Genomic DNA, 144,179 nt, shown 5'->3' on the forward strand with positions numbered 1-144,179 from the left:
CATGCATGTGGCTCAACAACTAGTGCCTAATCGAATTGTTAGGCCGATGGAACGACATGGTAATGACCAAGGCTATGAGTCGAGCGCTTCCAATGTTCTTGGCGAGGTTAAGGACATGATGAAGCATTATACCGACATGATTACGGAGCAGTATCGACAAATAGCCGTTGATGTCAACTTCCTTAAAAAACAACAAAATTTGATAGGAAGTAGATACCCAGATGAGGACGCACCTTCGAGGTTTAGTTGCAAATGGTGTGGTGGGCAGCACTATCCAAGAAATTGCCCAAATGTTAAGTGCGATATTTGTGGAAAATCTGGCCATTTAGTAGCTACTTGCTGGAGTAAGATCAGTTCCCTCCAGCGAGGAAGTCGGCAACCAGGGCTTGTTAATCATCGTGTGCAAGGAAATGATTCTCAGTGAGAAGATGGGCCTAAACAAATACTTCAACGACCAAAGACTACAGTGGAGGAGCTACCTAGTGGTAGTGGGGTTAGTTTGATTGAGGCTGTACACGTTAATGACGCTGAAACCTCTCATCAGCGAACTGTCCTTACAAGAGGTCAAAAGGGTAGAGAAGCCGATAAGGATAAGCCTGTCGATGGAAACCCTAAACAAGGTGACAAAGGAACGCAAGTTTTGGATCCTGCCATGGAAGGGGGACCTTTGAAGCCCGTGAAAAGTAAAGCCGATAAGGAACCACCAAAGAAGAAGGTGAAAGTTAAGAAAGAGGCAATAAAGCCGGTTCAACGACCTAAAGAGCGGATGGTTTGGCGTGAAAAGCGAGCTCTATCGAACTATCATGAATTCGATTTGGCGAGCTCTCTTTGTGAAGTCAAGCCGGATGTGAATCTTTTACAGCTTATTAAGCTTTCCCCAGGAGTACGCAAGGAATTTAGAAAGATCCTACGTACCGGGTATATCGTAGAACCTTCGGGTATTGCGCGAGTTGGTGATGACTGGTTCGAGCATGCTGAGAAGCATTGCCCAAGGGTTGCAGCCTATGTCGATGGGATATTAGTAGATTATGCCATTGTCGACACGGGATCATCTGTTAACATTATGAGTTCTGAACTGATGGAAAGGTTGGGTCTTGCAATCCAGAAAGATACCTCCACAATTCTCATTGGGCTTGGTGGGATAGGTGATGTTGGCACTACTTCTCATTGGGCATTCAATCTTCTTCGTGCTTGCTCTACCATCTATTGTCCCTTCTTCTTAAGCTCTGCTTTTCTTTCCATAGAGGTGTCCACCTCTTGCTGTACTTCAGGTGGAGGGGAAGGGGGTTGTGGGATGAGTTCTTCCTTCAGCAAGCCAAGTATAACCTCTTTCTAGTGCATATTTTTTAGCTTCTGTACATTAACGTGACCAATGCATTTGTGCCAGATTTCTACATCTCGAAAACTACTCCATTATCATGGGAAAACATAGCTACCTTCAATTCCGGGATAGATGCATCCAAGGTAAACATTTCTCCATATCTCTTGCCTTTGGCAAACAATTTATAGCCATTGCCATACTCTTCAATAAAACAACCATTCTTGTTGAATATGACTTGCAAATTCTGTTCTGCCATTTTTCCACAGCCATTTGTCCAACTGACAGTAAATTCTTGGTAATAGAAGGTACATTTAGTACATCACATAGGCTCTTCTATCTGCCATCAGGCATGAGTAACGGAACCACACCTGTATACTAAATATCATGCTGTGCATCATCACCAGTACATACAAATCCATGAGACCCTACTACTAAATCATCAAACCATTTGCCATGAGGAGTCATATGAGTGGATACTCCTGAGTCTATGTATCATTCTCTTCTCTGCCTTGCTTAGGCATATTCTTTGATACATGTTGTATAGCAAATAGTCGATCTCCCTGGTCATCCTGAGTACCACTGGAAGATGCATAATGTCCATGTTTCCTACCTTTTGACTTCATATTAGCTTTCTTTTTATGGAAATTCTTCATGATATGCCCATATCTTTTGCAATAATGATAGTCTTTATCCCTATTAGACTGCTCATGTGATTGCTAGGAGCAACCTCTGCCTCTAGGTGATCTCCCCCTTGCCTCTAAAGGCTCTAGATCCTCGTTGTCCTTGCGTATTTGAGCCGTGCCAAGCATTTTGCTACTGATTTCAATTTGTATTTAGAGTGTCTCCTCGACCCTGAAAAGCTCCACAAGCTTTACCACCTCTAGCTCGTTGACTAGAGTAAAAGACAGTGTCTTTGCCTTGAGATGTGCTTAAAACCTGTATTTAAGCCAAGATTCACTTCTTCATGTAGCAACAGTGCAAGTAACTCATCCCAATTAGGGGATTCTGATCTCACATAAATGGACATATCAAATTCCTTATACTCCTTGCCTAACCCATTCATTGTCACTGCAATCATATCATCATCTGAAACCCGAGATCCAATAGTAGCCAGTTGGTCAGCTATGGTCTTTATTTCCATCGTGTATGCTTGAATTCTCCTGCCATTCCTAGACATGATGTTGAATTGCTACTTCAACTATATCTTCCTTGCATGTGTGACATTACCATAATTCTTCATGAGTGCATTCCAAGCATCCTTTGGGGAACGGCAAACTAGTAATCTGCATAGCCATTGTATCAGAAATGCACAAAGAAAACCAATGCAGTACTTTACTGGCTCTTTCCAACCACTATCGATGAGGTCTCTATTGTTCCTGTGTCGGATTCTATTCAGGCAAATCAGGTTTAGCTTCAACCCCCGTACATAAATCCCAATAGCCTCTGCCAATCAAAAAAAAAATCATCATGAACTTCCATAGAGCAAAGTTTTTGTTATCAAGCTTCTCCCACAATTTGAGTGATATTGTTAGTGCCTTGAGCATTTTTCATATTTGCAATTAAGGTATTCAATGCCATATGCAATATGTAAAAGTGCTGGACTCCCTGCAGTCTAGGAATAGACTTTCTGCAGTTCAAGAATAGTCTTCTTGCAATTCAAGAACAATTTCATGTAGTTCAAGACTAGTTTCATGTAGTTCTTCAGGTACCATTTCTTGACAACCTACTTGTTGTAAACTGTATTCCATCAATGAAAAAAACACAGTCAACAGTCAATTAAGCATAAACCAAGCTCAAATCAATTCAAAACATTCTATGGTAGTGGCAAAACATCTAGATGTAGTGGCATTCCAAATAGACAATATATGTCTGCATTGTAGACATGTAGGTGTTCATGACAATCAATGACAGACAACAATTTGTGTATAACCAACAGTGTTTTCTCTACTAAAAAAAGAGTATTCAGACCTCAAAACAACCCCAAAACATCTCATATAGTTGCCACTCTATGCAGGAGTTAATACATGTCCAACTGGTCAAAATAGATTGTATGTATGTCAAGTGAAGATGATAGGTATCCTTCCTACAAACAATAACTAGTCAACACCATGGTATAACCAGCAACAAATAAATCCAAACTTTGGGCTTTCAGCACTCACAGTATCCCAGAAAGCATCTACTACTCAAGTGGTATGATCCAATCATTTGTCAGTAGTAAATAAGCGTCATAGATACTTCAACCTTGTAAGTATATTGTTTCAAAATTTAGGATAGTAACCAGTTCACTATTTCTAGTCTGCAAATAAGCTCCAAAACTGAGCATTTAATACTCCAATATTATGACCATGTATACATAAGTGTTGCTATAACACTTGCCAAGCATCTAGGATGATTGTCTGGATCATTCTTAAGCCTTTCTTGATCAAACAATGCCCTGTTTTAATGCTGGAAATTCCAAGACAGATTTCAACCTGCATCTAAGATAGATTTTAGCCTGGTATTACCATTTAAATCTGAGTGTTGAACTCTTCAAAGCCATGCCAAAATGCATGAGGCTAAAGGCATGCACATTGCCAAGCATTAGTAGACATCAGTAGAGGTTAATATAGCCCCCAATGAGGTAGATGTATGTTGTCCCTATATAAGTAACAGTAGACCTGCTCTGTTTTCTAGCCAATGTTTGATTTGACCATCCCACAAATAAGTTGAGAACCAAGGTACCAATGCTATGAAGATTTCTTCAATCCCTAACAAGTTGTTTATCAATAGTAGAGTGTGTTTATGGCTACTAATGTCTAAGTTGGAGTAGGAGAAGATGACCAGCAAACTAGCACAATCTGTGCAGGTCACGTTTTTTACCTTGCTGTTGTTATTTCCCTCAATGCTCATGCAACAGAGATCATTCAAGCAACAGAGAACACCCTCCAGGAAGCCTCAATAGGTTGTAAATTGATAAACCATAAGAAACATACATTCCAACTGATCCAATGGGCTGCCAACACATAAAATTTTGCAGGTCATAGTGTAGCTCCTGACTTCAAGCTCCAGCTCTCTTGCAATGTTGATGCCAATGCCACTGCCAAGCCTTCAAGCTTTAAGCTTTGATACCATGTTTAAGATTCAGAGGGAGAGAGAGACAAAGAAATGGAGGTGATAGAGAGTCGTGAACTCCCATTGTTCTCTTCTTGTCATTATTCTATAATGCTTACTTAAGTCCAATCACACATAACTGAAAAACACACTAGGTCACTAACTGGCCATACCACTAACTGTGGTTGAATTTGACCGACTGAGTTATTACAACACACATGGAGAGTGATAGCTAAGATGACACCTATCTAGATAAGGCCGTTCATGTCAGTGATACTGATCATGAGCTTGATCCTCAACACTTACTAGCATCCCTATTGAGTTTAATAAAGAAGGAGGGATTGTCCTTGTCTTATATCCCCTCTCTTGATTAGACTTTGATTATCATAAGTATGAGTGCGGTGATTGCCATGGTAGGCTATACCAATGAAGCCGTGGTTTATACATTATATTTTGATGGAGCTTCTCGAGGATCTGCTAAGCATGAGAGCGTTGGGGTTGTCATTAAAGACCCCCATCATCGAGTGGTTCTAAAAATGGGAGTGTATTTAGACATTGATTTTATGAATAACATGGTGGAATACAAGGCCTTATTGACGGGGCTGAATCGGACATGGTGGTATTCACCGGTCATTGGTGAAAGGTGACTCACAATTAGTGATCAACCAATTGAATGGAACCTATAGTGTGAGGGATCCCATTCTAAGGTTGTACCATCATGCAACCTTGGACACCCTTGACAATGGAATTTCTTTGCAGACTCCCTGGACAATTTTGCCTTTGTTGAAGATGTCTTTCTTAACTATGATCTTGAAAGGCTTTTACAATTGCCTCCTAATATTAGTCTAGGACTACTGTGGGGATTGCTTGCTAACATGTCCTATTTTGGCTATCGATTGGTTAGTATGGGTATGAGTCAGGTAGCGCGAATAACTATCTTCCTATTCTGTTCAATGGTATATTTGCTTTTGTTAAGCCAAGAGGGCCCTTTGTTTGTGCAGAGAATTGTTTGATTTTGTTAGGCTAAGAGGGCCCTTTATTTTGTAGTGAAATGATTTATATTGTTAGGCTAAGAGAGCCATTTGTTTGTTTGGTTCAGATGTGGTTAATGATTTATTTTAAAAGTAATGCATTAAAAAAAATCGTCAGAGCACCTACAGAAAGCCTCTTGCTATGTAGAAGCTTTTTGTGGCCAAGTTCGAGTGATGTCCTTCCTTTACAAGTTATTTTCCTTTATGATGTATGTGCTTACATATGTGGGTTATTTTTCTTTTATGGGGCACTAATATTCAAGATGAAGGCCTAAGGTTAGATTAGATGTGTTTGGGAAGAATTGAGCATTTTTCCGCCTCTTGTAAAGACATTGTCGAGCGCTCTAAGAGTTGTGTTGAGGGTACTCCTAGTGACCCTATTCTACTAGCTTACTAGGTAGCAATTTTTAGGATTCCCTATTAGTTGTGAGGTAGCTAGGGAAGCCTACCGAATAAAAGATAAGAAATAATGGATATATCTTAAATATATAAGATACAAAGGTACGTAAAAAGGGATTCTAACCCCTGAAATAAGAAAATAAAGAAAGAAAAGTTCCTAGCGCAAATGATTATTGCCTTGTGAAGGCTTGGTAGGTTACTGTGTGACCCATGCTAATGCCTTGTCTTCCTAGGGGTGGCATTTATTCTTTAAAAAATAAGGATGGTTGGAGTAAAAATAAAAGTGAGTAGAAGAAAAAATATTTAGTATTACCAGCGAGATCTTGGTAGGTTCTTGGATACCAAGATAAGACCTAAGATTGATGTCATATTCTCCTTGGGTCACAATACACTCAGCTCCCTTCTTTTTACCATGTTTGAGTATAAATTATTGAAGGAAAAATGAAAAATCTGTGGATAGGAGTTCTCGCCTAGTAGGAGTTCCTATTCTAGTTGTCCTATGTCAGGTAGGCAGGTTAGACCACTATTTAGGATGACTCCTTTGATAGTTTTTTAAAGCCATTCTGTGTTGGAGCAGTTGGATATTAGCGACTAACTCTAGATCTCTGTCAGGCTATGCTTGGCCTATCCCTTGTGGAATTCATGCCTTAATTTTGTCAAGGGATAGGATGAGAGTTGTGTTTGTGCTCTGGTGTGTATTTTTATTTGTAGCAACTTGATGCTCTTTATGGTTTCTATATATGAAAATCAGTTTATGGGTTTGACGGACTGAGTTGCCCTATCTCGTGGTCACCAATGAGAGTGGATTTTAAAGTTGAAATCCAACTGCAAAGATAGCTCAAGACCCATAAAAGAGACATTTTTGGTGCAAAATAGAACGAGCATGGACCTAAGGAGCTAGAGTTTTTCTAGATACATTTTGATGCCAAGAATCTAACGTAAGTGTCTGTTCATTGATCAGAGCCAATTTGACCTCCATTTAATGGCCGCAAGGTTTAGCGTTATGAAGTAGCTACTAGATCCGGAAGTTGGAAAGCACATGACAAAGGCCAAGGTGATAGATTTCAATGCCAGAAAGTTGCCATTCAGTCGAATGGTGATTTTGAGGTCGTTTCCCCTTTGTTTAGGTTGGAACCACTTTCAAACAAATGTGAAAATGTGAATTTGAATTAGATAATTTAATGGTTTATGTGTAAACATGATTAAAAGAGAGAAAAAGCTCAAAAATCTATCGAGATGGGGAGGGGTGTTTTTTTACACCCCTTATTTTTTTTATTAAAAAAAAATCATGCATCTTCGCATCAATCGACCATCTTGAGGCATGCGATCTCTCAAATCTTCACTCTCCAATGCACCAGAATGTATGAGAAATTATGTCACAAATAAAAGTATTCAATTTTTCTCTTTCTCTCTCCTATTTCTCTCCTCTTTGTTCCTAATCATATGGCTACATATGAGAGAGAGAGAGAGAGAGAGAGAGAGAGAGAGAGAGAGAGAGAGAGAGAGAGAGAGAGAGAGAGAGAGAGATGATTTGATGAATCAAGGATGGACGATAGTTCAAAAATGTAATGTCACATGGTTGAGAAAGAGTCTCTATGGCCTTAAATAGGAACCTAGAGAATGGTACTACAAGTTTGATACTTTTATGCATTCACAAGGATATAGACACAATGCTATGGATCCATGTTTATACACAAAGAAGGCTCATGATGGTAGCCTTATGTTTTTGGTACTCTATGTGGATGATATGCTCAATGCTAGGAGAGCTCATGATGAGCTAGATGCCTTGAAAACTTACCTCAAGAAGAGCTTTGAGATGAAGGACATGGGATATGCCTTGAATTTCCTTGGGATGTACACTACACGCAATCACTCTAAGGGGCTCCTTTATCTATCACAAAAGGAGTATATCCAGAAAGTCATTGAGCGATGTCGTATGCAAGACAGTAAGCCTATTGGCTATCCTTTACCTTCTCATATGAAGGTTAGTTAGGATTGTTCGCTGTTTGATAAGTAGAAGGCTGAGATGGCCAAGATCCCTTATACCCCCCATCGTGGGTAATTTGATGTATACCATGATAGCCACTCATCTTGACATAACATTTATAGTGGGAGTTGTAGCATGCTATATGGCTACACCTAGTAGATGGCATTGGGATGCCATCAATGGTATCATGAGATACCTGAAGGGCACAACAACTATGTGAATATGTTATTGTGGCCAAGATATAGGAGTCGTGGGGTACATTGACTTTGAATATATAGGACATGTAGACATTAGGAAGTCCACATATATCTATGTCTTCACCTTTGCTAGAGGTGTTGTTTCCTGGATGTTTAAGGTGCAGAAATACATTGATCTCTTTTCTATTGAGGTCGAGTATGTTGTAACCACTAGGGCTTACAAGAAGGCTCTCTGGTTAGGCTGACCTTGGTATTATTGATGGGGTCTCTACATTGGATTTGGATTCTATGAGTGCTATCCAACTAGCCAAGAATTTGGTCTTCCAAGCAAAGATGAAACATATTGAGGTGTGCTATCACTTCATTAGAGACACTGGAGGCATGACAATTGAAAATGGAATAAAGAAGAGGATGGATAGAAGTATAAAGTAAGATGTAAATCATTTTTGCATGTTGCACCATGCATCCACGGAGAAGTGGCTCACTAGATACAAGACTGGTACAATTAAATAAGAGGTAACAAGGTTAGAGTTTTGACATAGTACACACCAATGGTCTATTTGATACTTTGATGTCCTAGAGGAACTCCTGTGGTTCATGCTGCGAGGCTGCTACATAAACCATTACTTGAACTGTCACATGAAGGTGAGATAGTGACACAAGAGGAGTGGGAGTTCTTTTTGGGATATAGTTGAAAGGTAAGCATGCTCTTATATCCTTATTTTCTTCATCAATGAGTGATAACTGGCTTCGTCTTGAATCCATAGTATAGGGTTGTGGCATCATGGCACAGTTTAAACAAGAAACTTAATGCTAAGCCATAGATTCAAAGTGGTAGAGATGGAATCTTTTAGTGGACTATCCCAAGTTTTTCACCATCATATTTGATATTCAATGGTTCAAATTTGTTTTGAAAGTAGTGGGGACCATTGTTTCTTAAGGGCCATCTGGATTCATGGAGATGGATTTGAGAAGAAGTGGAATGATGTGTGAGACATGTTTGTCTTGTTGAAACATTGCGAGGAAGTGGGAGTCCTTTTTTCAAAAATAGCTATGAAGATTACAAAAATTGTTTGATGACGATCGATTCTTGACTATCCCACAACACAGGTAATATTTTATTGTAACCTATAACAACCTCTATAATTGTATGTTGTCTGTGTAGTGACTTGGACAACTTGATTATATGAGGGAAGGATTGTTCCCTACATGGAGGAGGAGGGTATGCAACAAGTAGAGAAGAAAGGTATGCAAGAAGTGAAGGGCAATAAGGGATTGCAATAAGTGTAAGAGATAGGTTTAGGACATCTAGCATAACAAGTGGAGGAGATAGGCATGCAATAATTATTTGAGAAGAATGAAGTAAACTCCTCTTCTTGTGGAAATATTTGATAGATCCTTTGGTATATATCGAGAGCTATACCAAGATGAATTTATAGAGCCCTATATGAGTTTTTGTTCATGAGAGTGTCTCATTACAATCCTCGTTTATCACCCATGTTGGTACTTCATTACATTACATGTTTTTATCTTTTGCACTAATATATATATATATGTATGATTTTTATTATGCTTCTCTTTTCCAACACATTGGACTAACTAACATTTCTATTGTTTGTGCAAGTCATCACACTTGATTGTGGGGGCATCATGAGTTAATAGCATATAGATGAGGAGTTTGATGACATTTTTGCACATATGTCTCCGAATCAAGTGGTTTGTTTCAAAGAGAGAGTCCTCATTTCTTTATCATTTTCAATATCATCATGTTCTACCTTGGTATACTACGAGGACATAGTTGTTATGACCTCTTCTCATCGATAGAACGTTTTAGGGTTATCTACATTGTCCATGCCCATAAGAAATACCTTCCCTAGGATGCCTAGATTTGCTCGACCATTTGTAGGTCACACTCATGAGGATACACCTGCTACATAGGATATTTCTATATATACTTCATCATACACTCTTGGATTCAATAAGGCTTATATTATTAGGATTGTTCCACTAGGTTGCTATTGCTAAGGTGATGCACAATTAATAAGATAGAGGATTAGTTGGAGGGTAGAATTGTGCATCACATTAGCATTAGTGGTTGGTCTATCTATTTGAAAGATTTTGTAATCTCAAGTTATTTTAATATTGGACATTCACTCTTTTCCATATTGCTTTATAGTATTGATGTGGTTCTAATAGTGTTTTAAAATGTTCTTTGGTGCAATATTCCATTATAGATTGGCAATCCAGTAGGCTCGAAAAAAAATATTAGGAAATGTAGCATGGTATGACCACTCTCATTGGTAAGTTTAATGTGTGTGGCGCATTGGTTGGACATGTCTGTTTTGATAGTCTAGCAAATGTATAGTCTAACTTTGCATTAATGATTGATTGTGTTATCAAAACCCTTTTGAGGAGTTGTTGCATTACAATGAGCCGCCTTGCAGTCCCTTGCTAGATATTTTTGGAGTGTAACTACCTCATGCACTCCCTTATTTTTTTCATTGTGTTCTATCCTCTCCCCTTCATAATGTGAGGCCTTATGTTTATGCTGTTGTTTCTTTTTGGGTCATCATCACTTATGAGATGATGATAATGATGTTCATTGTATGTGGCTTATATATTGTATGTTGACTAATGTTTATTTTGTGTGTGTCTTATGGTTGATTTACCCATTATCTACAATATGATTGTACATACATTTTTGGCTATTGACAATGGTCGACATGTACACATTCTACAAATTTCTATCAACGTGTCTTGTATTTTCTTTTATTCAAGTGTTTGCAATGTGTCGAGTAATGTAGTCTCTAAAATTTTAGTAATTGGGACACTCAACTATAATAATGGGAAGACTTGGTTGTTAGTCCAATGTTGCTAGAAGGGTGGCAAAGTTGTAAAGCCCTACCACCACTTGTTTTTTTCCTATAACAAACATCATTATTAGCATTAGTATTCTATACTATAACCATTGATATATCGAAGGCATTTTTTCTCAACTAATTACATCATTGTGGATTGTGCATGGGCATGGATTCAAACCCTTATATTATTATTGGAGCGTGTGTGATTTTAAATCACCTTTAATTATCTACAATAAAAAGGTAAATTGTTTTACATATATGAATTTAAAATTTGGCCAATTGACTAACTAAATGATAATCGCATAGGTGAAAATTTGTTTTGGCAATGTGCTTTCATCTCATGATCATGTGTTGAGGGGGAAAGCATAGTCTCTTGCTACAAATCATGAGATGAAGCCATTGTTTCTTAATTGTTCAACTACTAGCCCCTTTAGCCTATGTACTAGGATGTTTATTATTGGAGAATGAATGGCTTTATTATTGAAGCATCAAGAGATGGAACTCCATATTCAGGATTTTGGGAGTTTCCCATCAATATGGGAAAACCAAATCAAAATGGATTTCACGAATTTTGGGAATTTCATTAATTTGGAATTTGGTGCAATTGAACATAATACTGCTTATGGTTTTTTCCAAGAGATTGAAAAAAACTCAAAAAGGTGGTGTTAATAAACACCTTAGTTTTAATCTCCTTGAAAATATTCAAGGAAAATCTTCAGTCGATGGATTCTTGTAGACCTTCTTTGGCCTTCAATACAACCTTTAGGGGAATTTTAAAAATTTTGGGAGATTTTGTACCTTTCTTCATCCAAGAGAAGACAATGCTATCTATTGTTTCCCATTGTTCAGGATCTTTTTTGTTGCACATCCAATATTTATCCCAATAATTAAAATTCACCTCTGCATCTGTAGCATTTTGACGACTACAAACTAGTGCCCAATATTGTATATGTACCTTGTTGAAGTTTTTGGAATTTCTATTTGTATCGACCTCACTTTGTGCAACACCAAGCTATATTGGATATACTGGATCTGAAGGTCTAACAAGCACAAAGTCATCTTTCTTAACATCAAAGCATTGGTTCAAATACATGTTTGGGTCGTTTGCTCAGAGGACCACAATAGTGATCATTCAACTTTTCCAATCCAATAAACTCATCTGCATTATCTACATCTATATTGGTTACATCACTTTGTGTTCTTGGCCAAAAATCTATGAAAAGTAAATCTTCTTAGACATTTGGAGTTTGAAGAGCGTAGATCATATGTTTCCAATAATCAATCATTGGTGCTATAAACTTTGTGAACTCTGCTTCAAATCCTTGTACATTTGACCATCTTTCCCAATACTTCAAATAATCTTTAACTCCACTTCCTACTTCTTGATGATTCTTAACGTACTCAAACATGGGCAGTAACATTGGAACAACCTTTGGAAGAGTAGGCTTTCCTCCAAGGTCTCTCTTCCATAATTCAATGCCACCTTCTCTTGCTAACCAGTCTGGGGACTTTGGATGCATCTTGTATTGCATGACAGTTGTATCTCCTTGCATATAAAACCAAAATTAAAGAGATTTTGAGTGACCAACAAGTGTATCTTTGGAATCACACAAGTATCCCTCAATGTATCTCTTAAAGTCACACACATGTGTCAATAAGAAATGTGTATGACTTATCATCTGGCATGATTGAAAATGTTGCATAAGATGAGGAAAAGTGAAGGTCATGCTCATCCTTAGCTTCTTTGAAAATTTGCTAAACATTGCATCGATGTCTTCATGTGTATGACCCACCATGAGAAACCCAAGCTGGATCATCTTGAATGCTCCTCGTGCAACAAGCAATGATAAATATGCAAAGAGATAGCGATTTTTTTTTCTGATCCGCAATTATCAAGTTGAAGTAGTAAGTTCTCTGGCAATCGTTTGAAATGATGATGGCCATCTTGTGGTGTATTATCTTCCATGTATGATTTATTTTGTGCAACACCTTGATGGTGATCTAGTGCTTTTTTCGAGTTGAGGGCATTTAGTAGCACAGAGGTTGATCTTGGCATTCCATCTACTTGTAGATCACCATTTGCACGATTGTGTAGTCACTCCAAGTTCCTAAAGCAAAATGTCAATGAGGCAATTATGAAGTTAGGATCGTGAGGCCATAGATTGAGTGAGAAATGTCCATATCTACCTTCTCTATGTCCATGTGTAATCATGCCTATTAAAGAAACTGGTAGTTGAGTAGATATTTTAGTCTCTTTTGATCGAAGCCTTAACCTAGGGATAGCTTCGTCCATTTTATCATGTATGATGCACAAGTTTTTATATGGATCTAATGCTGAGGCCAAGCGCCAATTGTAGTATATGTTCTGACAACTTTGTTGTTGTAGCATGTGACATTGACACTTCTTTAGAAGCACATTTCACTCTTGAAGACACTTTGTTGCTGCAAAATTCTCTTTGATCTTTGAGCAAATACTACATTTGGAGAACTCACTTGTCTTTGCTAAGGTTACATGCTTGAACTCTGTGTTCCAAATACAATTGAAGGTGGGCAAGGACATTTGCTTACATCTAATACCACTCAATGTTGTATTTACTTCTGCCCATATATCTACCTGCTTGTAAACATCTGGGATAACCAATTGTGTCTCCCTTGATCCATCTTTCATTGTTCTGCTCTTGTGTGGCATTTGATCTGCATTCTTCTTAACAAAGTCTCTAAGGATGGCTCTTCCCATCTCTGTGTTATCCCAAGCTGCTCTTATAGCCCCCTTGTTTCCATGCATTGCTCTCCTCACACCATGCTCAAATTGTATTTTGTACCTATAAAAAGATGTCTTTGGGATTCCATGAATCTCATACCATGCCCTTCCACATACCACTTGTCCATTGAAGATGAAGTTGTACTTCCTTGTTCCTAAGTAATCAATCCTGCATGATGATTCAAACTTGTCATAAACATAGTTTGTGCAGTCTTCAAATTGCAATCCCCAAAAGTATTTATGTAATTGTTGCTTTGCTTCTCTATCAGCAAATTGGCAACACTTTTCTTGGCAACAACCAATCATGGAAACCTGTGAAATGGAGTTCATAGAAGTCCTCAAGTTTGCACCTTTAGGGGCAATAATTCGAGGCTTTCTATTGACCATACAATATGATCTCTTCTAAACAAAAATTGTTTTTTTTGTAGAAACATAATCTTCATTGGTATCTTCCATTTTTTCGGCACAAGCATTTGTAGAGACAAATTGCATGTATGATTGTTGTTGTAACAGCAATGTTCCATCATCAAAGGTGACTTGTTTAATAGGCCATGCTTCCAAAGTGGCACAGTGGAGGTTGCCATCTATGTATGTCCCTGTGGTTTGATCAAGGGCTTTATCTACCACCACAACAACATCCTCTTTTCCTAACAATTCAAAGTTTATCACACCATATGGAAAAGCCAATAATATAACCCCTGTCCCAACACATAGAGTGTTGCCTTCTGTCCATAGCATCACTCTACGTTCTCTCCAACTTTCATGAATGCTAAGCACATCAATATCCTGAGAAGATAGGAAATGGTTTGATTCGTAATCATCTCCTCCGTCATGAATTGTTATTGAGTTTGAAACAACAACCACATCTTTCTTTCCCCATTTTGCAAAACCACCTATAGCTTCATGAACCTTCATTGCATAAATTGTTGGGAATGGTAAATATGCTGCTACATTTAAACATTTATCAATAGCCACTAAAATATATCCATCTTCAAGTGTTTCTCAATGGCATGTCTCATTTGGATGTAGTATTGCATGCACTCTACCAAGTACAACAATCTCATGATCAACTAGCAAATTCACAGTTTCTCCAAAATAGAATTTGTTATTCATGATACCTGTACAAGTGAGAAAATGGAGATTTTATCATTTGTATATTGTCACCTCTCAGAAAGAGGAAAATAGTAATGAAATTGCTAAATACAATGAAGTATCAAATTTCATTGAAATGAAAAAAGCACTTAAACATTAGATAGAATGAGTCCAACTTCCATAATAGAAAGTATTAATGGAAACATCATACAGAAAGGGGATGGATTTGACCATATGGCAAAAAATAAACTTTCTCATGAACTATGCCCTAAAGTAAATAAGAAAAGTTTTTTCTATTATTTTTAGTTTCCCTTGGTTTTACTTTATTTTATTAGCTACTCTTTGAGTAAGCAAAAAATTCTTTGTGTGTTCTCATTGGGAAAAGATATAGCAGATGTTCAAAACTTGTACTATATCTATTCAACATGAGAACAATGATTAAAATTATTTATAATGTGTATAGGAAAAGATTTAGCCACTTGGTCAAAAATATGTTGTATGTATTCCATACCATAGCAAATATAAAAATTATTTATGATCCCCATTATAGGAGAAAACATAGTTAAATGATTGAAACCTTTGTTGTATGTATTTCACATGACAAAAAGGATAAAAGTTCATAGTGGTCTCCATAGAAAAATATTCAGCCAGATGGTCAAAACCTCAAGCAAAATACATACAACAAGAATAAAAGTTTATTGTGATCTTTATGAAAAAAGATTTAGCTAGATGGTTAAAACCTCTATTGCAACTATTTTACACAAGACTTAGGATTAAAATTCTTTGTGATGTCCACAAGAAAAGATTTAGCCATATGGTCAAAACATGTATTGTATGTAATCTAGATGATACCAAGGATAATGATTGTTTGTGAAGTCCATAGAACAAGATTTAGCCAAATGGTCAAAGCCTTTATCGTATGTCGACAATGATAAATAATCTCTGTGATCTCCATTAGAAAATATTTGATCAAATGATCAAAATCTTTATTTCATGTATTCCACATGACAACAAGGATAAATATATTTTATAAGAAACTTTGACCTCGTGCTTAAATGTTGAAACCACAATGACCTCTAAAGAATAGGAGATTTCATTCCCTATGACACAAAGTTATAAAGATTGAGAAAATTTCAGCATCAATTAGAAGCTATTTGAGAAGGAAGGATAATTTTTATCATGGTTAAATATTTATAAATCTTATACTGCCTACTTGTTGATAATAGTAAAATGTATCATATTACATTTTATTTTTAAGTTATACTATTTTAGTCTAAATCATGTTATATTAGTATATCGTACTATGTGCATATTATGAAATATGGTATCGATATATATATATATATAATTTAGTAATAATTAATAAATATAATTAAAATATATTAAATCATATTTTGTAAGATTATGTATATTTAATGTATCTAATATGTAATGTGTAATATCATTGAGGATTTTGAAGCCGCCTTGATAGTTCGAGAGTAGAATCTCTAGCAGGGTAGGATAGAGAGTATATTTTAGGCAAAATCTCTAGCTATGGAAATAGGGGCAATATCTCAATGGTGGGTTCTTAAGGAGGGGCGAGGGGGAAGGAGTGGGTCTAGGAGAAATGCCCCTGGTGAGAGTTTGAGGGCAACGTCCTCCTCGGTGGAGGTTTGGGAGCAATGCCCCCAGTTGGGGTTTAGGGATAGCGCCCCTTGTAAGGATTTGGGGGCAATGCTCTTAATGGGGGTTTTGAGGGGTACCACCCCTTGTAAGGATTTGGGGGCAATGCTACCAATGGGGGTTTCGAGGGGTAGCGCCCCTTGGTGGGGGTTTGCGGGCAACACCCCTAGTAGGGGGTTGGGGATAGTGCCCCTAATGGGGGTTTGGGGGCAACGTCCCCAACAGGGCGTCCAAGGAGCAACGCCCCCTGGTGGGGATTTGGGGGCAATGCCCATAGTGGGGGTCCAAGGGCAACGCCCCCGACAGGGGTTTGGGAGCAACGCCCCCAATGGTGGGGTCCAGGGGCTGCTGGTAGACCCTAGAGAAGGGTGACGGTATAGCCATTACATGATTTTTGAAAAAAATAAGACTTAAAATATTTAATAAAATTAAAAAATAAATACAAAAATAAGATCTAAATCTACTCGTATTTCGTAACAAGTTATGGTTATTCAAATAGCATGATACATTAAATGATCCCTTTTATGAGGTCCGTCTTTACAAGTAATCATGATGTTTTTCAAAATGAGTTTCTCTTCCTCTCCCTCTCTCTTCCACACAAATCTCTAACCTAAGTGTTTTCTCTGTTGCATTTTTACAATTGCAGTTTTTGCATCTCTGATCCTATGTATTTTTATCTCTGCTCCTGTCGCCCCTCTCTTACTGTAGGTTTTGCGGCTCTAATCTTTGGTGTCGTGCTCTTGTTTGACTACTCTCCACTGTTTCATTTTCTCAAATTGAAATAGATTGTGTAGTGGAAATTTTGGTTCAAATCAGGGTATTATGACCAAAACTATCTGCGTCTTCAAATCAGAAATCTTCTCCAAGGCTTCAGCAATTCAATAGGGCAGTGAATGATCGCCACTCCACAATGTGTCTGCTCTACTTCATGGGTGATTTTTGTTACATTAACACACATTACTGACTTCTACTAATTACAACATGTTTTCAACTCTTCCCTACTTCATTTCTAATTTTGAGTTAAACTACATTGATTTTGATAATTTCAATCCATACAATTACTACAAATCACACTACTACTCTTTTGTATGATTAGTATTGAATAATATTAAGATCAAACACCAAAAACATTTTTTAAGAATCATGTATGAAAATTAAATGTAATATTTATTTCTATAGCAATGAGATTAGGCACTTACTCTTGAGAATTCAATGTCTTCTTCTTATTCTCGATTGCTTGATTGATCTCCTGGAGCACCTGTCTTTTTTGATGTCCACTACCTTGCAAATGATAGTTTCTTTGTTGTGAATATGAAAAACATGATTTCTTGCACTGTTGAAAATACTCTTTTTGCTGTGAATATGAAATATATGATTTGTGTAATGTTGAAAAAACTCTCTTAGATGTGAATATGAAATAAATGGTTCGTGTAATGCTTTTATCAATGAGTGCTTTCAAAATACTAACCTTTCTTTATATTCTGTGATGCTATATACCTTAAGGTTTCGCCTCAAGGCTAAATCTAGCCTTATATTTCTTGTATCCTTCAGTAATATTAGAGCATTTTATCAAGTTCTTATACATCATATTATACTTTACTATATAGAACTTTCCATTATACTATATTTTCATAGTAAAAGCATTACCATGAGATATTATGGTTAAATTCTTTATAATTTTGCAATAAGCATATGGCTATACAATACTTACCAATACTCAATATGATTTTTCCATAGGATGTAATTTGATCTTCTAACAACACATATCATAATATTTCATCAATCTATAGATTAGACCATATGGTAAAAAATTTTCTAACAATATAAGTACTTTTTGTTATTTTATTCAATACAATCTGAGATTTGCCCATGAGGTCAAATATTTTCTTATAATATAAGATGTAATTTATGTTATTTTTCCCAATATACTATGAGATTTCACCATGCGGCAAAATCTTCTCCTTAAGCTATCTCTTGGCCAAAATAAGGACTCTTATAGTATCACAATATCTTGCAACAAATCAACCACTTTGTTCATTTTACTACAAGAATGATATTTTTCCATTTGGTCAAATGTTTTCTTATATTATCAACTCTTACTTACTTCCAAAAGGAAAGGCTAGTTTTTACTTAGTATTCCCTACTTTCTATAATTTGGCCATGTGGTCAAATCTTGTATTGCAACAAACAAACCACTTTTTTGGAAATTGATCCTGAAAATTTAAGACTAAATCTATGGTGGGTTTTCGATCACACAAATTTTGGGTATGCTAGATTTGGCTGTATGGCAAAATATTCTAAGAAAAACATATTCTATATTATCTCTAAAAAGGAAGACCATGTTCTACTTGAAAGTCCTTGATTACCTACTATATTTATAGGAAGTTTTGCCTTGTGGTCAAAACTTGCCGTGCAACAAACAAACCACTTTGTTTTCATAAACCATTTCTTTAATTTCAGATTTTTATAACTTCCTATCTATATGTTCATATATAAATATCATATCATTTTACCATAAATTAGCAACTTTTTCCATTCTAGTACAAAATAAAAATTGGCCATATGGTCAAATCTTTCATTTTGTTTATGAATGCTAGCATCCAAGAATCCCCCATTCTTGTTTCGTTCGGCCATATGATCAAATCTAATCTCATACCTCTTGCAAACCATGAGACCACTTTTTCATTCCACTATAAAACAATATTTGGCTATATAGTCAAATCCAATTTCACAACATGTTACAACAAATGAATCCCTTTCTTCATATGGTTATGAAATTAGATTTGGCAATATGGTTAAAATCAGTTTATAGAAATCGTCTTATCTTGTAGGTTTCACCATGAGGTCAAATCTACACCTTTCAAGTGTTTTTTACATTACCTTATATTGATATCTATGGGATTTGCTACATAGCCATATTTGTTTATATGTGAATCTCATATCACAATAAACCGCATCCTCTCTTTAACTAGCCTTCAAAAACCATATGGTAAAAAACCATGGCAAAGTTTCTAATCTTATATATAAGTCTTATGACTAAATAGGATTTGACCACATGGCTAAAACCAATGACAATGTTTTTATAATATAGCTCCTTTCAAGGAAAACTTACATGTGCACTAATTAAAATGTTAACTTTGGGCCAAATGGGATCATGAGATTGCTACATAACCACATTGATATATGGGTGGATCTCATATTGGAATAAATCTCATTCTTTGATTAAATAGGATTTGACCACATGGCAAAAAATCTTAGTAAAGTTTCTAGAGTATGATCCTTGCATAGGAAACTTACATGGAGAAGAAATCCTATGTTAACTTAGGGACAAAATCATCCATGACATTTTCTACATAATCACAATGATATTTCACTATATCTCATACCACACTCACACTCAATATTTCATTATCACTTGACCATTTGGTTAAGTCCATGGTCAAGTCTCACTATTAATAGAATTTGATCTTCTCACCGAAGTCCATGGCAAAGTTTTTAATATATGATTCTTGCAAGAGAAACATAATTAATGCTAACTTAGGGCCAGAATAATCCATGAGATTTGATACATGAGCACATAAATTTATGGTTGGATATCTCATACCACACTTAATCTCAAATTTCAATATTTCATTTTATGGAAGAGTCCCTTTGGAGTACATTTGTCTTGTATTTCATAAAATCTTGTGTTGTTGTGTTTTCAATTTTCAACCTAGAAATCTTATACATTTTTTTGGGTTTTGTGAATTTTGAATATTTTTAAATCCACTTTTGTCTGACAACTTTTTCTCTTTGTAGAACTATTCAATGGCAAAGAAAGATAGCACATCCAAAAAGGAGACCCAAACCATTGATGGAGCTAGTGGTGATTTTGTGTATCCATGGTATGTGGATGTTTATGATAGTCAAGGAAAAATAGTTGACAATGTTCTCTTATTTACGCTAAAGAGTGATATTGCATTTTTTTCAACAAGATGGTATCATAGAGAAGATAATAGATGGATGTACTGGGAAAGAGGGAATACCATGTTATCTTGTTAAGATCAAGAGGAAAAATGTAGTATACAAACTTGAATCTTTGTCATTTCACTTTGCTCGTATTAAAGAGGATGAAGAATACTCTTTGAAAACAATGGGATGGATCTTATTTGAGGAGGTAAAGGGCACAGAAGACATTATATTAGCATTCTAAGCTGTCCAAAATAGTGAGCTACTTTTCCTATCAAGAAAAGGTGATCGCCCCAACAAAAGAATGAAGCTCCAAGATAAACAAATAGACTTGAGATCTTCACCTTCTCCTCAAGAAGAAAATAATTCACCGAATCCCACAAGCTCAAAGTCAAAATCACCTCAACAAAGTTCCTTGTCACAAGCTCTTGTTGTTAGTATGGCTGCTAACACTATTGAGAATGATGCCACTTTACCTTCCATGCTAGAAGTTACACATGCAAAGCCAATAATTTCTCTTGAGGTCAAGGGAGTAGAAAGAACATTCGATTTTCTTAAGATAGTTAAGAAGAAGGGAAAGAATGAAGAACCAAGATTTCACATGTTTGAAAAATTCTTTCCATTTGGTCCAACAACACAATTTCCTATTCTCGTTGATAGGTATTATTAGGCACCTCCTTTATATGCTTATAGGTCACTGTGCTGGGATTAGTGTTGGGATTATGTAGAGAAGCTAACCACGTCTTTCATAAAGAATCCCATGAATCCAACAACAATAGCATATATTATGCTTTTTGTACAAGACAACAATGAGAAGAGACCCATGCATTGTGATGAGGTGGATGCTAATAAGTTGGACACTTATAGTTATTGGATTATATCGGGGCTTTACTCAATTCATGCAGCAAAGATATATATTCAGAGTAATACTACACGTTGTCTAGCAACCAAGCATTTATACACCACAAGAAATGCTACAATAATGTGCATTGAGCTTTCACGAATGACAAATATGGAATCACAGAATGTTATGAAAGATGCCCCTTATGTTGAGCAACTTCAACAATTAAGAGATCAGTGGCTAGCATTTGGTTCTCCACCAAAACCCCAACAAGGGCTTTCTAAGACAAGCTCTCAAAGAGTACCATGGCAAGTAATCACATATAAGCTTACCTTCTCTTTTTGTGAAGATTAGTGTGATGGTCTTTCTTTTGTTCTATGCTCACTATTTTTATCTTTTTTTTGCAGAGATTTGTGGCATACATTGGAGAAAATTGTGAGTAATCACATATAAGCTTACCTTCTCTTTTTGTGAAGATTAGTGTGATGCTCTTTCTTTTGTTCTATGCTCACTATTTTTATCTTTTTTTTTGCAGAGATTTGTGGCATATGTTGGAGAAAATTGTGCATCTAGAGATTGCCATATGATTGTTAGCTCCCAAGAAATATTTGATAATTGGATCAAAATCATGAAGAGATACTCTAGAGGTGAGCTTATATCCTAAGAGGAGAGTTCGAGAAAAAAGGGAAGGAAACCTTCTCCTGCTGCATTTCGTTGCCTTATGGGTTTAAATGATGGAGACATCCTTACACTAAAAGAGGAGATTAATGAAGGTCATATTCTTTTTCTTAGAAACAAATAGGATAAGGAAGATATGATTGACATGGAAACAAGGGCTAAGCAAATCAAGCAAGATAGGGTCCTAAAGGAGGAATTAGTCACTCTTTTCAATGCTTCAGTTTCAAAAAGCTTGTTGATGATTATAATATCAATGATGAAGTTTACACAAATATTTTAGGTATTTGTAATGATTGGGTATCAAAGAAGCTCACACGTGGAGCTGATGTAGGGTCCCTACCAAATGGAGCAAAAGATATTGTGAACGTCGTGATTGAAAAAAAAGCAAAATCCTCTTCAATCCTCCACTACTTCCCCTTGGTGTGTATATGTTGTTGGATGCAATTTATAAACCTTTGATCTTATACATAATGTTTACAGAGATCCAATTACCGTTGGGGTTGTTGTTCTAGATGTAGCACATGGGGTTGTTGTATTTGATGTATATGCAAGTGGACTTATATCTAAGGTGGCATTGGTAAATTATATGAAGACAATTGCAGTGGTTTGCAACACTCAAGAGCAAAGAGAGGTTGAAGCACAATTGTGGAGGGTCCATGAGAGTACCAAATAAAATTCAAACTCCTAAGAGGTTCCTCCTACTGAAGTTCAAGTTCTTGAAGTACCACCCGAGGGCATAGAAGAATCAAGCTAAGATATAGCAAGTCTAATTATGAAAGAGAAATTAAAGACTACTTCAGGTGTTTAAACTCCATTACTTCTCCTTTCATCAAGGAAGACAGATTGATGTAATTTTGATTTTTTTCTTGAGAAGTTACTTTCATTAGTATTTGCAATATTTTCTTTCTTCGGTGATATTACTTAAAGAAACTATGCCTTTAGTTTTTAAATTTTTTACAAAAGGTACCAAGCATGTTTGGTTTACAAAATCTATTTAAGTAAATATTTTGCTAAAATAGTATTAAAGAGCTCATTAAAATTTATCATCCTTTGTAAGGATAACTGTTTAATTGTAATCTAGTGTGTAAGAATACTTATCATAATGAAAAGTTTGAGCTAGCTATGAAAAATTCACTTAAGTCTATTTTAGATCTTACTTCAATTAAACTCTTATATGTGTTGTGTAATGATCTTGTCATGTTATTTTTGGTTAGATTTGTCCACATGGTCAAATCTCTTATCTCTTATAGCCTCTTTTACTACATCACTAGTGTATGTCTATGCATGTACCTTAGGATAAGAGAGCCAACAATATATTGCACACCCCAAAAAAGATTCATTGCACCTCCCAAAGGAGTTTTACTTAAGTATCAAATATTGCAACAAAGATTTCACTCCAATGTATCTTTTGAGATGTGTATATGGAATATTAAGGTAAAATTCTTGTTACAATTCATGAGTTTAAATATCTATGGAATATAACTAGTTCAAAAATAGAATGGTTAGTCCTTAAGAAGAAACCATAAAAACTTATCCAAGTAGAGTATAACTTATCTCAATTAAATTATCATGTGTCACTTATATGTGACATAGTTTTGGTCACATGGTCAAAAGTATCATGTTTAAATTTTCTTTTAATAATTAGGACTAATAAACACCTTCTTTGTACATGGCATTTTGAAGGCCTTTTTAGAATCTGAGTATGATTAATATGATAAATTTTACAACTAATTACAAGAATCTATTGTTAGTATCTCAAGTATACTTATAATTAGCGATAAAAAGTAGGTATGAAAAAATGACTTTATTAGAATAGATTTTACTTCAAAGAAATCATCATATATATTTTTTTTACCTCATGATATTACACTTGTTTAGATTTATTCACATGGTCAAATATCTCTTTTCTTAAGACATCATTTATTAAGTAGTACCTATGTATGTATTTGTCAATGTGAAGTTAAATTGCTTTAGTGTTCTATGCCAGTTTATAGCTCAAACATTAAGTAGAATGATGAGGAAGTAAATTAATCTAATGTGCTTCTTTTTTTTCTTTGTAACTTCAACTAAGATATCTATAGTTGGATATCTAACAGATTCAACAACAGTAGAGCACAATGATGTGATTGATGTGTCCTTGATAAGAAATGCAACACAATTATGTGTAATACTTGATCTCAATGGTCTTATTTTACAACGATGGTTTGCTAAGTCTAAAAAGTTTCAAAGCTTTCAAATGGGAAAGCAATGGCTTGTTCTTTGACCATGATGTATGGATTTTCTTGAAGCCTTATTTGCATGATTCCAAGTGGGAGTTTGGTCAACAACTTTACATAAGAATGTCATGGAAATTATGAAGTGCTTGGAGATCCATGCAAAAAGGAAGCATTCTTTCTTCATGATTTGGGGCCAAGAACAATGTCATAGACATCGACTCAAAATCATATATAGGCCAAATAAGATAGGAGTAGCAATGTTCAAGCCTCTGAAGTATTTATGGGATCAATATGAAGATGTTTGTCAGCATACCAAGACTATTCTCATAGATGATAGTCCTTACAAAGGATATCTAAATCCTGTTGAGAATTGCATTTATCCATAAACATTTGATATTGATCATGAAGACTCTATCTTGATCAAAGAACTTCTACCATACTTGACTCGCTTAAGAAAATACCATGATGCACATGAAGTCATCAAGTTTGATCGATATGGACATGTTCTAGTTCAATATGGACATGAATTGTATGCTCAATTCAAGGTTGTCATTGATGAATGGACTAGAGCAGAGAATGATGGTATTTCATCTTCATCATCAACATCGCAAGAGACCATGATTGATAAAGATGATATATATGTTCAACCTTCAATTACTTTTTGCTTCAAGAGACCATCTATTATACAAACATCCTCAACAAATGCCTCATGTCATCCGTCTCTTACATTAAACAACTCACAATTATCCATGTTGAAGCATACTCCTTTACTCTCTACTTTGAAAGATATGGAAGCAATACAACTTGTTCATGAGTTAGGATATCACAAACATTTCATAAATGGTAGTGCAACTAAACGTTTTATACAAAATCTACAAAAGTTGTATTTTTCTAATATACATGATGTAACAAGGCGGTGACTCTATATGGACTAATTTTGACTTTCATAATAAATATATCCCTTACATTAAAGGCTTTTGCATGGCTATGAAATATATGCTTGTTAGAAATTTAAAGTTAGTGTTTCTAAACACCACCAATATCAATGAGAGAATTTACTCAATGTTTTTTATTCTTTCAATAACATTAGCTAATTGTGTTGAAATTTCTTATAAAGTGGTTTAAAACCTATTTTATACTTTATGACCATCTATTCTACAAACATACTCAACAAATGTCTCACGTCGTCTGTCACTTACATTGAACAACTCACAATTATACAAGTTTGAAACAGATTCCTTTAGTGTCTACTTTGAAAGATATGGAAGCAATGCAACTTGCTCATGAGTTAGGATATCACAAACATTTCATAAATGGTAGTGCAGCTATCTACAAAAGTTGTATTTTTCCAATATACATGATGCAACAAGGCAGTGACTCTATATGGACTAATTTTGACTTCCATAGTAAATATATCCCTTACATTAAGGGCTTTTGCATGGCTATAAAATATATGCTTGTTAAAAATTTAAAGTGTTTTATGTAGTTACCTTGGTGTTTTTAAACACCACCAATATCAATGAGAGAATCTACTTAATGTTTTTTAGTCTTTCAATAACATTAGCTAATTGTGTTGAAATTTCTTATAAAGTGGTTTAAGTTTAATTTTGTACTTTATGTCTTAGCTAACAAATAAGTCTTAATTAATAATAAAATTTATGTCTATTTCTTTGGAAACACAAACCATTGGTCACACTACAAGGATTTGAGCTAGTAGTGATGCCGATTAGCGACGATGGATAGCGGCGTCGCTATTGGCGTCGCTATTTGCGTTGCTAATAGCGTCGCTAGCGACGCAAATAGCGACGGGCCGTAGGGAAAAAACGTGGCCGAAACCGAGTGCAGTTTTCATTTTGCATTTGCTCCATTGTGAGTTTTGAGAGCGAGAGCGAGGGAGAGAGCGACCATCATGAGAGAAGGAGAGGAAGAAGACTTGCCGCCGCCGCCGTCGCCGTTGTTCGCGAAGGAGAGGAGGAGCCTTCATCGCAAGGAGGAGCCGCCCCACGCTCGCCATATCTCATCGGTGAGTCTCCCTCTCTCTTTCTTTTGCTTGTTTAGGAGAGGAAATGAAAGAGAAAGAGAAAGAGAGGGAGAGGGAGAGGGAGAGGGAGAGGGAGAGGGAGAGGGAGAGAAAGAGAGGGAGAGGGAGGGAGAGGGAGAGTGCATTCTCTCTCTCCCTCTCCCTTTTGCTTGTTTAATGTTTAAATCACTTTCTTTTTTGCTTGTTTAGGAGAGGAAACGAGAGAGTAAGAGAGAAAGAGAGGGAGAGGGAGAGGGAGAGGGAGAGAGAGAAAGAGAAAGAGAAAGAGAAAGAGAGGGAGAGGGAGAGGGAGGGGAAGGAAATGAGAGAGGGAGAGAAAGAGAAAGAGAGGGAGAGGGAGGGAGAGTGCATTCTCTCTCTCCCTCTCCCTTTTGCTTGTTTAATGTTTAAATCACTTTATTTTTTGCTTGTTTAGGAGAGGAAATGAGAGAGAAAGAGAGGGAGAGAAAGAGAGGGAGAGGGAGAGGGAGGGGAAGGAAATGAGAGAGGGAGAGAAAGAGAAAGAGAGGAAGAGTGCATTGTCTCTCTCCCTCTCCCTTTTGCTTGTTTAATGTTTAAATCACTTTATTTTTTGCTTGTTTAGGAAATGAGAGAGAAAGAGAGATAGAGAGGGAGAGAAAGAGAGGGAGAGGGAGAGGGAGAGGGAGGGGAAGGAAATGAGAGAGGGAGAGGGAGAGAAAGAGAGGGAGAGGGAGAGGGAGAGGGTGAGGGTGAGGGTGAGGGAGAGGGAGAGGGAGGGAGAGTGCATTCTCTCTCTCACTCTCCCTCTTGCTTGTTTAATGTTTGAATCACTTTCTTTTTTGCTTGTTTAGGAGAGGAAATGAGAGAGAAAGAGAGAAAGAGAGGGAGAGGGAGAGAGAGGGAGAGAAAGAGAGGGAGAGGGAGGGGAAGGAAATTTAAGATAATAGACTTATCAATAATGGTATGCAATGTGCTTTGCCATGGGCCACGTACATTGGTGACTCTTTAAGATGGCTTAAAATTGGTCATGTCCTTCATAATGTCCAAGTAGGGGATCTAATTGTGATATGCATAATTCACTGTTTTTGTATTAACTTTATAGGCATAACAAATTAGAAATCATGCCAACTAGTCAATGGAAGGACTAAAAGAAAATGATACCCTAGCTAATGGTCATTACGGTACTTCATCAAAATGAACCCAAAAGTATTGTTATAGAAGAAGAATCCCTTAAATTGAGTATATGATATTTTCTCTCAAGTCTTATGACTATGAGTAGAATTGATTGAAATAAATTTTATTACTATAGTTGATAAATTTCATAGATGGCATTAATTTTAACACGCGATCCTAGGACAAAAAAACCACATTTCTAAGATGCTTTTTGTTGAGATTGATTTATTATTAGACTAAGAGATCCTCAATGATGCTCAAAATGGATTACTTATACTCAAAGCCCTCTAGTGCAGTTTTTTACAATAACAAATAATTATCTACCGGGACAGAGCATGATACAAGGCTGAGATATAACATCGGAAAATCTCTCAACTACTATGTACAATGCAAGATTTATGGTCAACTTGCAACTTGACGTACATCTCCATAAAGCTATCCATTTAAGCTTCGTTTGCTGTAATGTAGATAATATGGAAAACGAAGAAGGTCTTATTGTTCAAGACCGCGAGACGTATCTTAATCAGCGTGTCCCATGTCCTTGCTCTCAATGCAAGTTGGCAATTAGACGAAAATGTCGATTGTCTATAGAACACGCACGACGATTTGGCGAGTTTCAATCTGAGATCATTGATCAGGCAATTGCGGATTTTCAGCAAATGGTAATTTGAAGTTAATATTAATCATGCATTGTACTTGCAAGCTAATTGAAAACCATACACAATAAGATTGGGTCTTGTTGGCAAATTTTCTATCCAGGGGGTGATGTCTCGACCCAAGGGGGAGTGCACTCTTTGCGGCCAATTAGAAGAGTTCGTGGACGTGCGATGGATGGATTACAGGAGCCAATCTACCACTCGCAAGGCCCATCTATACCGTCAATGCCAGAGGATACAGACAACCTTCCCGACCTACCTACAATCTTGGAGCCTGAGATGGAGGCAATGATCGATGCATTGATTCCCATGGATGTTGAGATATCTGACCCGCTTAGAGAGGAAGCATCCATACGATTATATGATGGGTGCCGAGTATCTCGGTTGAAGACATTGCTTGCACTCTTAAGTGTGCAAGCAAAATATGATTGGAGCGATACGAGTGTGACTGAGTTATTCAGGTACCTTGCACATAGGCTTCATTGATTTTTTTTAAAACAGTATTATTGCAAACATTTGTGCTTTTTCAAGGTGTTTTATGATTTTTTTCAGGTTATTGAAATATCATATATTACCACCTGCAAATACCATGCCTGAGTCTCGTGATGATACATGACATGTTTTACGGAAGCTTGGCATGGACTACAATAACATCCATGCATGTATCAACGACTGCATACTGTTTCGAGATGAATACGAGACTATGGAGACATGTCCAAAGTGTAGTGCTCACAGGTATTGACAGGACTTGCAAGGGGAAGCCATCCCTCAAAAAGTTCTCAGACACTTTCTGCTCATCCCCCGCATAAACCACATGTTTTGTACGTCTGGAATGGTAAGCTTGACAACGTGGCATGTGCAGAATAGGTCCACGGATGGAGTTCAATGAATATCAGCGGATTCACGCGCATGGAGCCACATTGACTCTGCCTTCCTAGGCTTTGCGCGAGAGCCAAGGAATCTTTGGCTCGGTCTCGCCATGGATGGTGTGAACCCATTCGGTCTGCGCTTGGCTTCTTACGGTGTGTGGCCTATAGTGCTTGTCAACTACAACGTCCCTCCATGGCTTTCTACGAAGAAAGGACATCTCATACTTCGCTTGCTCGTCCCCGGCCGCTAGAAAGTAAAAAATATGGACGTGTATCTTCGTCCATTAGTCGATGAGCTTAAGATTTTGTGGGAGGAGGGGGTCACTGTGCAAGATATGAGCAGGCGCGATGGTCGACGGTCAGCCAACATTCGAGCCATTCTCATGTGGATGATGCACGACTTTCCGGGATTGGGAGAGTGCTCAAGTGAACAGACCTCCGTTCTCGCTGGTAATATCTATATTTTATTTCATTCAATCAAGTATTCACTAGGTCGTGGCTCACCTTACAGGTCTGGTTACCTCAGGTTATCATGCATGTCCATTGTGTGGACCACACTTAGACCCCCGAAGGTCACGAACCATGAAGAAGATGGTATATCAAGGACACACCACTTTCTTGCTGGAGGATCATGAACTCAGGGAAAGTTTTCTTGGACGACCTCTAGCACGTATGAACGCTACAAGCTGGTATGAGCTGAAAATGGTAAACCCGGAATCACATCCAAATGGAATGCGACAGTTCTCAGTTTTCTACGAGTTGCCATATTGGACCCACTTACAGGTCAACCACTTGTTGGATCCTATGCATATTTTCAAGAATGTGGGCAGCTTGCTATGGGAGCACATCACAGGAAAGAGAGACACTATAGGGTTACGAATGGATTTGAAGGAGGTAGGTAAGATGGAGGCGCTTTGGCTGCAGTCGAGTGCTGAAGGGGGAGTGCAGCTTCCTCGCGCTCCCTGGGTTTTGTCTACCAAAGAAGAGCGCATTGTGAAGCAAGTAATCAAGTCTATCGGCACTCTGATGGGTATGATGCGTTCTCTCAGGTCCGCATTTTCTAAAGATGACCAATTGTCGGGGCTAAAATCCCATGATTGGCATAAGATATGTCAGGTTTGTGAACAGAATAGATTGTAATTAGCGTGGGCATTTTGCAATTTGAAAAGTGGCCATTATTCATAATGCTTTCTCATTTGTGGCAGTTTGTCCTACCGATCGCGATCGCAGGATGCCTTACTCCAGAAATTCGCGGGGCCATTTACAAGTTGTCGACTTTGGTGCAATGGATCTCACAGAAAGAGATTAAGACATCCTCTATTGAATCCGCAAGGCGGGGAGTGGTTGAGACGATCTGTCTCTTTGAGAAATACCTGCCCACTAGCATGCTCATGATACAAGTTCACCTTCTTGTGCATCTTGTGGACGAAGTGGAGATTGCTGGACCTGTCCATACGCGATGGATGTTCTTCCTGGAATGCTTCATGAAAAACCTCAAAGGCTTTGTGTGACAACGAGCTCGTCCAGAAGGTAGCATGGCAGAAGGTTGGTTGGTGTTAGAGGCGTTAGTGCATATCTCACAATGGCTACCAACGGTGGAACCAGACAATGAAATGCTATGGATGCTGAAGGACGATGATAGACTGACTGGAGATGTGGTGGTTGGAAATGGGGTAGAAAAAAGAATGGATGCCTCAATGGAAAAGAAGGTGAATCGCTTTTGTATGTTGCACCATGCCTCCATGGAGATGTGGCTCGCCAAGTACCAGATTGCAAGGCAAGATCGAGAGGAAGCGCGAGCTGAATTCCGATGCAGTATGCGTCACCGACTGATTCGATATCCCGAAGGCATGGAGGAGATGCCGCGGTTTATGTCAACACGATGGTTGCATGGAGCCTTGACCGCAGCATCCAGCGAAGGGATAGAGGTCTCAATGGAGGAGTGGGAGTTCTCGAAGGGATGTAGTCCAAAGGTGATGAGGGGTTTAGAATATGTCGTATCTAAATTTGCTTGTTACATCTAATTTGAGTGTTTCAATGTACAATACAAAATATATAGTGCAGCGTTGTTGCGCGGACGGCATTTTCACGTGGAGCGTATTGACAAAATGTGCTCCACAATGGACTGTGGTGTCATGGCAAGGTTTGAGCAAGAGAGCTGGCGACGAGCAACGGATTCGAACATGGTTGTGGATGAGATGGAGTATTTTGGGAACTTGCAAAGTATTATTACGATGGATTACCGTAGCTTCTCCATGATACTATTCGATGTGTAGTGGTTCAAAGTGGTACTTGGAGGAGCTGGAGCAACAGTTCGACGAGGTCCATCTGGATTTCTCGAAATAGATTCCGAAAAAAAATGGACGGATTTGTGTGACACCTTTATGTTGCCGACCCATTGTGAACAAGTGCAAAGAGTCATTTGCTTGCTAATTGTAATACGACATGGTTTATGTCACAATGGTTTGAACTTGCTTTGTACGTGTTTGTGAGCAGGTAATCTTCTATCCAAACCCCCGACAACCTCGATGGTGGTATGTTCTTCAACTCCTCGAAGTGCGAGAGTATATGATCAAAGCGATGATCCAGGCATAGATGAAGAAAATATGCAAATAGAGGGGTCGATATTACAAGGGGTGGAGGCCACCACAAGTTTGGAGCCCGCATCGGCTAACAATGATGGAAATACAGAAGTCCAAGAATTTTTTGAGAACGAGGCAGACTTGTTCTTTTGTGGTGACATGTCTATCGACCTTCCAGTATATGCAGAGTTGTGTCAGGAGATTAATATGGGACCATAGAACACTTCATTCTTGGAGAATTGTATTACTCAATTCGTTGTTTAGATCTTCCATAAAGGTACATAAGATATGCATTTTAAGAGGGATTTTTCAAAAATGATTTATATGACTGTGCTTTGTATAGTTTAAATTGATTATTCTAACACCATTTTTTATCTGTGCAGGTGATATTTTCAGGATGAGTCGAGGGATGAGCGATGAGGAGTTTCAGGACATGATGGCACGCATGTTTCCAGATTAGCTCGCGAGATTCAGAGAGATGACAGACCAAGAGCTGTCTCGTTTTTCGTCAGGGCGCTCTGCTAGATCTGCTTTAGCGCGATCAGATGCTTCAGCTTCGAGCAGACGATCTCGATAATCATGACTTGGGCCAGAGGGAGGGACTGCATCGGGATTAGGGGGTGCTGCTGTGAAGACACCGACGTGGTGTCTCCGTCTCGTCGTTCAGCTAGAGCTGCGTCACCTCCAGGATTTGTCACACTTGTGGGGACGTCTACTCCAGTTACTCCGGCTTTTGCGCAGCCGTCAGCAGGTGGCACCCCTTTTGGTGGCACCCCCTTTGGTGGCACCCCTTTGAGTGGCACTTCGAGTGAGAGTACCCCCGTCGGTACACCGGATGTACAGGGGTCTCTTGGATATGCCCAGGAGCGTGGACGGAGATGGGAGAGGACCCATCTTAGGCAGACTCTTAGGGGTTATGGATACCTAGTTGATAGTAGGTCAGGAGCCATCATCATGAATGATGAGGGGAGGAGGGTGATGGCTCACATGAGGGAGTTGTGCCAACAAGTTTTTCGACACAACGTCCTGGATCATTGGAAGAACATACCGGAGGGGAGCAAGGACTACATAGTAGCATCCTTGGACGAGGAGTTTCCGGTGCCAGCCGTAGTAGATAGATTCTCTACGGGCTGGATGATGGATTGCATGTGTGCATACATGTCACATAGACGATCCGACGCACGCAAGGCAATCAAGAGTGGGGCTGCAAAGCCCGAGTGGTTAGATGTAAATGACTGGCGCCGACTGAGGGAGGAGGCTACAGATTTGCCAGGACGTTGGAGTCAGCAGCGGGAGGCGGCGAGGATACGACTCGAGGCCAGAGTGGTGCATCATCTTGGGAGTGGCGGCCACAGGACATATTTGGAGGACTTTGTAAGTTTCTCTTTTGTTTCGCTTATTTGTTTTTTTAAAATATTATTTGTACTAACAATCATGTTTCTAACAGTTAGCATTTTGTTTTCTTTGCAGCACTCCATTACAAATCGCAATCCGCAAGGCCTTGAGACTCGATATGCAGAGAGGCACGGTCTCAATGCATTGATCGATCGATTGTATAGACGCGGCGGCCCTGTAAGTCACTCATCTTTCTTGTCCGTAGTTACCATGAGATATTTGAATGCATTATTGTATGGCGGATTGATATATTGTTGTTTCTTTTTCTGCAGAATCCGTTCGATGCTCCTTTGCGGCGGGACGAGCTTTCGGGGGACGAGGATTTCTAGCTCGCCCTTGGATCCTTGGAGCTCACACACCTTTAGTTTTTAGTCGCCTGATCTATGTAGACATTTTCTATGTATTAGTGATATCCTTTCATGATTGTACCAATCGCATTTTATGCGAACATGTATTTATTTCATGTATCAGTTTTATGATTTCAGTATACGTTCTTTTTGTTTGCATGTGCTTTGTATGCAGTAGTACAGAAACTATTTTGTATGGCTCTTATACAGCACACAGCTGCCCTGCCACAAATTTTTTTCCCCTGTTACCGTCGCTATTTACATCGCAAATTTACTGCTCGCGTTGCTATTGGCCTCACTATGAGCGTCGCAAATTTACTGGTTGCGTCGCCAATAGTGACATTTCTATGGCGTCGTCAATAACGATACTTTTTGCGATGACGGGGGCAAATTTTGTTGTTTGTATTTTCGTCGCTTTAAACGTCGGTATAAGGTCTATATCTTGTAGTATCAAAGGTTAAATCTTTGGTCTTAGAAAAATAATAAACTTCTAGCTTGGTATATAAATCTTTATTTTATGATATGAAAGTTCATTTAGCTAGTCAAAGTGCGAAGCTAGTTGATTTTGGCCAAAGCCAATATCCATCTTGTCCATATATTGTCAAGATAGATAGAAATTTTGAACAAAAGATATTTATATATCATGCATATACATACAGAAAATGCAAATGGGGTGAGTAATTATTTAATATACTTGTGTCTATTGGTTTACACAAAAAAAAGAACTATCACATCATAGGTTATCCAAACTTATTTCTATATGGTATTAGATCAAGTTATTAAACCACAACTAGTTAGTGGTGACTCTTTTAAGGTCATAGTTCATGAAACTTATACATGCCACTTTAAATTATGCTATATTTAAAAGAAAAAACTCATATTATAATATCTTCAAATCCATAACATTATAAATTTTGGCCATGATAACATATTTTCATATAATGTTTAAGGCTCTTGTATTCTAAGTTCTCTCTCCACTCCTTCAAACCTTTGTATTCTTACATTAAACTTGGAAATTTCCTAGGTATATACTAGTTAAGCCTACTTGATGTTTCCACCACCATACAACATCATCCTTTGTTAGTATGCTAGAAAAGATAGAGGTGAAATCCAAATCTCCTAAGAGCCACATAGCTTATATTCATTATTTAAGCTCTCAAGATGTGTGATCTCACATTTGTAACATACAAAGTGCCCTTTAAAGATAAACATAAACATAGTGCTCTCTTTCATTCACAAAAGTAAGACATTCATTAAAAGTAGGACTTGAAAAATTGTAACGTGTCCACCTGTTTGCTGGTAGGACACGTCTTAGCAACCCATCGGGAAGAGAGTCCAGAAAGTGCCACTTGGCACTCCCATGGAATGTCACGGGGTTTGCGATCTAGGTCTTCCCAAGTCTGCCACGAAGCGGAAGCATTCCGGCCATTCCCACTTAGGACCGACCTAAATCAGGGTTTTCCTAATGGTCAAGTTCCTAGAAGATAACTAGATTCGAACCCCAAATGAACTACTTTACGCAGAAACATCAGGGTCGAAGTGGATTTATACTGCACTTGGTTCAAGGAGAATGGAAAACGAGAGGGATGCGAAGCTCGACCTCTCAGCCCGTAAGGCATAGTCCCATTCTGTTTCCCTAAAACAATATAAATCGGGAATCTAGCTTTCTAGATTCTAGGTCTTCGTTACCTTGTTGTCAATTCCATTGAGAAAAGTTCTCGGCCAACTGGGACCACCCTTCTGTAGGACGGACCCATGGTCACATCCACCTCACTTTCCTCAGGTTGCTTCAATTATCTAATTACCTACCACATTTAGTTTGACAAGCAAAAACAACTTCCTTAATTAGCTAATTAATCACTGGTTCCTTCAGGTAACTTAAGCACTGACATAGAAAAACAATGTCAAACAAGTTCCTTTTCAACAATTGATCTTATTTATCAGTCTTTGGAATACATCATATAATCCAGCCTGAAGGCTAATCCATAATCTGCTCGTAGGCTAATTCATAATCCACCCAAAGGAAATTCTAGCAATCCTCAGGGATTGCTATTCCAAGTTTCCACCCGTAGACTAGTATGTGGGCCTCGAGATCCAATCTCGAGTCACGTCGGCCTCTTGTGTAGGACTTGGAGGCAAGGGATTTACGGCCAGAGCCCCCCTGGCACCCAAGCGTCCTCCTGCTCCAAGTAGCACCCACGGAGAGACCTCTTGCAACGGGTTCGGTCCACGTATCCGGCATGGCTAACAACCCCCTTGGATAGGGTCAGGCAGATAGTCGGGGGTAACTAATGCTGCCTCTCCCTCCAGGCCTTCACCCTGAAGCATTAATTATTTTTCCAGCTTTAGTTCCTTGAGCAAAGAACTACAAACAGTGCTCCTAAGTGTACAAACACAAGCATTCGAGTGGTCGTTTATACGGCCAACTGCTAAGGTGTGAATCCTTCTCTTCGAATACATTTAGCATTCGATCTGGGATTAATTGCGACTTGGCAAGATCCCCAGGGTTTCATTGCTTGTTTACCCTTTTTTCCTTGGGTTAGGGTTTATACCCAGTTAACCCAAATTGTTTCCACCTGACGTTTTCTTAAATTAAAGACAATAATTCCTAGGCAACCTCGTCACCCTAACTTGATTGGTCAATTGCTTGCTAGGCAATTCATAATTACCCTAACTTGGCAAATCAGCCTCAAAGAAGGGTGATGTAGCAGGATGTCTACTCATCCTCTAGAAAATTAGGCTTGTACTTAGAACTCGCCAACCTTGTCCTAAGGAATGGCAATTCTACTTTGTGATTTAGACACAAAACCATGCGATGTTGCAACTTGTTGCACGAGACAAGCGTCGCACCTAACTTGTGGGATTATTTCTCCCATCACACGGTATTCCTGGGTCAAGAATACTCTGGTCAAGATGTAGGGTTTGGGAGTCCTCTTGACCCAACCCAAACCTTAACCCTGCTAGACCAATAGTCGTTTTGACCTTAGGGTTTCTAAAATTCATACAGAAGTCTAGTATTTGGTCAATTTATCCTTAGGGTAAAAACCCTAGATCGTTCTTGCATGGGCGTTTAACTAACCCAAACATTCCGTGAATGTGGGTAGGACCTTTGAGGTTGGAAATATTAAGTCAATTTTCCGAGTGCGATACTAGGTAGAATTTTATCGCGGCTTAGCTCTACCTAGCGCATTGAGGTGATCATCATTTGAGTTACACCATTACAAGTGATTTACCTAATTGATCTAATTGTCTTGCAACAAGAGGTGATATTTTCTTAGAGATGTAAATACTTTTCCCAAAAGATGTAAATAATTGCAAGATATAACTTTCCATGCAAATATGCGATTCTTAGACTTTTTCCTTCTATGCAGCTATAAGATCTACAATGATCGTTACTTTTCCTTGCCTAAACTATAATGATTGACAATTTAGAGCTACCTGTATAAACCCTACGTTGATTTTCATCAAGAACTATGCCTATAAACCCTTCGTTTAATGCATTGACTTCAAGCTTTAACATGAAAATGCATCCTTTCCTAAATACAAACTTCGATAAAAGAACTCCATGCATGAGCAAATGCCATGAGACCATTTATGATTTAACCTGTCCTTTAGCACTTAACCGACCTAAAATGTAACCATCCCCGCATGCAATTTGCAAGTTCACAATTCCTTTCCATGCATTGCAACGATTTGGACACGTCCATGACTTTAATTCATACATGCATCATATGACATAAGCTCTATCCTTCTTGGCACGATATCATCTTCTAAGTTATGCATTATACGTTCAAGAAGATTGCAACCTGATCATGAAAGTGCAAACAATTTCAAATGCACGACATGCAGCTAAATCTTGTAAGATGAATGAATAAATGCATTCATAACTTCTCCACGAAAATTAAACGTGCCTAATGCATCCCTTTCATGCGGAATTTTTTTTAAAGAAGAACCTAGGCATTGAGGTTCGAGGTGTTGTCCATAAGTGTGCTCAGGGTAGAAGCTCCTGCGTGTGCTCCTCTTGCCTTTAGCTTCGGAGCCATTGACGCAGTAGATTTTTGGCGTAGTGAACTTTCCCCTGGCTTCATACGCGTTTCGAAGTCTCTTTCTGCCCGGGGTTCCCTTCTTTTGCGCAGGAATGGGCTTTACAGTCACAGTTTTTGAAAAATTCGAGAGGTGTGGATGAATAAGGCTTATGGAAGCCTTGTTTAGAAGCTTCTAAAGAAGCTTCCAAGCTTCTGTTCCACAGAATGATGTGAAGAGAGAAAGATATGATGGAGGAGATGATGATGAGGATAATGATTATGATGATGATGATGATGATGATGATGGAGGTGGCGTGGTAGCAATGGCATGGCAGCAGCGGCCCGTGGTGGCAATATGGCGACGGCAGCTTCTCTGGCGGGCAGCACGCCGCAGTCCCCATGATCCCTCCTCCCCCCTCAATCTTAAGGGGAGGGGTTCTTATAGGCTTTAGGGGGGGGGGGGGGGGGGGGAGGAATAGCCACACATGTGGTTAGTTTTCATGCCTCCTCCTCCCCCCGTGCTCTCCTACTCCACACCCACTCTTCTCCACTCCCTCTCCCCCACCATGCAATGGCTGAAGGGGAGGGGGTTATTAATAAAAAAATTTGCACTAAATTATCCATTATCCTTTTTCCTTTCCTGTGAAGGGTGTTCCTGCGTGGGCTTGCGGTTTCATGCCACGGTCTTCCATACACGACAGGGAGCTGGAGTTTATTAATGCGCGTGGAGTAAGCACTTAGCCACCAACATTTTACGATGCGGGAGATTACTTTGGGTTGCATTTTTGCGCGGGGTGTGCGGGGTTTAGGGTTGATAAATATTTCATGTGGAAATATTACATTCTCTCCCCCTTAGAGGAATCGAGATTTCCTCATCTCGAGAATAACTGGGGATATTGTTGGTTGAGAGTAATTTCATCCATCCAAGTGGCATCCTCTTCAGGATAATCTTTCCACTGGACGAGGTATTCTCTCAAGGTTCTGGATCTCAATTGCCTCTCCCTAACATCTAAGATCCTGTCAGGCCGTAGCTCAAGGACTCCTTGGCTAGGCATTACAATTTGTTGATCATCAAGTACGTGACTAGGGTTAGGCACATACTTCTTTAGTAGGCTGATATGGAATACATTATGGACTTTTAGGTTTTTAGGGAGTTGCAGTCTATAAGCATTAGGCCCTAGGCACTTGAGGATCTTGTAGGGTCCACAATACCTTGGACTTAGCTTTTTACATTCCCCCAAGGATAGGGAACTCTTCTTTGGACGTACGCGAATGAAGACCATATCACCATCAACGAAGGATCTGTCTTGATGTTTCAGGTCCGCGTAAGCCTTCTGTCTGTCCTTGGTGGCTTGGATGTCTTGTCTTATTGACTTGATTTGGTCATCCATGTCTTCCAGCATCTGCTTTGAAGCTTCAACCCTCAAGGTTGGATCCGAAAAGTTTAAAGGACTACGGTAGTTGTGCCCATACAATGCTTGAAAAGGGGTCATCTGTGTTGAGAGAGAGAGAGAGAGTACGAGAGACGTCCACAAGACATGCTCCCAAAGAATGATTCATATTGATGTAGAGTTAGTATATATAGGTAAGACCCAAGTCAAGTGAGAGATGATATATATAGTTGTAACATCCTCACTCAAACAAAGGTCTCTGACTGCGAGTGAAAAAACCCTTAGGGAGAACAAGGGAAAAACCCGAGCCCCTACACATACCTACAATACAAAAATGATTTACTATAAAGTTTTCTTAAATACAATGATACATGCCTCAATCAGTGAGACAAGAACTTGGAACAATACCAAGTGCATGTCTTAATGAGCTAAAGCGAGCTTCACTAAGAGCTTTTGTGAAGATGTCTGCAACCATTTGATCACTGGGACAATGCTCCACCATAATGGAACCTTTCTTGACTTCATGTCAAACATAATGATAATGAATAGCAATATGCTTTGATTTACTATGTTGTATATAGTCTTTGGTAAGACTAATAGCACTTTGGTTATCGCATCGAAGAGGTGTACTAGATGATGAAGGATGTCCCAAATCTACAAGTAGTTGTCGAAGCCAAACTAGCTCGCGAGCTGCTAATGATGCAGCAACATATTCGGCTTCAGTTGTAGAAACCGCAACACATTGTTGTTTCTTGCTGGACCAAGAAACCAAACATCCATTTACAAAGAAACAATTCCCACTTGTAGATCGCATGGATAAGTGTGAACTTGCCCAATCAGCGTCTGTATATCCAATAAGGCCAAGAGAAGTTGAAGAAGATAAAGAAGAATCCTCTCGACGACGATAAATAAGACCAAATTCCTTAGTACCCTTGAGGTACTTAAGAATACGTTTTACAGCACTCCAATGAATAGTGGAAGGGGAAGAAAGATACTGTCCCAAAAAATTAGCTACAAATAAAATATCTGGTCTTGTGTTTAAACCAATAAATTGAAGACAACCAACAAGATTAGCAAAAGGTTGATGAATGGCTGATTCTTCATTGCGTGTTGTAGATGTACCCTTGGTAGAGCTTGAAAGAATGGGAGTGTTGGCAGAGTGCGCATTTGTCAACCCAAACTTCTTAACAATATCATCAATAAACTTTGTTTGGCGAAGAAGAAGAATGCCTTGTTGTCGGTGTCGTTGAACTTGAATACCCAAACAAGAATGTATCTCACCAAGATCCACAATTTCAAATGCAGTCGATAAAAGCTTCTTCATAGCATCCAAAAAAGCAATATTATTTGACACAAGAATAGTATCATCAACATATAGAGCAAGAATAATAAAATATTTATCCTCCCTTTTGATGTAAAGATTTGGTTCAGCAAAACATGCAACAAAACCTTTAGATGTGAGGAACTGATCAATCTTAATATACCAAGCACAAGAGGCTTGCTTCAATCCATATAATGCACGATGAAGCTGGCATACAAGATGCTCCTTTCCTGCAATCATAAAACCTTCAGGTTGCTCCATATAGATTTCTTCTTCAAGATCTCCATTGAGAAAAGCCGTTTTAACATCCATTTGGTGAATTTCTAGATCAAATAGTGTTGCAAAAGCCAAAATCATACAAACAGTTGTGGAGCGCACAACGGGAGAAAATGTTTCTTGATAATCTACTCCTGCAACCTGTGAGCAACCTTTTGCAACAAGTCGTGCTTTGAACTTATCAAACGAACCATCAGCTTTGGTCTTGGTTTTATAAACCCATTTACATTTGATAGGAACACGATTTGGGGGGAGTTCAGCAAGAATCCATGTACCTTTGGAGATTAAAGAATCGTACTCAGCTTGCATAGCTTCTTGCCATTGATCCCTTTGAGACGAATTGATAGCTTCCATATACGATATTGGATCCTCTTGGACAGACATAGCATCATCAAAGACATCATATTCAATAGAATAGAATCCATGTTCTATCTCAATAGGAAGATCAACATAGATCTCCAAATTTTCATCAATCTTCTTTGGAGGTGAAGGAGGTTTATGATCATCAGAATTAGTAGAATCACAAAGCAAGTAAGGAAATGCACTAAGCAAAGACTGTGTATCATCTAAAACATCTGACGACCATGTGCCACCCATAGTCTTCTCATCAAATATAGCATCACGACTAATGATAACCTTTTGAGAAGAAGGATCATAAAATTTCTAACCTTTGGAATGATCTGAATAACCAAGAAAAATAACCTTCAAACTTGGAGGATCCAACTTATATCGAGTATCCTTGGGCACATGAATGTAAGCAATGCAGCCAAATGTGCGAAAGTGAGAGACTGAAGGTGTCTTCCTTGTCCAAATTGTTATAGGAAGCAGGTGCAGTAGTTGTAAGATGATTTTGAATAAAAACAGCTGTTAGAAGTGCTTCAGTCCAAAACTTTCGAGACAAACCAGAGTGTATAAGCATGCAACGTATAGCATTAAGAATCGTGCGATTTTTGCGCTCAGCAACACCATTTTGCTGAGGAGAATAAGGAACTGTAAAATCATGATGAATACCTTGATCCTTACAGAAGTCATCAAATAGATTGGATACATATTCACTGCCATTGTCACTGCGAAGTGTCTTTATAGAGAATCCAGTTTGAAGCTCCACACTTATCTTGTATTGTTTAAATATAGTTAAAGCCTCAGACTTATGTCGAAGAAGATAGACATGTGTGTACCATGAGAAATCATCAATGAAAGTTATAAAATATCGATATTGAGACTTTGAGGCAAGAAAAGGACCGCAAATATTGGTATGAACCAAATCCAAGAGAGCACAGGAATGTGATGAAGTAGAAGTGTGGAAAGGCGAACGATGGTGTCTTCCAAGTGTACAATACTCACATATTCCCATACGTGGATGAGATTTAAGATCCATACCTTGCACAAGACCATGACGATGAAGATCAAGAATTTTGGCAAAATCGGAGTGTGCAAATCGTTGATGCCATAATTTGCAATCTGCATCTCTAGGGGCAGTAACAACATTTGCAACTGTATTGTTCAATGATAGCTCAAATATGCAACTGTATCGTTCAATGATAGCTCAAATAGATTACCATGTCAAGGAGCCACTGCTATAGTATGCCCGTCTTTCTCTATACGACATTGATTATGATCAAAGCCAACAAACAAACCAAGAACAACTAGACGAGCAACAGAAAGAAGATTTCTTTGCAAATCTGGAACATGAAGAACTCCTCTTAATATTCTAGTGGATGAAACAGTCCCCAGATATAAATCACCCACTCCTTTGACTTGACAAGTCGTATCATCCGCAAGGTAAATAAACTTCTTGACAGGAAGAGAATGATAATTGTGAAGCCACTGTGATTGGTATGTCATGTTTCCAGTGGCACCTGAATCAACGATGAATAGAGAACCATCATGAACATGAAGTACCTTTTCTGGAGAGATATCATAATGGACGAAATTGAGCTCCTGATGAGTATATCATCATCAGTTATAGTTTGTTGAACAATATAAGCTCGAGAACGTTCTTCATCATATCTGCGTTTATAACAACGGCGAGATGGATGATCTGTATGTGCACAATAATCACAAGGAGGAAAACTTTTGGACAAGCGAGGTTGCTTTGTAGTAACTCCATGCTCCTCATCATATTGACATGCCCAGCAATCAGAAGCCACATGACCTTTCTTATCACAATAAGAACAATGCTTGTTAGGATAAGCAAGACGAGAAGATCTACTACCTGGATTAGGGCGTCCACCCTGCTGAAAACGTGAAGCAGGACGCTTGCGAGCAACAAAAGCAGCATCAAAATCCCTTTGTTCGCGAGTGACCAAAACAGCATCAGATTTTTCCAAATGATGCTCATGACGTTGAGAATATTCAATAAGAGATATACATGCTTTGTCAAAGTGGATATCATCCTTGTTAGACAAAATAGTGATGATATTGTCATATAAAGGATCTTTGATGGTATGAAGAAGTTGAGTAACAATCTGATTTTTAGCAACAGGAGTGCCGGCAGCACCAAGCTGATTGATAATGTCTTTAAAAGCCTCGATATGAGAGTGCATAGAAATACCAACCTTATATTGAAGATTCTTCAAACAAGTTTGGAGATATAAAATTTCGGTGACCGATTTCTTCTCAAACGTTGAGATAAGATACTCCCAAATAGCATGAGAGGTTTCCAGATGAAAGACATCCAACATAAGTGAGTCAGGAAGTGCAGACAATATATAACGACGAGCTGCTTTGTCAGGATGAATCCAATCAGTATGATCAATTTTCCATTGTTCAAATAATGGACCATCAGTAATCACAGAATTGTTATTCATCACATCAATAGGTTGAACTGGGCAAGACAGGTCGCCCAAAACAATATCAAATAATTCGTCATCTTCAAGAATTAGCATCATCTTTGCTTTCTACCCAGGAAAGCCTTGTCCTTGGAAGAAGGGAACCGACCGCTGGCCAGATGGATATCCATTAACAATTATGCAATTGGCCATGCCTGTATGTCGAGAGAAAACAAATAAGATGAGATCACAGAATCTACAAACCATGATCAAGACGAGCGTAGTTGAGATGCATGACAATCAAAATAGGGATATGCACGTAAGAACAACGAAAAGTATTGAGTGACTAAAAAGAAAGCCCGAAATAGAGAGGCGTAACGTGCAAGACGAGATGACGCATATAAGAAAAGTGCTATTTCGGTCGAGCAAAGAACGTGAACGATAATAAAACATCGCTAAAAATAGCAAGATGTTTGCTTGTCGTAATCAATATCATTAACGAAGATGAGCGATTAATAAACTGTAATTGGGGATTAACGAACGGTAATTAGAAATACAGTTTTAAATAAACAATCGTAGATTCGAGCAGAATTGCTGTCTTGAATCCTGAACTGTCATAACTTTTGGTCCAGAACTCCGATTGACAAGCGATTTTGACAGGATTCGAGAGCACGACGAGAGCTACGCACCTGGTTTTTTTTTAAAAGACAAAATTAACTAATACTTCTAATTTGAACAAGTTTATGTATCAAATCATCACTTGTGCAAAGAATTCAATCAAGTATAAAGAATGAAACAACTTATCTTCCTTGTTGTTGCTACGCATCCATAGCTCTGATACCATGTTGAGAGAGAGAGAGAGAGAGTACGAGAGAGATACACAAGACATGCTCCCAAAGAATGATTCATATTGATGTAGAGTTAGTATATATAGGTGAGACCCAAGTCAAGTGAGAGATGATATATATAGTTGTAACAATCTGGATGCTTTGTTGGTAGGAAGCATTGTGGGCAAACTCAACCAACGGTGTAGGGAAATATTGAATCCACTTTTTGGGTTCGCGACAGTAGTGTACCCTTAGCATATCCTCAATGACTTGGTTGACTTGCTCCATTTGATCATCGGTTTGGGGATGGTAAGCTGTACTGAAACAGAGTTGAGTCCCAATGGCCTCGAAGATGGCCCTCCAGAAGTGTGATGTGAAGAGAGAGTCACGATCACTGATGATTCTTCTGGGTAACCCATGCACTTGGAATATCTCCTTGATGAATAACTTTGAAATGTCTGAGGCTTTATAGTTTGTATTAACAGGGATAAGATGTGCAACCTTGGTAAGCATATCTACCACAACCATAATGGAGTTGTATCCTCCCTGAACTTGGCGCAGGCCAATAACAAAGTCCATACTAATGAATTCCCATTTCATTTGGGGAATGTCAAGTGGTTGCAATTTCCCAAGCATTTTGACATGTTCGGCCTTAATGCGTTGACAAGACAAACATTCCGTGACATATTTGAGAACGTCACCTTTAAGCCTCTCCCAATAATAGCTCTTTCTGACCGCATTAAGGGTCTTGGCATAGCCAGGATGTCCTGAGAAAGAGGAGTCATGGGCTTCCCAAAGTATCTTCTGTTTAAGTGACTGGCTTGCCGGTATACATAATCTTATCCTGTAGTAGACAAGTCTACTATTGATAGAGAATTCTAGATACTTTGTTTGTAGCTTCGGGTCTTGATCCTTGATAGGGATGTCCCTTAGCAATTTTTGATAGGTTGGATCATGGCATACCTCTTCTTTAGCTAGGTCAAGGATTGGGTTGTTTGGCATGGATACCTTTGTGGCTAGAGATCTTGCTGTTTTGATGGATCTTGCAAAATCAGAGAATTTAGAAATGCTTTGCGGACTGAGTGCATCGACAACTATATTCTCCTTTCCAGGCCGGTATTTGATTTCAAAATCATATTCCTCCAGCACTTCGATCCATCGACATTCCCTCATATTGAGCTCATTCTGGGTAAAAATCCATTTAAGACTTTTATGATCTAACACTAAGGTGAACTTATTATCCAACAAGTAGTGTCTCCAAAGCTTGAGAGCATGGATGATAGCTAACAGCTCCAGATCATGGGTAGCATAGTTCCTTTCATGGCTCTTCAATTTCCTTGAAGAGTATGCTACAGGATGATCTTCTTGCATAAGCACACATCCTAAGGCAAGTGTGCTAGCATTAGTTATCACTTCAAACTCCTTACTAAGGCCTGGAAGTTTCAGGATAGGTGCTGATACCAACCTTTACTTTAGTTTATCAAAGTTCGATTGTTCAGCAGGTGACCGTACAATTAATACTTGCTTCTTTAGTAGATTGGTCAGAGGAGTTGCAATCAAGGCATAGTTTTTGATAAAGACCCTGTACCATCCTGTCAATCCAAGAAAACTACGTATTTCTTTGACAGTTGTTGGTGTTGGCATTCCCCAAATGAAATGGGAATTCATTGGCCTTCCTCATACACATACTTGTTCTTCCTCATACACATACTTGTTCTTCTTGATCTTTCGACCGCTGACATGTAGGGTTGCATTTGCGTGAGCTTCAACAAAGATGAACAGCTTCACGATCTTTAAGTCCTCCATCCACTTGATTCTCTTCAAGTTGGTTCGAAGGTACGCAAGTCGGTGGGCAGCTATGTAATAAATTCCTAAATCACCCGTCCATCTCCATTCCATGTACAGGGGTGAAGGATTGTAGATGCGGTCTAGGATATTCATCATACCTAGCTTTCATCGATAATCTGAAGCACACATCACAGTCATAAACATAACCTGGAACACTAAGAATTTGTTCCACGCTTTGCGACTCTGCAGGCCAGCATCGATAAGTAAGGTAAGAAAATGTTCTTAACAGCAACATTTGCTCTCTTCTCCTCATTAAGTTTCCTTGAAAATATTAGATCCTCGTTGGTTCACTTTGATACCAACTGTAACGTGTCCAAGTCTCTTTCTGCCCGGGGTTTCCTTCTTCTGTGCAAGAATGGGCCTTACAGTCGCGATTTTTGAAAAACCCGAGAGGTGTGGATGAATAAGGCTTATGGAAGCCTTGTTTAGAAGCTTCTAAAGAAGCTTCCAAGCTTTTGTTCCACAGAATGACGTGGAGAGAGAAAGAAATGATGGAGGAGATGATGATGAGGATAATGATTATGATGATGACGATGATGATGGTCGAGGTGGCGTGGCAGCAGCGGCCTGGCGGCAACGGCCTGTGACGGCAATATGGTGACGGTAGCTTCTCTGGCGGGCAGCACGACGCTGTCCCCATGATCCCTCATTTCCCCTCAAGCTTAAGGGGGGGAGGTTCTTATAGGTTTTAAGGGGGGGGAATAGCCACACATGTGGTTAGTTTGCATGTCTCCTCCTCCCCCCGTGCTCTCCTACTCCATACCCACTCTTCTCCACTCCCTCTCCCCCGCCGTGCAACGACTGAAGGGGAGGGGGTTATTAATAAAAAAAATTGCACTAAATTATCCATTATCATTTTGCCTTTCCCGTGAAGGGTGTTCCCGTGTGGACTTGCAGTTTCAAGCCACGGTCTTTCATACACGACACGGAGGTGGAGTTTATTAATGCGCGTGGAATAAGCACTTAGCCACCAACATTTTACAATGCGGGAGATTACTTTGGGTTGCATTTTTGCGCAGGGTGTGCGGGGTTTAGAGTCGATTAATTCCTGAAATCCTGAAATCTCTAATATTACAGAAATTCCTGAAATCTCTAATATGGTGTTGGTGAGAGCTACCAACCGGTAGGATAACTTTGGGATGGCAGCTGCCTTCTTTGGTGATCAAGCTAATTTTGATGAAGCTAAATGGAGATCACTCGGTCTAATTTGCGATGTAACCTTGAGATTTTTTTGGTTAAGTAGGAATGCATGTCTCTTCAAACAATGTTATAATCCAAAAACACATCTGACCACATGTATTCCCATGCTTCCTCTTTATCCACATCTTATGATGTGCAATCCACACCCAATACATTGGAAACTAGGTGCTTGTCTATCCCAGCTTCTTAAACAAGAGCTACTGTCAGTTCTTTACCCTTTGAAGTTCCAACATTGGATCTATAGACTATTTTGGGAAAAAGTTACCTTCTCAAGCCCGAGGCTTCGATGCATATTTACATTTTGTAAACACTTTTTACTCTTTTGGTAATATATGACCACGCATTACAAAAAAAAAGAGGTGAAATTTTGACATTTTCGACACGTTAACAAACTAAATGCTAATGGCCTAGTTGAAATTTTGTTTTGAGTCTTTTGTTTAAGAAAATGGAAGTGTGAAAGTTATATTGAGACAAGGTAGAGTATTTCTACAACTTTATCATAGGGAATCAGATCAGCCCTCAAATTTGAAGGGCTACCCAACTTTTCATTTAGAAGGTCTTAGAAGACCTCTCCTTTTCTTTTTAAAGAGTTTGGAAGGGCATATAATTATTTTTCTAAAATTCTTACCTTTCTTTTGAAGGGTAATATATGTATCACCCCTCTCTAGAAGGGCAAAACCTCCTTTGAAGGGTGTTGCAACCTTCAAATTTTAGGCCTAATAGGGATTGTTTTTTTGGATGGCTTTAGGAGAGAGAGGCTTGACAATGGAATCTTGCCCGATGTGGTTTTGTTTTGGCAATGGGCTTTCATCTCACGATCTTGTGCAGTACTGGATTAATGCAGAATGGATAATGGATTTACTTCGAAGGAGGATGTACTTTTAACACTATGCTGTATACTGCTAGCGCATTAGGCGCCGCCTGGTACATGCGGGGAGCGGGGTTCCGCAGAGGGCAGGATTGCCAGGGCGGTAGGAGGACACAGGGAAGGTGTTGAAGGGCTGCTGCGGCGGGATGGGACCGGCCAGCTGATTGTCGGAGACGTTGAAGGAGGCCAGGCCTTGGAGGTGCGTCGCGAAGGCGACAGGGATGTTGCCGGACAGTTGGTTGTCCTGCAGCGACAGGAAGCGGAGGGAGTTACCGAGATTGGCCAGCTCTGTCGGGATGGCCCCGGAGAGGTTGTTGTAGGAGAGGTCCAGGCTCTGCAGGTTGGCGAGGGAGCCGAGCTCGGCTGGGATGACCCCCGTTAGGGCGTTGTATGAGAGGTCCAGGCTCTGCAGGTTGGCGTGGGAGCCGAGCTCGGCTGGGATGGCCCCGAAGAGGTTGTTGTATGAGAGGTCCAGGCTCTGCAGGTTGGCGAGGGAGCCGAGCTCGGATGGGATGACCCCCGTTAGGGCGTTGTATGAGAGGTCCAGGCTCTGCAGGTTGGCGTGGGAGCCGAGCTCGGCTGGGATGGCCCCGGAGAGGTTGTTGTATGAGAGGTCCAGGCTCTGCAGGTTGGCGAGGGAGCCGAGCTCGGATGGGATGACCCCCGTTAGGGCGTTGTATGAGAGATTCAGGCTCTGCAGGTTGGCGATGGAGCCGAGCTCGGGCGGGATGGTGCCTGTGAGGGCGTTGTGTGAGAGGTCGATGAGAGGAGTGACCTCGTTGGAGTTGTCGTCGGCTCCCTGAAGCTTCTTGAGGTTGGCCACCCACTGCGGGAAGGGACCCGACAGGCCGCAGGAGCTGAGGTGGAGCTCCCGGAGCTTGGGCAGGGTGGAGAGGCCCGATATGGCCGCCGACGAGGCGCTGCTGATGTCGCCCAGCGGGTTGCCGTCCAGGCGCACGACCTGCAGGCTGTGGAGGTTGCTCATGTCCTCGGGCAGGCCCCCGATTGCGTTGTGGTCCAGGTACAGGACGAAGAGGTTGGTGAGGTTGGTGGTGAAGGCGGCCGGGACCACGCCCGAGAGGTTGTTGAGGGCCAGGTCGGCGGTGAAGAGGTTGGAGAGGAGGCCGAAGGAGGGCGGGATGGACCCGCTGATGAGGTTGTTGGCGATGCGGATGTGCTGCAGGCTGGCCATGCCCCCGATGGCGCTGGGCAGCGGGCCGCTGAGCATGTTGTGGGACAGGTCGAGCACCCGGAGGCTGGTCAACTGGTCGAAGGACTCCGGGATGCCACCCGAGAGCGCGTTGTAGGACAGGTCGAGCTCCCGGAGGCCGCTGAGCTGCCCCAAGGACTCCGGGATGGCTCCCGTGAGGCCCCCCCCGCTGCCGCTGTCGGTCATCATGTTGGCTAGCGACAGCTGCTGGAGCTTGGTGAGCTTGCCCAGAGACGGAGGGATGCTACCCTGGAAGCTGTTCTCCTGCAGCTTGAGCAGCTGCAGCTCCGACAGGGAGCCCAGCAGGGGCGACAGCACCCCCTGCAGCCTGCCCCCCGAGAGGTCCAGCTGCACCACGCGGCCGCTGCTGGCCTCGCAGGTGACGCCCTCCCAGGAGCAGCAGTCGGACATGGACGCCGTCCACGCCGCCAGCTTCTGAGACGGGTCCTTGGCCACGGCCCCCTTGACGGCCAGAAGAGCCGCCCGGTCCTGCGCCACGCAGGCAGCTGCGGCCACCGAGGTGCCGGTTACGCAGTGCTGTATGATGAGCATGCTGAGGGCGATCGAGAATATCAAGGAAGCGACAGGAGTAGAGTTGCGAGGGCTACAGGTAATTATAACGCGGTGAACGTGGGAAGCCATCATCAATGGTATCCTATGCAGCAGCAGGAGGAGGAGGAGGCAAAGAAGCTAATAGTAAGACGACAGGCGGGTTGGTAATGTTTATGCAAGAAGAATACGCCCCGCCATTTATCATATCGAGTGTTGGGACGGCATTTCCCTGTCTGACGAGGTCTGATCAGGAAAGACCTTCGATTCTCACACCACGTAAAGTCTTTGATTGCAATTTGTCAAACTACAGAAGAAAAGCCTGCGAGTCGACTTTGCCACGGCCCAGTCAGCCCACGATCAGTGGCATCTCCAGACCGAACCTTCTCAAGTTCGCCTTGGCGAGCACTAGCAAGCCCGGCCGGCCTGCTGACTGCTGAGTCCTGACCGAGCTTCAGATCGTCTTGGTAGACGAGTTCCACCTCCCCAGCTTCCGTCACACCACGGTCCAATTTTGTCGTTTAGCTCCTTCTAAATTGCTCTACTGCTGCTTAGCGTAAAGGGGTCATTACAGTGTCTTTTAACAGTCTTCCATTGTAAATTTTTTCTTCCAACTGAGTTTGTTAAATGTTTTTTAATAATTAAACTGTTCATATCATATAGAGTTTAAATTAAAAATATCGAGTCATTTTGATGTTTTTTGGATCCGGTTATAAATGAAGGGTTTATAAAAGAGTGGGTCAATAGAGTGACACTCAAGGATGCGCTTCTTTAAGGTTTTACAAAATCCTAAAATATGAAATAAACTTACTTGGCTCGATAGTTTGACTTGTAGTAATCTTATATGTAATCTTAAGATATGAAAAAAATATTTACATGGCTCGGTTGTTTGACTTTCATTAGCCTCATCTATAATTTTTAAAAGTTCATATCATAATGTTAAGTGACTAAAAGAGCATTTTAAAAAAAAAATACAAAATTGCCACTCAATTGGGGTGGGATGTGTTTTTTTTGGGGGGGCATCACTTTATTGGCCCATTTACCCTAGTACTAGCCTAGGACATTTTCTAACACATTCATATTCGGTCCATACCTTCTCATGGATATGTCTTTTGTCAAGATAATCTCCAACATTGACCCCAAAAGCTTGCCATTCATTACCTGCATGACTTTGTTTTCCATTGAAGGCCTTTAAGAGGTTTCTTTTTTAGTGACTCTATTAGCTCCATTGCCTTTGGGCCAAAATATCACTTTGGTGTGTCAAATTCTCCATGAATTGCTATGAAAACAGAGTGAATCATGCTAACATTTAAGGACATGAGACATTGCAACAACACAACAATATATGTTAGGCTTGAATCAGGAAAGTTGAGATTACATGAAGGCATTAATGCTATTCAATGAGCATCAAAATCCATAAAGCCTCCCTATTTGGCTTCGTAAAATCAATATAAATTTATTATGTGCCTATTGGAGTTGCTTTAGAAGCTCACTTTGGTATGTGGCTTAATTATGGTTTCTTTATATGTTTGGGGGGGACCACTCAGAAATATGTGTGTATGTCACATAGGTTCCAAATAGGGGATTTTAACAATACCATTTTTACATGTTTTTTCCACACAAAAGGATAACATATAAAGGGGTTACTCACAGACTGGATAGAAAAGGGATGTGTAAAAAATCCATAGATATGGATATTTTTAAATAAGCCTTGAACACACGTGATTAGAGGGTTTATATATAGTGAACCCCTCGAGTTTATATGCTAATAGTTGAACAAGTAACATATCCTCCATCCTCCTCAATGTGCTAATGTATGGAGCTTATGGCCTTAGAACACTTATTTACAAGGGACTAAAGTCTAAATTGAATGCTACTACTATGGGTATTTCTTTTGTAAGACCTAGCATCTCTTGTAATACTTTCATGTTAGCTTCATCAGCACCATTAGGGACCTTGCCCTTGGAAGAGTCCCTATGGATAACATCATGCTTGACGATTTCTCACTTTGATCTGTCTACTCATTCAACAATTTCTTAAGCAAATGGTATAGATCACGATCCTTAAATGATTGCAAAAATCTTCTAGCTATCCAAACCAATTATATTATTTTATCACATTATGTATGTCACTAAACTCATCAACATGGAACAAGTAAGATGGCAACTCATTCATTCACTAGAGAAAAAATGGACTCTCTTTGGGCCCTTACAAATATTATAGTTTAAAAGGTGGGCCTTTTGGACTATCCAATTGGAAGGTAGAATGTTGACATTGATGGAGGGTGAATCTTCTCTCTCCAAATCTCTACTTTTTAATTTTAAAAAAAGGGTAGTGGAGGATTAAAAAAGGAAGGGGAATGAATAGTGCACAATTTTTGAGTTACTCTATTCTCATACTCCCCCCTCCCCTTTTTTGTCCATTTTTCAATTTCACTTTTTCTTCCTCCCACAAAATTAGTTTAACCTAGAGCTTGAATATCGGACTCCTTTCCTTCTCTTCTCCATTCCAATGAATTTTTGTGGCTGTTGAAGCTTTGTAGTACGAGCGAATTGGGTTTTAATCCTTCCACTTCCCTCTACAATTTCCTCTCCATATAGCTGTAGAATTTGGGCAAAACATAGGTGCCCATCTCTCTCTATGATTTCTCTGTTTTGTTGTTTTTTAGTAGGATTTGATGTCGATTCTAATTCTTTATGATACTTTCTTATACATATTATTTTAGGCAAGAGGCATATGTGCTCATTCATATATATATATCTCATTTCTCTTTTCTGTTATTTAGGAATTGGAGTTTGATATTGGTTCTAAGTCCTGTTGTCGTCTTGTAGAGATTATTTTGGGCAAGAGGCATAGGTGCTCATCTCTCTGTTTTTTTTTTTGTTGTTGTGGTTTCTCTTTTTGTGTGTGTGTGTGTGTGTGTGTGTGTGTGTTTTCTCTTTTCTACAAATTTTTCCAATAGAGCTTCATGTAGGTTCTAACTATTGCTATTGTCTTCTTGAAAGGATTATTTTGGGCAAGATTGCATATGTGCTTGTGGGTGTGTGTGTGCATGTGTGTGTGTGTGTGTGCGTACGCGCGCATGCGCGCTCATGTGCACACACGTACGCACATGTGCCTATTCTCTTTTTTTCTATTTTTACAATAGGGTTGATGTTGGTTCTAACTTTAGAATTAGTTGTTGTTGCAGCAATCAACATAGAGTAGAGCATAGATTCCATCTTCTATTCAATATGTTTTGATGATCATGACTTTAGAATCAATTGTTCTAGCAATAATCAATAGAAATAAATTTAGATATTCTATTTTATAGATATATTTTTTATCTTTTTTGTTACTAGAATTCATATGAATAATTAGTTATTTCAATTTTCATTGAAGTGATATGTTTTTGTAACATGCAGATATTGTGCATGGTTGATGTGAAGTACGTAACTCTGGATCAACTTTGCTATGGTGAGTAATTCCATTTATGTTGAATGGAATGGGTGAAAGGGAGCAACAGATTGAAGGTTGGACTCAAGAGCTATGGTGGGAGAGCAAGAGCAAGAAAGGGAGAGACTAGAAATGGAAACTCCAATAGTCACAATGTGTGACCGGGCCTTCCTTTATTCAAACTGTCACTAAAAGAATAAAGAATAAAGTGACGGTGACAGGTGCTCGCCACCTGCAGTGTGCAGTGGCGATGACTGTCAGTGTAATAATATACGGGCGGCTAGGCTGAGGCGCCTTTACCCCCAACAATCTCCCACTTAAAGGCGAATCTGCCCCAGTGAGGAGTGAAAAGAAAAAGAAAAAAGATAGTACAACTTGTACACATGTACAACAGGATGAGGAAAGTCGTAATCTCATCCCACGCCCATCAACCTCTTGAGGAAGGCAAAGCACTTTGTAGAGAGGCTTTTCGTGAGCAACAGATCTGCAGGATTCTGGTCAGCTCGAGATCTTGACAAGATCAATAGACTTGTCCTCAACGACTCCACGTATGAAGTGATACCTCACCTCAATGTGTTTTGTCTTCGCATGGAAGACCGGATTCTTGGCTAACTGAATAGCACTCATAGAATCTGAATGCAGTGTAGGGATAGCATCAATACCAAGATCAGCAACTAAAGGACCCAACCAAATGGCCTTCTTGCAAGCCTCAGTGAGACTGCAACATACTCGACCTTCGTAGTAGAAAGGGCCGTGCAATTCTGTACCATGGATATCCAAGAAACAGCACCTCTAGCATAGGTGAATACAGAGCTGGAAGTGGACTTCCTACTATTTTCATGTCGTGCATAATCAGAGTCAGTGTACCCCATGACTCCTGTATCCTGGCTGCCATGGCATATGCACATATCTGCAGTACCCTTCAGGTACCTCATGATACCCTTCATCACAGCATCCCAATGCTTCTTGCCAGGTGTAGCCATATAGCGTGCCACAACACCAACTGCAAAGGCAATATCTGGACGAGTGGCTATTATGGCATACATAAGACTGCCCACTGTGGATGCATAGGGATTCTTGGCCATCTCGGCATCTGTCTGTGGATAATCAGCTTGTGATACTTTCACATAAGAAGGCAATGGACAACCAATAGGCTTTACGTCCTGCATGCGGAAGCGCTCAAGGACTTTATGAATGTACTCCCTCTGTGACAAGTAGAGGAGTCCTTGATGCCTGTCGCGTCTAATGCGTATACCAAGTATGTGAGTGGCCTGTCCCAGATCTTTCATCTCAAAGCTCTTCTTGACCTGAGCCTTAAGAGCATCTAGCTCATCATGAGCTTTCCCTGCTATTAGCACATCATCCACATAGAGTACCAAAATCAATAAAGAACCATCACGAGCTTTCTTCGTGTAAAGACAGGGATCCATAGCACTCCTGCTATAGCCATGTGATTGCATAAAGGCATCAAACTTATACCACTCCCTAGGTGCCTGTTTCAAGCCATAAAGACTTTTCTTCAATTTGCACACTAGGTGCTCCCTGCCAGGTTCTGCAAAGCCCTTAGGCTGCTCCATATAAATCTCATCATACAAGTCCCCATGTAAGAAAGCCGTCTTGACATCCATCTGGTATAAATCCAAGTCAAGCTGAGCAACCAAAGCCAAGACTAAGAGTAGGGTGGTCATGTTAACCATAGGAGAAAAGACCTCATCAAAGTCCACACCATGTTCCTACTTAAAACCCTTTGCTACCAATCTAGCCTTGTATGTCGGCTTGGGGTGTCCAGGGGTACTTTTCAGCTTGTACACCCACTTGCATGGCAAAGCCTTCTTGCCCATAGGCAAAGAAACCAAATCCCAAGTTTCATTCTTATGCAAGGAGTCTATCTCAGACTGCATAGCCCTCTCCCAAGAGTGACTGTCACCCCTGCACATAGCCTCATCATAAGTGAAAGGCTCTTCTGCATATGTAACCAAGACATAATGCATCGAGGGCTGAAATCTATCAGGTGGATGTCTGTCTCTAGTAGACCGTCTCACGGCAGGCTCTATTGCTTGTCCAGCTGCCTGTTCAACACCCTGACCATGAGCATCTGCTACAGCTGTAGGCTGTCCAACTGGCTGTGCGGGAGCTCTCGGCTCCTCCTGAAATATGACCCTGCGGATCTCAACAACTCTCTCAGGCTGCCTATTCATTTTGTCTTCATGGAAGACTACATCATGACTGCGGATGACTTTCCGCACTTGCAGATCCCAGAGATGATAACCCATCTCGCTTGCATCCCCATAACCAAGGAAAATGCAATTGACACTCTTGGGATCCAGCTTATTTTTCTTGTCCCTGGGCACATGGAAAAATTCCTCACATCCAAAGACACGGAGATGTGCATAAGAGGGAGGTTTTCTAGTCCATACCTCCTCTCCAACCTGGAAATCCAAACCACTAGAGGGTGATCTGTTTATGACATACACAACTGTACTAACTGCCTCAGCCCAAAAGCTCTGTGGTAGGCCTACATGGCTAAGCATACTACGTACACGCTCCTGGATGGTTCTATTCATCCGCTCAGCCAAACCATTCTGGGGGGGTGTAGGGGGTGGTTAACTGACGCTTAATACCCCTCTCATCACATAACTACTCAAAAGCACGTGAGACATACTCACCCCCATTATCTGTCCTTAGGCATTTTAGCCTATACCCAGACTGGTTCTCAACCAATGCAAGCCATCTCTAAAACACAACCAAGACATCGGATTTCAGCTTAATGGGATAAGCCCAAACTTTCCATGAAAAATCATCTATGTACGTAACAAAATACTTTGCACCACCCATAGACTGACAAGGCATGGGCCCACAGACATCCGAATGTACCAATGCCAAGGGCTCACTCATGCGTGGCCTACCAGACTTCTTATGTGTAGACCTAGTTTGCCTGCCATAAAGACAATGCTCACATGAATCAAAACATGCATAATCAAGGGGCGGTAAGTACTGCAAACCAGAAAGCATTTTCATTCCCTTCAAAGACATATGGCCCAAAATGGGCATGCCAAAGAGATACACGTGGGATAGAACCCACAGACAAAACATGATCAAGGGAAGAAGCTGATACAATCAAGGGGTAGAGACTATCAGCCTTGGCACCTTTCACAATCACAAGTCTGCCACGAGTGATCTTCCATGTAGAGTCTCCAAAACATATATGATATCTTGTGTCATCAAGCTGTCCAGCTGACATGAGACTACGTGTCAAAGCAGGTACATGACGTACATCCTGCATAACAAAACTGCTGCTAGAAGAAAACTGTTATTGAGATATCGAGCTCCACTCGTGATATGCCAGGGTGACTGTTGTGCATTTATGTCACTGACTTATTAGCTGCAGATGCGGTTGGTACACCGCCCATGAATAATAGCTAGATGACAGCTATCCTTATCTACTAGTTCGTGGCTCAGTTAGTATGCCACCTTAGTTAGTTGAGTTTGGTTTGAAACCCATATATAGGGTTCTTCTATTTCTTTGTACTTGAGTTCTTTTTTGGCTTACACAACTAAGAAGAGGAAAACTGTTTTTCAGCCTCCACCTGTGTGTGTATTCCCCCATTGTGTAAGTGAGAAAGCTACAAGTGAGACTCCTTCCTTCTCTCCCACAATCTTGACAACTGCAGTCTATCATTACCAATGCCTACAATATCAAGAGAGCTGTCATCACCCAAGCGCACAGAACCCGAAATAGTATGGTATGAATGAAACCACTCTCGGCAAGGTGTCACATGAAAGGACGCACCTAATTCCAAGAGTCAACACTGTGCATACATGTATCTCTATCATCTGCAAAGCACTAGAAGAAGCTGTTACGATATAATCATCATCATCAACATTCTCAGGCTGCATGACATTGATCTCTTTAATTTTAACACTGGACTTTGCAAGTACTATGCTGCGATCAGAAGACTTATCCTGCACTTTGTCTTTCCCCTTATCTTTGCAACTTTCATTGCACAATTCATGGCATTGTGACCTAATATGGCCCTTTTTCCCACAATGGTGACAAGTAACATGTGCATTCTTTCCACGGGATTTGCTACGTGACTTCCCACGAGACTTGGACCGAGATTTCTGAGAATTCTGTCCACGGCCACTACCACTGCCATGCTTTCCATATCCATCATTCCTGCCTCTAACTGTCATAGCATGAGACACACGAGAGGCATTCAAATTCTTACAGTTAACCTCTTCCTGCAGAAGAGCACTCTCAATATTAGATAATTTCAAGGTAGCAGTAGAGGCACATAATGCAGTGCGGAATACATCCCATGACTCATTAAGAGTACCAAGCAAGAAAAGAGGAGTGACATCCTCTGCAAAAGTGATGTCCAGCGAAGTCAAGTTCTTGAGTATAGCATGGAACTGGCTCAAGTGAGCAGACGTAGTCACATTCTCCTTCATGCACAGATCCATAAGCTGCTTCAGCCAATACATGTGACTCGCTGGACTTTTCTTTTCATAGAGATTTTTGATCTTTTCCTACAACTGCCATGCACTCTATTCTTGCTCAAAGACATTATAGTGGCCCTGTTCTGTGAGAGACAAAACAATAGTGGACTTGCATAACTCATCAAGCTCAAGCCATTCCTCATCTAGCATAGTTGCAGGCGGATGCCTGCTTAACCTCAAAGGTTTGATCTACGATTTCTGCACCAACACCTGCCAAATCTGGCTCTTCCAATAAGAGTATTTCGTACCATCAAGCTTAGTGATGTTGAAAATAGCATGATCAGTGGACAAACTGTCCAAATGCAGGCTAGAAGATGGTAGACACAGTTCAAAACTACTTGTTGTTTCTTGCAGAAAATGATTAAAAAATCACCAAAATTGAGAAAAAATGGCGAAGAAAGTGGAACCAAAGCTACTGTCCACCAAGTACTAGTGAAAGTACATCATTTCAAAGTGTTTCAACATGAAAAATCCATGTCAGTCCATACATATATGCTTGCCGTAATAAATTTCAGACTTCAGTAAAAGAGAGCTAACAGTGCCAAAATCGGATCCCAAGGCAATCAGATACTACCAAGACCAAAGCCAACATCATGCGGACATAGCATAAGCATATGATGGTCAATGAGCAGGAATCCAACACCCAAGTATGTCAGATAAACATCTGCCAGTGAGTAGGTACATCCCCCAGGCAACGGGCAAAGTGTTCCTACCACTACCAAAACTTGACACAAGTAGGTGTCAGTTCACAAAGATACGGATCCAAAACTGAGACTTAGCTCATAAGCAGACAATGAACCGAGACATATGATGTATCATCCCAAAAGGTAAGAAGTCCCAAAGTCTCAAGTGTTTGTAATTGCTCAATAGCATATAATGGCTCAATGCATAAAAGTACGACTTGCTCAATGTCTGATAAGCATTCAAGAATGCTCCCACTGGCACAAAAGCTGTATGTACGAGCTCAAGAGCTCAAGCCAAGACAAGACACAGTGCCAATGACATAAGTCCAAGACAATACATCAATAGTACATCCCGAACATGTAGGCGGTAGAGCATCCGTATGTAGCATCCATAAGCATGTAAGGCATCAAGTACATCCCAAGATATAACTCTGGCAAGCCAATAAATAGCTCAAGTAAGCTCCGAGAATACAAGGTCAAGCCAAGACCGAACTCCAATAGCAATAGGCTCCAAACAATGTAACTAGCATGTAGTAATGGCATAGGCTAAGCATGTCAAGACCGGGTCAGACATAAGCAACATACATGCCATAAGTACATCCAAGACGGAGCATCCAAATGCTTTGCAAAGTGAGCTCAATCTCAACCAATGATCCCAAATCAAAACCGAGCTCTATGTCGAGCCCCAAGTGTCAATACATAACCATATATGTCTGAAACATAGTCCGAAAAGCATAGGCATAAGTATACATGAGTAAAATGACTTCAGTCCAACTATGTACAGCAATGATTTACTATTCAAAACTGAGAATTTCAGCACCAAAATCAGCTCCAAATGGTTTCCAAACAATAGGCATACATTCCCCTAACACCCGAGCATCAAACGGGACCAACCGGGCATCAAATAACAATGCCAAACAAGCTGTAGCATAAAATGTCAGTGTAACACTATCATAATCTACCTGTGGAATGTTATGACAGTCCCAAAACAATGTTAAATCAGTCCAAATGGTATGCCAACACATCAACCATCAAAACCAAGCATCAAAGCATGTTCATATGCCCGAAATGGAGCCTTTCGAAGTGCCAATGGAGGGGGAGAGCTGTTGTTGTGACTGTCAATGTTGAAGACACATATGGGAGGGCTGCGTGATTCTGCCAATTGTAAATGCTGGTCCTGTGGCTGCAAAAAATGGTGGCCAAGCTTCGGAGGGTTCCAATTAAAGCCAAGGAAGGCTTCAAACAAGCTCCAACAAGTCTTGTTCAAAGGCAAGTGAGATATGAAGCAAGGGAGATTCAATGGTGGTTGCCCCAATCTTGTTTACAGCCTGTGAGACCTAAGAACTGAAGTAAACCCTAAAGAAAATGATCAAATACCTTTGATGTAATGCCCTGAAGGTGCCCAACAATGCCGGGAAGGTGCTCGAGAAGCCGGGGAGTGATGGGAGCTCGAAGGAGTCGGATATGGCTGCCGGGAAGGAGACACAATGCAGGTAGGGAGTCGATGGGGTGCTGAGAGTGTAGTAATACACGGGCGGTGAGGCAAAGGCCCCTTTACCCCCAACAATGGGTCTACTAGAACTCAAAGTTCTGAAATCCTCTAAAGCGTTGATCCTATGTGTCTATTAAGGTCTCCATGCCATTTGGCTGCTATCCATATAACTCTTGTATTATATCATCCATATAGCTCATAATGTGTTGGAGTTATATAATATTTCAAATATCAATCGAGATTATCTATTGAGATTTGCATGCCATTTGTCTACCATCCTTATAACACCTATTATATAAGGCCTATGAATTCATGTAATGTATCAAGTGAGATGAAACTCAATTCATTTTAATGAGTTTTCTTTCTACAAAATTATCTGAGTATTTTTGTATTATTTTTTTCATTCTCTTGAAATGAAAGATGTGGGGGATGAGAATCTTGCCATGGGTCCATATGAGACCATTTTAAATCTTGTACTGGGAGTTATCACCCATTAATTGATGCTGTAATTTCTGAAACATATGGCTAAATTCTTCATTTAGCAAATAGGCCTCCTAGAGCTCCTTAGCCTAATCACTATGTGGTTTTGAGATAGATGATATGATGCATCCCCACATATATGAGAGTGAATTAGCCGCTATATTATCTTTGACTTTGGTATGAGAGATGTAAAAATGATGATTTTTAAAGGTTTCTATCTATCTCCTCTACTTAGGAGTCAAAGTAGATTGAGTCAAGAAGTACTTGAGGACTCTATGGTCACTGTTTACTCTAAACTAGCTACCATAGAGATAATGGTGCCACTTGTTAATGGCATAAAGGATGGCTAACATCTCTTGGTCATAAAGATTCATTTGCATTTCCTTCTTATCGAGCTTGCAACTCTCAAATGAAATTATACCATGGTCTTATAATAAAGTAGCACCTATACCCCTCCCATTGGCATCACATTAGATGGAAGACTCCTTTGACAAGTTAGGGTATACTAGGATGGGGACTGAAGTGAGAATTTTCTTCAATTGATTAAAGCTCTGATTAGCTATGGCATCCCAAAAAATTACTTCTTTCTCATTAATCTATATGTCGAGGTTCACTCACAATGTGGCCCAAGTACTCTACTGATCTTTGCATGAATACACACTTATTCTCCTTAGCAAACAATCTATGCTCTCTTATTATCTCAAGCATTCTATTGACATGTGATAAGTACTCTTCCAATGAATTATTATAAATAAGAATATCATTAAAGAATATGAGCACAAACTTGAAAAGAAAAGGCTATAAGATTTTATTCATGAGGCTCTAGAAAGTGACAGGGGCATTCATTAGGCCAAATGACATCACAAGAAAATAGTAAATCCCATGATTAGTCTTGAATGCTATCTTTATCTCATTACCCTCTCTCATGTGATTTTGAAGATAGCCAGATCTCATGTCTATCTTAGTAAAATACTTTTCCTTTTAGCTCATCAAGCAAGTCATCATTCTTAGGGATGGGGTACATGTTCTCGACATTGATTTTATTAAGATCTCTATTGTCAATGCACATTCTAAAGGAACTATACTTATTGTTGACTAATAAGACTACTTATGCATAATGAGAAGAAGTCGGCTCAATAAAACCCATCTCAAACAACTCCTTTGACCTTCTTAGCAACTTCTTCACACTCCAATTTTTGAGAGCATGTAATAGGGCTCTAAATCAATGGGGTGATCCGCCTACCTCTTAGGAGGGAGGGTTGTAGGCATCTTAAACAAATCCTTCTACTCTTCTAACAATGTTTTCAATGCTAAATTCTTGCCTCATTTGGAGGACTAATTTCTGACTTCTTTATTCAAGTGTAAGACAAATATTTATGAGCATTTCTTAAATTCTCTCTGCAGTTGTTTAGCTATCATAAGCTAAAAATCCGCTTTATCATGAACCCCCTCTCATCCTATGAGCTGCCTCTCTATGAAAAACTTCATATATAACTAAGAGGAGTCCGTAGCAATTTACGCCCAAGTGTTTCAACTAATCACATCTCAAGACAACATCAATGGGGACCATTTTGAGTGTAATAAAATCTATAGATGCATATAATTCTCAGTCCTTAAGTGTTGATTTTCTAATTACCATTAGCCACTTGTACTTTCAGGGGATGATGTAATTGCGTGGGAAAGCATTTTAGTCTATCAATGGCTAATTTATTTGCAAAACTGTGGGTACTGCGGCTATCTAGTAAAATGAAAAGATTCTTTCCATTGATTTCCCTTGAATGCATAGTGTGCTAGGCTCCTAAAGCATGTCCATATATCCATATATATGGAGAAAATAGAAGTGGTAGCCTGTAAGGATATAGTAGAAGAAATCCCATTGAGGCCAAAAGGCCCAAGTGAAAAGGGAATCCGTTAGACCTGTAGCTCTAGTTCAAAATACTCCTCATACTCATAATTATCAGCATGTACCATGGTATTTAACCAATTATTATTATAGAAAGCATGCTAATCAAGCATTTAGAAAGCATATTTTTTGATTTTTTTTCTTAGAAAGGATGCTTTATATATGCATACACCATTCATTTTTTAACCATTTTAAAATGAGACTTATCGTAAAATATTTCATAAAATCACTTTATTTTTTATTATTTCAAAATCGCTTAGGAAACCTCTTGATGCTCCACATAGCCACTAACAACGACCTTCATGCTCCCTCTCTCCATTGCTTGCATTAGATCATGCTTTGGTACCCCTTTCTCCTCTCCCTCTCAACCCATATGAACATCCACTATGAGGAGAAAGAAACACTCAAAACTAATCTTTTCATATAATGTATTGTTTTAGAAACTCCTTGTAGCAATGGAGAGAAAAAAAAATCAAGAATCCATGTCCTAGAGTTCTCCCTACAGATTGAATAGTTGTCAAATCATGAATTTATGAGAAATGAGGGGGTATCGAAAAAATGTACCTCCCTTCCCATCATCATGATGTTTTTTTTGTTATTTGGCATCTTAATAACCTAATCAATAATTATCTAATTCATTTTTGTGCATTGACACTATTGACAAGTGGTTTTTTAAATTAGAGGGGTAAATGAGCTCGAATTCGAGATCTGAAGGTATTACCATGTCCTTGGCATCATTTTCTATTGACTTGCCCTCTTAGACATTGTTTTCAAACTCTCGATCAAGTACTTGCTTTGTGATGCTAAAGTTACACCTCTTTAAGTGGACTGTCTTAACAAACTCTGATTGACAAACGGATGTGAGAGCGGAATTTTGGTGCCGGAAATTGCTTAAAAATAGCTAAAAATTATGAATATCAAGGGAAAAATATTCACCGTCAAAGGCGACGGCTCGATCTAGGACGATTTTAAGCGCCAAAGTGCTTTAAAGGTGCCCGAGTGACACTTGTTGATTTTTCATAAATTTTCAGACAGTCGTGCGGGTTGACACAAGCTACTGGCCAATGCGTGATGCCAAGCCAGACGCCCAAGATTTTTCAGAGCTCGATTCCGAGTCCAGACGGGGAAATGGCCAAGGAAACGGTCAAGATGCGAAGGGGTGGACAAAATTTGGCCCAAATGAGTAAGTAACCCTTGGGAGCCCAAAATGAAATGCCACATGAAATGTTGTTGAAGAATCGAGGAGAGAGAGAGGAGGAGATCAACGCCAGCATGCGCCGAAAATTGCGCCCTTGTTGATGGAGATGGAGGTGTGGGGCTGCAAACAACCCCTGCAACTGATCATGGGCCCTCATTCCCTCCTGTCTGTGGATCTTATCGCCGCCCTTCGCTCCTCAATTGATGGCCTGAATGCTGAGATAGAAATCTAGTCTTTCTCTCTCCTCCCTCTCTCTCTTCTAAAGGCAAGTTCATGTGGGAAGAAGAAGGAAGAAGAAAGAATGGTGGAGGCTTGTCCGGCATGGATCGGATTGCTCCATGGGCTGGAAATGGTGATTTGTGATCGTCATGAGCATGAAGTGCTGCTGATTCTCAGATTTGCAGCCATGGACATGAAACCCGAAACACGCAAATAAGCGGTAATTCAATTTTTTCAAAGGAAATTTGAGATTTCATGGCTTTTGATTGATAAAATGTTGTTCATGTGGGCTAAAATTTTTTTAAGTTGTTGTTTTCCATGAGTACTTGCTGATCATAATCAGAAAATTAGAAAAATATGCATCTTGTAGTTCAAAATAATACACTAAAACACGTAAAATATGGAAAATCAAGGGAAAATGATGGTTTTGGGCATGAAAATGGAAAAATGAATAGGAACACCAACTAAATTTCCATTTTTGCTGCAAGAAGGAACTAAGGGCCACAGCCCATAACCTATTTTGAATTTTCAATAATTAAGTAATGCAAAAAATAAGGGAAAATACAAGGAAAATAGAGGAAAACCACTAAAAATAGGGGAAAAATGCATTTTGGGTGCGGAAAATTAATGAAAATTAAGAACAATGTTTGTGGGGACTGAAGCATGAGGATTTTCCTCAGTTCATCCCCACCTTCTTGTTCTAGTGTGTTTTTCCCATTTTTTCACATAAAATGATGGCAAAATACCCTATAAATCTATACAACAATGCAACATTTGATCGATGGGAGGGTAGAGTGGTTAAAGTGTGTCTAAATGTGGAGTAAAATGATGAAAAGATTGCTGGATTTTGTTTGCATGCCATATAGGTCGGTGAATAATTATAAAATAAGGGCCTAGTAGCACGAGGGTTTCCTCGGTGCTAGGTTTGTGCAATGCCGCATAAGAACGGTAGTTGAAAATCATTGAAAGGATGTTTTGCACATGTGCACAATATTGATTTCATAACTGTTTGAGCACTTGGCATCCACACTATGCATAAATCATGGAAATATTTAAAGGTATCAGAAATCCTAGATGCACAGCAATTGCTTTCATTAGGACCTTGACCCACGTTGAGTGAAAGACAGGACACCCTAAGCCATAGGCTAGTCGTGGGGTCTAGGGAAAAGAGAAGTAAGGACAATGGTACATTCCTAAATACGATTAAATGGTACCTTGAGTGGATTTTGTGCGAAATGTTCATATGTTGAGCGACGCATCGAGGGGCCAATCCCCAAGGTGTAGGAGAGTCGCAGAGGGGTGGCGGCACTTAGCCGTTGGAGGACCCCCTATGTCTGTGCTTCGAGCCTTTTGGCTATGTGTAAGGGACTCCCTCTGAGGAGTAATATTGGGTTAGGATCAGTTAGACTACAACGTATTACAAACGCAATGTTTAAGAAGGCAGAGATTTTGATAGACGCTCCTGGCCGCGAGGCCGCGGGGTTGTCTTGTGCGTAGTGACGAGGCCCGGCTAGTGCATAAGCCAGTGTCGGCCCGTTTTTTGGTCCATCAGTGGTGCGTTTGCCGGGAGCCGCTTAAAAGTGGCGGTCCTCGAATCCTGGTTGTCTAGGAACCAACTAGCAGTTTATGCCAAAAGACACTGTGATTGATCCGTTATTTATTGATAAGCATCGTCTAGCAGAAATCCAAAAGCAAGAGAGAGACGAAAGAGCTAGGCGACGTGCTGAAATTTTTAGGAGATATTCCCCTAAGCGTAGCGGTGCTGAACCCTTACGAGGGAGTGGATCTAGTGGTCTTAGTGCCACAAGCAGGAAGTCAGGAGAAGGTGGAAGCTCTAGTGCTCCCCTTTCTGCCATGATCCAGTCTATATCAAGTGCGGGAGGTGTAACCCCACCGTCCCCTATTCCTAGTGCAAATCCAATCCTCGTCATGGCGCAGCCTATTTTAATTCCAGTAGGAACGACGGATTTGCCGGCTCTAGGTTACCCGCTACCCATTTTTAATGGGCTAGTTGAGGAAGATGCGGAACTCCACATTAGGGAGTTTCAAAAGCTGATGTTTAACTGTCGCATCCAAGAAGAAGGACATTTAATGATGTTCTTCAATATGACTCTCAAAGAAAGAGCTGCTATATGGTATCATGGTTTAGAAGCCAGAACCATATTGAATATTGATTCATTTTATGGAGCTTTTCGAAGGGAGTTTGCCCCTGAAAGGGGTGGGCAATATTGGTTGTGTGTACTCAACGTAACCCGCCAAGAGCCACACGAGGATATTTGTGCTTATGCGAAGAAAATAAAAGAGGTTTTCCATAAGTTGGACACCTCTATTCCTATTCCCGCAGCTGCCCAATTGCAATATTTCCTACATGGTTTGGACTTTAATATCCAATTGTAGTTGAGTAGTGTCCCTTTGGGGGATATAGATACTGCCATTAAACGAGCACAAGAGGTGGAATCCCGACTACAAGCAGCCTATGCTTCTCGAGGCAATTCAAATATGGGTTTAGTATTGGGAAATAATGTGGCAATGGCCAATGGCAGTAGTGGCCAAGGGATAGCGATGGCTAACCCTAATGGGAGAGGGAACATGATGCAGAATGTCCCTTTATTACCAGCTCCTCCTAGCATGTCGATGCCTACGGGCAGTCAAATGGCTCCAAATGGTGGAGGCCAGGCGGTCAATTCTAATACCATGCATGTGGCTCAACAACTAGTGCCTAATCGAATTGTTAGGCCGATGGAACGACATGGTAATGACCAAGGCTATGAGTCGAGCGCTTCCAATGTTCTTGGCGAGGTTAAGGACATGATGAAGCATTATACCGACATGATTACGGAGCAGTATCGACAAATAGCCGTTGATGTCAACTTCCTTAAAAAACAACAAAATTTGATAGGAAGTAGATACCCAGATGAGGACGCACCTTCGAGGTTTAGTTGCAAATGGTGTGGTGGGCAGCACTATCCAAGAAATTGCCCAAATGTTAAGTGCGATATTTGTGGAAAATCTGGCCATTTAGTAGCTACTTGCTGGAGTAAGATCAGTTCCCTCCAGCGAGGAAGTCGGCAACCAGGGCCTGTTAATCATCGTGTGCAAGGAAATGATTCTCAGTGAGAAGATGGGCCTAAACAAATACTTCAACGACCAAAGACTACAGTGGAGGAGCTACCTAGTGGTAGTGGGGTTAGTTTGATTGAGGCTGTACACGTTAATGACGCTGAAACCTCTCATCAGCGAACTGTCCTTACAAGAGGTCAAAAGGGTAGAGAAGCCGATAAGGATAAGCCTGTCGATGGAAACCCTAAACAAGGTGACAAAGGAACGCAAGTTTTGGATCCTGCCATGGAAGGGGGACCTTTGAAGCCCGTGGAAAGTAAAGCCAATAAGGAACCACCAAAGAAGAAGGTGAAAGTTAAGAAAGAGGCAATAAAGCCGGTTCAACGACCTAAAGAGCGGATGGTTTGGCGTGAAAAGCAAGCTCTATCGAACTATCATGAATTCGATTTGGCGAGCTCTCTTTGTGAAGTCAAGCTGGATGTGAATCTTTTACAGCTTATTAAGCTTTCCCCAGGAGTACGCAAGGAATTTAGAAAGATCCTACGTACCGGGTATATCGTAGAACCTTCGGGTATTGCGCGAGTTGGTGATGACTGGTTCGAGCATGCTGAGAAGCATTGCCCAAGGGTTGCAGCCTATGTCGATGGGATATTAGTAGATTATGCCATTGTCGACACGGGATCATCTGTTAACATTATGAGTTCTGAACTGATGGAAAGGTTGGGTCTTGCAATCCAGAAAGATACCTCCACAATTCTCATTGGGCTTGGTGGGATAGGTGATGTTGGCACTACTTCTCATTGGGCATTCAATCTTCTTCGTGCTTGCTCTACCATCTATCGTCCCTTCTTCTTAAGCTCTGCTTTTCTTTCCATAGAGGTGTCCACCTCTTGCTGTACTTCAGGTGGAGGGGAAGGGGGTTGTGGGATGAGTTCTTCCTTCAACAAGCCAAGTATAACCTCTTTCTAGTGCATATTTTTTAGCTTCTGTACATTAACGTGACCAATGCATTTGTGCCAGATTTCTACATCTCGAAAACTACTCCATTATCATGGGAAAACATAGCTACCTTCAATTCCGGGATAGATGCATCCAAGGTAAACATTTCTCCATATCTCTTGCCTTTGGCAAACAATTTATAGCCATTGCCATACTCTTCAATAAAACAACCATTCTTGTTGAATATGACTTGCAAATTCTGTTCTGCCATTTGTCCACAGCCATTTGTCCAACTGACAGTAAATTCTTGGTAATAGAAGGTACATTTAGTACATCACATAGGCTCTTCTATCTGCCATCAGGCATGAGTAACGGAACCACACCTGTATACTAAATATCATGCTGTGCATCATCACCAGTACATACAAATCCATGAGACCCTACTACTAAATCATCAAACCATTTGCCATGAGGAGTCATATGAGTGGATACTCCTGAGTCTATGTATCATTCTCTTCTCTGCCTTGCTTAGGCATATTCTTTGATACATGTTGTATAGCAAATAGTCGATCTCCCTGGTCATCCTGAGTACCACTGGAAGATGCATAATGTCCATGTTTCCTACCTTTTGACTTCATATTAGCTTTCTTTTTATGGAAATTCTTCATGATATGCCCATATCTTTTGCAATAATGATAGTCTTTATCCCTATTAGACTGCTCATGTGATTGCTAGGAGCAACCTCTGCCTCTAGGTGATCTCCCCCTTGCCTCTAAAGGCTCTAGATCCTCGTTGTCCTTGCGTATTTGAGCCGTGCCAAGCATTTTGCTACTGATTTCAATTTGTATTTAGAGTGTCTCCTCGACCCTGAAAAGCTCCACAAGCTTTACCACCTCTAGCTCGTTGACTAGAGTAAAAGACAGTGTCTTTGCCTTGAGATGTGCTTAAAACCTGTATTTAAGCCAAGATTCACTTCTTCATGTAGCAACAGTGCAAGTAACTCATCCCAATTAGGGGATTCTGATCTCACATAAATGGACATATCAAATTCCTTATACTCCTTGCCTAACCCATTCATTGTCACTGCAATCATATCATCATCTGAAACCCGAGATCCAATAGTAGCCAGTTGGTCAGCTATGGTCTTTATTTCCATCGTGTATGCTTGAATTCTCTTGCCATTCCTAGACATGATGTTGAATTGCTACTTCAACTATATCTTCCTTGCATGTGTGGCATTACCATAATTCTTCATGAGTGCATTCCAAGCATCCTTTGGGGAACGGCAAACTAGTAATCTGCATAGCCATTGTATCAGAAATGCACAAAGAAAACCAATGCAGTACTTTACTGGCTCTTTCCAACCACTATCGATGAGGTCTCTATTGTTCCTGTGTCGGATTCTATTCAGGCAAATCAGGTTTAGCTTCAACCCCCGTACATAAATCCCAATAGCCTCTGCCAATCAAAAAAAAAATCATCATGAACTTCCATAGAGCAAAGTTTTTGTTATCAAGCTTCTCCCACAATTTGAGTGATATTGTTAGTGCCTTGAGCATTTTTCATATTTGCAATTAAGGTATTCAATGCCATATGCAATATGTAAAAGTGCTGGACTCCCTGCAGTCTAGGAATAGACTTTCTGCAGTTCAAGAATAGTCTTCTTGCAATTCAAGAACAATTTCATGTAGTTCAAGACTAGTTTCATGTAGTTCTTCAGGTACCATTTCTTGACAACCTACTTGTTGTAAACTGTATTCCATCAATGAAAAAAACACAGTCAACAGTCAATTAAGCATAAACCAAGCTCAAATCAATTCAAAACATTCTATGGTAGTGGCAAAACATCTAGATGTAGTGGCATTCCAAATAGACAATATATGTCTGCATTGTAGACATGTAGGTGTTCATGACAATCAATGACAGACAACAATTTGTGTATAACCAACAGTGTTTTCTCTACTAAAAAAAGAGTATTCAGACCTCAAAACAACCCCAAAACATCTCATATAGTTGCCACTCTATGCAGGAGTTAATACATGTCCAACTGGTCAAAATAGATTGTATGTATGTCAAGTGAAGATGATAGGTATCCTTCCTACAAACAATAACTAGTCAACACCATGGTATAACCAGCAACAAATAAATCCAAACTTTGGGCTTTCAGCACTCACAGTATCCCAGAAAGCATCTACTAAAGTGGTATGATCCAATCATTTGTCAGTAGTAAATAAGCGTCATAGATACTTCAACCTTGTAAGTATATTGTTTCAAAATTTAGGATAGTAACCAGTTCACTATTTCTAGTCTGCAAATAAGCTCCAAAACTGAGCATTTAATACTCCAATATTATGACCATGTATACATAAGTGTTGCTATAACACTTGCCAAGCATCTAGGATGATTGTCTGGATCATTCTTAAGCCTTTCTTGATCAAACAATGCCCTGTTTTAGTGCTGGAAATTCCAAGACAGATTTCAACCTGCATCTAAGATAGATTTTAGCCTGGTATTACCATTTAAATCTGAGTGTTGAACTCTTCAAAGCCATGCCAAAATGCATGAGGCTAAAGGCATGCACATTGCCAAGCATTAGTAGACATCAGTAGAGGTTAATATAGCCCCCAATGAGGTAGATGTATGTTGTCCCTATATAAGTAACAGTAGACCTGCTCTGTTTTCTAGCCAATGTTTGATTTGACCATCCCACAAATAAGTTGAGAACCAAGGTACCAATGCTATGAAGATTTCTTCAATCCCTAACAAGTTGTTTATCAATAGTAGAGTGTGTTTATGGCTACTAATGTCTAAGTTGGAGTAGGAGAAGATGACCAGCAAACTAGCACAATCTGTGCAGGTCACGTTTTTTACCTTGCTGTTGTTATTTCCCTCAATGCTCATGCAACAGAGATCATTCAAGCAACAGAGAACACCCTCCAGGAAGCCTCAATAGGTTGTAAATTGATAAACCATAAGAAACATACATTCCAACTGATCCAATGGGCTGCCAACACATAAAATTTTGCAGGTCATAGTGTAGCTCCTGACTTCAAGCTCCAGCTCTCTTGCAATGTTGATGCCAATGCCACTGCCAAGCCTTCAAGCTTTAAGCTTTGATACCATGTTTAAGATTCAGAGGGAGAGAGAGACAAAGAAATGGAGGTGATAGAGAGTCGTGAACTCCCATTGTTCTCTTCTTGTCATTATTCTATAATGCTTACTTAAGTCCAATCACACATAACTGAAAAACACACTAGGTCACTAACTGGCCATACCACTAACTGTGGTTGAATTTGACCGACTGAGTTATTACAACACACATGGAGAGTGATAGCTAAGATGACACCTATCTAGATAAGGCCGTTCATGTCAGTGATACTGATCATGAGCTTGATCCTCAACACTTACTAGCATCCCTATTGAGTTTAATAAAGAAGGAGGGATTGTCCTTGTCTTATATCCCCTCTCTTGATTAGACTTTGATTATCATAAGTATGAGTGCGGTGATTGCCATGGTAGGCTATACCAATGAAGCCGTGGTTTATACATTATATTTTGATGGAGCTTCTCGAGGATCTGCTAAGCATGAGAGCGTTGGGGTTGTCATTAAAGACCCCCATCATCGAGTGGTTCTAAAAATGGGAGTGTATTTAGACATTGATTTTATGAATAACATGGTGGAATACAAGGCCTTATTGACGGGGCTGAATCGGACATGGTGGTATTCACCGGTCATTGGTGAAAGGTGACTCACAATTAGTGATCAACCAATTGAATGGAACCTATAGTGTGAGGGATCCCATTCTAAGGTTGTACCATCATGCAACCTTGGACACCCTTGACAATGGAATTTCTTTGCAGACTCCCTGGACAATTTTGCCTTTGTTGAAGATGTCTTTCTTAACTATGATCTTGAAAGGCTTTTACAATTGCCTCCTAATATTAGTCTAGGACTACTGTGGGGATTGCTTGCTAACATGTCCTATTTTGGCTATCGATTGGTTAGTATGGGTATGAGTCAGGTAGCGCGAATAACTATCTTCCTATTCTGTTCAATGGTATATTTGCTTTTGTTAAGCCAAGAGGGCCCTTTGTTTGTGCAGAGAATTGTTTGATTTTGTTAGGCTAAGAGGGCCCTTTATTTTGTAGTGAAATGATTTATATTGTTAGGCTAAGAGAGCCATTTGTTTGTTTGGTTCAGATGTGGTTAATGATTTATTTTAAAAGTAATGCATTAAAAAAAATCGTCAGAGCACCTACAGAAAGCCTCTTGCTATGTAGAAGCTTTTTGTGGCCAAGTTCGAGTGATGTCCTTCCTTTACAAGTTATTTTCCTTTATGATGTATGTGCTTACATATGTGGGTTATTTTTCTTTTATGGGGCACTAATATTCAAGATGAAGGCCTAAGGTTAGATTAGATGTGTTTGGGAAGAATTGAGCATTTTTCCGCCTCTTGTAAAGACATTGTCGAGCGCTCTAAGAGTTGTGTTGAGGGTACTCCTAGTGACCCTATTCTACTAGCTTACTAGGTAGCAATTTTTAGGATTCCCTATTAGTTGTGAGGTAGCTAGGGAAGCCTACCGAATAAAAGATAAGAAATAATGGATATATCTTAAATATATAAGATACAAAGGTACGTAAAAAGGGATTCTAACCCCTGAAATAAGAAAATAAAGAAAGAAAAGTTCCTAGCGCAAATGATTATTGCCTTGTGAAGGCTTGGTAGGTTACTGTGTGACCCATGCTAATGCCTTGTCTTCCTAGGGGTGGCATTTATTCTTTAAAAAATAAGGATGGTTGGAGTAAAAATAAAAGTGAGTAGAAGAAAAAATATTTAGTATTACCAGCGAGATCTTGGTAGGTTCTTGGATACCAAGATAAGACCTAAGATTGATGTCATATTCTCCTTGGGTCACAATACACTCAGCTCCCTTCTTTTTACCATGTTTGAGTATAAATTATTGAAGGAAAAATGAAAAATCTGTGGATAGGAGTTCTCGCCTAGTAGGAGTTCCTATTCTAGTTGTCCTATGTCAGGTAGGCAAGTTAGACCACTATTTAGGATGACTCCTTTGATAGTTTTTTAAAGCCATTCTGTGTTGGAGCAGTTGGATATTAGCGACTAACTCTAGATCTCTGTCAGGCTATGCTTGGCCTATCCCTTGTGGAATTCATGCCTTAATTTTGTCAAGGGATAGGATGAGAGTTGTGTTTGTGCTCTGGTGTGTATTTTTATTTGTAGCAACTTGATGCTCTTTATGGTTTCTATATATGAAAATCAGTTTATGGGTTTGATGGACTGAGTTGCCCTATCTCGTGGTCACCAATGAGAGTGGATTTTAAAGTTGAAATCCAACTGCAAAGATAGCTCAAGACCCATAAAAGAGACATTTTTGGTGCAAAATAGAACGAGCATGGACCTAAGGAGCTAGAGTTTTTCTAGATGCATTTTGATGCCAAGAATCTAACGTAAGTGTCTGTTCATTGATCAGAGCCAATTTGACCTCCATTTAATGGCCGCAAGGTTTAGCGTTATGAAGTAGCTACTAGATCCGGAAGTTGGAAAGCACATGACAAAGGCCAAGGTGATAGATTTCAATGCCAGAAAGTTGCCATTCAGTCGAATGGTGATTTTGAGGTCGTTTCCCCTTTGTTTAGGTTGGAACCACTTTCAAACAAATGTGAAAATGTGAATTTGAATTAGATAATTTAATGGTTTATGTGTAAACATGATTAAAAGAGAGAAAAAGCTCAAAAATCTATCGAGATGGGGAGGGGTGTTTTTTTACACCCCTTATTTTTTTTATTAAAAAAAATCATGCATCTTCGCATCAATCGACCATCTTGAGGCATGCGATCTCTCAAATCTTCACTCTCCAATGCACCAGAATGTATGAGAAATTATGTCACAAATAAAAGTATTCAATTTTTCTCTTTCTCTCTCCTATTTCTCTCCTCTTTGTTCCTAATCATATGGCTACATATGAGAGAGAGAGAGAGAGAGAGAGAGAGAGAGAGAGAGAGAGAGATGATTTGATGAATCGAGGATGGACGATAGTTCAAAAATGTAATGTCACATGGTTGAGAAAGAGTCTCTATGGCCTTAAATAGGCACCTAGAGAATGGTACTACAAGTTTGATACTTTTATGCATTCACAAGGATATAGACACAATGCTATGGATCCATGTTTATACACAAAGAAGGCTCATGATGGTAGCCTTATGTTTTTGGTACTCTATGTGGATGATATGCTCAATGCTAGGAGAGCTCATGATGAGCTAGATGCCTTGAAAACTTACCTCAAGAAGAGCTTTGAGATGAAGGACATGGGATATGCCTTGAATTTCCTTGGGATGTACACTACACGCAATCACTCTAAGGGGCTCCTTTATCTATCACAGAAGGAGTATATCCAGAAAGTCATTGAGCGATGTCGTATGCAAGACAGTAAGCCTATTGGCTATCCTTTACCTTCTCATATGAAGGTTAGTTAGGATTGTTCGCTGTTTGATAAGTAGAAGGCTGAGATGGCCAAGATCCCTTATACCCCCCATCGTGGGTAATTTGATGTATACCATGATAGCCATTCATCTTGACATAACATTTATAGTGGGAGTTGTAGCATGCTATATGGCTACACCTAGTAGATGGCATTGGGATGCCATCAATGGTATCATGAGATACCTGAAGGGCACAACAACTATGTGAATATGTTATTGTGGCCAAGATATAGGAGTCGTGGGGTACATTGACTTTGAATATATAGGACATGTAGACATTAGGAAGTCCACATATATCTATGTCTTCACCTTTGCTAGAGGTGTTGTTTCCTGGATGTTTAAGGTGCAGAAATACATTGATCTCTTTTCTATTGAGGTCGAGTATGTTGTAACCACTAGGGCTTACAAGAAGGCTCTCTGGTTAGGCTGACCTTGGTATTATTGATGGGGTCTCTACATTGGATTTGGATTCTATGAGTGCTATCCAACTAGCCAAGAATTTGGTCTTCCATGCAAAGATGAAACATATTGAGGTGTGCTATCACTTCATTAGAGACACTGGAGGCATGACAATTGAAAATGGAATAAAGAAGAGGATGGATAGAAGTATAAAGCAAGATGTAAATCATTTTTGCATGTTGCACCATGCATCCACGGAGAAGTGGCTCACTAGATACAAGACTGGTACAATTAAATAAGAGGTAACAAGGTTAGAGTTTTGACATAGTACACACCAATGGTCTATTTGATACTTTGATGTCCTAGAGGAACTCCTGTGGTTCATGCTGCGAGGCTGCTACATAAACCATTACTTGAAGTGTCACATGAAGGTGAGATAGTGACACAAGAGGAGTGGGAGTTCTTTTTGGGATATAGTTGAAAGGTAAGCATGCTCTTATATCCTTATTTTCTTCATCAATGAGTGATAACTGGCTTCGTCTTGAATCCATAGTATAGGGTTGTGGCATCATGGCACAGTTTAAACAAGAAACTTAATGCTAAGCCATAGATTCAAAGTGGTAGAGATGGAATCTTTTAGTGGACTATCCCAAGTTTTTCACCATCATATTTGATATTCAATGGTTCAAATTTGTTTTGAAAGTAGTGGGGACCATTGTTTCTTAAGGGCCATCTGGATTCATGGAGATGGATTTGAGAAGAAGTGGAATGATGTGTGAGACATGTTTGTCTTGTTGAAACATTGCGAGGAAGTGGGAGTCCTTTTTTCAAAAATAGCTATGAAGATTACAAAAATTGTTTGATGACGATCGATTCTTGACTATCCCACAACACAGGTAATATTTTATTGTAACCTATAACAACCTCTATAATTGTATGTTGTCTGTGTAGTGACTTGGACAACTTGATTATATGAGGGAAGGATTGTTCCCTACATGGAGGAGGAGGGTATGCAACAAGTAGAGAAGAAAGGTATGCAAGAAGTGAAGGGCAATAAGGGATTGCAATAAGTGTAAGAGATAGGTTTAGGACATCTAGCATAACAAGTGGAGGAGATAGGCATGCAATAATTATTTGAGAAGAATGAAGTAAACTCCTCTTCTTGTGGAAATCTTTGATAGATCCTTTGGTATATATCGAGAGCTATACCAAGATGAATTTATAGAGCCCTATATGAGTTTTTGTTCATGAGAGTGTCTCATTACAATCCTCGTTTATCACCCATGTTGGTACTTCATTACATTACATGTTTTTATCTTTTGCACTAATATATATATATGTATGATTTTTATTATGCTTCTCTTTTCCAACACATTGGACTAACTAACATTTCTATTGTTTGTGCAAGTCATCACACTTGATTGTGGGGGCATCATGAGTTAATAGCATATAGATGAGGAGTTTGATGACATTTTTGCACATATGTCTCCGAATCAAGTGGTTTGTTTCAAAGAGAGAGTCCTCATTTCTTTATCATTTTCAATATCATCATGTTCTACCTTGGTATACTACGAGGACATAGTTGTTATGACCTCTTCTCATCGATAGAACGTTTTAGGGTTATCTACATTGTCCATGCCCATAAGAAATACCTTCCCTAGGATGCCTAGATTTGCTCGACCATTTGTAGGTCACACTCATGAGGATACACCTGCTACATAGGATATTTCTATATATACTTCATCATACACTCTTGGATTCAATAAGGCTTATATTATTAGGATTGTTCCACTAGGTTGCTATTGCTAAGGTGATGCACAATTAATAAGATAGAGGATTAGTTGGAGGGTAGAATTGTGCATCACATTAGCATTAGTGGTTGGTCTATCTATTTGAAAGATTTTGTAATCTCAAGTTATTTTAATATTGGACATTCACTCTTTTCCATATTGCTTTATAGTATTGATGTGGTTCTAATAGTGTTTTAAAATGTTCTTTGGTGCAATATTCCATTATAGATTGGCAATCCAGTAGGCTCGAAAAAAAATATTAGGAAATGTAGCATGGTATGACCACTCTCATTGGTAAGTTTATTGTGTGTGGCGCATTGGTTGGACATGTCTGTTTTGATAGTCTAGCAAATGTATAGTCTAACTTTGCATTAATGATTGATTGTGTTATCAAAACCCTTTTGAGGAGTTGTTGCATTACAATGAGCCGCCTTGCAGTCCCTTGCTAGATATTTTTGGAGTGTAACTACCTCATGCACTCCCTTATTTTTTTCATTGTGTTCTATCCTCTCCCCTTCATAATGTGAGGCCTTATGTTTATGCTGTTGTTTCTTTTTGGGTCATCATCACTTATGAGATGATGATAATGATGTTCATTGTATGTGGCTTATATATTGTATGTTGACTAATGTTTATTTTGTGTGTGTCTTATGGTTGATTTACCCATTATCTACAATATGATTGTACATACATTTTTGGCTATTGACAATGGTCGACATGTACACATTCTACAAATTTCTATCAACGTGTCTTGTATTTTCTTTTATTCAAGTGTTTGCAATGTGTCGAGTAATGTAGTCTCTAAAATTTTAGTAATTGGGACACTCAACTATAATAATGGGAAGACTTGGTTGTTAGTCCAATGTTGCTAGAAGGGTGGCAAAGTTGTAAAGCCCTACCACCACTTGTTTTTTTCCTATAACAAACATCATTATTAGCATTAGTATTCTATACTATAACCATTGATATATCGAAGGCATTTTTTCTCAACTAATTACATCATTGTGGATTGTGCATGGGCATGGATTCAAACCCTTATATTATTATTGGAGCGTGTGTGATTTTAAATCACCTTTAATTATCTACAATAAAAAGGTAAATTGTTTTACATATATGAATTTAAAATTTGGCCAATTGACTAACTAAATGATAATCGCATAGGTGAAAATTTGTTTTGGCAATGTGCTTTCATCTCATGATCATGTGTTGAGGGGGAAAGCATAGTCTCTTGCTACAAATCATGAGATGAAGCCATTGTTTCTTAATTGTTCAACTACTAGCCCCTTTAGCCTATGTACTAGGATGTTTATTATTGGAGAATGAATCGATGGAACTCCATATTCAGGATTTTGGGAGTTTCCCATCAATATGGGAAAACCAAATCAAAATGGATTTCACGAATTTTGGGAATTTCATTAATTTGGAATTTGGTGCAATTGAACATAATACTGCTTATGGTTTTTTCCAAGAGATTGAAAAAAACTCAAAAAGGTGGTGTTAATAAACACCTTAGTTTTAATCTCCTTGAAAATATTCAAGGAAAATCTTCAGTCGATGGATTCTTGTAGACCTTCTTTGGCCTTCAATACAACCTTTAGGGGAATTTTAAAAAATTTGGGAGATTTTGTACCTTTCTTCATCCAAGAGAAGACAATGCTATCTATTGTTTCCCATTGTTCAGGATCTTTTTTGTTGCACATCCAATATTTATCCCAATAATTAAAATTCACCTCTGCATCTGTAGCATTTTGACGACTACAAACTAGTGCCCAATATTGTATATGTACCTTGTTGAAGTTTTTGGAATTTCTATTTGTATCGACCTCACTTTGTGCAACACCAAGCTATATTGGATATACTGGATCTGAAGGTCTAACAAGCACAAAGTCATCTTTCTTAACATCAAAGCATTGGTTCAAATACATGTTTGGGTCGTTTGCTCAGAGAACCACAATAGTGATCATTCAACTTTTCCAATCCAATAAACTCATCTGCATTATCTACATCTATATTGGTTACATCACTTTGTGTTCTTGGCCAAAAATCTATGAAAAGTAAATCTTCTTAGACATTTGGAGTTTGAAGAGCGTAGATCATATGTTTCCAATAATCAATCATTGGTGCTATAAACTTTGTGAACTCTGCTTCAAATCCTTGTACATTTGACCATCTTTCCCAATACTTCAAATAATCTTTAACTCCACTTCCTACTTCTTGATGATTCTTAACGTACTCAAACATGGGCAGTAACATTGGAACAACCTTTGGAAGAGTAGGCTTTCCTCCAAGGTCTCTCTTCCATAATTCAATGCCACCTTCTCTTGCTAACCAGTCTGGGGACTTTGGATGCATCTTGTATTGCATGACAGTTGTATCTCCTTGCATATAAAACCAAAATTAAAGAGATTTTGAGTGACCAACAAGTGTATCTTTGGAATCACACAAGTATCCCTCAATGTATCTCTTAAAGTCACACACATGTGTCAATAAGAAATGTGTATGACTTATCATCTGGCATGATTGAAAATGTTGCATAAGATGAGGAAAAGTGAAGGTCATGCTCATCCTTAGCTTCTTTGAAAATTTGCTGAACATTGCATCGATGTCTTCATGTGTATGACCCACCATGAGAAACCCAAGCTGGATCATCTTGAATGCTCCTCGTGCAACAAGCAATGATAAATATGCAAAGAGATAGCGATTTTTTTTTCTGATCCGCAATTATCAAGTTGAAGTAGTAAGTTCTCTGGCAATCGTTTGAAATGATGATGGCCATCTTATGGTGTATTATCTTCCATGTATGATTTATTTTGTGCAACACCTTGATGGTGATCTAGTGCTTTTTTCGAGTTGAGGGCATTTAGTAGCACAGAGGTTGATCTTGGCATTCCATCTACTTGTAGATCACCATTTGCACGATTGTGTAGTCACTCCAAGTTCCTAAAGCAAAATGTCAATGAGGCAATTATAAAGTTAGGATCGTGAGGCCATAGATTGAGTGAGAAATGTCCATATCTACCTTCTCTATGTCCATGTGTAATCATGCCTATTAAAGAAACTGGTAGTTGAGTAGATATTTTAGTCTCTTTTGATCGAAGCCTTAACCTAGGGATAGCTTCGTCCATTTTATCATGTATGATGCACAAGTTTTTATATGGATCTAATGCTGAGGCCAAGCGCCAACTGTAGTATATGTTCTGACAACTTTGTTGTTGTAGCATGTGACATTGACACTTCTTTAGAAGCACATTTCACTCTTGAAGACACTTTGTTGCTGCAAAATTCTCTTTGATCTTTGAGCAAATACTACATTTGGAGAACTCACTTGTCTTTGCTAAGGTTACATGCTTGAACTCTGTGTTCCAAATACAATTGAAGGTGGGCAAGGACATTTGCTTACATCTAATACCACTCAATGTTGTATTTACTTCTGCCCATATATCTACCTGCTTGTAAACATCTGGGATAACAAATTGTGTCTCCCTTGATCTATCTTTCATTGTTCTGCTCTTGTGTGGCATTTGATCTGCATTCTTCTTAACAAAGTCTCTAAGGATGGCTCTTCCCATCTCTGTGTTATCCCAAGCTGCTCTTATAGCCCCCTTGTTTCCATGCATTGCTCTCCTCACACCATGCTCAAATTGTATTTTGTACCTATAAAAAGATGTCTTTGGGATTCCATGAATCTCATACCATGCCCTTCCACATACCACTTGTCCATTGAAGATGAAGTTGTACTTCCTTGTTCCTAAGTAATCAATCATGCATGATGATTCAAACTTGTCATAAACATAGTTTGTGCAGTCTTCAAATTGCAATCCCCAAAAGTATTTATGTAATTGTTGCTTTGCTTCTCTATCAGCAAATTGGCAACACTTTTCTTGGCAACAACCAATCATGGAAACCTGTGAAATGGAGTTCATAGAAGTCCTCAAGTTTGCACCTTTAGGGGCAATAATTCGAGGCTTTCTATTGACCATACAATATGATCTCTTCTAAACAAAAATTGTTTTTTTTGTAGAAACATAATCTTCATTGGTATCTTCCATTTTTTCGGCACAAGCATTTGTAGAGACAAATTGCATGTATGATTGTTGTTGTAACAGCAATGTTCCATCATCAAAGGTGACTTGTTTAATAGGCCATGCTTCCAAAGTGACACAGTGGAGGTTGCCATCTATGTATGTCCCTGTGGTTTGATCAAGGGCTTTATCTACCACCACAACAACATCCTCTTTTCCTAACAATTCAAAGTTTATCACACCATATGGAAAAGCCAATAATATAACCCCTGTCCCAACACATAGAGTGTTGCCTTCTGTCCATAGCATCACTCTACGTTCTCTCCAACTTTCATGAATGCTAAGCACATCAATATCCTGAGAAGATAGGAAATGGTTTGATTCGTAATCATCTCCTCCGTCATGAATTGTTATTGAGTTTGAAACAACAACCACATCTTTCTTTCCCCATTTTGCAAAACCACCTATAGCTTCATGAACCTTCATTGCATAAATTGTTGGGAATGGTAAATATGCTGCTACATTTAAACATTTATCAATAGCCACTAAAATATATCCATCTTCAAGTGTTTCTCAATGGCATGTCTCATTTGGATGTAGTATTGCATGCACTCTACCAAGTACAACAATCTCATGATCAACTAGCAAATTCACAGTTTCTCCAAAATAGAATTTGTTATTCATGATACCTGTACAAGTGAGAAAATGGAGATTTTATCATTTGTATATTGTCACCTCTCAGAAAGAGGAAAATAGTAATGAAATTGCTAAATACAATGAAGTATCAAATTTCATTGAAATGAAAAAAGCACTTAAACATTAGATAGAATGAGTCCAACTTCCATAATAGAAAGTATTAATGGAAACATCATACAGAAAGGGGATGGATTTGACCATATGGCAAAAAATAAACTTTCTCATGAACTATGCCCTAAAGTAAATAAGAAAAGTTTTTTCTATTATTTTTAGTTTCCCTTGGTTTTACTTTATTTTATTAGCTACTCTTTGAGTAAGCAAAAAATTCTTTGTGTGTTCTCATTGGGAAAAGATATAGCAGATGTTCAAAACTTGTACTATATCTATTCAACATGAGAACAATGATTAAAATTATTTATAATGTGTATAGGAAAAGATTTAGCCACTTGGTCAAAAATATGTTGTATGTATTCCATACCATAGCAAATATAAAAATTATTTATGATCCCCATTATAGGAGAAAACATAGTTAAATGATTGAAACCTTTGTTGTATGTATTTCACATGACAAAAAGGATAAAAGTTCATAGTGGTCTCCATAGAAAAATATTCAGCCAGATGGTCAAAACCTCAAGCAAAATACATACAACAAGAATAAAAGTTTATTGTGATCTTTATGAAAAAAGATTTAGCTAGATGGTTAAAACCTCTATTGCAACTATTTTACACAAGACTTAGGATTAAAATTCTTTGTGATGTCCACAAGAAAAGATTTAGCCATATGGTCAAAACATGTATTGTATGTAATCTAGATGATACCAAGGATAATGATTGTTTGTGAAGTCCATAGAACAAGATTTAGCCAAATGGTCAAAGCCTTTATCGTATGTCGACAATGATAAATAATCTCTGTGATCTCCATTAGAAAATATTTGATCAAATGATCAAAATCTTTATTTCATGTATTCCACATGACAACAAGGATAAATATATTTTATAAGAAACTTTGACCTCGTGCTTAAATGTTGAAACCACAATGACCTCTAAAGAATAGGAGATTTCATTCCCTATGACACAAAGTTATAAAGATTGAGAAAATTTCAGCATCAATTAGAAGCTATTTGAGAAGGAAGGATAATTTTTATCATGGTTAAATATTTATAAATCTTATACTGCCTACTTGTTGATAATAGTAAAATGTATCATATTACATTTTATTTTTAAGTTATACTATTTTAGTCTAAATCATGTTATATTAGTATATCGTACTATGTGCATATTATGAAATATGGTATCGATATATATATATATATATATATATATAATTTAGTAATAATTAATAAATATAATTAAAATATATTAAATCATATTTTGTAAGATTATGTATATTTAATGTATCTAATATGTAATGTGTAATATCATTGAGGATTTTGAAGCCGCCTTGATAGTTCGAGAGTAGAATCTCTAGCAGGGTAGGATAGAGAGTATATTTTAGGCAAAATCTCTAGCTATGGAAATAGGGGCAATATCCCAATGGTGGGTTCTTAAGGAGGGGCGAGGGGGAAGGAGTGGGTCTAGGAGAAATGCCCCTGGTGAGAGTTTGAGGGCAACGTCCTCCTCGGTGGAGGTTTGGGAGCAATGCCCCCAGTTGGGGTTTAGGGATAGCGCCCCTTGTAAGGATTTGGGGGCAATGCTCTTAATGGGGGTTTTGAGGGGTACCACCCCTTGTAAGGATTTGGGGGCAATGCTACCAATGGGGGTTTCGAGGGGTAGTGCCCCTTGGTGGGGGTTTGCGGGCAACACCCCTAGTAGGGGGTTGGGGATAGTGCCCCTAATGGGGGTTTGGGGGCAACGTCCCCAACAGGGCGTCCAAGGAGCAACGCCCCCTGGTGGGGATTTGGGGGCAATGCCCATAGTGGGGGTCCAAGGGCAACGCCCCCGACAGGGGTTTGGGAGCAACGCCCCCAATGGTGGGGTCCAGGGGCTGCTGGTAGACCCTAGAGAAGGGTGACGGTATAGCCATTACATGATTTTTGAAAAAAATAAGACTTAAAATATTTAATAAAATTAAAAAATAAATACAAAAATAAGATCTAAATCTACTCGTATTTCGTAACAAGTTATGGTTATTCAAATAGCATGATACATTAAATGATCCCTTTTATGAGGTCCGTCTTTACAAGTAATCATGATGTTTTTCAAAATGAGTTTCTCTTCCTCTCCCTCTCTCTTCCACACAAATCTCTAACCTAAGTGTTTTCTCTGTTGCATTTTTACAATTGCAGTTTTTGCATCTCTGATCCTATGTATTTTTATCTCTGCTCCTGTCGCCCCTCTCTTACTGTAGGTTTTGCGGCTCTAATCTTTGGTGTCGTGCTCTTGTTTGACTACTCTCCACTGTTTCATTTTCTCAAATTGAAATAGATTGTGTAGTGGAAATTTTGGTTCAAATCAGGGTATTATGACCAAAACTATCTGCGTCTTCAAATCAGAAATCTTCTCCAAGGCTTCAGCAATTCAATAGGGCAGTGAATGATCGCCACTCCACAATGTGTCTGCTCTACTTCATGGGTGATTTTTGTTACATTAACACACATTACTGACTTCTACTAATTACAACATGTTTTCAACTCTTCCCTACTTCATTTCTAATTTTGAGTTAAACTACATTGATTTTGATAATTTCAATCCATACAATTACTACAAATCACACTACTACTCTTTTGTATGATTAGTATTGAATAATATTAAGATCAAACACCAAAAACATTTTTTAAGAATCATGTATGAAAATTAAATGTAATATTTATTTCTATAGCAATGAGATTAGGCACTTACTCTTGAGAATTCAATGTCTTCTTCTTATTCTCGATTGCTTGATTGATCTCCTGGAGCACCTGTCTTTTTTGATGTCCACTACCTTGCAAATGATAGTTTCTTTGTTGTGAATATGAAAAACATGATTTCTTGCACTGTTGAAAATACTCTTTTTGCTGTGAATATGAAATATATGATTTGTGTAATGTTGAAAAAACTCTCTTAGATGTGAATATGAAATAAATGGTTCGTGTAATGCTTTTATCAATGAGTGCTTTCAAAATACTAACCTTTCTTTATATTCTGTGATGCTATATACCTTAAGGTTTCGCCTCAAGGCTAAATCTAGCCTTATATTTCTTGTATCCTTCAGTAATATTAGAGCATTTTATCAAGTTCTTATACATCATATTATACTTTACTATATAGAACTTTCCATTATACTATATTTTCATAGTAAAAGCATTACCATGAGATATTATGGTTAAATTCTTTATAATTTTGCAATAAGCATATGGCTATACAATACTTACCAATACTCAATATGATTTTTCCATAGGATGTAATTTGATCTTCTAACAACACATATCATAATATTTCATCAATCTATAGATTAGACCATATGGTAAAAAATTTTCTAACAATATAAGTACTTTTTGTTATTTTATTCAATACAATCTGAGATTTGCCCATGAGGTAAAATATTTTCTTATAATATAAGATGTAATTTATGTTATTTTTCCCAATATACTATGAGATTTCACCATGCGGCAAAATCTTCTCCTTAAGCTATCTCTTGGCCAAAATAAGGACTCTTATAGTATCACAATATCTTGCAACAAATCAACCACTTTGTTCATTTTACTACAAGAATGATATTTTTCCATTTGGTCAAATGTTTTCTTATATTATCAACTCTTACTTACTTCCAAAAGGAAAGGCTAGTTTTTACTTAGTATTCCCTACTTTCTATAATTTGGCCATGTGGTCAAATCTTGTATTGCAACAAACAAACCACTTTTTTGGAAATTGATCCTGAAAATTTAAGACTAAATCTATGGTGGGTTTTCGATCACACAAATTTTGGGTATGCTAGATTTGGCTGTATGGCAAAATCTTCTAAGAAAAACATATTCTATATTATCTCTAAAAAGGAAGACCATGTTCTACTTGAAAGTCCTTGATTACCTACTATATTTATAGGAAGTTTTGCCTTGTGGTCAAAACTTGCCGTTCAACAAACAAACCACTTTGTTTTCATAAACCATTTCTTTAATTTCAGATTTTTATAACTTCCTATCTATATGTTCATATATAAATATCATATCATTTTACCATAAATTAGCAACTTTTTCCATTCTAGTACAAAATAAAAATTGGCCATATGGTCAAATCTTTCATTTTGTTTATGAATGCTAGCATCCAAGAATCCCCCATTCTTGTTTCGTTCGGCCATATGATCAAATCTAATCTCATACCTCTTGCAAACCATGAGACCACTTTTTCATTCCACTATAAAACAATATTTGGCTATATAGTCAAATCCAATTTCACAACATGTTACAACAAATGAATCCCTTTCTTCATATGGTTATGAAATTAGATTTGGCAATATGGTTAAAATCAGTTTATAGAAATCGTCTTATCTTGTAGGTTTCACCATGAGGTCAAATCTACACCTTTCAAGTGTTTTTCACATTACCTTATATTGATATCTATGGGATTTGCTACATAGCCATATTTGTTTATATGTGAATCTCATATCACAATAAACCGCATCCTCTCTTTAACTAGCCTTCAAAAACCATATGGTAAAAAACCATGGCAAAGTTTCTAATCTTATATATAAGTCTTATGACTAAATAGGATTTGACCACATGGCTAAAACCAATGACAATGTTTTTATAATATAGCTCCTTTCAAGGAAAACTTACATGTGCACTAATTAAAATGTTAACTTTGGGCCAAATGGGATCATGAGATTGCTACATAACCACATTGATATATGGGTGGATCTCATATTGGAATAAATCTCATTCTTTGATTAAATAGGATTTGACCACATGGCAAAAAATCTTAGTAAAGTTTCTAGAGTATGATCCTTGCATAGGAAACTTACATGGAGAAGAAATCCTATGTTAACTTAGGGACAAAATCATCCATGACATTTTCTACATAATCACAATGATATTTCACTATATCTCATACCACACTCACACTCAATATTTCATTATCACTTGACCATTTGGTTAAGTCCATGGTCAAGTCTCACTATTAATAGAATTTGATCTTCTCACCGAAGTCCATGGCAAAGTTTTTAATATATGATTCTTGCAAGAGAAACATAATTAATGCTAACTTAGGGCCAGAATAATCCATGAGATTTGATACATGAGCACATAAATTTATGGTTGGATATCTCATACCACACTTAATCTCAAATTTCAATATTTCATTTTATGGAAGAGTCCCTTTGGAGTACATTTGTCTTGTATTTCATAAAATATTGTGTTGTTGTGTTTTCAATTTTCAACCTAGAAATCTTATACATTTTTTTGGGTTTTGTGAATTTTGAATATTTTTAAATCCACTTTTGTCTGACAACTTTTTCTCTTTGTAGAACTATTCAATGGCAAAGAAAGATAGCACATCCAAAAAGGAGACCCAAACCATTGATGGAGCTAGTGGTGATTTTGTGTATCCATGGTATGTGGATGTTTATGATAGTCAAGGAAAAATAGTTGACAATGTTCTCTTATTTACGCTAAAGAGTGATATTGCATTTTTTTCAACAAGATGGTGTCATAGAGAAGATAATAGATGGATGTACTGGGAAAGAGGGAATACCATGTTATCTTGTTAAGATCAAGAGGAAAAATGTAGTATACAAACTTGAATCTTTGTCATTTCACTTTGCCCGTATTAAAGAGGATGAAGAATACTCTTTGAAAACAATGGGATGGATCTTATTTGAGGAGGTAAAGGGCACAGAAGACATTATATTAGCATTCTAAGCTGTCCAAAATAGTGAGCTACTTTTCCTATCAAGAAAAGGTGATCGCCCCAACAAAAGAATGAAGCTCCAAGATAAACAAATAGACTTGAGATCTTCACCTTCTCCTCAAGAAGAAAATAATTCACCGAATCCCACAAGCTCAAAGTCAAAATCACCTCAACAAAGTTCCTTGTCACAAGCTCTTGTTGTTAGTATGGCTGCTAACACTATTGAGAATGATGCCACTTTACCTTCCATGCTAGAAGTTACACATGCAAAGCCAATAATTTCTCTTGAGGTCAAGGGAGTAGAAAGAACATTCGATTTTCTTAAGATAGTTAAGAAGAAGGGAAAGAATGAAGAACCAAGATTTCACATGTTTGAAAAATTCTTTCCATTTGGTCCAACAACACAATTTCCTATTCTCGTTGATAGGTATTATTAGGCACCTCCTTTATATGCTTATAGGTCACTGTGCTGGGATTAGTGTTGGGATTATGTAGAGAAGCTAACCACGTCTTTCATAAAGAATCCCATGAATCCAACAACAATAGCATATATTATGCTTTTTGTACAAGACAACAATGAGAAGAGACCCATGCATTGTGATGAGGTGGATGCTAATAAGTTGGACACTTATAGTTATTGGATTATATCGGGGCTTTACTCAATTCATGCAGCAAAGATATATATTCAGAGTAATACTACACGTTGTCTAGCAACCAAGCATTTATACACCACAAGAAATGCTACAATAATGTGCATTGAGCTTTCACGAATGACAAATATGGAATCACAGAATGTTATGAAAGATGCCCCTTATGTTGAGCAACTTCAACAATTAAGAGATCAGTGGCTAGCATTTGTTTCTCCACCAAAACCCCAACAAGGGCTTTCTAAGACAAGCTCTCAAAGAGTACCATGGCAAGTAATCACATATAAGCTTACCTTCTCTTTTTGTGAAGATTAGTGTGATGGTCTTTCTTTTGTTCTATGCTCACTATTTTTATCTTTTTTTTGCAGAGATTTGTGGCATACATTGGAGAAAATTGTGAGTAATCACATATAAGCTTACCTTCTCTTTTTGTGAAGATTAGTGTGATGCTCTTTCTTTTGTTCTATGCTCACTATTTTTATCTTTTTTTTTGCAGAGATTTGTGGCATATGTTGGAGAAAATTGTGCATCTAGAGATTGCCATATGATTGTTAGCTCCCAAGAAATATTTGATAATTGGATCAAAATCATGAAGAGATACTCTAGAGGTGAGCTTATATCCTAAGAGGAGAGTTCGAGAAAAAAGGGAAGGAAACCTTCTCCTGCTGCATTTCGTTGCCTTATGGGTTTAAATGATGGAGACATCCTTACACTAAAAGAGGAGATTAATGAAGGTCATATTCTTTTTCTTAGAAACAAATGGGATAAGGAAGATATGATTGACATGGAAACAAGGGCTAAGCAAATCAAGCAAGATAGGGTCCTAAAGGAGGAATTAGTCACTCTTTTCAATGCTTCAGTTTCAAAAAGCTTGTTGATGATTATAATATCAATGATGAAGTTTACACAAATATTTTAGGTATTTGTAATGATTGGGTATCAAAGAAGCTCACACGTGGAGCTGATGTAGGGTCCCTACCAAATGGAGCAAAAGATATTGTGAACGTCGTGATTGAAAAAAAAGCAAAATCCTCTTCAATCCTCCACTACTTCCCCTTGGTGTGTATATGTTGTTGGATGCAATCTATAAACCTTTGATCTTATACATAATGTTTACAGAGATCCAATTACCGTTGGGGTTGTTGTTCTAGATGTAGCACATGGGGTTGTTGTATTTGATGTATATGCAAGTGGACTTATATCTAAGGTGGCATTGGTAAATTATATGAAGACAATTGCAGTGGTTTGCAACACTCAAGAGCAAAGAGAGGTTGAAGCACAATTGTGGAGGGTCCATGAGAGTACCAAATAAAATTCAAACTCCTAAGAGGTTCCTCCTACTGAAGTTCAAGTTCTTGAAGTACCACCCGAGGGCATAGAAGAATCAAGCTAAGATATAGCAAGTCTAATTATGAAAGAGAAATTAAAGACTACTTCAGGTGTTTAAACTCCATTCCTTCTCCTTTCATCAAGGAAGACAGATTGATGTAATTTTGATTTTTTTCTTGAGAAGTTACTTTCATTAGCATTTGCAATATTTTCTTTCTTCGGTGATATTACTTAAAGAAACTATGCCTTTAGTTTTTAAATTTTTTACAAAAGGTACCAAGCATGTTTGGTTTACAAAATCTATTTAAGTAAATATTTTGCTAAAATAGTATTAAAGAGCTCATTAAAATTTATCATCCTTTGTAAGGATAACTGTTTAATTGTAATCTAGTGTGTAAGAATACTTATCATAATGAAAAGTTTGAGCTAGCTATGAAAAATTCACTTAAGTCTATTTTAGATCTTACTTCAATTAAACTCTTATATGTGTTGTGTAATGATCTTGTCATGTTATTTTTGGTTAGATTTGTCCACATGGTCAAATCTCTTATCTCTTATAGCCTCTTTTACTACATCACTAGTGTATGTCTATGCATGTACCTTAGGATAAGAGAGCCAACAATATATTGCACACCCCAAAAAAGATTCATTGCACCTCCCAAAGGAGTTTTACTTAAGTATCAAATATTGCAACAAAGATTTCACTCCAATGTATCTTTTGAGATGTGTATATGGAATATTAAGGTAAAATTCTTGTTACAATTCATGAGTTTAAATATCTATGGAATATAACTAGTTCAAAAATAGAATGGTTAGTCCTTAAGAAGAAACCATAAAAACTTATCCAAGTAGAGTATAACTTATCTCAATTAAATTATCATGTGTCACTTATATGTGACATAGTTTTGGTCACATGGTCAAAAGTATCATGTTTAAATTTTCTTTTAATAATTAGGACTAATAAACACCTTCTTTGTACATGGCATTTTGAAGGCCTTTTTAGAATCTGAGTATGATTAATATTATAAATTTTACAACTAATTACAAGAATCTATTGTTAGTATCTCAAGTATACTTATAATTAGCGATAAAAAGTGGGTATGAAAAAATGACTTTATTAGAATAGATTTTACTTCAAAGAAATCATCATATATATTTTTTTCACCTCATGATATTACACTTGTTTAGATTTATTCACATGGTCAAATATCTCTTTTCTTAAGACATCATTTATTAAGTAGTACCTATGTATGTATTTGTCAATGTGAAGTTAAATTGCTTTAGTGTTCTATGCCAGTTTATAGCTCAAACATTAAGTAGAATGATGAGGAAGTAAATTAATCTAATGTGCTTCTTTTTCTTCTTTGTAACTTCAACTAAGATATCTATAGTTGGATATCTAACAGATTCAACAACAGTAGAGCACAATGATGTGATTGATGTGTCCTTGATAAGAAATGCAACACAATTATGTGTAATACTTGATCTCAATGGTCTTATTTTACAACGATGGTTTGCTAAGTCTAAAAAGTTTCAAAGCTTTCAAATGGGAAAGCAATGGCTTGTTCTTTGACCATGATGTATGGATTTTCTTGAAGCCTTATTTGCATGATTCCAAGTGGGAGTTTGGTCAACAACTTTACATAAGAATGTCATGGAAATTATGAAGTGCTTGGAGATCCATGCAAAAAGGAAGCATTCTTTCTTCATGATTTGGGGCCAAGAACAATGTCATAGACATCGACTCAAAATCATATATAGGCCAAATAAGATAGGAGTAGCAATGTTCAAGCCTCTGAAGTATTTATGGGATCAATATGGAGATGTTTGTCAGCATACCAAGACTATTCTCATAGATGATAGTCCTTACAAAGGATATCTAAATCCTGTTGAGAATTGCATTTATCCATAAACATTTGATATTGATCATGAAGACTCTATCTTGATCAAAGAACTTCTACCATACTTGACTCGCTTAAGAAAATACCATGATGCACATGAAGTCATCAAGTTTGATCGATATGGACATGTTCTAGTTCAATATGGACATGAATTGTATGCTCAATTCAAGGTTGTTATTGATGAATGGACTAGAGCAGAGAATGATGGTATTTCATCTTCATCATCAACATCGCAAGAGACCATGATTGATAAAGATGATATATATGTTCAACCTTCAATTACTTTTTGCTTCAAGAGACCATCTATTATACAAACATCCTCAACAAATGCCTCATGTCATCCGTCTCTTACATTAAACAACTCACAATTATCCATGTTGAAGCATACTCCTTTACTCTCTACTTTGAAAGATATGGAAGCAATACAACTTGTTCATGAGTTAGGATATCACAAACATTTCATAAATGGTAGTGCAACTAAACGTTTTATACAAAATCTACAAAAGTTGTGTTTTTCTAATATACATGATGTAACAAGGCGGTGACTCTATATGGACTAATTTTGACTTTCATAATAAATATATCCCTTACATTAAAGGCTTTTGCATGGCTATGAAATATATGCTTGTTAGAAATTTAAAGTTAGTGTTTCTAAACACCACCAATATCAATGAGAGAATTTACTCAATGTTTTTTATTCTTTCAATAACATTAGCTAATTGTGTTGAAATTTCTTATAAAGTGGTTTAAAACCTATTTTATACTTTATGACCATCTATTATACAAACATACTCAACAAATGTCTCACGTCGTCTGTCACTTACATTGAACAACTCACAATTATACAAGTTTGAAACAGATTCCTTTAGTGTCTACTTTGAAAGATATGGAAGCAATGCAACTTGCTCATGAGTTAGGATATCACAAACATTTCATAAATGGTAGTGCAGCTATCTACAAAAGTTGTATTTTTCCAATATACATGATGCAACAAGGCAGTGACTCTATATGGACTAATTTTGACTTCCATAGTAAATATATCCCTTACATTAAGGGCTTTTGCATGGCTATAAAATATATGCTTGTTAAAAATTTAAAGTGTTTTATGTAGTTACCTTGGTGTTTTTAAACACCACCAATATCAATGAGAGAATCTACTTAATGTTTTTTAGTCTTTCAATAACATTAGCTAATTGTGTTGAAATTTCTTATAAAGTGGTTTAAGTTTAATTTTGTACTTTATGTCTTAGCTAACAAATAAGTCTTAATTAATAATAAAATTTATGTCTATTTCTTTGGAAACACAAACCATTGGTCACACTACAAGGATTTGAGCTAGTAGTGATGCCGATTAGCGACGATGGATAGCGGCGTCGCTATTGGCGTCGCTATTTGCGTTGCTAATAGCGTCGCTAGCGACGCAAATAGCGACGGGCTGCAGGGAAAAAACGTGGCCGAAACCGAGTGCAGTTTTCATTTTGCATTTGCTCCATTGTGAGTTTTGAGAGCGAGAGCGAGGGAGAGAGCGACCGTCATAAGAGAAGGAGAGGAAGAAGACTTGCCGCCGCCGCCGTCGCTGTTGTTCGCGAAGGAGAGGAGGAGCCTTCATCGCAAAGAGGAGCCGCCCCACGCTCGCCATATCTCATCGGTGAGTCTCCCTCTCTCTTTCTTTTGCTTGTTTAGGAGAGGAAATGAAAGAGAAAGAGAAAGAGAGGGAGAGGGAGAGGGAGAGGGAGAGGGAGAGAAAGAGAAAGAGAGGGAGAGGGAGGGAGAGGGAGAGTGCATTCTCTCTCTCCCTCTCCCTTTTGGTTGTTTAATGTTTAAATCACTTTCTTTTTTGCTTGTTTAGGAGAGGAAACGAGAGAGTAAGAGAGAAAGAGAGGGAGAGGGAGAGGGAGAGGGAGAGGGAGAGAGAGAAAGAGAAAGAGAAAGAGAAAGAGAGGGAGAGGGAGAGGGAGGGGAAGGAAATGAGAGAGGGAGAGAAAGAGAAAGAGAGGGAGAGGGAGGGAGAGTGCATTCTCTCTCTCCCTCTCCCTTTTGCTTGTTTAATGTTTAAATCACTTTATTTTTTGCTTGTTTAGGAGAGGAAATGAGAGAGAAAGAGAGGGAGAGAAAGAGAGGGAGAGGGAGAGGGAGGGGAAGGAAATGAGAGAGGGAGAGAAAGAGAAAGAGAGGAAGAGTGCATTGTCTCTCTCCCTCTCCCTTTTGCTTGTTTAATGTTTAAATCACTTTATTTTTTGCTTGTTTAGGAAATGAGAGAGAAAGAGAGATAGAGAGGGAGAGAAAGAGAGGGAGAGGGAGAGGGAGAGGGAGGGGAAGGAAATGAGAGAGGGAGAGGGAGAGAAAGAGAGGGAGAGGGAGAGGGAGAGGGTGAGGGTGAGGGTGAGGGTGAGGGAGAGGGAGAGGGAGGGAGAGTGCATTCTCTCTCTCACTCTCCCTCTTGCTTGTTTAATGTTTGAATCACTTTCTTTTTTGCTTGTTTAGGAGAGGAAATGAGAGAGAAAGAGAGAAAGAGAGGGAGAGGGAGAGAGAGGGAGAGAAAGAGAGGGAGAGGGAGAGAGAGGGAGAGAAAGAGAGGGAGAGGGAGGGGAAGGAAATTTAAGATAATAGACTTATCAATAATGGTATGCAATGTGCTTTGCCATGGGCCACGTACATTGGTGACTCTTTAAGATGGCTTAAAATTGGTCATGTCCTTCATAATGTCCAAGTAGGGGATCTAATTGTGATATGCATAATTCACTGTTTTTGTATTAACTTTATAGGCATAACAAATTAGAAATCATGCCAACTAGTCAACGGAAGGACTAAAAGAAAATGATACCCTAGCTAATGGTCATTACGGTACTTCATCAAAATGAACCCAAAAGTATTGTTATAGAAGAAGAATCCCTTAAATTGAGTATATGATATTTTCTCTCAAGTCTTATGACTATGAGTAGAATTGATTGAAATAAATTTTATTACTATAGTTGATAAATTTCATAGATGGCATTAATTTTAACACGCGATCCTAGGACAAAAAAACCACATTTCTAAGATGCTTTTTGTTGAGATTGATTTATTATTAGACTAAGAGATCCTCAATGATGCTCAAAATGGATTACTTATACTCAAAGCCCTCTAGTGCAGTTTTTTACAATAACAAATAATTATCTACCGGGACAGAGCATGATACAAGGCTGAGATATAACATCGGAAAATCTCTCAACTACTATGTACAATGCAAGATTTATGGTCAACTTGCAACTTGACGTACATCTCCATAAAGCTATCCATTTAAGCTTCGTTTGCTGTAATGTAGATAATATGGAAAACGAAGAAGGTCTTATTGTTCAAGACCGCGAGACGTATCTTAATCAGCGTGTCCCATGTCCTTGCTCTCAATGCAAGTTGGCAATTAGACGAAAATGTCGATTGTCTATAGAACACGCACGACGATTTGGCGAGTTTCAATCTGAGATCATTGATCAGGCAATTGCGGATTTTCAGCAAATGGTAATTTGAAGTTAATATTAATCATGCATTGTACTCGCAAGCTAATTGAAAACCATACACAATAAGATTGGGTCTTGTTGGCAAATTTTCTATCCAGGGGGTGATGTCTCGACCCAAGGGGGAGTGCACTCTTTGCGGCCAATTAGAAGAGTTCGTGGACGTGCGATGGATGGATTGCAGGAGCCAATCTACCACTCGCAAGGCCCATCTATACCGTCAATGCCAGAGGATACAGACAACCTTCCCGACCTACCTACAATCTTGGAGCCTGAGATGGAGGCAATGATCGATGCATTGATTCCCATGGATGTTGAGATATCTGACCCGCTTAGAGAGGAAGCATCCATACGATTATATGATGGGTGCCGAGTATCTCGGTTGAAGACATTGCTTGCACTCTTAAGTGTGCAAGCAAAATATGATTGGAGCGATACGAGTGTGACTGAGTTATTCAGGTACCTTGCACATAGGCTTCATTGATTTTTTTAAAAACAGTATTATTGCAAACATTTGTGCTTTTTCAAGGTGTTTTATGATTTTTTTTCAGGTTATTGAAATATCATATATTACCACCTGCAAATACCATGCCTGAGTCTCGTGATGATGCATGACATGTTTTACGGAAGCTTGGCATGGACTACAATAACATCCATGCATGTATCAACGACTGCATACTGTTTCGAGATGAATACGAGACTATGGAGACATGTCCAAAGTGTGGTGCTCACAGGTATTGACAGGACTTGCAAGGGGAAGCCATCCCTCAAAAAGTTCTCAGACACTTTCTGCTCATCCCCCGCATAAACCACATGTTTCGTACGTCTGGCATGGTAAGCTTGACAACGTGGCATGTGCAGAATAGGTCCACGGATGGAGTTCAATGAATATCAGCGGATTCACGCGCATCGAGCCACATTGACTCTGCCTTCCTAGGCTTTGCGCGAGAGCCAAGGAATCTTTGGCTCGGTCTCGCCATGGATGGTGTGAACCCATTCGGTCTGCGCTTGACTTCTTACGGTGTGTGGCCTATAGTGCTTGTCAACTACAACGTCCCTCCATGGCTTTCTACGAAGAAAGGACATCTCATACTTCGCTTGCTCGTCCCGGGCCGCTAGAAAGTAAAAAATATGGACGTGTATCTTCGTCCATTAGTCGATGAGCTTAAGATTTTGTGGGAGGAGGGGGTCACTGTGCAAGATATGAGCAGGCGCGATGGTCGACGGTCAGCCAACATTCGAGCCATTATCATGTGGATGATGCACGACTTTCCGGGATTGGGAGAGTGCTCAAGTGAACAGACCTCCGTTCTCGCTGGTAATATCTATATTTTATTTCATTCAATCAAGTATTCACTAGGTCGTGGCTCACCTTACAGGTCTGGTTACCTCAGGTTATCATGCATGTCCATTGTGTGAACCACACTTAGACCCCCGAAGGTCACGAACCATGAAGAAGATGGTATATCAAGGACACACCACTTTCTTGCTGGAGGATCATGAACTCAGGGAAGGTTTTCTTGGACGACCTCTAGCACGTATGAACGCTACAAGCTGGTATGAGCTGAAAATGGTAAACCCGGAATCACATCCAAATGGAATGCGACAGTTCTCAGTTTTCTACGAGTTGCCATATTGGACCCACTTACAGGTCAACCACTTGTTGGATCCTATGCATATTTTCAAGAATGTGGGCAGCTTGCTATGGGAGCACATCACAGGAAAGAGAGACACTATAGGGTTACGAATGGATTTGAAGGAGGTAGGTAAGATGGAGGCGCTTTGGCCGCAGTCGAGTGCTGAAGGGGGAGTGCAGCTTCCTCGCGCTCCCTGGGTTTTGTCTACCAAAGAAGAGCGCATTGTGAAGCAAGTAATCAAGTCTATCGGCACTCTGATGGGTATGATGCGTTCTCTCAGGTCCGCATTTTCTAAAGATGACCAATTGTCGGGGCTAAAATCCCATGATTGGCATAAGATATGTCAGGTTTGTGAACAGAATAGATTGTAATTAGCGTGGGCATTTTGCAATTTGAAAAGTGGCCATTATTCATAATGCTTTCTCATTTGTGGCAGTGTGTCCTACCGATCGCGATCGCAGGATGCCTTACTCCAGAAATTCGCGGGGCCATTTACAAGTTGTCGACTTTGGTGCAATGGATCTCACAGAAAGAGATTAAGACATCCTCTATTGAATCCGCAAGGCGGGGAGTGGTTGAGACGGTCTGTCTCTTTGAGAAATACCTGTCCACTAGCATGCTCATGATACAAGTTCACCTTCTTGTGCATCTTGTGGACGAAGTGGAGATTGCTGGACCTGTCCATACGCGATGGATGTTCTTCCTGGAATGCTTCATGAAAACCCTCAAAGGCTTTGTGTGACAACGAGCTCGTCCAGAAGGTAGCATGGCAGAAGGTTGGTTGGTGTCAGAGGCGTTAGTGCATATCTCACAATGGCTACCAACGGTGGAACCAGACAATGAAATGCTATGGATGCTGAAGGACGATGATAGACTGACTGGAGATGTGGTGGTTGGAAATGGGGTAGAAAAAAGAATGGATGCCTCAATGGAAGAGAAGGTGAATCGCTTTTGTATGTTGCACCATGCCTCCATGGAGATGTGGCTCGCCAAGTACCAGATTGCAAGGCAAGATCGAGAGGAAGCGCGAGCTGAATTCCGATGCAGTATGCGTCACCGACTGATTCGATATCCCGAAGGCATGGAGGAGATGTCGCGGTTTATGTCAACACGATGGTTGCATGGAGCCTTGACCGCAGCATCCAGCGAAGGGATAGAGGTCTCAATGGAGGAGTGGGAGTTCTCGAAGGGATGTAGTCCAAAGGTGATGAGGGGTTTAGAATATGTCGTATCTAAATTTGCTTGTTACATCTAATTTGAGTGTTTCAATGTACAGTACAAAATATATAGTGCAGCGTTGTTGCGCGGACGGCATTTTCACGTGGAGCGTATTGACAAAATGTGCTCCACAATGGACTGTGGTGTCATGGCAAGGTTTGAGCAAGAGAGCTGGCGACGAGCAACGGATCCGAACATGGTTGTGGATGAGATGGAGTATTTTGGGAACTTGCAAAGTATTATTACGATGGATTACCGTAGCTTCTCCATGATACTATTCGATGTGTAGTGGTTCAAAGTGATACTTGGAGGAGCTGGAGCAACAGTTCGACGAGGTCCATCTAGATTTCTCGAAATAGATTCCGAAAAAAAATGGACGGATTTGTGTGACACCTTTATGTTGCCGACCCATTGTGAACAAGTGCAAAGAGTCATTTGCTTGCTAATTGTAATACGACATGGTTTATGTCACAATGGTTTGAACTTGCTTTGTACGTGTTTGTGAGCAGGTAATCTTCTATCCAAACCCCCGACAACCTCGATGGTGGTATGTTCTTCAACTCCTCGAAGTGCGAGAGTATATGATCAAAGCGATGATCCAGGCATAGATGAAGAAAATATGCAAATAGAGGGGTCGATATTACAAGGGGTGGAGGCCACCACAAGTTTGGAGCCCGCATCGGCTAACAATGATGGAAATACAGAAGTCCAAGAATTTTTTGAGAACGAGGCAGACTTGTTCTTTTGTGGTGACATGTCTATCGACCTTCCAGTATATGCAGAGTTGTGTCAGGAGATTAATATGGGACCATAGAACACTTCATTCTTGGAGAATTGTATTACTCAATTCGTTATTTAGATCTTCCATAAAGGTACATAAGATATGCATTTTAAGAGGGATTTTTCAAAAATGATTTATATTACTGTGCTTTGTATAGTTTAAATTGATTATTCTAACACCATTTTTTATCTGTGCAGGTGATATTTTCAGGATGAGTCGAGGGATGAGCGATGAGGAGTTTCAGGACATGATGGCACGCATGTTTCCAGATTAGCTCGCGAGATTCAGAGAGATGACAGACCAAGAGCTGTCTCGTTTTTCGTCAGGGCGCTCTGCTAGATCTGCTTTAGTGCAATCAGATGCTTCAGCTTCGAGCAGACGATCTCGATAATCATGACTTGGGCCAGAGGGAGGGACTGCATCGGGATTAGGGGGTGCTGCTGTGGAGACACCGACGTGGTGTCTCCGTCTCGTCGTTCAGCTGGAGCTGCATCACCTCCAGGATTTGTCACACTTGTGGGGACGTCTACTCCAGTTACTCCGGCTTTTGCGCAGCCGTCAGCAGGTGGCACCCCTTTTGGTGGCACCCCCTTTGGTGGCACCCCTTTGAGTGGCACTTCGAGTGAGAGTACCCCCATCGGTACACCGGATGTACAGGGGTCTCTTGGATATGCCCAGGAGCGTGGACGGAGATGGGAGAGGACCCATCTTAGGCAGACTCTTAGGGGTTATGGATACCTAGTTGATAGTAGGTCAGGAGCCATCATCATGAATGATGAGGGGAGGAGGGTGATGGCTCACATGAGGGAGTTGTGCCAACAAGTTTTTCGACACAACGTCCTGGATCATTGGAAGAACATACCGGAGGGGAGCAAGGACTACATAGTAGCATCCTTGGACGAGGAGTTTCCGGTGCCAGCCGTAGTAGATAGATTCTCTACGGGCTGGATGATGGATTGCATGCGTGCATACATGTCACATAGACGATCCGACGCACGCAAGGCAATCAAGAGTGGGGCTGCAAAGCCCGAGTGGTTAGATGTAAACGACTGGCGCCGACTGAGGGAGGAGGCTACAGATTTGCCAGGACGTTGGAGTCAGCAGCGGGAGGCGGCGAGGATACGACTCGAGGCCAGAGTGGTGCATCATCTTGGGAGTGGCGGCCACAGGACATATTTGGAGGACTTTGTAAGTTTCTCTTTTGTTTCGCTTATTTGTTTTTTTAAAATATTCTTTGTACTAACAATCATGTTTCTAACAGTTAGCATTTTGTTTTCTTTGCAGCACTCCATTACAAATCGCAATCCGCAAGGCCTTGAGACTCGATATGCAGAGAGGCACGGTCTCAATGCATTGATCGACCGATTGTATAGACGCGGCGGCCCTGTAAGTCACTCATCTTTCTTGTCCGTAGTTACCATGAGATATTTGAATGCATTATTGTATGGCGGATTGATATATTGTTGTTTCTTTTTCTGCAGAATCCGTTCGATGCTCCTTTGCGGCGGGACGAGCTTTCGGGGGACGAGGATTTCTAGCTCGCCCTTGGATCCTTGGAGCTCACACACCTTTAGTTTTTAGTCGCCTGATCTATGTAGACATTTTCTATGTATTAGTGATATCCTTTCATGATTGTACCAATCGCATTTTATGCGAACATGTATTTATTTCATGTATCAGTTTTATGATTTCAGTATACATTCTTTTTGTTTGCATGCGCTTTGTATGCAGTAGTACAGAAACTATTTTGTATGGCTCTTATACAGCACACAGCTGCCCTGCCACAAATTTTTTTCCCCTGTTACCGTCGCTATTTACATCGCAAATTTACTGCTCGCGTTGCTATTGGCCTCACTATGAGCGTCGCAAATTTACTGGTTGCGTCGCCAATAGTGACATTTCTATGGCGTCGTCAATAACGATACTTTTTGCGATGACGGGGGCAAATTTTGTTGTTTGTATTTTCGTCGCTTTAAACGTCGGTATAAGGTCTATATCTTGTAGTATCAAAGGTTAAATCTTTGGTCTTAGAAAAATAATAAACTTCTAGCTTGGTATATAAATCTTTATTTTATGATATGAAAGTTCATTTAGCTAGTCAAAGTGCGAAGCTAGTTGATTTTGGCCAAAGCCAATATCCATCTTGTCCATATATTGTCAAGATAGATAGAAATTTTGAACAAAAGATATTTATATATCATGCATATACATACAGAAAATGCAAATGGGGTGAGTAATTATTTAATATACTTGTGTCTATTGGTTTACACAAAAAAAAGAACTATCACATCATAGGTTATCCAAACTTATTTCTATATGGTATTAGATCAAGTTATTAAACCACAACTAGTTAGTGGTGACTCTTTTAAGGTCATAGTTCATGAAACTTATACATGCCACTTTAAATTATGCTATATTTAAAAGAAAAAACTCATATTATAATATCTTCAAATCCATAACATTATAAATTTTGGCCATGATAACATATTTTCATATAATGTTTAAGGCTCTTGTATTCTAAGTTCTCTCTCCACTCCTTCAAACCTTTGTATTCTTACATTAAACTTGGAAATTTCCTAGGTATATACTAGTTAAGCCTACTTGATGTTTCCACCACCATACAACATCATCTTTTGTTAGTATGCTAGAAAAGATAGAGGTGAAATCCAAATCTCCTAAGAGCCACATAGCTTATATTCATTATTTAAGCTCTCAAGATGTGTGATCTCACATTTGTAACATACAAAGTGCCCTTTAAAGATAAACATAAACATAGTGCTCTCTTTCATTCACAAAAGTAAGACATTCATTAAAAGTAGGACTTGAAAAATTGTAACGTGTCCACCTGTTTGCTGGTAGGACACGTCTTAGCAACCCATCGGGAAGAGAGTCCAGAAAGTGCCACTTGGCACTCCCATGGAATGTCACGGGGTTTGCGATCTAGGTCTTCCCAAGTCTGCCACGAAGCGGAAGCATTCCGGCCATTCCCACTTAGGACCGACCTAAATCAGGGTTTTCCTAATGGTCAAGTTCCTAGAAGATAACTAGATTCGAACCCCAAATGAACTACTTTACGCAGAAACATCAGGGTCGAAGTGGATTTATACTGCACTTGGTTCAAGGAGAATGGAAAACGAGAGGGATGCGAAGCTCGACCTCTCAGCCCGTAAGGCATAGTCCCATTCTGTTTCCCTAAAACAATATAAATCGGGAATCTAGCTTTCTAGATTCTAGGTCTTCGTTACCTTGTTGTCAATTCCATTGAGAAAAGTTATCGGCCAACTGGGACCACCCTTCTGTAGGACGGACCCATGGTCACATCCACCTCACTTTCCTCAGGTTGCTTCAGTTATCTAATTACCTACCACATTTAGTTTGACAAGCAAAAACAACTTCCTTAATTAGCTAATTAATCACTGGTTCCTTCAGGTAACTTAAGCACTGACATAGAAAAACAATGTCAAACAAGTTCCTTTTCAACAATTGATCTTATTTATCAGTCTTTGGAATACATCATATAATCCAGCCTGAAGGCTAATCCATAATCTGCTCGTAGGCTAATTCATAATCCACCCGAAGGCAATTCTAGCAATCCTCAGGGATTGCTATTCCAAGTTTCCACCCGTAGACTAGTATGTGGGCCTCGAGATCCAATCTCGAGTCACGTCGGCCTCTTGTGTAGGACCTGGAGGCAAGGGATTTACGGCCAGAGCCCCCCTGGCACCCAAGCGTCCTCCTGCTCCAAGTAGCACCCACGGAGAGACCTCTTGCAACGGGTTCGGTCCACGTATCCGGCATGGCTAACAACCCCCTTGGATAGGGTCAGGCAGATAGTCGGGGGTAACTAATGCTGCCTCTCCCTCCAGGCCTTCACCTTGAAGCATTAATTATTTTTCCAGCTTTAGTTCCTTGAGCAAAGAACTACAAACAGTGCTCCTAAGTGTACAAACACAAGCATTCGAGTGGTCGTTTATACGGCCAACTGCTAAGGTGTGAATCCTTCTCTTCGAATACATTTAGCATTCGATCTGGGATTAATTGCGACTTGGCAAGATCCCCAGGGTTTCATTGCTTGTTTACCCTTTTTTCCTTGGGTTAGGGTTTATACCCAGTTAACCCAAATTGTTTCCACCTGACGTTTTCTTAAATTAAAGACAATAATTCCTAGGCAACCTCGTCACCCTAACTTGATTGGTCAATTGCTTGCTAGGCAATTCATAATTACCCTAACTTGGCAAATCAGCCTCAAAGAAGGGTGATGTAGCAGGATGTCTACTCATCCTCTAGAAAATTAGGCTTGTACTTAGAACTCGCCAACCTTGTCCTAAGGAATGGCAATTCTACTTTGTGATTTAGACACAAAACCATGCGATGTTGCAACTTTTTGCACGAGACAAGCGTCGCACCTAACTTGTGGGATTATTTCTCCCATCACACGGTATTCCTGGGTCAAGAATACTCTGGTCAAGATGTAGGGTTTGGGAGTCCTCTTGACCCAACCCAAACCTTAACCCTGCTAGACCAATAGTCGTTTTGACCTTAGGGTTTCTAAAATTCATACAGAAGTCTAGTATTTGGTCAATTTATCCTTAGGGTAAAAACCCTAGATCGTTCTTGCATGGGCGTTTAACTAACCCAAACATTCCGTGAATGTGGGTAGGACCTTTGAGGTTGGAAATATTAAGTCAATTTTCCGAGTGCGATACTAGGTAGAATTTTATCGCGGCTTAGCTCTACCTAGCGCATTGAGGTGATCATCATTTGAGTTACACCATTACAAGTGATTTACCTAATTGATCTAATTGTCTTGCAACAAGAGGTGATATTTCCTTTGTAAATAATTGCAAGATATAACTTTCCATGCAAATATGCGATTCTTAGACTTTTTCCTTCTATGCAGCTATAAGATCTACAATGATCGTTACTTTTCCTTGCCTAAACTATAATGATTGACAATTTAGAGCTACCTGTATAAACCCTACGTTGATTTTCATCAAGAACTATGCCTATAAACCCTTCGTTTAATGCATTGAATTCAAGCTTTAACATGAAAATGCATCCTTTCCTAAATACAAACTTCGATAAAAGAACTCCATGCATGAGCAAATGCCATGAGACCATTTATGATTTAACCTGTCCTTTAGCACTTAACCGACCTAAAATGTAACCATCCCCGCATGCAATTTGCAAGTTCACAATTCCTTTCCATGCATTGCAATGATTTGGACACGTCCATGACTTTAATTCATACATGCATCATATGACATAAGCTCTATCCTTCTTGGCACGATATCATCTTCTAAGTTATGCATTATACATTCAAGAAGATTGCAACCTGATCATGAAAGTGCAAACAATTTCAAATGCACGACATGCAGCTAAATCTTGTAAGATGAATGAATAAATGCATTCATAACTTCTCCACGAAAATTAAACGTGCCTAATGCATCCCTTTCATGCGGAATTTTTTTTAAAGAAGAACCTAGGCATTGAGGTTCGAGGTGTTGTCCATAAGTGTGCTCAGGGTAGAAGCTCCTGCGTGTGCTCCTCTTGCCTTTAGCTTTGGAGCCATTGACGCAGTAGATTTTTGGCGTAGTGAACTTTCCCCTGGCTTCATACGCGTTTCGAAGTCTCTTTCTGCCCGGGGTTCCCTTCTTTTGCGCAGGAATGGGCCTTACAGTCACAGTTTTTGAAAAATTCGAGAGGTGTGGATGAATAAGGCTTATGGAAGCCTTGTTTAGAAGCTTCTAAAGAAGCTTCCAAGCTTCTGTTCCACAGAATGATGTGAAGAGAGAAAGATATAATGGAGGAGATGATGATGAGGATAATGATTATGATGATGATGATGATGATGATGATGGAGGTGGCGTGGTAGCAATGGCATGGCAGCAGCGGCCCGTGGTGGCAATATGGCGACGGCAGCTTCTCTGGCGGGCAGCACGCCGCAGTCCCCATGATCCCTCCTCCCCCCTCAATCTTAAGGGGAGGGGTTCTTATAGGCTTTAGGGGGGGGGGAGGAATAGCCACACATGTGGTTAGTTTTCATGCCTCCTCCTCCCCCCGTGCTCTCCTACTCCACACCCACTCTTCTCCACTCCCTCTCCCCCACCATGCAATGGCTGAAGGGGAGGGGGTTATTAATAAAAAAATTTGCACTAAATTATCCATTATCCTTTTTCCTTTCCTGTGAAGGGTGTTCCTGCGTGGGCTTGCGGTTTCATGCCACGGTCTTCCATACACGACAGGGAGCTGGAGTTTATTAATGCGTGTGGAGTAAGCACTTAGCCACCAACATTTTACGATGCGGGAGATTACTTTGGGTTGCATTTTTGCGCGGGGTGTGCGGGGTTTAGGGTTGATAAATATTTCATGTGGAAATATTACATTCTCTCCCCCTTAGAGGAATCGAGATTTCCTCATCTCGAGAATAACTGGGGGTATTGTTGGTTGAGAGTAATTTCATCCATCCAAGTGGCATCCTCTTCAGGATAATCTTTCCACTGGACGAGGTATTCTCTCAAGGTTCTGGATCTCAATTGCCTCTCCCTAACATCTAAGATCCTGTCAGGCCGTAGCCCAAGGACTCCTTGGCTAGGCATTACAATTTGTTGATCATCAAGTACGTGACTAGGGTTAGGCACATACTTCTTCAGTAGGCTGATATGGAATACATTATGGACTTTTAGGTTTTTAGGGAGTTGCAGTCTGTAAGCATTAGGCCCTAGGCACTTGAGGATCTTGTAGGGTCCACAATACCTTGGACTTAGCTTTTTACATTCCCCCAAGGATAGGGAACTCTTCTTTGGACGTACGCGAATGAAGACCATATCACCATCAACGAAGGATCTGTCTTGATGTTTCAGGTCCGCGTAAGCCTTCTGTCTGTCCTTGGAGGCTTGGATGTCTTGTCTTATTGACTTGATTTGGTCATCCATGTCTTCCAGCATCTGCTTTGAAGCTTCAACCCTCAAGGTTGGATCCGAAAAGTTTAAAGGACTACGGTAGTTGTGCCCATACAATGCTTGAAAAGGGGTCATCTGTGTTGAGAGAGAGAGAGAGAGTACAAGAGACGTCCACAAGACATGCTCCCAAAGAATGATTCATATTGATGTAGAGTTAGTATATATAGGTAAGACCCAAGTCAAGTGAGAGATGATATATATAGTTGTAACATCCTCACTCAAACAAAGGTCTCTGGCTGCGAGTGAAAAAACCCTTAGGGAGAACAAGGGAAAAACCCGAGCCCCTACACATACCTACAATACAAAAATGATTTACTATAAAGTTTTCTTAAATACAATGATACATGCCTCAATCAGTGAGACAAGAACTTGGAACAATACCAAGTGCATGTCTTAATGAGCTAAAGCGAGCTTCACTAAGAGCTTTTGTGAAGATGTCTGCAACCATTTGATCACTGGGACAATGCTCCACCATAATGGAACCTTTCTTGACTTCATGTCAAACATAATGATAATGAATAGCAATATGCTTTGATTTACTATGTTGTATATAGTCTTTGGTAAGACTAATAGCACTTTGGTTATCGCATCGAAGAGGTGTACTAGATGATGAAGGATGTCCCAAATCTACAAGTAGTTGTCGAAGCCAAACTAGCTCGCGAGCTGCTAATGATGCAGCAACATATTCGGCTTCAGTTGTAGAAACCGCAACACATTGTTGTTTCTTGCTGGACCAAGAAACCAAACATCCATTTACAAAGAAACAATTCCCACTTGTAGATCGCATGGATAAGTGTGAACTTGCCCAATCAGCGTCTGTATATCCAATAAGGCCAAGAGAAGTTGAAGAAGATAAAGAAGAATCCTCTCGACGACGATAAATAAGACCAAATTCCTTAGTACCCTTGAGGTACTTAAGAATACGTTTTACAGCACTCCAATGAATAGTGGAAGGGGAAGAAAGATACTGTCCCAAAAAATTAGCTACAAATAAAATATCTGGTCTTGTGTTTAAACCAATAAATTGAAGACAACCAACAAGATTAGCAAAAGGTTGATGAATGGCTGATTCTTCATTGCGTGTTGTAGATGTACCCTTGGTAGAGCTTGAAAGAATGGGAGTGTTGGCAGAGTGCGCATTTGTCAACCCAAACTTCTTAACAATATCATCAATAAACTTTGTTTGGCGAAGAAGAAGAATGCCTTGTTGTCGGTGTCGTTGAACTTGAATACCCAAACAAGAATGTATCTCACCAAGATCCACAATTTCAAATGCAGTCGATAAAAGCTTCTTCATAGCATCCAAAAAAGCAATATTATTTGACACAAGAATAGTATCATCAACATATAGAGCAAGAATAATAAAATATTTATCCTCCCTTTTGATGTAAAGATTTGGGTCAGCAAAACATGCAACAAAACCTTTAGATGTGAGGAACTGATCAATCTTAATATACCAAGCACAAGAGGCTTGCTTCAATCCATATAATGCACGATGAAGCTGGCATACAAGATGCTCCTTTCCTGCAATCATAAAACCTTCAGGTTGCTCCATATAGATTTCTTCTTCAAGATCTCCATTGAGAAAAGCCGTTTTAACATCCATTTGGTGAATTTCTAGATCAAATAGTGTTGCAAAAGCCAAAATCATACAAACAGTTGTGGAGCGCACAACGGGAGAAAATGTTTCTTGATAATCTACTCCTGCAACCTGTGAGCAACCTTTTGCAACAAGTCGTGCTTTGAACTTATCAAACGAACCATCAGCTTTGGTCTTGGTTTTATAAACCCATTTACATTTGATAGGAACACGATTTGGGGGGAGTTCAGCAAGAATCCATGTACCTTTGGAGATTAAAGAATCGTACTCAGCTTGCATAGCTTCTTGCCATTGATCCCTTTGAGACGAATTGATAGCTTCCATATACGATATTGGATCCTCTTGGACAGACATAGCATCATCAAAGACATCATATTCAATAGAATAGAATCCATGTTCTATCTCAATAGGAAGATCAACATAGATCTCCAAATTTTCATCAATCTTCTTTGGAGGTGAAGGAGGTTTATGATCATCAGAATTAGTAGAATCACAAAGCAAGTAAGGAAATGCACTAAGCAAAGACTGTGTATCATCTAAAACATCTGACGACCATGTGCCACCCATAGTCTTCTCATCAAATATAGCATCACGACTAATGATAACCTTTTGAGAAGAAGGATCATAAAATTTGTAACCTTTGGAATGATCTGAATAACCAAGAAAAATAACCTTCAAACCTGGAGGATCCAACTTATATCGAGTATCCTTGGGCACATGAATGTAAGCAATGCAGCCAAATGTGCGAAAGTGAGAGACTGAAGGTGTCTTCCTTGTCCAAATTGTTATAGGAAGCAGGTGCAGTAGTTGTAAGATGATTTTGAATAAAAACAGCTGTTAGAAGTGCTTCAGTCCAAAACTTTCGAGACAAACCAGAGTGTATAAGCATGCAACGTATAGCATTAATAATCGTGCGATTTTTGTGCTCAGCAACACCATTTTGCTGAGGAGAATAAGGAACTGTAAAATCATGATGAATACCTTGATCCTTACAGAAGTCATCAAATAGATTGGATACATATTCACCGCCATTGTCACTGCGAAGTGTCTTTATAGAGAATCCAGTTTGAAGCTCCACACTTATCTTGTATTGTTTAAATATAGTTAAAGCCTCAGACTTATGTCGAAGAAGATAGACATGTGTGTACCGTGAGAAATCATCAATGAAAGTTATAAAATATCGATATTGAGACTTTGAGGCAGGAAAAGGACCGCAAATATCGGTATGAACCAAATCCAAGAGAGCACAGGAATGTGATGAAGTAGAAGTGTGGAAAGGCGAACGATGGTGTCTTCCAAGTGTACAATACTCACATATTCCCATACGTGGATGAGATTTAAGATCCATACCTTGCACAAGACCATGACGATGAAGATCAAGAATTTTGGCAAAATCGGAGTGTGCAAATCGTTGATGCCATAATTTGCAATCTGCATCTCTAGGGGCAGTAACAACATTTGCAACTGTATTGTTCAATGATAGCTCAAATATGCAACTGTATCGTTCAATGATAGCTCAAATAGATTACCATGTCAAGGAGCCACTGCTATAGTATGCCCGTCTTTCTGTATACGACATTGATTATGATCAAAGCCAACAAACAAACCAAGATCAACTAGACGAGCAACAGAAAGAAGATTTCTTTGCAAATCTGGAACATGAAGAACTCCTCTTAATATTCTAGTGGATGAAACAGTCCCCAGATATAAATCACCCACTCCTTTGACTTGACAAGTCGTATCATCCGCAAGGTAAATAAACTTCTTGACAGGAAGAGAATGATAATTGTGAAGCCACTGTGATTGGTATGTCATGTTTCCAGTGGCACCTGAATCAACGATGAATAGAGAACCATCATGAACATGAAGTACCTTTTCTGGAGAGATATCATAATGGACGAAATTGAGCTCCTGATGAGTATATCATCATCAGTTATAGTTTGTTGAACAATATAAGCTCGAGAACGTTCTTCATCATATTTGCGTTTATAACAACGGCGAGATGGATGATCTGTATGTGCACAATAATCACAAGGAGGAAAACTTTTGGACAAGCGAGGTTGCTTTGTAGTAACTCCATGCTCCTCATCATATTGACATGCCCAGCAATCAGAAGCCACATGACCTTTCTTATCACAATAAGAACAATGCTTGTTAGGATAAGCAAGACGAGAAGATCTACTACCTGGATTAGGGCGTCCACCCTGCTGAAAACGTGAAGCAGGACGCTTGCGAGCAACAAAAGCAGCATCAAAATCCCTTTGTTCGCGAGTGACCAAAACAGCATCAGATTTTTCCAAATGATGCTCATGATGTTGAGAATATTCAATAAGAGATATACATGCTTTGTCAAAGTGGATATCATCCTTGTTAGACAAAATAGTGATGATATTGTCATATAAAGGATCTTTGATGGTATGAAGAAGTTGAGTAACAATCTGATTTTTAGCAACAGGAGTGCCGGCAACACCAAGCTGATTGATAATGTCTTTAAAAGCCTCGATATGAGAGTGCATAGAAATACCAACCTTATATTGAAGATTCTTCAAACAAGTTTGGAGATATAAAATTTCGGTGACCGATTTCTTCTCAAACGTTGAGATAAGATACTCCCAAATAGCATGAGAGGTTTCCAGATGAAAGACATCCAACATAAGTGAGTCAGGAAGTGCAGACAATATATAACGACGAGCTGCTTTGTCAGGATGAATCCAATCAGTATGATCAATTTTCCATTGTTCAAATAATGGACCATCAGTAATCACAGAATTGTTATTCATCACATCAATAGGTTGAACTGGGCAAGACAGGTCGCCCAAAACAATATCAAATAATTCGTCATCTTCAAGAATTAGCATCATCTTTGCTTTCTACCCAGGAAAGCCTTGTCCTTGGAAGAAGGGAACCGAACGCTGGCCAGATGGATATCCATTAACAATTATGCAATTGGCCATGCCTGTATGTCGAGAGAAAACAAATAAGATGAGATCACAGAATCTACAAACCATGATCAAGACGAGCGTAGTTGAGATGCATGACAATCAAAATAGGGATATGCACGTAAGAACAACGAAAAGTATTGAGTGACTAAAAAGAAAGCCCGAAATAGAGAGGCGTAACGTGCAAGACGAGATGACGCATATAAGAAAAGTGCTATTTCGGTCGAGCAAAGAACGTGAACGATAATAAAACATCGCTAAAAATAGCAAGATGTTTGCTTGTCGTAATCAATATCATTAACGAAGACGAGCGATTAATAAACTGTAATTGGGGATTAACGAACGGTAATTAGAAATACAGTTTTAAATAAACAATCGTAGATTCGAGCAGAATTGCTGTCTTGAATCCTGAACTGTCATAACTTTTGGTCCAGAACTCCGATTGACAAGCGATTTTGACAGGATTCGAGAGCACGACGAGAGCTACGCACCTGGTTTTTTTTTTAAAGACAAAATTAACTAATACTTCTAATTTGAACAAGTTTATGTATCAAATCATCACTTGTGCAAAGAATTCAATCAAGTATAAAGAATGAAACAACTTATCTTCCTTGTTGTTGCTACGCATCCATAGCTCTGATACCATGTTGAGAGAGAGAGAGAGAGAGTACGAGAGAGATACACAAGACATGCTCCCAAAGAATGATTCATATTGATGTAGAGTTAGTATATATAGGTGAGACCCAAGTCAAGTGAGAGATGATATATATAGTTGTAACAATCTGGATGCTTTGTTGGTAGGAAGCATTGTGGGCAAACTCAACCAGCGGTGTAGGGAAATATTGAATCCACTTTTTGGGTTCGCGACAGTAGTGTACCCTTAGCATATCCTCAATGACTTGGTTGACTTGCTCCATTTGATCATCGGTTTGGGGATGGTAAGCTGTACTGAAACATAGTTGAGTCCCAATGGCCTCGAAGATGGCCCTCCAGAAGTGTGATGTGAAGAGAGAGTCACGATCACTGATGATTCTTCTGGGTAACCCATGCACTTGGAATATCTCCTTGATGAATAACTTTGAAATGTCTGAGGCTTTATAGTTTGTATTAACAGGGATAAGATGTGCAACCTTGGTAAGCATATCTACCACAACCATAATGGAGTTGTATCCTCCCTGAACTTGGCGCAGGCCAATAACAAAGTCCATACTAATGAATTCCCATTTCATTTGGGGAATGTCAAGTGGTTGCAATTTCCCAAGCATTTTGACATGTTCGGCCTTAATGCGTTGACAAGACAAACATTCCGTGACATATTTGAGAACGTCACCTTTAAGCCTCTCCCAATAATAGCTCTTTCTGACCGCATTAAGGGTCTTGGCATAGCCAGGATGTCCTGAGAAAGAGGAGTCATGGGCTTCCCAAAGTATCTTCTGTTTAAGTGACTGGCTTGCCGGTATACATAATCTTATCCTGTAGTAGACAAGTCTACTATTGATAGAGAATTCTAGATACTTTGTTTGTAGCTTCGGGTCTTGATCCTTGATAGGGATCTCCCTTAGCAATTTTTGATAGGTTGGATCATGGCATGCCTCTTCTTTAGCTAGGTCAAGGATTGGGTTGTTTGGCATGGATACCTTTGTGGCTAGAGATCTTGCTATTTTGATGGATCTTGCAAAATCAGAGAATTTAGAAATGCTTTGCGGACTGAGTGCATCGACAACTATATTCTCCTTTCCAGGCCGGTATTTGATTTCAAAATCATATTCCTCCAGCACTTCGATCCATCGACATTCCCTCATATTGAGCTCATTCTGGGTAAAAATCCATTTAAGACTTTTATGATCTAACACTAAGGTGAACTTATTATCCAACAAGTAGTGTCTCCAAAGCTTGAGAGCATGGATGATAGCTAACAGCTCCAGATCATGGGTAGCATAGTTCCTTTCATGGCTCTTCAATTTCCTTGAAGAGTATGCTACAGGATGATCTTCTTGCGTAAGCACACATCCTAAGGCAAGTGTGCTAGCATTAGTTATCACTTCAAACTCCTTACTAAGGCCTGGAAGTTTCAGGATAGGTGCTGATACCAAGCTTTACTTTAGTTTATCAAAGTTCGATTGTTCAGCAGGTGACCGTACAATTAATACTTGCTTCTTCAGTAGATTGGTCAGAGGAGTTGCAATCAAGGCATAGTTTTTGATAAAGACCCTGTACCATCCTGTCAATCCAAGAAAACTACGTATTTCTTTGACAGTTGTTGGTGTTGGCATTCCCCAAATGAAATGGGAATTCATTGGCCTTCCTCATACACATACTTGTTCTTCCTCATACACATACTTGTTCTTCTTGATCTTTCGACCGCTGACATGTAGGGTTGCATTTGCGTGAGCTTCAACAAAGATGAACAGCTTCACGATCTTTAAGTCCTCCATCCACTTGATTCTCTTCAAGTTGGTTCGAAGGTACGCAAGTCGGTGGGCAGCTATGTAATAAATTCCTAAATCACCCGTCCATCTCCATTCCATGTACAGGGGTGAAGGATTGTAGATGCGGTCTAGGATATTCATCATACCTAGCTTTCATCGATAATCTGAAGCACACATCACAGTCATAAACATAACCTGGAACACTAAGAATTTGTTCCACGCTTTGCGACTCTGCAGGCCAGCATCGATAAGTAAGGTAAGAAAATGTTCTTAACAGCAACATTTGCTCTCTTCTCCTCATTAAGTTTCCTTGAAAATATTAGATCCTCGTTGGTTCACTTTGATACCAACTGTAACGTGTCCAAGTCTCTTTCTGCCCGGGGTTTCCTTCTTCTGTGCAAGAATGGGCCTTACAGTCGCGATTTTTGAAAAACCCGAGAGGTGTGGATGAATAAGGCTTATGGAAGCCTTGTTTAGAAGCTTCTAAAGAAGCTTCCAAGCTTTTGTTCCACAGAATGACGTGGAGAGAGAAAGAAATGATGGAGGAGATGATGATGAGGATAATGATTATGATGATGACGATGATGATGGTCGAGGTGGCGTGGCAGCAGCGGCCTGGCGGCAACGGCCTGTGACGGCAATATGGTGACGGTAGCTTCTCTGGCGGGTAGCACGACGCTGTCCCCATGATCCCTCATTTCCCCTCAAGCTTAAGGGGGGGAGGTTCTTATAGGTTTTAAGGGGGGGGAATAGCCACACATGTGGTTAGTTTGCATGTCTCCTCCTCCCCCCGTGCTCTCCTACTCCATACCCACTCTTCTCCACTCCCTCTCCCCCGCCGTGCAACGACTGAAGGGGAGGGGGTTATTAATAAAAAAAATTGCACTAAATTATCCATTATCATTTTGCCTTTCCCGTGAAGGGTGTTCCCGTGTGGACTTGCAGTTTCAAGCCACGGTCTTTCATACACGACACGGAGCTGGAGTTTATTAATGCGCGTGGAATAAGCACTTAGCCACCAACATTTTACAATGCGGGAGATTACTTTGGGTTGCATTTTTGCGCAGGGTGTGCGGGGTTTAGAGTCGATTAATTCCTGAAATCCTGAAATCTCTAATATTACAGAAATTCCTGAAATCTCTAATATGGTGTTGGTGAGAGCTACCAACCGGTAGGATAACTTTGGGATGGCAGCTGCCTTCTTTGGTGATCAAGCTAATTTTGATGAAGCTAAATGGAGATCACTCGGTCTAATTTGCGATGTAACCTTGAGATTTTTTTGGTTAAGTAGGAATGCATGTCTCTTCAAACAATGTTATAATCCAAAAACACATCTGACCACATGTATTCCCATGCTTCCTCTTTATCCACATCTTATGATGTGCAATCCACACCCAATACATTGGAAACTAGGTGCTTGTCTATCCCAGCTTCTTAAACAAGAGCTACTGTCAGTTCTTTACCCTTTGAAGTTCCAACATTGGATCTATAGACTATTTTGGGAAAAAGTTACCTTCTCAAGCCCGAGGCTTCGATGCATATTTACATTTTGTAAACACTTTTTACTCTTTTGGTAATATATGACCACGCATTACAAAAAAAAAGAGGTGAAATTTTGACATTTTCGACACGTTAACAAACTAAATGCTAATGGCCTAGTTGAAATTTTGTTTTGAGTCTTTTGTTTAAGAAAATGGAAGTGTGAAAGTTATATTGAGACAAGGTAGAGTATTTCTACAACTTTATCATAGGGAATCTCAGCCCTCAAATTTGAAGGGCTACCCAACTTTTCATTTAGAAGGTCTTAGAAGACCTCTCCTTTTCTTTTTAAAGAGTTTGGAAGGGCATATAATTATTTTTCTAAAATTCTTACCTTTCTTTTGAAGGGTAATATATGTATCACCCCTCTCTAGAAGGGCAAAACCCCCTTTGAAGGGTGTTGCAACCTTCAAATTTTAGGCCTAATAGGGATTGTTTTTTTGGATGGCTTTAGGAGAGAGAGGCTTGACAATGGAATCTTGCCCGATGTGGTTTTGTTTTGGCAATGGGCTTTCATCTCACGATCTTGTGCAGTACTGGATTAATGCAGAATGGATAATGGATTTACTTCGAAGGAGGATGTACTTTTAACACTATGCTGTATACTGCTAGCGCATTAGGCGCCGCCTGGTACATGCGGGGAGCGGGGTTCCGCAGAGGGCAGGATTGCCAGGGCGGTAGGAGGACACAGGGAAGGTGTTGAAGGGCTGCTGCGGCGGGATGGGACCGGCCAGCTGATTGTCGGAGACGTTGAAGGAGGCCAGGCCTTGGAGGTGCGTCGCGAAGGCGACAGGGATGTTGCCGGACAGTTGGTTGTCCTGCAGTGACAGGAAGCGGAGGGAGTTACCGAGATTGGCCAGCTCTGTCGGGATGGCCCCGGAGAGGTTGTTGTAGGAGAGGTCCAGGCTCTGCAGGTTGGCGAGGGAGCCGAGCTCGGCTGGGATGACCCCCGTTAGGGCGTTGTATGAGAGGTCCAGGCTCTGCAGGTTGGCGTGGGAGCCGAGCTCGGCTGGGATGGCCCCGAAGAGGTTGTTGTATGAGAGGTCCAGGCTCTGCAGGTTGGCGAGGGAGCCGAGCTCGGATGGGATGACCCCCGTTAGGGCGTTGTATGAGAGGTCCAGGCTCTGCAGGTTGGCGTGGGAGCCGAGCTCGGCTGGGATGGCCCCGGAGAGGTTGTTGTATGAGAGGTCCAGGCTCTGCAGGTTGGCGAGGGAGCCGAGCTCGGATGGGATGACCCCCGTTAGGGCGTTGTATGAGAGATTCAGGCTCTGCAGGTTGGCGATGGAGCCGAGCTCGGGCGGGATGGTGCCTGTGAGGGCGTTGCGTGAGAGGTCGATGAGAGGAGTGACCTCGTTGGAGTTGTCGTCGGCTCCCTGAAGCTTCTTGAGGTTGGCCACCCACTGCGGGAAGGGACCCGACAGGCCGCAGGAGCTGAGGTGGAGCTCCCGGAGCTTGGGCAGGGTGGAGAGGCCCGATATGGCCGCCGACGAGGTGCTGCTGATGTCGCCCAGCGGGTTGCCGTCCAGGCGCACGACCTGCAGGCTGTGGAGGTTGCTCATGTCCTCGGGCAGGCCCCCGATTGCGTTGTGGTCCAGGTACAGGTCGAAGAGGTTGGTGAGGTTGGTGGTGAAGGCGGCCGGGACCACGCCCGAGAGGTTGTTGAGGGCCAGGTCGGCGGTGAAAAGGTTGGAGAGGAGGCCGAAGGAGGGCGGGATGGACCCGCTGATGAGGTTGTTGGCGATGCGGATGTGCTGCAGGCTGGCCATGCCCCCGATGGCGCTGGGCAGCGGGCCGCTGAGCATGTTGTGGGACAGGTCGAGCACCCGGAGGCTGGTCAACTGGTCGAAGGACTCCGGGATGCCACCCGAGAGCGCGTTGTAGGACAGGTCGAGCTCCCGGAGGCCGCTGAGCTGCCCCAAGGACTCCGGGATGGCTCCCGTGAGGCCCCCCCCGCTGCCGCTGTCGGTCATCATGTTGGCTAGCGACAGCTGCTGGAGCTTGGTGAGCTTGCCCAGAGACGGAGGGATGCTACCCTGGAAGCTGTTCTCCTGCAGCTTGAGCAGCTGCAGCTCCGACAGGGAGCCCAGCAGGGGCGACAGCACCCCCTGCAGCCTGCCCCCCGAGAGGTCCAGCTGCACCACGCGGCCGCTGCTGGCCTCGCAGGTGACGCCCTCCCAGGAGCAGCAGTCGGACATGGACGCCGTCCACGCCGCCAGCTTCTGAGACGGGTCCTTGGCCACGGCCCCCTTGACGGCCAGAAGAGCCGCCCGGTCCTGCGCCACGTAGGCAGCTGCGGCCACCGAGGTGCCGGTTACGCAGTGCTGTATGATGAGCATGCTGAGGGCGATCGAGAATATCAAGGAAGCGACAGGAGTAGAGTTGCGAGGGCTACAGGTAATTATAACGCGGTGAACGTGGGAAGCCATCATCAATGGTATCCTATGCAGCAGCAGGAGGAGGAGGAGGCAAAGAAGCTAATAGTAAGACGACAGGCGGGTTGGTAATGTTTATGCAAGAAGAATACGCCCCGCCATTTATCATATCGAGTGTTGGGACGGCATTTCCCTGTCTGACGAGGTCTGATCAGGAAAGACCTTCGATTCTCACACCACGTAAAGTCTTTGATTGCAATTTGTCAAACTACAGAAGAAAAGCCTGCGAGTCGACTTTGCCACGGCCCAGTCAGCCCACGATCAGTGGCATCTCCAGACCGAACCTTCTCAAGTTCGCCTTGGCGAGCACTAGCAAGCCCGGCCGGCCTGCTGACTGCTGAGTCCTGACCGAGCTTCAGATCGTCTTGGTAGACGAGTTACACCTCCCCAGCTTCCGTCACACCACGGTCCAATTTTGTCGTTTAGCTCCTTCTAAATTGCTCTACTGCTGCTTAGCGTAAAGGGGTCATTACAGTGTCTTTTAACAGTCTTCCATTGTAAATTTTTTCTTCCAACTGAGTTTATTAAATGTTTTTTAATAATTAAACTGTTCATATCGTATAGAGTTTAAATTAAAAATATCGAGTCATTTTGATGTTTTTTGGATCCGGTTATAAATGAAGGGTTTATAAAAGAGTGGGTCAATAGAGTGACACTCAAGGATGCGCTTCTTTAAGGTTTTACAAAATCCTAAAATATGAAATAAACTTACTTGGCTCGATAGTTTGACTTGTAGTAATCTTATATGTAATCTTAAGATATGAAAAAAATATTTACATGGCTCGGTTGTTTGACTTTCATTAACCTCATCTATAATTTTTAAAAGTTCATATCATAATGTTAAGTGACTAAAAGAGCATTTAAAAAAAAAAATACAAAATTGCCACTCAATTGGGGTGGGATGTGTTTTTTTTGGGGGGGCATCACTTTATTGGCCCATTTACCCTAGTACTAGCCTAGGACATTTTCTAACACATTCATATTCGGTCCATACCTTCTCATGGATATGTCTTTTGTCAAGATAATCTCCAACATTGACCCCAAAAGCTTGCCATTCATTACCTGCATGACTTTGTTTTCCATTGAAGGCCTTTAAGAGGTTTCTTTTTTAGTGACTCTATTAGCTCCATTGCCTTTGGGCCAAAATATCACTTTGGTGTGTCAAATTCTCCATGAATTGCTATGAAAACAGAGTGAATCATGCTAACATTTAAGGACATGAGACATTGCAACAACACAACAATATATGTTAGGCTTGAATCAGGAAAGTTGAGATTACATGAAGGCATTAATGCTATTCAATGAGCATCAAAATCCATAAAGCCTCCCTATTTGGCTTCGTAAAATCAATATAAATTTATTATGTGCCTATTGGAGTTGCTTTAGAAGCTCACTTTGGTATGTGGCTTAATTATGGTTTCTTTATATGTTTGGGGGGACCACTCAGAAATATGTGTGTATGTCACATAGGTTCCAAATAGGGGATTTTAACAATACCATTTTTACATGTTTTTTCCACACAAAAGGATAACATATAAAGGGGTTACTCACAGACTGGATAGAAAAGGGATGTGTAAAAAATCCATAGATATGGATATTTTTAAATAAGCCTTGAACACACGTGATTAGAGGGTTTATATATAGTGAACCCCTCGAGTTTATATGCTAATAGTTGAACAAGTAACATATCCTCCATCCTCCTCAATGTGCTAATGTATGGAGCTTATGGCCTTAGAACACTTATTTACAAGGGACTAAAGTCTAAATTGAATGCTACTACTATGGGTATTTCTTTTGTAAGACCTAGCATCTCTTGTAATACTTTCATGTTAGCTTCATCAGCACCATTAGGGGCCTTGCCCTTGGAAGAGTCCCTATGGATAACATCATGCTTGACGATTTCTCACTTTGATCTGTCTACTCATTCAACAATTTCTTAAGCAAATGGTATAGATCACGATCCTTAAATGATTGCAAAAATCTTCTAGCTATCCAAACCAATTATATTATTTTATCACATTATGTATGTCACTAAACTCATCAACATGGAACAAGTAAGATGGCAACTCATTCATTCACTAGAGAAAAAATGGACTCTCTTTGGGCCCTTACAAATATTATAGTTTAAAAGGTGGGCCTTTTGGACTATCCAATTGGAAGGTAGAATGTTGACATTGATGGAGGGTGAATCTTCTCTCTCCAAATCTCTACTTTTTAATTTTAAAAAAAGGGTAGTGGAGGATTAAAAAAGGAAGGGGAATGAATAGTGCACAATTTTTGAGTTACTCTATTCTCATACTCCCCCCTCCCCTTTTTTGTCCATTTTTCAATTTCACTTTTTCTTCCTCCCACAAAATTAGTTTAACCTAGAGCTTGAATATCGGACTCCTTTCCTTCTCTTCTCCATTCCAATGAATTTTTGTGGCTGTTGAAGCTTTGTAGTACGAGCGAATTGGGTTTTAATCCTTCCACTTCCCTCTACAATTTCCTCTCCATATAGCTGTAGAATTTGGGCAAAACATAGGTGCCCATCTCTCTCTATGATTTCTCTGTTTTGTTGTTTTTTAGTAGGATTTGATGTCGATTCTAATTCTTTATGATACTTTCTTATACATATTATTTTAGGCAAGAGGCATATGTGCTCATTCATATATATATATCTCATTTCTCTTTTCTGTTATTTAGGAATTGGAGTTTGATATTGGTTCTAAGTCCTGTTGTCGTCTTGTAGAGATTATTTTGGGCAAGAGGCATAGGTGCTCATCTCTCTGTTTTTTTTTTGTTGTTGTGGTTTCTCTTTTTGTGTGTGTGTGTGTGTGTGTGTGTGTGTGTGTTTTCTCTTTTCTACAAATTTTTCCAATAGAGCTTCATGTAGGTTCTAACTATTGCTATTGTCTTCTTGAAAGGATTATTTTGGGCAAGATTGCATATGTGCTTGTGGGTGTGTGTGTGCATGTGTGTGTGTGTGTGTGCGTACGCGCGCATGCTCGCTCATGTGCACACACGTACGCACATGTGCCTATTCTCTTTTTTTCTATTTTTACAATAGGGTTGATGTTGGTTCTAACTTTAGAATTAGTTGTTGTTGCAGCAATCAACATAGAGTAGAGCATAGATTCCATCTTCTATTCAATATGTTTTGATGATCATGACTTTAGAATCAATTGTTCTAGCAATAATCAATAGAAAGAAATTTAGATATTCTATTTTATAGATATATTTTTTATCTTTTTTGTTACTAGAATTCATATGAATAATTAGTTATTTCAATTTTCATTGAAGTGATATGTTTTTGTAACATGCAGATATTGTGCATGGTTGATGTGAAGTACGTAACTCTGGATCAACTTTGCTATGGTGAGTAATTCCATTTATGTTGAATGGAATGGGTGAAAGGGAGCAACAGATTGAAGGTTGGACTCAAGAGCTATGGTGGGAGAGCAAGAGCAAGAAAGGGAGAGACTAGAAATGGAAACTCCAATAGTCACAATGTGTGACCGGGCCTTCCTTTATTCAAACTGTCACTAAAAGAATAAAGAATAAAGTGACGGTGACAGGTGCTCGCCACCTGCAGTGTGCAGTGGCGATGACTGTCAGTGTAATAATATACGGGCGGCTAGGCTGAGGCGCCTTTACCCCCAACAATCTCCCACTTAAAGGCGAATCTGCCCCAGTGAGGAGTGAAAAGAAAAAGAAAAAAGATAGTACAACTTGTACACATGTACAACAGGATGAGGAAAGTCGTAATCTCATCCCACGCCCATCAACCTCTTGAGGAAGGCAAAGCACTCTGTAGAGAGGCTTTTCGTGAGCAACAGATCTGCAGGATTCTGGTCAGCTCGAGATCTTGACAAGATCAATAGACTTGTCCTCAACGACTCCACGTATGAAGTGATACCTCATCTCAATGTGTTTTGTCTTCGCATGGAAGACCGGATTCTTGGCTAACTGAATAGCACTCATAGAATCTGAATGCAGTGTAGGGATAGCATCAATACCAAGATCAGCAACTAAAGGACCCAACCAAATGGCCTTCTTGCAAGCCTCAGTGAGACTGCAACATACTCGACCTTCGTAGTAGAAAGGGCCGTGCAATTCTGTACCATGGATATCCAAGAAACAGCACCTCTAGCATAGGTGAATACAGAGCTGGAAGTGGACTTCCTACTATTTTCATGTCGTGCATAATCAGAGTCAGTGTACCCCATGACTCCTGTATCCTGGCTGCCATAGCATATGCACATATCTGCAGTACCCTTCAGGTACCTCATGATACCCTTCATCACAGCATCCCAATGCTTCTTGCCAGGTGTAGCCATATAGCGTGCCACAACACCAACTGCAAAGGCAATATCTGGACGAGTGGCTATTATGGCATACATAAGACTGCCCACTGTGGATGCATAGGGATTCTTGGCCATCTCGGCATCTGTCTGTGGATAATCAGCTTGTGATACTTTCACATAAGAAGGCAATGGACAACCAATAGGCTTTACGTCCTGCATGCGGAAGCGCTCAAGGACTTTATGAATGTACTCCCTCTGTGACAAGTAGAGGAGTCCTTGATGCCTGTCACGTCTAATGCGTATACCAAGTATGTGAGTGGCCTGTCCCAGATCTTTCATCTCAAAGCTCTTCTTGACCTGAGCCTTAAGAGCATCTAGCTCATCATGAGCTTTCCCTGCTATTAGCACATCATCCACATAGAGTACCAAAATCAATAAAGAACCATCACGAGCTTTCTTCGTGTAAAGACAGGGATCCATAGCACTCCTGCTATAGCCATGTGATTGCATAAAGGCATCAAACTTATACCACTCCCTAGGTGCCTGTTTCAAGCCATAAAGACTTTTCTTCAATTTGCACACTAGGTGCTCCCTGCCAGGTTCTGCAAAGCCCTTAGGCTGCTCCATATAAATCTCATCATACAAGTCCCCACGTAAGAAAGCCGTCTTGACATCCATCTGGTATAAATCCAAGTCAAGCTGAGCAACCAAAGCCAAGACTAAGAGTAGGGTGGTCATGTTAACCATAGGAGAAAAGACCTCATCAAAGTCCACACCATGTTCCTACTTAAAACCCTTTGCTACCAATCTAGCCTTGTATGCCGGCTTAGGGTGTCCAGGGGTACTTTTCAGCTTGTACACCCACTTGCATGGCAAAGCCTTCTTGCCCATAGGCAAAGAAACCAAATCCCAAGTTTCATTCTTATGCAAGGAGTCTATCTCAGACTGCATAGCCCTCTCCCAAGAGTGACTGTCACCCCTGCACATAGCCTCATCATAAGTGAAAGGCTCTTCTGCATATGTAACCAAGACATAATGCATCGAGGGCTGAAATCTATCAGGTGGATGTCTGTCTCTAGTAGACCGTCTCACGGCAGGCTCTATTGCTTGTCCAGCTGCCTGTTCAACACCCTGACCATGAGCATCTGCTACAGCTGTAGGCTGTCCAACTGGCTGTGCGGGAGCTCTCGGCTCCTCCTGAAATATGACCCTGCGGATCTCAACAACTCTCTCAGGCTGCCTATTCATTTTGTCTTCATGGAAGACTACATCATGACTGCGGATGACTTTCCGCACTTGCAGATCCCAGAGATGATAACCCATCTCGCTTGCATCCCCATAACCAAGGAAAATGCAATTGACACTCTTGGGATCCAGCTTATTTTTCTTGTCCCTGGGCACATGGAAAAATTCCTCACATCCAAAGACACGGAGATGTGCATAAGAGGGAGGTTTTCTAGTCCATACCTCCTCTCCAACCTGGAAATCCAAACCACTAGAGGGTGATCTGTTTATGACATACACAACTGTACTAACTGCCTCAGCCCAAAAGCTCTGTGGTAGGCCTACATGGCTAAGCATACTACGTACACGCTCCTGGATGGTTCTATTCATCCGCTCAGCCAAACCATTCTGGGGGGGTGTAGGGGGTGGTTAACTGACGCTTAATACCCCTCTCATCACATAACTACTCAAAAGCACGTGAGACATACTCACCCCCATTATCTGTCCTTAGGCATTTTAGCCTATACCCAGACTGGTTCTCAACCAACGCAAGCCATCTCTAAAACACAACCAAGACATCGGATTTCAGCTTAATGGGATAAGCCCAAACTTTCCATGAAAAATCATCTATGTACGTAACAAAATACTTTGCACCACCCATAGACTGACAAGGCATGGGCCCACAGACATCCGAATGTACCAATGCCAAGGGCTCACTCATGCGTGGCCTACCAGACTTCTTATCTGTAGACCTAGTTTGCCTGCCATAAAGACAATGCTCACATGAATCAAAACATGCATAATCAAGGGGCGGTAAGTACTGCAAACCAGAAAGCATTTTCATTCCCTTCAAAGACATATGGCCCAAAATGGGCATGCCAAAGAGATACATGTGGGATAGAACCCATAGACAAAACATGATCAAGGGAAGAAGCTGATACAATCAAGGGGTAGAGACTATCAGCCTTGGCACCTTTCACAATCACAAGTCTGCCACGAGTGATCTTCCATGTAGAGTCTCCAAAACATATATGATATCTTGTGTCATCAAGCTGTCCAGCTGACATGAGACTACGTGTCAAAGCAGGTACATGACGTACATCCTGCATAACAAAACTGCTGCTAGAAGAAAACTGCTATTGAGATATCGAGCTCCACTCGTGATATGCCAGGGTGACTGTTGTGCATTTATGTCACTGACTTATTAGCTGCAGATGCGGTTGGTACACCGCCCATGAATAATAGCTAGATGACAGCTATCCTTATCTACTAGTTCGTGGCTCAGTTAGTATGCCACCTTAGTTAGTTGAGTTTGGTTTGAAACCCATATATAGGGTTCTTCTATTTCTTTGTACTTGAGTTCTTTTTTGGCTTACACAACTAAGAAGAGGAAAACTGTTTTTCAGCCTCCACCTGTGTGTGTATTCCCCCATTGTGTAAGTGAGAAAGCTACAAGTGAGACTCCTTCCTTCTCTCCCACAATCTTGACAACTGCAGTCTATCATTACCAATGCCTACAATATCAAGAGAGCTGTCATCACCCAAGCGCACAGAACCCGAAATAGTATGGTATGAATGAAACCACTCTCGGCAAGGTGTCACATGAAAGGACGCACCTGATTCCAAGAGTCAACACTGTGCATACATGTATCTCTATCATCTGCAAAGCACTAGAAGAAGCTGTTACGATATAATCATCATCATCAACATTCTCAGGCTGCATGACATTGATCTCCTTAATTTTAACACTGGACTTTGCAAGTACTATGCTGCGATCAGAAGACTTATCCTGCACTTTGTCTTTCCCCTTATCTTTGCAACTTTCATTGCACAATTCATGGCATTGTGACCTAATATGGCCCTTTTTCCCACAATGGTGACAAGTAACATGTGCATTCTTTCCACGGGATTTGCTACGTGACTTCCCACGAGACTTGGACCGAGATTTCTGAGAATTCCGTCCACGGCCACTACCACTGCCATGCTTTCCATATCCATCATTCCTGCCTCTAACTGTCATAGCATGAGACATAGGAGAGGCATTCAAATTCTTACAGTTAACCTCTTCCTGCAGAAGAGCACTCTCAATATTAGATAATTTCAAGGTAGCAGTAGAGGCACATAATGCAGTGCGGAATACATCCCATGACTCATTAAGAGTACCAAGCAAGAAAAGAGGAGTGACATCCTCTGCAAAAGTGATGTCCAGCGAAGTCAAGTTCTTGAGTATAGCATGGAACTGGCTCAAGTGAGCAGACGTAGTCACATTCTCCTTCATGCACAGATCCATAAGCTGCTTCAGCCAATACATGTGACTCGCTGGACTTTTCTTTTCATAGAGATTTTTGATCTTTTCCTACAACTGCCATGCACTCTATTCTTGCTCAAAGACATTATAGTGAACCTGTTCTGTGAGAGACAAAACAATAGTGGACTTGCATAACTCATCAAGCTCAAGCCATTCCTCATCTAGCATAGTTGCAGGCGGATGCCCGCTTAACCTCAAAGGTTTGATCTACGATTTCTGCACCAACACCTGCCAAATCTGGCTCTTCCAATAAGAGTATTTCGTACCATCAAGCTTAGTGATGTTGAAAATAGCATGATCAGTGGACAAACTGTCCAAATGCAGGCTAGAAGATGGTAGACACAGTTCAAAACTACTTGTTGTTTCTTGCAGAAAATGATAAAAAAATCACCAAAATCGAGGAAAAATGGCGAAGAAAGTGGAACCAAAGCTACTGTCCACCAAGTACTAGTGAAAGTACATCATTTCAAAGTGTTTCAACATGAAAAATCCATGTCAGTCCATACATATATGCTTGCCGTAATAAATTTCAGACTTCAGTAAAAGAGAGCTAACAGTGCCAAAATCGGATCCCAAGGCAATCAGATACTACCAAGACCAAAGCCAACATCATGCGGACATAGCATAAGCGTATGATGGTCAATGAGCAGGAATCCAACACCCAAGTATGTCAGATAAACATCTGCCAGTGAGTAGGTACATCCCCCAGGCAACGGGCAAAGTGTTCCTACCACTACCAAAACTTGACACAAGTAGGTGTCAGTTCACAAAGATACGGATCCAAAACTGAGACTTAGCTCATAAGCATACAATGAACCGAGACATATGATGTATCATCCCAAAAGGTAAGAAGTCCCAAAGTCTCAAGTGTCTGTAATTGCTCAATAGCATATAATGGCTCAATGCATAAAAGTACGACCTGCTCAATGTCTGATAAGCATTCAAGAATGCTCCCACTGGCACAAAAGCTGTATGTACGAGCTCAAGAGCTCAAGCCAAGACAAGACACAGTGCCAATGACATAAGTCTAAGACAATACATCAATAGTACATCCCGAACATGTAGGCGGTAGAGCATCCGTATGTAGCATCCATAAGCATGTAAGGCATCAAGTACATCCCAAGATATAACTCTGGCAAGCCAATAAATAGCTCAAGTAAGCTCCGAGAATACAAGGTCAAGCCAAGACCGAACTCCAATAGCAATAGGCTCCAAACAATGTAACTAGCATGTAGTAATGGCATAGGCTAAGCATGTCAAGACCGGGTCAGACATAAGCAACATACATGCCATAAGTACATCCAAGACGGAGCATCCAAATGCTTTGCAAAGTGAGCTCAATCTCAACCAATGATCCCAAATCAAAACCGAGCTCTATGTCGAGCCCCAAGTGTCAATACATAACCATATATGTCTGAAACATAGTCCGAAAAGCATAGGCATAAGTATACATGAGTAAAATGACTTCAGTCCAACTATGTACAGCAATGATTTACTATTCAAAACTGAGAATTTCAGCACCAAAATCAGCTCCAAATGGTTTCCAAACAATAGGCATACATTCCCCTAACACCCGAGCATCAAACGGGACCAACCGGGCATCAAATAACAATGCCAAACAAGCTGTAGCATAAAATGTCAGTGTAACACTATCATAATCTACCTGTGGAATGTTATGACAGTCCCAAAACAGTGTTAAATCAGTCCAAATGGTATGCCAACACATCAACCATCAAAACCAAGCATCAAAGCATGTTCATATGCCTGAAATGGAGCCTTTCGAAGTGCCAATGGAGGGGGAGAGCTGTTGTTGTGACTGTCAATGTTGAAGACACATATGGGAGGGCTGCGTGATTCCGCCAATTGTAAATGCTGGTCCTGTGGCTGCAAAAAATGGTGGCCAATCTTCGGAGGGTTCCAATTAAAGCCAAGGAAGGCTTCAAACAAGCTCCAACAAGTCTTGTTCAAAGGCAAGTGAGATATGAAGCAAGGGAGATTCAATGGTGGTTGCCCCAATCTTGTTTACAGCCTGTGAGACCTAAGAACTGAAGTAAACCCTAAAGAAAATGATCAAATACCTTTGATGTAATGCCCTGAAGGTGCCCAACAATGCCGGGAAGGTGCTCGAGAAGCCGGGGAGTGATGGGAGCTCGAAGGAGTCGGATATGGCTGCCGGGAAGGAGACACAATGCAGGTAGGGAGTCGATGGGGTGCTGAGAGTGTAGTAATACACGGGCGGCGAGGCAAAGGCCCCTTTAACCCCAACAATGGGTCTACTAGAACTCAAAGTTCTGAAATCCTCTAAAGCGTTGATCCTATGTGTCTATTAAGGTCTCCATGCCATTTGGCTGCTATCCATATAACTCTTGTATTATATCATCCATATAGCTCATAATGTGTTGGAGTTATATAATATTTCAAATATCAATCGAGATTATCTATTGAGATTTGCATGCCATTTGTCTACCATCCTTATAACACCTATTATATAAGGCCTATGAATTCATGTAATGTATCAAGTGAGATGAAACTCAATTCATTTTAATGAGTTTTCTTTCTACAAAATTATCTGAGTATTTTTGTATTATTTTTTTCATTCTCTTGAAATGAAAGATGTGGGGGATGAGAATCTTGCCATGGGTCCATATGAGACCATTTTAAATCTTGTACTGGGAGTTATCACCCATTAATTGATGCTGTAATTTCTGAAACATATGGCTAAATTCTTCATTTAGCAAATAGGCCTCCTAGAGCTCCTTAGCCTAATCACTATGTGGTTTTGAGATAGATGATATGATGCATCCCCACATATATGAGAGTGAATTAGCCGCTATATTACCTTTGACTTTGGTATGAGAGATGTAAAAATGATGATTTTTAAAGGTTTCTATCTATCTCCTCTACTTAGGAGTCAAAGTAGATTGAGTCAAGAAGTACTTGAGGACTCTATGGTCACTGTTTACTCTAAACTAGCTACCATAGAGATAATGGTGCCACTTGTTAATGGCATAAAGGATGGCTAACATCTCTTGGTCATAAAGATTCATTTGCATTTCCTTCTTATCGAGCTTGCAACTCTCAAATGAAATTATACCATGGTCTTATAATAAAGTAGCACCTATACCCCTCCCATTGGCATCACATTAGATGGAAGACTCCTTTGACAAGTTAGGGTATACTAGGATGGGGACTGAAGTGAGAATTTTCTTCAATTGATTAAAGCTATGATTAGCTATGGCATCCCAAAAAATTACTTCTTTCTCATTAATCTATCTGTCGAGGTTCACTCACAATGTGGCCCAAGTACTCTACTGATCTTTGCATGAATACACACTTATTCTCCTTAGCAAACAATCTATGCTCTCTTATTATCTCAAGCATTCTATTGACATGTGATAAGTACTCTTCCAATGAATTATTATAAATAAGAATATCATTAAAGAATATGAGCACAAACTTGAAAAGAAAAGGCTATAAGATTTTATTCATGAGGCTCTAGAAAGTGACAGGGGCATTCATTAGGCCAAATGACATCACAAGAAAATAGTAAATCCCATGATTAGTCTTGAATGCTATCTTTATCTCATTACCCTCTCTCATGTGATTTTGAAGATAGCCAGATCTCATGTCTATCTTAGTAAAATACTTTTCCTTTTAGCTCATCAAGCAAGTCATCATTCTTAGGGATGGGGTACATGTTCTCGACATTGATTTTATTAAGATCTCTATTGTCAATGCACATTCTAAAGGAACTATACTTATTGTTGACTAATAAGACTACTTATGCATAATGAGAAGAAGTCGGCTCAATAAAACCCATCTCAAACAACTCCTTTGACCTTCTTAGCAACTTCTTCACACTCCAATTTTTGAGAGCATGTAATAGGGCTCTAAATCAATGGGGTGATCCGCCTACCTCTTAGGAGGGAGGGTTGTAGGCATCTTAAACAAATCCTTCTACTCTTCTAACAATGTTTTCAATGCTAAATTCTTGCCTCATTTGGAGGACTAATTTCTGACTTCTTTATTCAAGTGTAAGACAAATATTTATGAGCATTTCTTAAATTCTCTCTGCAGTTGTTTAGCTATCATAAGCTAAAAATCCGCTTTATCATGAACCCCCTCTCATCCTATGAGCTGCCTCTCTATGAAAAACTTCATATATAACTAAGAGGAGTCCGTAGCAATTTACGCCCAAGTGTTTCAGCTAATCACATCTCAAGACAACATCAATGGGGACCATTTTGAGTGTAATAAAATCTATAGATGCATATAATTCTCAGTCCTTAAGTGTTGATTTTCTAATTACCATTAGCCACTTGTACTTTCAGGGGATGATGTAATTGCGTGGGAAAGCATTTTAGTCTATCAATGGCTAATTTATTTGCAAAACTGTGGGTACTGCGGCTATCTAGTAAAATGAAAAGATTCTTTCCATTGATTTCCCTTGAATGCATAGTGTGCTAGGCTCCTAAAGCATGTCCATATATCCATATATATGGAGAAAATAGAAGTGGTAGCCTGTAAGGATATAGTAGAAGAAATCCCATTGAGGCCAAAAGGCCCAAGTGAAAAGGGAATCCGTTAGACCTGTAGCTCTAGTTCAAAATACTCCTCATACTCATAATTATCAGCATGTACCATGGTATTTAACCAATTATTATTATAGAAAGCATGCTAATCAAGCATTTAGAAAGCATATTTTTTGATTTTTTTTCTTAGAAATGATGCTTTATATATGCATACACCATTCATTTTTTAACCATTTTAAAATGAGACTTATCGTAAAATATTTCATAAAATCACTTTATTTTTTATTATTTCAAAATCGCTTAGGCAACCTCTTGATGCTCCACATAGCCACTAACAACGACCTTCATGCTCCCTCTCTCCATTGCTTGCATTAGATCATGCTTTGGTACCCCTTTCTCCTCTCCCTCTCAACCCATATGAACATCCACTATGAGGAGAAAGAAACACTCAAAACTAATCTTTTCATATAATGTATTGTTTTAGAAACTCCTTGTAGCAATGGAGAGAAAAAAAAATCAAGAATCCATGTCCTAGAGTGCTCCCTACAGATTGAATAGTTGTCAAATCATGAATTTATGAGAAATGAGGGGGTATCGAAAAAATGTACCTCCCTTCCCATCATCATGATGTTTTTTTTGTTATTTGGCATCTTAATAACCTAATCAATAATTATCTAATTCATTTTTGTGCATTGACACTATTGACAAGTGGTTTTTTAAATTAGAGGGGTAAATGAGCTCGAATTCGAGATCTGAAGGTATTACCATGTCCTTGGCATCATTTTCTATTGACTTGCCCTCTTAGACATTGTTTTCAAACTCTCGATCAAGTACTTGCTTTGTGATGCTAAAGTTACACCTCTTTAAGTGGACTGTCTTAACAAACTCTGATTGACAAACGAATGTGAGAGCGGAATTTTGGTGCCGGAAATTGCTTAAAAATAGCTAAAAATTATGAATATCAAGGGAAAAATATTCACCGTCAAAGGCGACAGCTCGATCTAGGACGATTTTAAGCGCCAAAGTGCTTTAAAGGTGCCCGAGTGACACTTGTTGATTTTTCATAAATTTTCAGACAGTCGTGCGGGTTGACACAAGCTACTGGCCAATGCGTGATGCCAAGCCAGACGCCCAAGATTTTTCAGAGCTCGATTCCGAGTCCAGACGGGGAAATGGCCAAGGAAACGATCAAGATGCGAAGGGGTGGACAAAATTTGGCCCAAATGAGTAAGTAACCCTTGGGAGCCCAAAATGAAATGCCACATGAAATGTTGTTGAAGAATCGAGGAGAGAGAGAGGAGGAGATCAACGCCAGCATGCGCCGAAAATTGCGCCCTTGTTGATGGAGATGGAGGTGTGGGGCTGCAAACAACCCCTGCAACTGATCATGGGCCCTCATTCCCTCCTGTCTGTGGATCTTATCGCCGCCCTTCGCTCCTCAATTGATGGCCTGAATGCTGAGATAGAAATCTAGTCTTTCTCTCTCCTCCCTCTCTCTCTTCTAAAGGCAAGTTCATGTGGGAAGAAGAAGGAAGAAGAAAGAATGGTGGAGGCTTGTCCGGCATGGATCGGATTGCTCCATGGGCTGGAAATGGTGATTTGTGATCGTCATGAGCATGAAGTGCTGCTGATTCTCAGATTTGCAGCCATGGACATGAAACCCGAAACACGCAAATAAGCGGTAATTCAATTTTTTCAAAGGAAATTTGAGATTTCATGGCTTTTGATTGATAAAATGTTGTTCATGTGGGCTAAAATTTTTTTAAGTTGTTGTTTTCCATGAGTACTTGCTGATCATAATCAGAAAATCAGAAAAATATGCATCTTGTAGTTCAAAATAATACACTAAAACACGTAAAATATGGAAAATCAAGGGAAAATGATGGTTTTGGGCATGAAAATGGAAAAATGAATAGGAACACCAACTAAATTTCCATTTTTGCTGCAAGAAGGAACTAAGGGCCACAGCCCATAACCTATTTTGAATTTTCAATAATTAAGTAATGCAAAAAATAAGGGAAAATACAAGGAAAATAGAGGAAAACCACTAAAAATAGGGGAAAAATGCATTTTGGGTGCGGAAAATTAATGAAAATTAAGAACAATGTTTGTGGGGACTGAAGCATGAGGATTTGCCTCAGTTCATCCCCACCTTCTTGTTCTAGTGTGTTTTTCCCGTTTTTTCACATAAAATGATGGCAAAATACCCTATAAATCTATACAACAATGCAACATTTGATCGATGGGAGGGTAGAGTGGTTAAAGTGTGTCTAAATGTGGAGTAAAATGATGAAAATATTGCTGGATTTTGTTTGCATGCCATATAGGTCGGTGAATAATTATAAAATAAGGGCCTAGTAGCACGAGGGTTTCCTCGGTGCTAGGTTTGTGCAATGCCGCATAAGAACGGTAGTTGAAAATCATTGAAAGGATGTTTTGCACATGTGCACAATATTGATTTCATAACTGTTTGAGCACTTGGCATCCACACTATGCATAAATCATGGAAATATTTAAAGGTATCAGAAATCCTAGATGCACAGCAATTGCTTTCATTAGGACCTTGACCCACGTTGAGTGAAAGACAGGACACCCTAAGCCATAGGCTAGTCGTGGGGTCTAGGGAAAAGAGAAGTAAGGACAATGGTACATTCCTATATACGATTAAATGGTACCTTGAGTGGATTTTGTGCGAAATGTTCATATGTTGAGCGACGTATCGAGGGGCCAATCCCCAAGGTGTAGGAGAGTCGCAGAGGGGTGGCGGCACTTAGCCGTTGGAGGACCCCCTATGTCTGTGCTTCGAGCCTTTTGGCTATGTGTAAGGGACTCCCTCTGAGGAGTAATATTGGGTTAGGATCAGTTAGACTACAACGTATTACAAACGCAATGTTTAAGAAGGCAGAGATTTTGATAGACGCTCCTGGCCGCGAGGCCGCGGGGTTGTCTTGTGCGTAGTGACGAGGCCCGGCTAGTGCATAAGCCAGTGTCGGCCCGTTTTTTGGTCCATCAGTGGTGCGTTTGCCGGGAGCCGCTTAAAAGTGGCGGTCCTCGAATCCTGGTTGTCTAGGGACCAACTAGCAGTTTATGCCAAAAGACACTGTGATTGATCCGTTATTTATTGATAAGCATCGTCTAGCAGAAATCCAAAAGCAAGAGAGAGACGAAAGAGCTAGGCGACGTGCTGAAATTTTTAGGAGATATTCCCCTAAGCGTAGCGGTGCTGAACCCTTACGAGGGAGTGGATCTAGTGGTCTTAGTGCCACAAGCAGGAAGTCAGGAGAAGGTGGAAGCTCTAGTGCTCCCCTTTCTGCCATGATCCAGTCTATATCAAGTGCGGGAGGTGTAACCCCACCGTCCCCTATTCCTAGTGCAAATCCAATCCTCGTCATGGCGCAGCCTATTTAAATTCCAGTAGGAACGACGGATTTGCCGGCTCTAGGTTACCCGCTACCCATTTTTAATGGGCTAGTTGAGGAAGATGCGGAACTCCACATTAGGGAGTTTCAAAAGCTGATGTTTAACTGTCGCATCCAAGAAGAAGGACATTTAATGATGTTCTTCAATATGACTCTCAAAGAAAGAGCTGCTATATGGTATCATGGTTTAGAAGCCAGAACCATATTGAATATTGATTCATTTTATGGAGCTTTTCGAAGGGAGTTTGCCCTTGAAAGGGGTGGGCAATATTGGTTGTGTGTACTCAACGTAACCCGCCAAGAGCCACACGAGGATATTTGTGCTTATGCGAAGAAAATAAAAGAGGTTTTCCATAAGTTGGACACCTCTATTCCTATTCCCGCAGCTGCCCAATTGCAATATTTCCTACATGGTTTGGACTTTAATATCCAATTGCAGTTGAGTAGTGTCCCTTTGGGGGATATAGATACTGCCATTAAACGAGCACAAGAGGTGGAATCCCGACTACAAGCAGCCTATGCTTCTCGAGGCAATTCAAATATGGGTTTAGTATTGGGAAATAATGTGGCAATGGCCAATGGCAGTAGTGGCCAAGGGATAGCGATGGCTAACCCTAATGGGAGAGGGAACATGATGCAGAATGTCCCTTTATTACCAGCTCCTCCTAGCATGTCGATGCCTACGGGCAGTCAAATGGCTCCAAATGGTGGAGGCCAGGCGGTCAATTCTAATACCATGCATGTGGCTCAACAACTAGTGCCTAATCGAATTGTTAGGCCGATGGAACGACATGGTAATGACCAAGGCTATGAGTCGAGCGCTTCCAATGTTCTTGGCGAGGTTAAGGACATGATGAAGCATTATACCGACATGATTACGGAGCAGTATCGACAAATAGCCGTTGATGTCAACTTCCTTAAAAAACAACAAAATTTGATAGGAAGTAGATACCCAGATGAGGACGCACCTTCGAGGTTTAGTTGCAAATGGTGTGGTGGGCAGCACTATCCAAGAAATTGCCCAAATGTTAAGTGCGATATTTGTGGAAAATCTGGCCATTTAGTAGCTACTTGCTGGAGTAAGATCAGTTCCCTCCAGCGAGGAAGTCGGCAACCAGGGCCTGTTAATCATCGTGTGCAAGGAAATGATTCTCAGTGAGAAGATGGGCCTAAACAAATACTTCAACGACCAAAGACTACAGTGGAGGAGCTACCTAGTGGTAGTGGGGTTAGTTTGATTGAGGCTGTACACGTTAATGACGCTAAAACCTCTCATCAGCGAACTGTCCTTACAAGAGGTCAAAAGGGTAGAGAAGCCGATAAGGATAAGCCTGTCGATGGAAACCCTAAACAAGGTGACAAAGGAACGCAAGTTTTGGATCCTGCCATGGAAGGGGGACCTTTGAAGCCCATGGAAAGTAAAGCCGATAAGGAACCACCAAAGAAGAAGGTGAAAGTTAAGAAAGAGGCAATAAAGCCGGTTCAACGACCTAAAGAGCGGATGGTTTGGCGTGAAAAGCGAGCTCTATCGAACTATCATGAATTCGATTTGGCGAGCTCTCTTTGTGAAGTCAAGCCGGATGTGAATCTTTTACAGCTTATTAAGCTTTCCCCAGGAGTACGCAAGGAATTTAGAAAGATCCTACGTACCGGGTATATCGTAGAACCTTCGGGTATTGTGCGAGTTGGTGATGACTGGTTCGAGCATGCTGAGAAGCATTGCCCAAGGGTTGCAGCCTATGTCGATGGGATATTAGTAGATTATGCCATTGTCGACACGGGATCATCTGTTAACATTATGAGTTCTGAACTGATGGAAAGGTTGGGTCTTGCAATCCAGAAAGATACCTCCACAATTCTCAGAATGGCAGATGATAGTTTGAGACAGCCGGAAGGCTGCATTACTAAGGTCCATGTCATTGTTGCAAATGTAGAATGCCTGTTGGACTTTAGGGTGATTCGTTTTGTAGGCCGTCCAAGTTACCAAGTATTACTCGGACAACCTTAGATCTTGCAAGCGGACTGCCAAGTGGATATACCCGCCGGTCGACTAATATTCAGTAGAGGTGTCCAGCGTGTGGTGGTCGATGCTTATCCTGAGTCCCCGCAGAGTGAGAGAGCTCCTCTATCTTCTACAGAATTGGAGACATTAGAAGATTTATCTGCCAGTGAGACATCATCGAGTGATGAGTCCAAAGAGGGATCCACCACGGAAGACATTTATCAGATCAATTTGAACGAGCCGATAGAGGGCCAAGATCGTATAAGAGATGCAGATGTTATTGAGCTAGACCTTGGTATGCCTGATGATTCACGGCCAATCAAATTAGGTTCTATGCTCAGCACAGCAGAAAGGGAGGACTATGTGGCCTTGGTTCAGGAATTCCGTGATATCTTTGCCTGGAGTTATGATGAGTTGAGAGGCATTCCTCCTAGTCTTGCTGTTCATACAATTCCGTTGAAAGAAGGCAGTCGTCTTGTACGACAGAAAGTAAGGCGTATGCCTTTCGAACTGAGGGACGGTCTGTTTGAAGAGTTACAGAAGCTTCGGAAAGCGGGTTTGATTTTTCCTGTGCAACACACGGAATGGTGTTCATCGGTTGTGATTAGAAAGAATAAGAATAATCAAATCCGATTATGTGTAGACTTTAGGGAGATGAATAAGCAGACAGTTAAGGACTACTACCCATTGCCATTTATTGACCAGATTTTGGATCAATTAGCGGGTAGGGAGATATATTCGCTTAAGGATTGCTTTGCAGGACATAACCAGATGGCAATTGCAGAAGAGGACAAGTTGAAAACAACTTTTATTACTGTATTTGGTACTTTTGAGTACCATGTGTGATGGCCTTTGGTTTATGCAATGCGCCTGGTTTGTGGCAACGAATAGCAGATAAGACATTCGGTGACATATCCCCTGAAGAGTTGAAGGTGTTTATTGATGAATTAGGGGCTGCCATCGTGAGAGAAAGGCAGTTGATCATTTTAAGAAATGCTTTGAGCGCTGTAGACAGTTTTGTATCGCCCTAAACCCACGGAAGTGTGTTTTTGGAGTACCTTATGGGCTATTGCTGGGTCATGTGGTCAGTTCGGTAGGAATTGCGACAGACCCCGAGAAGGTCAAAGTTATAGTTGCCATGGGTCCACCACGCACTCCGAAGGAAGTTCATAGCTTTCTGTCGTCGGTTGGTTATTACCGTAGATTCATAAACGCCTTGGCAGAAAGAACGTTGCCGCTTATAAATTTATTGTCCTTTAGCTGTTTGCCAACATTTCTAAGGTATATTAAGATTTTGAAGGCTCTTTCTCCATTCATGTGAAACAAATATTGAAAGAAATATATTAAATTAGCCACAGTATTTATAAGTTATGGTATATATATAGAAACATTCACCACATGTACATATGTACTCATACACATAATACATACATAGACACATGTCACATACTGCTTATCCCTACTCCTTTACATACTCATACACATGACTCACATACACCCCTCCGCACACACATTACTGCATTACATCTATTCTTGTATTCATACATACATATACACAATTCTTAGAACCAAAAGGTTTGAGGTACTCGTGGTCCAATAACTTGAGCTAGTCAGATATTTGAAGCATGCATCTTGAAAGTTGCAAAGCAAGATAGAACTCTACCTAAAACCCATAAATGCTAAGGGACTTCCCCTCTTCGTAGTCTTGAGCACAAATAATACCTCCCCTTTAATGAATGGTTTATCTAAGAGCAAGCTAATTTCAGTAAGGTGCCAAGGACTCTCTCCATTTCCACATCCAAGATTTTAGCAACACACAAGGACCCATAAATGCTAAGGGACTTTCCCTCTTCATAGACTTGAGCACAAATAATACCTCCCCTTCAATGAATGGTTTATCCAAGAGCAAGCTAATTTCAGCAAGGTGCCAATGACTCTCTCCATTTCCACATCTAAGATTTTAGCAACACAATAGGACCAATCAACAACACTCTTGGGCTCAACTTCGGCTAGCACTGAGAGATGCTTGTGGAAAACATTAGCATATACTAGTCATCAATAAAGGTGCATCTATTTTCGTCCTAAATAAATGTGATCGTCTCTCTTCAGTAAAGATGCACATTTAGTCTCTCTTGAGACTATCACATTTATTTAGGACAAAAATAGATGCACCTTTACTGATGACTAGGATACATCACATTTATTTGGGATGAAAATAGATGCACCTTTATTGATGACTAGGATATGCTAATGTTTTCCACAAGCAACTCTGAGTGTTAGCCAAAGTTGAGCCCAACAGTGTTGTTGATTGGTCCTAAAGTGGAAATCCAAGAACTTCGGCCAGCATTGAGAGATGCTTGTGGAAAAACATTAGCATATCCTAGTCATCATTAGTAAAGGTGCATCTATTTTCGCCCTAAACAAATGCGATATTCTCTCTTTGATGCTTTGCTTTGAGAGAATTGAAGTAAAATTGATATGGAGCATCTCTCAGGAGGTTCCACCTAACTTAGCAAGAGGATCCAAATCGAACGTTCAAGCTACTAACACACAATGATAAGTAACAATGTCGATCAAGATGTTGGGACCCTCAAGGTGGTTAACTACGTGCAACTCCTTCTCAGGTAGGGTTTTATACAAGAGGGGGTGATGCTCTAATTCTTGGTGTAGACCAGGTTACATGAGAGAATGATGGAGAGAAGAGAGACGTTGTTGTAGTGAGTTCGATTCGATTGAATTGTTTTAGTGGTACATTTCTACTCTACATTGCTCATGATTTGACAATCCCTACAGGCACTATCAACTTGATGCATATATGATTTCTTCTAAAATGGGCATTGAGAGTTGCATTTTATTTGATTTCGTTGACTTGGGCAAGAGAATTTTATGTAGATTTTGACTATACAAATGGAAACGATGATAGGCAAGAGAATGTGGGTGAGTTCAAAGCTTCACAAGAGATAAAATAAGCATTTTATGAGCTAGATTGCTATTTTTGGATTATGCCAATACAATTTTTGATGCGTTTCTCTTGAGATAATGAATATTCCCATGTAGTGTTGCCACCATACTTTTATCTAAGTGTGAGTTGATAAGGTTTGATGTGGATATGAGATAAGTGCGATACAAGCTAAGGTTCATAGGTTGGAGCTAATAGAAAAATGGTAAATTTGTGCTAGGCATTGCATTAGAGAGCATGTATGCTAAGTGTGCTATGCTTGTAAAAGTGCAAGAAGTGTTCAAAAAAAGCATATAGCACCACATGCAGTCACTTGGATTGTCCCAGCTGCTTGATATTTGGACATGGACATCATGATAAAGCTTTGAAATGCTCTAGGCACATCCAAGATGAAGATCTCTCTCTAAATGCTCTCGTGTAGGTTTACACACTTACACATGTCTAGGTCTATGAGTCAAAGAACATAAACACACTTTGTCTGAATTAGTGCTCAAAAGCAAAAATGCAAGGGGAGATAGATAGATAGATAGATAGATATGAGAGATAAGTCTATGAATCAACGAATATAAACACACGTTGTCTAAATTAATGTTCAAGTAGTGCGGGAAATGTAGGGAAAGATAGAGAAAGAAAAATATATATATAAGAAATTGTGTATATTAAACTTACCCATGTGTGTGTGCGTGCACACGCACACGCACACGCACACGCACACGCACACGCACACGCACACGCACATGCACACACACACACACACACACACACACACACACACACACACACACACACACACACACACACACACATACACACGCACACACACAGAGAGAGAGAGAGAGAGAGAGAGAGAGAGAGAGAGAGAGAGAGAGAGAGAGAGAGAGAGAGAGAGAGAGAGAGAGAGAGAGAGAGTTGTATGTGTGAGGAAAATTTTAGATCTCGACAAAGGTGGAGAAGTGAGCTACCCATTCTTGCAAGTTGCAATGGTGGCCCTAAGGCTATTAAGCATGAAAAACCAAGATAGTGTGCAACATGAAAATTAGGTGCTCCTCTGCACTTCTCCAATCTTTGGAAGAATCTTAACAAAGATTCATCGATCAGCCATCACCACCCAATGATAAGCTTCGATAACACCATCCCAAGGCTAACAACATGAAGTTCAAAGATCCCTCGCAACGGTGGGACAATTGAAATAGCAAGGTTAGTTTGCCCCAATATATTTTATTATGAGCCATGGCGTATTCCACATCTACAAAACATGAAATCTTGTGAGCTCTCATAGAGACATGCCTTTTTCTTTGACCCCACTTTAACCAGTGCAAGGCCTCCAGTTTTCAAGCACAAAGTGATAGTAGATGCCTTGTGGTTGGATTTCCTGTACAATCCAACCTAGGTTTTTGAAGAGGTCAAAAAAATTGAATCAATGTCCACATTTAAATTGGGCGAAGGGGAGCCTCAAGAGGAGAAGGAGATGTCTTTCCAAAGGAGGCTACTCACGTTGTGGGACTTATGAAGGCTTGTGCAAAGAAAAGGAATCTATTCAAGGGCACAAGGCTACATGAGGACATTTGTAAACGGGGGTTACTTGAAAGAAGCCCCTATATTGCAAGCACTTCAATAACTATGTATGCTAAATGTGGTGCTCTTGCAAAAGCACAGCAAGTGCTTGACAAACATATTGTTCATGATGGATTCTCTTGGACTGCACTATTTGCAAGAAATGCACAAAATGGTCACAGTGATGAAGCTCTACAATGCTTTGATAAAATTGTGGGCATACCTTTGTATATCTAAAATAGTATGTGTTTTGCAGTAGTTATTATAGAGCAATGAAAATAGTTCAATATGAGTGTTGCTATGCATAGTGTGTTTGAATAAATCCCTACAAAGAAAAGTGGTGTGTCATAGAGCATAATCCTAACACAGTTTATGATGGTGACTTCAACATACTAAATTGTGTGGCAAATCCTCCTTGCATGTAAACCCCATAGTTGTAGAAGAAAAGTGTTTTCTCACGCTTAACTAGCATGCATTTTGCTAAAAATACATTATAAACAAAAAAAAGAAATTGAAAGGAAACCTTAATACCCATCTTGCTATTTATAGCTTGCACTTAATGCTTGATAAGATGAAAACAATTCACTGTGCTCGCAATCATGTACATTCACCTTGCTTGTAATTCATGCAACATTGATTTTTATAAACTATAAAAAGATGAAACTGTCAGATATTAAAATTTGTTTAAGAGTTCATATTGCCAACTATTAAACTCAAAGCTATTTTTATCAAGATTACTTATCCCTATCCCTTACCAACTTATCCCTATTCATGGACTATCAAAGCATGCCTACCTTTTAGATATGGAAAGGGAATATCATAGTTAGAAACATACAAGGGTGGGACCCACTATCTTTGTCCATACCTAAATAAATTGATTTTAGTTACCTTTTCAATATGGAAGGGGAAGGTCATAGTTAGAAATGTGCAAGGGTGGGATCCACTATCTTTGTCCATAGCTAAATGAATTGATTTTAGTTAGTCACAGTGTAATACCTACCAAAGAGAGGCTCCACTTGTTTTGATCAAAATTAAAATATTCCACCAAATAATCAAGGTGTGCAAAAGCTCATACCATGTTTACATTTCAAAGCTCATTTTGAGACTATTGGTATGCCTTCCTAGCTCATGTATTTAGCTTTTGAAATGAGAAGTTTATTCAATGGAGTTGAGTGTCATGGAGGAGTAGTGGGGGAAAAGGCCTTTAGATATGCTTCATGGTGGCAACACCATTGCCATGGTAGTTTGGTGGTTACTTCTACTCTTTGACTATGATGTTAGTAGAGGTGAAGAGTCAAATGGAACACGAAAAGTCAAATGAGTAGTAGATTATTCACCCAATGATATCGTTTAAGCTTGCAAATGTTGGGGGTAAAGGCGCCTCCGCCTAGCCGCCCATGTATTACTACATTGAGAGTCACCGCCACTGCACACTGCAGGTGGTGGGTACCCATCACCATCACTTTATTCTTTATTCTTTTAGTGATAGTTTGAATAAAGGAAGGCCGGGTCACACATTGTGACTGTTGGAGTTTCCATTTCTTGCCTCTCTCTTTCTTGCTCTTGCTCTCCCACCATAGCTCTTGAGTGCAAGCTTCGATCCTTCTCACCTTTCAATTGGTATCAGATCTTGGCTTCCCGACTCTTGAGCTTGGTTCGTGGCATTCTCAGCTACCCATTGACTCCCCACTCACATTGGGTCTCCTTCCCGGCAGCCATATCCGACTCCTTCGAGCTCCCGTTACTCCCCGGCTTCCCGAGCACCTTCCTGGCCCCTTTGGGCACCCTCAAGGCATTCACAGAGAGGTATTGCTTCACTCTTTACAGGGTTTACCTCAGTTTTCATCCCTCTTGAAACAGGGCAGCCATTACACTCCAGCTCTCATTTCATATGTGGGCTGCTCTCCCCTTTGCTGGAGCTTGTTTGAGGCCTTCCTTGGCTTTAACCAGACCCCTCCGAAGCTTGGCCACCATTTTTTGCAACCCTAGGACTAGCATTTATAGTTGGCGCAATCACGCAGCCCTCCCATATGTGTCTTCAGCATTGATAGTCACAACAACAGCTCTCCCCCTTCATTGGCGCTTGCAAAGGCTCCATTTTGGGAATATGAACATGCTTTGATGCTTGGTTTTGATGGTTGATGTGTTGGCATAGCATTTGGACTGATTTAACACTATTTTGGGACTATCATAACAGTTCATAGGCAGTTTATGATAGTGTTACACAGACATTTGATGCTACAGCTTATTTGGCATTGTCATTGATGCCTGGTTGGTCCCGTTTGATGCCCGGATGTTAGGGGAATGTATGCCTATTGTTTGGCAACCATTTGGAGCTGATTTTGGTGCTGAAATTCTCAGTTTTGAACAGTAAATCATTGTTGTACACAGTTGGGCTGAAGTCATTTTACTCATGTATGCTTATGCCTATGCTTTTCGGCCTATGTTTCGGGCATATATGGTGATGTATTGACACTTGGGGCTCGACATAGAGCTTGGTTTTGACTCGGGATCATTGGTTGAGCTTGAGCTCACTTTGCAAAGCATTTGGATGCTCCGTCTTGGTTGAGCTTGAGCTCGCTTTGCAAAGCATTTGGATGCTCCATCTTGGATGTACTTATGGCATGTATGTTGCTTATGTCTGACCAGTCTTTGTCAAGATTGTGGGAGAGAAGGAAGGAGTCTCACTTGTAGCTTTCTTGCTTACACAATGGGGGAATATAAACATAGGTGGAGGCTGAAAACAGTTTTCCTCTTCTTAGTTGTGTAAGCCAAAAGAACTCAAGTACAGAGAAATAGAAGAACCCTATATATGGGTCTCAAACCAAACTCAACTAACTAAGGTGGCATACTAACTGAGCCATGAACTAGAGTAGATAAGGATAGCTGTCATCAAGCTATTATTCATGGGTGGTGTACCAACCGCATCTGCAGCTAACAAGTCGGTGACATAAATACACAACGGTCACCCTGGCATATCACGAGTGGAGCTCGATATCTCAACACTCCCCCTCAAGCTCAACCCCAATTCCTGCACACCAAGCAGGTCTCTGAAATTTCGCAGCTTCTCTGTGCCCAATGCCTTCATGAATATGTCAGCTACCTGATCCTCTGTGCTAACATAAACTAGATCAATAAGACCTAGTAAAACCCTCTCCCACACATAGTGATAATGCACCTCAATGTGCTTTGTCTAGCATGATAGACTGGGTTATTTGCCAAGTGTATACTGCTCACGTTGTCACAATAAATGACAACTGGCCCATCTGTAGGCTGATGCATATCATAAAGTAGCTAATGCAACTAAGCTACCTCACATGTAGCCATTACTGCACCCCTGTACTCAGCCTCTGTGCTCGACAAGGCAACTGTAGGCTATTTCTTGCTGCTCCAAGTGACTGCAGCACTCCCAAAAGAGAACACATATCCACTGGTGAATCGTCTATCAGAAATACTACCAACCCAATCAGCATCAGTGTATCCATGCAACTGTATCTGAACCCCAGTCTCATAAAATAGTCCATACTGCAATGTGGACTTCACATACCTGAGTATGCGTCTAGCCGCATCCAAATGTGGTTTCCTTGGAGCCTGCATAAACTGGGTCAAACTTTTTCTTCAATAGCATTTTCACATGAAGGATATCTTCATCACTATCACCTGTCATAATCAAATCATCAATATAAATGACAAGTAGCATAATACCTTTCTCTGTTTTTCTCACATAAAGTGAGAAATCTGCCTTGGAAATCTGAAAGCCAATAGTGACAAGATACTGTCCTATCTTGTCAGACCATGCTCTAGGTGCTTGCTTCAAGCCATACAAGGCTTTCTTCAACCTGCAAAAAAACTCAGGATGAACAGCATGCACATAACCAGGTGGCTGCTCCATATAGACCTCTTCTTGCAAATCACCATGCAAGAAGGCATTCTTTACATCCATTTGATGTAAAGACCATCCCTTTGATGCAGCCATAGCAATGACTGCTCTTACGATTGCCATCCTTGCAACCGGACTGAATGTTTCTTCATAATCAATGCCATATGTTTGTGCATACCCCTTGACTACTAATCTTGCCTTGTATCTGTTCACAGAACCATCTGCATTGTGCTTCACCTTATAAACCCACATACAACCAATTGCATTCTTATCTTTAGGCAAAGTTACCAATTCCCATGTAGCATTTTCTTTCAAGGCATCCATTTCTTCATCCATGGCTTTCTCCCATTTTTCTTTTCCCATGGCTTGCTCAAAAGAAGTGGGTTCTGATTCCTGTATCACTTTGACCATATAGGCATAGTGAATGACTGTAAATCCATCATATTTCAGCCTATCCATAGGATACCTAGCTCTGGTAGACTTGCGCAAAGTAGGTTCACTCCCAGGTGCTCTCAAAACATCCCTGGTCTTCCTTACTCCAGGTGTAACAATAGAAGGAATACCCAACTCATCATCAATGCTCTGTTCTGAGGCACTGGATTCACCATCCACATAAGAGTGACCTGCATTCACATCAAACATGGGCTGATCTATCTTCTCTTTTCCTTTTCGTGAAACCTACATACCAATATCTGCATTGCTTTGAGGAGATTCTCCTGATCTCAATCTAGCTATCCATGGCGAAGAATGTGAACCACTGCTAGAGGACACTCCAGGTCCACTAATATTTTGTGACTGTTGCTGTGAATTCTGTGCATCATTACCATTTTGTACATCTACATCATCAATCACATTTACTAGTTTATACCAACTACTCCTCTCATAAAAAACAACATCTCTGCTCACTGTAAACTTACGAGTAGAAGGGTTATAGCATCTATATCCTTTCTGCAGAGAGTAACCAATAAAGATGCACTTCTCAGCTTTTGGATCCAACTTGGATCTCAACTCATCTGGTACACGAACATAGGCAATGCAACAAAAAATTTTCAAATGAGAAATATTTAGTTTCCTACCAGTATACCTCTCCTTTGGAGTCATTCCATGTATTGCTGCAGTGGGAGTCCTGTTCATTATGTAGACTACTGTAGCAACTGATTCAGCCCAGTAAAAATCTGGCAAGTCTTTTTTGTTGAGCATGGCACGAGATACCTCTCCAATATTCCTATTTTTCCTTTCTGCAATTCCATTTTGTTGTGGGGTATGACTGCATGAATATTGCTGCTTTATGCCATGCTCCTGCAAGAACCTTGCAAACTCATTTGAGAGGTACTCTCCCCCTCCATCTGACCTTAGGCATTTTATTTGCAGGCCTGTTTCTTTTTCAAACATAGCTTTAAGAGTTTTGAAATGCCCAAACACTTCACTTTTCTTTTTCATAAAATATACCCAAACTTTTCCGCTATAGTCATCAATAAAAGTGACAAAATAATGACAGCCTCCAATAGATGCAGTTTTAGTAGTCCACACATCAGAGTGGATTAATTCCAATGGCTTCTTACTCTCTTGAACATGTCTAGGAAATGGTTTCCTTGCCTGTTTTCCAAATTGACAAGCTTCACATACCTTATGCATTTCTACAACCTTGAATTTAGGCAATCCTGCAACAATATTTTGGGCTTGCATTGATTTAAGTCGCTGTACGTTAATATGACCAATGCGTTTATGCCAGATTTCAATATCTGCAACTACACCGGTCCCATGTGCAAACATTGCTGCACTCAATTCAGGCATGTTTGCATCCAACATAAACATTCTGACTTTCTTCTTTCCTTTTGCTATCAAGCGACCTTTATTTTTCATATCCTCAACAAAGCATCTAGGAGAATTAAATCTGACCTGCAAGCCCTGGTCAACCATTTGACCAACAGAAACCAGGTTCTTGGTGATATATTTGGGACATAAAATACATCCGACATGTATTTCTTTTTCCCATCCTGCATAGACAATGAATTTTTCCAATCTGCACAATAGGATGTGCAGTATCATCACCAGTGTCCACAAATCTTGGTTTTTCCATTTTCCTTGCATTCTGCATCCATTCTGCATGACCTGTCATGTGGTTTGATGCACCTGAGTCAACATACCACACATCGTTGCTTTCTTCTGCACTTGTCACAGAATTGGTCATGTGCTGCACCATAAACAAATGCTCATTTCTATCATCACCCTGTCTACTAGAAGATGCATAATTCCCTTGTTGCAATTTTCCATTCATGATGTCATTCTGCTTTTTATAGCAGTCTTTAGCCATATGACCCATTTTACCACAGTAGTAGCATTCAACATTGCTGTTTGCATTTTGGCCTCTTTGCCATCCACCACGACCTCTTTGGCTCCCCCTGCCTCTAGAGTTACCACGTCCTCCTCCATAAGACTGGTTTTCTTGAGTTTGCTGCATATTCTGATTTCTACCACGGCCTCCAGATCGGCCTCCTCTACCTTTGCCTCTACCTCTTCCAGCATTTAAGTAGAAGAAAGCTTCTTTTGAAGTTCCTCCTGAAGAAGATGCACC

General features: G+C 40.0%; 1 protein-coding gene across 1 annotated transcript; it reads right to left on the reverse strand.

Annotated features, from left to right (window-relative positions):
• Positions 1-47,669: 47,669 nt before the first annotated feature.
• Positions 47,670-49,488, reverse strand: LOC148026413 (uncharacterized). Its single transcript, XM_087690297.1, has one exon. It carries the CDS (start codon positions 49,485-49,487, stop codon positions 47,670-47,672), a length of 1,818 nt encoding a protein of 605 aa, XP_087546423.1. The 5' UTR covers position 49,488.
• Positions 49,489-144,179: the final 94,691 nt, after the last annotated feature.

The sequence above is a fragment of the Lygodium microphyllum genome, chromosome 13, assembly GCF_053477565.2.
Source record: "Lygodium microphyllum isolate KBCC chromosome 13, Lygodium_microphyllum_v1.1.10, whole genome shotgun sequence".
Taxonomy (NCBI): domain Eukaryota; kingdom Viridiplantae; phylum Streptophyta; class Polypodiopsida; order Schizaeales; family Lygodiaceae; genus Lygodium; species Lygodium microphyllum.

What these genes read in the sequence shown, in the direction of transcription:
- LOC148026413 (XM_087690297.1), bottom strand. Translation starts at nt 49,487, where the DNA reads ATGGCTTCCCACGTTCACCGCGTTATAATTACCTGTAGCCCTCGCAAC.